Below are 144,179 nucleotides of genomic sequence, written 5' to 3'. Positions count from 1 at the left end.
CAACAACCGAGTGCGCAACTCCTCAGGCACAAAACATCTGCCGTTGGGTCTCCCAGAGGGAGCACCAGATTGAGCCGCCAAAATCTGCTCACCCAGGGGAGAGGTCAGGCTGGTGCGAATGGCGGCCAGGATCTGATTCGGAGGTATGACCGAAGTCGGAATCGACTCCTCCCTGGACAGGTCGGAGTACTGCCGTGATAAGGCATCCGCCCTGATGTTCTTGGAACCGGGTAAGTAGGAGACCACGTAATTAAAACGTGACAAGAACAGAGCCCATCTGGCCTGACGTGGTGTCAATCTCTTGGCCTCAGAGAGGTAGGTCAGATTCTTGTGGTCCGTCAGGATGAGGACCGGAACCACCGAACCCTCGAGCAAGTGCCTCCATTCTTTAAGAGCCTGCACGATGGCCAATAACTCCCTGTCACCAATCTGGTAGTTGCACTCCGCGGAAGACAGTTTCCGGGAGTAAAACCCACAAGGAAGCAGAGGACCCTCTGGTGTTCTACGCTGAGACAGAAGGGCGCCTACTCCCGTCTCAGACGCGTCCACCTCGAGGACAAAGGGCAACCCAGGGTTGGGATGCGACAGAATCGGAGCTGACACAAAGGCGGACTTTAGAGCCTCAAAAGCTCGGATGGCCTCGGGCGGCCAGACCTGGGAATTACTGCCCTTCCTGGTCAGATCCGTGAGAGGCTTGGCTAGCATGGAAAAGTCCCTGATGAACTTCCGATAATAATTGGCGAAGCCCAAAAAGCGCTGCAGGGAGCGAAGACCACTGGGCTGGGGCCACTGTAAGACAGCCGAAACCTTCTCAGGATCCATGGAGAACCCCTCAGCGGAAATGATGTAACCTAAGAAGGTAAAAAAAATATATAAAATTTCCGCGCTAGTATAATGAGTAAAAAGGAATAATAAATATCAGCAGCCAACACAAAATCAACCAACAGTGACTCAAAATGCAATAAAACGTAAAAGTGTAGCGCTAAAGAAAAAAATTAATAATCATAAAAGTAATAGATTAGTGTCCAAATGAATAAATCACTAATAATCACAATAATGTGTTTAAAAATGTCCAATTGAATGAGTCCCCAACAAAAGAACTGATGTGGAGAAAAAACATATATCCGCAAGTGCAATAATCCAAAGGGGGGAGGGATTCTTCCCGGGACACCAAGGGTACGTGAAGGAAGGGAACACCTCTGTGATGGAATATGATAAGCAGCTTACCAGATTTCCATGGCTGCTCAGATTAGTGAGTCAGCCTCTCCCAGCTGTTTAATCCAAACCACTGAAGGTCAGAAATTATATAGGTACTTTGTCAGCTCCAAGGAACCACCACTCAAGATACAGGAGGATCAGTATAGGATTGGCACTCATCAATATATGTCATCAGTCATAAATGAATATGTGAAGAAAGGAGAGGCAAAGCCCATAGCGTAATCCCGTTTAAAACTTGAAATCTTGTTTATTAAAAGTTATACTCACAGTGTTTCATAAAATAACAGGCATATCAATGGCTATGTCAGGGATAAAGATGCGGCGTCCCGCAAGTGGTCCCAAATAGTAGATGATGAAGGCCGGCTAGTTTCAGGGGGCGTGTGGACGTTGCGTCTGGAGTCGCCAACGTTTCGTCTCAATAGACTTCGTCTGGGCGTGACCCCAGACGCAACTCACACGCCTATGTACCCCCGCATCTTCGCTGACTGGTCGTGAACTCCCGCCGCTGCACATCGGTAATTTGCGTGTGTCACGATCGTCAACCAATCCGCGATCAGCGGAAGTGACGACCGTCAACCAATCGAGTGTCAGCGGAAGTGACGAGTGCGACGATCGTTCACCAATCCGCAATCAACGGAAGTGACGATCGTCCGCCAGTCAAATGCCGGCGGAAGTGACGCACATCGACCCATCGTCTAGTGTGCACGTCGGCGGAAGTCACCTGACCAGACGGCGGAGAGGTGTAATATAGCTGATCACTCCTCACATTGAAATCAACAAGAAATTAAGAATCAAAAAGCAATATCCTATATGGACATCTCCTCAAAGAACCTTAATCTTCCCGCATAATTTGTGAAATAATTTGCAGATGGAAGACTTCATATGCATCTTCCAATGAACAAAAGGCTCAGATGTTGATTTCTATTTAAATGAGCGATCATAACAATGCATAGGATAAAGAGTCCGCTCATTAATTTAAAAAACGGGACAGCAGGAATATTATACAATGATGCAACATACCATACATAAAAAATTAACAATAAATTTAAACAATCTCATTGTAATAAGATTTCAGGATTGTGCGCTTATTTCATCCTGCTGGATAATATATATAAAATTAATAACGCCATCTAGTGGCCAAAATGGTGTAACATTTAAACACCTATGAATTATATGTGAACCACACACAAAAAAAACGTGTAAACAAAGTAAAATAAAATTATGAAAATTCATAATAATAAGAGCATATATGTGAAGTGACCTCATATGCTAAGAATAAATACTATGAAAAAAATGAATACAAAAAAATCAGTGACGATCACACCAAAAACGTATATAGTGTAAACAGCAAAAAAAATTTTTTTTTTTTTTTTTTTTTTTTGCAAAAAAATTTTAAGCAAAACAATTGACCAATGACGGCCATCTCTAAATGTAGAGATGGCCGTCATTGGTCAATTGTTTTGCTTAAAATTTTTTTGCAAAAAAAAAAAAAAAAAAAAAAAAAATTTTTTTTGCTGTTTACACTATATACGTTTTTGGTGTGATCGTCACTGATTTTTTTGTATTCATTTTTTTTTTTTTTTTTTTTTGCAAAAAAATTTTAAGCAAAACAATTGACCAATGACGGCCATCTCTAAATGTAGAGATGGCCGTCATTGGTCAATTGTTTTGCTTAAAATTTTTTTGCAAAAAAAAAAAAAAAAAAAAAAAAAATTTTTTTTGCTGTTTACACTATATACGTTTTTGGTGTGATCGTCACTGATTTTTTTGTATTCATTTTTTTCATAGTATTTATTCTTAGCATATGAGGTCACTTCACATATATGCTCTTATTATTATGAATTTTCATAATTTTATTTTACTTTGTTTACACGTTTTTTTTGTGTGTGGTTCACATATAATTCATAGGTGTTTAAATGTTACACCATTTTGGCCACTAGATGGCGTTATTAATTTTATATATATTATCCAGCAGGATGAAATAAGCGCACAATCCTGAAATCTTATTACAATGAGATTGTTTAAATTTATTGTTAATTTTTTATGTATGGTATGTTGCATCATTGTATAATATTCCTGCTGTCCCGTTTTTTAAATTAATGAGCGGACTCTTTATCCTATGCATTGTTATGATCGCTCATTTAAATAGAAATCAACATCTGAGCCTTTTGTTCATTGGAAGATGCATATGAAGTCTTCCATCTGCAAATTATTTCACAAATTATGCGGGAAGATTAAGGTTCTTTGAGGAGATGTCCATATAGGATATTGCTTTTTGATTCTTAATTTCTTGTTGATTTCAATGTGAGGAGTGATCAGCTATATTACACCTCTCCGCCGTCTGGTCAGGTGACTTCCGCCGACGTGCACACTAGACGATGGGTCGATGTGCGTCACTTCCGCCGGCATTTGACTGGCGGACGATCGTCACTTCCGTTGATTGCGGATTGGTGAACGATCGTCGCACTCGTCACTTCCGCTGACACTCGATTGGTTGACGGTCGTCACTTCCGCTGATCGCGGATTGGTTGACGATCGTGACACACGCAAATTACCGATGTGCAGCGGCGGGAGTTCACGACCAGTCAGCGAAGATGCGGGGGTACATAGGCGTGTGAGTTGCGTCTGGGGTCACGCCCAGACGAAGTCTATTGAGACGAAACGTTGGCGACTCCAGACGCAACGTCCACACGCCCCCTGAAACTAGCCGGCCTTCATCATCTACTATTTGGGACCACTTGCGGGACGCCGCATCTTTATCCCTGACATAGCCATTGATATGCCTGTTATTTTATGAAACACTGTGAGTATAACTTTTAATAAACAAGATTTCAAGTTTTAAACGGGATTACGCTATGGGCTTTGCCTCTCCTTTCTTCACATATTCATTTATGACTGATGACATATATTGATGAGTGCCAATCCTATACTGATCCTCCTATATCTTGAGTGGTGGTTCCTTGGAGCTGACAAAGTACCTATATAATTTCTGACCTTCAGTGGTTTGGATTAAACAGCTGGGAGAGGCTGACTCACTAATCTGAGCAGCCATGGAAATCTGGTAAGCTGCTTATCATATTCCATCACAGAGGTGTTCCCTTCCTTCACGTACCCTTGGTGTCCCGGGAAGAATCCCTCCCCCCTTTGGATTATTGCACTTGCGGATATATGTTTTTTCTCCACATCAGTTCTTTTGTTGGGGACTCATTCAATTGGACATTTTTAAACACATTATTGTGATTATTAGTGATTTATTCATTTGGACACTAATCTATTACTTTTATGATTATTAATTTTTTTCTTTAGCGCTACACTTTTACGTTTTATTAAACCTAAGAAGGTTACCTGGGATCGGTGAAATTCGCATTTCTCAAGCTTACCGAACAGCTTGTTCTCTCGTAACCGTTGCAACACTCGTTTGACATCCAGAATGTGGGTCTCCATGGACTCAGAATATACCAAGATGTCATCCAAATAGACCACCACACACTGCTGCAACAGGTCACGGAAAACATCGTTGATGAATTCCTGAAAGACTGCGGGCGCATTGCACAGCCCAAAGGGCATAACCAAGGATTCATAATGACCGGTCCTGGTGTTAAATGCGGTCTTCCACTCATCGCCCGCCTTGATCCTTACGAGGTTATATGCCGCCCTCAGGTCGAGTTTGGTAAAGACCGTGGCCCCTTTAAGGCGATCGAACAGCTCGGAAATCAAGGGTATCGGGTAAGCGTTCTTGATCGTGATGCGATTGAGACCCCTGTAATCGATGCAAGGCCTCAACTCACCGCCCTTCTTTTTCACAAAGAAAAATCCAGCCCTTGCCGGGGACGAGGATTTGCGAATGTGTCCGCGTGAAAGCGCCTCCCTCACGTACTCCTCCATGGCCTCATTCTCCGCTACTGACAGTGGATAGACTTTGCCACGAGGAGGAACGGCACCAGATTGTAACTCAATGGCACAATCGTATGGGCGGTGCGGAGGTAGGGCAACCGCGCGCACTTTATCGAATACATCCCGGTACTCCTCATATTCAGGGGGCAACAGAGAGTCCGAGGAAGTACACAGCAACTTGACAGGCCCATGGATGCAACTAGCCCCACACTGCGGTGACCACGAGAGGATCTCGGCCGATCTCCAATCGAAAATCGGATTATGCTTCTGGAGCCAGGGGTACCCCAAGACCACCGAGTAGTGTGGAGACGAAATAACCTGGAAGCAGACCGACTCTCTGGGGACGGCACCAATGGCTAACCCCACTGGAAGGGTCTCATGAGTCACGTGTGGCGGCAGAAGGGGTCTGCCGTCTATCGCCTCAAGAGCCAGAGGAGAACCTCGAGCCTGCAGAGGAATGGAATTGGCGGCAGCGAACACACTATCAATGAACAAACCACCAGCACCAGAGTCCACCAACGCCTGGGTCGTCACCGAGCCCCCGACCCAGGAGAGGACAACAGTGATCAGTGGTTTGTCAACACGGGAAACCGGGGACGAGGAGACTCCACCCAAGATCTGCCCCCGACAGGATCTCAGGTGCGAGCGTTTCCCGGACGGTTCGGACATGCCAACAAAAAATGCCCACCGAGACCACAGTACATGCATCGGCCCTCGCGTCTCCGGAGTACCCTCTCCCCCTCGGACAGGCGAGCAAACCCCAGCCGCATGGGTTCACCCCCAGACAAGTCATCCCCAGGAGGCGTGGGAGGAGAGGGAGGCACGGGTGGGACAACAAAGGTAGGCGCCAATCTGTTAGGAGGCCTCCGCAGACTCTCCTTAAAGGAAGGTCTCTCCCTGAGTCTGGTGTCAATCAAAATCAGGAAAGAAATAAGAGACTCGAGCTCCACTGGTAGGTCCTTAGCTGCAACCTCATCCTTCAAGGCATCCGAGAGACCATGAGAGAAAGCAGCGACCAGAGCCTCATTATTCCAGCCCACCTCTGCTGCCAGGGTACGAAACTCAATGGCGTATTCAGCTACGGATCGTGAACCCTGTCTGATGGACATAAGGAGCTTCGCAGCAGAGGCAGCACGAGCCGGCACATCGAATACCTTCCGAAGAGAAGCAACAAAACCGGAAAACTCGGCAACCACCGGATTGTTGTTCTCCCATAAAGGGCTGGCCCAGGCCAAGGCCTTGTCCGAGAGCAGCGAGATTAAGAAGCCCACCTTTGATCTCTCAGTAGGAAAGGCATGTGGCAGCAACTCGAAATAAATGCCCACCTGGTTAAGGAAACCTCGGCACTGAGTTGGCTCTCCCCCAGGCGCAACAACAGGTGTCGGGGTAGACTCTGGCGCAACAACCGGAGCGGCAGTAGGAGCGGGCCCAGGAGCGACAACCGACCCATCGGCAACGGGAGCGAAATGAGCCGTGCGTTCAAGCAGGGTTTGCAACGCCACGGCGAACTGACCCAACAGGTGATCCTGCTGATCAAGTCTGGCAACCAGCGAGGGTAGTGAGGATGGCCCTGTACCGTCAGAATTCATGGCCTGTGGTACCGTGCGTTCAAGCAGGGTTTGCAACGCCACGGCGAACCGACCCAACAGGTGATCCTGCTGATCAAGTCTGGCAACCAGCGTGGGTAGCGAGGATGGCCCTGTACCGTCAGAATTCATGGCTTGGTCCTAATGTCACGGAACCATGAACCAGACGTACAACAACAGATAAGTGAAAATAGAAAGCTTTATTTAAAAACAAGCTGTAAAGCAAAAGTCCAAACGGATGGCGAAACTGATGCAGAGTCTTTTGCGAAGCCAGGGGTCAGGAACCAGCAGGGTAGTCAGACGAAGCCAGGAACAGGAACCAGCAGGGTAGTCAGACGAAGCCAGGATCAGGAACCAGCAGGGTAGTCAGACGAAGCCAGGAACAGGAACCAGAAGTAGCAGCAGTCTTAGAAGCATGTGAACACAGGAGGACCAAGCAGGGAACTGAAGCCACAGACCTCCTATATATATGAGCTAGGCATCCAGCTCCTCCCAGTGGGAAGGAGGAGCCGCAGGGTGGGAGGCTACAAGAAACCCAGAAACCAAGATGGCCGCCAGCACATGTCAAACGAAGAAGAGCAGCAAGAAGGTAAGACCATGACAGTTACACACACAGCCACATCCAATCACAGTAAGAATCACGCCCCTAGGGACACACTTAACCCCTCCCTCTCCAATAAAGTTAACCCCTTCACTGCCAGTGTCATTTTTACAGTAACAGTGCATATATATAGTGTAGTAATGTCACTGGTAACCCCAAAAGTGTCAAAAATGTCAGTCAAGGGTCCGATCTGTCCGCCGCAATGTCGCAGTCCCGCAAAAATCACAGATCGCCGCTATTACTCGTTAAAAAAAAAAACAATAAACATTACAAAAATCTTTCCCTTAGTTAGTAAACGCAATAACTTTTGCGCAAAACAATCAAAATACGCTTTTTTGCGATTTTTTTTTACCAAACATATGTAGCAGAAAACAAATTGGCCTAAAATGTTAAAAAAATTTGATTTTTACATTTTTTTGGGGGGAATTTCATATAAAAAAAATGTGAAAAATATTGTTATTTTTGCAAAATTGTTGCTCTTTTTTTGTTTAAAGCACATGATCAAAAAATCGCACAGGTGATCAAATATCACCAAAAGAAAGCTCTGTTTGTGGGAAAAAAAGGACGTCAAATTCGTTTGGGTACAGCGTCGCACGACCGCGCAATTGTCCGTTAAAATCACGCAGTGCCGAATCGAAAAATAGGCCCTGGTCAGGAAGGGGGTAAAATCTTCCGGGGCTTAAGTGGTTAACCTTCACTCGAAAGGTTAGCGGCAGGAGCTTTTTACTTCTCTTCGCCAGGAATCTTTTAGGCATGTCTGTTGCAGAAGCGGTGCACCCTTTTTAGGGGCATCAGAGTAGCCCAAGGGGCAATTGCCCCCCTGCCTCCTGGCCCAGTCCTCCCCTGCCTTTAAGTCTGTATTGTAGAGGGAAACCCAGATTATTCTACATGATTTACTCTCCTTGTCAAGTAAATCTGTGTTCACTTCAAACAACTCAGATGCAAAGGCACTTTAAAAATATGAACTAATGGAATTTTTTTTTTTTTTTTTAAGTAGACACAGACATTTCACCTTATTTTCCATTTTGGTAAGTCGGGCACAGTTTTATCAGAGCCAAGGCAGGGTGGAGAAGGTATCTTTGGGGAAAGGAGAGTAGGGATTTCCTGTTGTAATTCCCTGAGGATTCAATAATGAGGTGAGAAAATCTGCCTTCTTATCATGGATCGGCATATTTACTATTCACATAGGATATATACAGCTTTCGCCCAAGATTCACACATTTTTCTAATTGCATTTATTTTTATAATTTATAAATAAACCCCATAGTATATCTGAAGCCACAATTGTTTTTTTTCCCTTTAGGATGAAGAAAAAAATGCCTATAATTCCTTTTTTAGTCAATTTTTTGTCCTATTGTAGACAAGATTTATTTCCATATCTGTCCTGGAGACACAACAGAACGCAAGAAGAGATCTTCTGAAACAGGTGTCACTATTCGAGGATTTCTGCTGAACTCCTATACCAGTTTTGGATTTTCCATCACTTTCTGTCTGGGGATTTGGAAGAGCGCTCAATATCCCTAGCTAGGACACAGACAGTAATAAAATCTTCAAGTTTATTGATCCATTCTACACCAATACCTCATTTGCCTTGACTAAGAAGTGGGGTGCGTGGCCTGCAGTGATGCACGGTATGCCAGAATATAGAAGATAACACCAGAGGTCTCAATAAATGTAGCCGCGCTCTTGAGCGTCTGTGGCATAAGGCTAAGTCTCACAAAGACTTCAATTGTTATAAATCTGCCCATTACTCTTTTGATCCCTGTGACTGTGCTCTTCTTTGGCTCTCATCCTACCTATCCTACCGCACTTTCAGTGTAACTTACAATTCTACTTCCTCCTCACCTATTCATAGGCGTGTGCAGGGGGTGTGCCAGGTGTGCCTGGGCACACCCTAATCACTACGTGCCATGATGATTCCCCCTACTGGCCAGGTTTTCCCCATATTACGCCCCCCCCCCCCTCTCCCCACCTGCAGTGCTGCTGGCTTCCCTCTTTTCCCCCAGGTTGCTGCAGGGAAAGGTTTAGGATGGAGAGCAGGGGAAGAGGCCAGTCAATATGTAATTTACCAGTGCCTTCCTTTTATAAATGAACACAGGGAACCTACTCACTCACTACACATTCATTCATAGCTGAGGCGTAGTAAACTGTGTTTACAATGCTTCAATTTGTGAATGAACAGGAAGCTGCTCAGCACAGAGCACTTCCCATTCATTCACTGGCCAGTGCAGCAGAAGCTGCAGAGAAAGCCATGTGTGTTTGAGATTTGGGGTGCACACCCTAATGCAATTGGCTGCGCACACCTATGCTCCTATTCCTTTCTCTGTCGGGGAAAGGTTCTGTTCTTGGACCTCTCCTATTCTCAATCTACACCTCTTCCCTGGGTCCGCTGATAGCCTGCAATGGCTTTCAGTATAATTTCTATGCTGTCAACACCCAAATCTATCTCTCTACCACTCCGCTCACAGTATCAATCTCCTCATGCATCACAAATTTACTAACAGACATATTGAACTGGATGTCACACCACTTCCTCAAACTCAACCTGTCAAAAACCAAGTTCATAATATTTCCTCTCACACGCCCTTACTCTGATTTCTCTGCAGGGCCGGTGCAACGTAGGCACCAGCCTAGAGTGCACGTCAGTCAGGGGCGCCACCCGTGACATGGCATAGCGTAGGGGGCAGGCGGGTTCCAGGAGTCCAGAATCGGTGAAGGACGTAGGTGGCTGGGCATCCATCTCCACTCGGGCATGGCGGCTGTTTAGCGAGAAGCAGGCGAAGGGGTGGACCCATAGAGTCCAGATCTGGTGGTGGGGAACGGGCAGCGAAGGCCTAAGAGCATGGGCAGGATAACAGCACCCAGCTCCGAGCACCATCTCTCTCCACACGGGGAGTGAGTGGCCTCACAGACAGAGGCCGCGGGGAAGGTGAGAAGCAAGGGTGGTCCGGAGGATGGGCTGGAGGGGGGCAAGGCGAAAGACGAGGACGTGCAGGAGGCACAGGCAGTCAGGGACTGCTACTGAGGAGGGAGAGTCCAGCTATCATACTAATGGATCCACTGGAAGGAGCATAGTGCAGCACCCCAATCATCCCCAGAATGAGAACGAGCCTTGCCTGCTGATGGTCATTTGACATCCTCCTACTGTTGGCAGGAAGGTACTGGACATCACACACCTACTCATAGACATGGACTGGGACAGGGGGACACAGGAGGGAAGAACTGCAGACACCCCCTCCCTTTCTCACCCCCCCTCCCTCTCTCACTCCCCTCTCTCTCTCACCCCCATCTCTCTCCCCCTCCCTCTCTCAACCCCCTCTCTCTCTCTTGCTCCCCCTCTCTTCCCCCCTCTCTCTCTATCACCCCCCCTCTCTGTCAGCCCCCTCTGCCACCCCCCCCACCCTAGCCTGTCTATATACTACCCTAGCCTGTCCGCATGCTACCCTAGACTGTCTATATACTACCCTAACCTGTCTGTATACTACCCTAGCCTGTCCGTATACTACCCTAACCTGTCCATATACTACCCTAGCCTGTCCATATACTAATCTAGCCTGTCCATATACTACCCTAGCCTGTCTATATACTACCCTAGCCTGTCCGTATACAAACCTAGCCTGTCTGTATACTACCTATACCTGTCCATATAATACCCTAGCCTGTCCGTATTCTACCCTAGCTTGTCTATATACTACCCTAGCCTGTCTATGTAATACCCTAGTCTGTCCGTATACTACCCTAGCCTGTCTGTATACTAACCCAGTATGTCAGTGTTATACCCTCTCCTGTCCGTATACTACCCTTGCCTGTCTATATACTACCCTAACCTGTCTATATACTATCCTAGCATGTCCATATATCTGCGGACCATGGCTGGCATGAGGAAGCAAGCCGGTGCCGCCACTTTTTGTCTTCAGGCCGGGTCCAGAGGCGCAGACCGCAGCTGAAGAAATAGGTGGAAAGGCGCCACAAAAATCTCCACGCCCTCCACCTTCACCATATACATGGGCAGGGGGTGGAGCAAAGGGGGGGTGGCAAAATGAGGTTTAGTCTAGGGTGTCAAAAAATCCTTGCACCAGCCCTGTTTTCTCTAACAAAATCAACAGCACAATCATCAACCCATCCCCGCATGCCAGGTTGCTAGGTGTGGTCCTGGACTCTAAATTCTCCTTTCAGCCCCACATCCAATCACTTTCCAAAGCTTGCCACCTCAACCTCTGCAACATCTCCAAAATATGTCCCTTCCTAAGCAATGACCTGGTTATCTCTTGCCTCGACTACTGCAACGCCCTCCTCATTGGCTTACCTTTATAGGCTATCCCCTATTCAGTCCGTCATAAATGATGCCAAATTCATCCACCTTACAAACCGCTCAGCATCTGCTACCCCTCTCTGCCAATCCCTCTATTGGCTGCCACTCACCCAATTAATTCAATTAAAAATACTAACAATAACTTTCAAAGCTATCCACAACTTGGCCCCCAGCTACATCAATAATCTAATCTCAAAATACCAACTAAATCGTTCACATCGTTCCTCCCAAGATCTCTTGTTCTCTAGCTCCCTCGTCACCTCCTCCCATGTTTGCCTCCAGGACTTCTCCCTAGCCTCTCCCATCCTTTGGAATTCCCTATCCCAATCCTACTATCTCCTACTCTTTTAGGTGATCCCTAAAACCTTTTCTCCTCAGATATGCCTATCCTGCCTCTTCCTAACAACTGTACCTTTATTTTCTCCATCAGCTCATCCCCCCCAGGTATTGCCTTTTGTATCACTTGAGCCTCCCTTCTAGATTGTAAGCTCTAACGAGCCATGCCCTCTGATTCCTCCTGTATTGAATTGTATTGTAACTGTACTGTCTGCCCTCACGTTGTAAAGCGCTATGCAAACTGTTGGCGCTATGTAAATCCTGTACATTAATAAAAAATAATGGCAAGCACTCCAAGTTGTGCTAATAAAAAGTTTACTAAAAAAAAATCTATGACAGCGTGTCAATGGCCATGATTTCAGGGGCATAAGGGTACCAACTACCATCAATGTTTTTAAACAGAAAAGTAAGCAAAATGCGGTATACAATTACATTACCAAACTCAGCATACATGAGGTAAGCCTTATGCCTATCCAATGTCCCTGTCAAACACAAGCCCTTGCTATAGGGATAAATAGGTTTCTGGAACATATAGGCATTTGCAGTGTGGTTAGCTCCATTGCTGGTGCACATACCATCTCCAATGCTGATGTTGCTCGCTATCCTAAATGTCAGGTGGGCTGAGTTTTATAATTCAGCTGTGTGCATATATTTGTGTATTGCTGTTTCTTTTTTGTTTTTCTTGTCCATGTTTGCCACCTTGATATAGAGGACCCTGGTGCCCCCCCACATGTCTGACTTGAATCTTTTGTAATGCTATCATTGCTTGAAGTGTTGGACATCTGTATTCTAGCAATAAAAACCTAACCGGAGTTAAAGCACTTTACCACAGGATACACTGTTGGTGTTTGACACATTGTTTCTTTGAAGAACTCAAAAGGAAATTGTATAAAGAGATGTGGTGAATCCAAATTCCAGTGGATGTATTTTAACAGGCAATTGTGTGGTCATGCAATACTGTGCGCCAATTAAAATTTTTATCATTTGTTTTACACAAGTAGAGCTTTCTTTTGGGGGTATTTGATTCCAAAAATTAAAAACTGTTTTTTTTTTTTTTTTTACGATACAATTAAAAAAGTCTGAACATTTTGAAAAAAAAAAAAAAAAATATTTTCTATTTTCTGTTATAAAACATATCCAATACAAAAAAAAAAAAATAAAAAAAATCAAATTTCTTCATAAATGTATGCCAAAATGTATTCTGCTACATGTCTTTGGTAAGAAAAAAAAAATCAGAATAAGTGTATATTAACTGCCTCCGGATCGCCCGCCGCACATTTACTACGGCAAGCTGGCCATCCTGCGTGAACAGACATAGCCCTACAATGATCGTGCTTCGCGTTCGCTCCGGCAGCGCGTTCGCTCCCCCACTAGGCAGTGGGGATGCCGATGCATGGGGCTGGCGGCGGCGATTGCCAGCAGGCACCCCGTGATCGCTCCCTGCTGAGAGTGAAGTAAACACAGCTCTCACACGTTCTTCTCTCTAAAATTATCACAGAGCACCTGTGATCCTTCTATACTGTATAGGATCACAGGTCTCTATGGTCATTTCACAAGCTCCTCCCCCCACAGTTAGTAAACACTCCCCTAGGCTCACATTTAACCCTTTGATCACCCACCAGGTTAACCCCTTTCCCTGCCAGTGTCATTATTACAGTAACAGTGCATATTTTTTAGCACTGATTACTGTAGTTATGTCACTGGTCCCCCAAAAGTGTCAAAAATGTCAGTTAGGGGTTCGATCTGTCCGCCGCAATGTCGCAGTCCCGCAAAAAATCGCATATCGCCGCCACTAGTAAAAATAAATAAATAAATAAAAATTACAAATCTTTCCCCTAGCTTATAGACACAATAACTTTTGCGCAAACGAATCAAAATATGCTTATTGCGATTTTTTTTTACCAAAAATATGTAGCAGAAAAAAATTGGCCTTAAAGGAAAAAAAATGTTGATTTTTAAATTATTTTATTTTTTTTTTTTTGAGAATGGTATATAGCAGAATGTAAAAAATATATATATTTTTCTTTTCCACTGTACATTACCAACACTATTGATCGCTGCCTGCTACACTTTACTTACTTGTATAATCTTCTTACAATTCATCCAGCAATCATTTATTACATAACCGGCGTATGCGCAGTTCGTTATTAGATTCCCAACGCGCTATGTGTGCCGTTTCCGTATCAAAAGCATGCTGGGTCTGTCAGTTCCACTGAAATTGGCACAGCTAGGAAGGCTCGTGATACTGTGCCTTCCTCCTTAGCTTCTTGGTTCTCCCATTGTGAATGTAAAAACCGCAATCAAAAAAGAGGCTGGGATAGCACGCGATCGCGCATGCATGAGATTTTGGCAGGGGAAACAATACCTAAGATGGTGCAGTTGAGTCTGGGAAGACAATATAATTTATAATACTAAAAAAAGGTAAATGCGAAGTGTTTTTACTAATGTTACAATGTGCAATGAATAGAAATACTTTGTCATATGACAAAGAGTAAGCCACTTTAAGAGCCGGTTCACACTGGGGCGACTTGTCAGGCGACCTGGTCACCTGACAAGTCGCCGTGGGTCGCCTGCCATAGATTAGCACAGGACCCGTTCTAATAGGAGCGACACAAGTCGCTCCGACTTAGAAAAAGGGTCCTGTACTACTTTGGGGCAACCTGGAGCGACCTGCATTGACTTCAATGATATGAAGTCCCTGCATGCCGCTCCGAGGTCGCGGTGCGAGCTGCGCACCGCGACTTCACAGGTCGCCCCGGCAAGTCAGGTCGCGCCTATGTGAACCGGCTCTAAAGGGAACTAATGTCAGCAAAGTGTCGTTAAGACTTTATTGAATTTCCCTAAGTGAATGACAAGAAAATAAACACACAAGGGTTACTTTTATTATACATTGTTTCCATCTGTAGTGGTTTACAGGAAGGATAAGCCACAACACCAACATGTATTAAATAACGTTGCACTACAATAGAAGAGAAATGTTTTGGCCTGGAAGAGTTTAGGCATTTTTGCTCCTATACTTCCAATATTTAGGCCCCATTCACACAGGGCGTCAGAAAAAACGAGCTGCAGAGCCACTTCTAACGCCAGGAAAAAACAGCTGTAAAAACTTGCTTTTAGTAGCTTTTTCCATTGGGGTTATTGCACGTTTTGCCACGTCTGCTTTTAGCAGCGTTCTTTTCTGCCTCCATTCAAAATCAGTGGTTGCCTAGGAGCCGTCATTGATATGGCTTTCAGCCCATTGATTTGAATGGAAGTCACATCACAAGTCGGACCAGGATGATCTGACTTGTGGTGCGACTTGCGCTCTGAGAATCTTGAGGGGGAACTCCACGCCAAAATGGGAAAAAAAATGGCGTGGGGGTCCCCCCCCAGGTTCCAAACCAGGCCCTTCGGGCGTGGGGTCCCCTCCAAAATCGATATCAGACCCTTATCCGAGCATGCAGCCCGGCAGGCCAGGAAAGGGGAAGGGATGAGCAAGCGGCCCCACCTCCACTGGACCATACCAGGCCACACGCCCTCAACATGGGGGGGGGGGGGTGGGTGCTGCTTCTGATCTCCAGTCTCCATCCCTGGTCCTATGTGATGAATAGTTCTGAACTCCAGTCTACATCCCTGGTCCTATGTGATGAATAGTTCTGATCTCCAGTCTACATCTCTGGTCCTATGTGATGAATAGTTCTGATCTCCAGTTGCCATTTCCGGTTCTGTGTGATGCTGGTTCTGATCCCCAGTCCTTTTCCCTGATCCTGTGTGAATGATGGTTCTGATCCCCAGTCCTTTTCCCTGATCCTGTGTGACTGATGGTTCTGATCCCCAGTACCCATCTTTGGTCCTGTGTGATGCTATATCTGATCTCCAGTCCCCATCCATGGTCCCGTGTGTTGGATGCTTCTGATCTTCAGTCCCCGTCCTTGGTCATGTGTGATGGAGGTTCTGATCCCCAGTTCCTATCTCTGGTTATGTGTACTGGATGGTTCTGATACCCAGTTCATAACCTTGGTCCTGTGTGTTGGATGGTTTTGATCCACGTTCCATATCCCTGGTCCTGTGTGTGAGATGGTTCTGATCTCTAGTCCCTGTCTCTCTGGTCCTGTGTACTGGATGGTTCTGATACCCAGTCCATAACCTTGGTCCTGTGTGTTGGATGGTGCTGATCTTCAGTCCCTATCTTTGGTCCTGTGTAATGGATGGTTCTGATCTCCAGTCCCTGTCTCTGATCCGGTGTAATGGATGGTTCTGATGCCCAGTCCATATCCCTGGTCCTTTGCGTTGTATGGTTCTGACCTCCAGTCCCCATCCCTTGTCCTGTGTGCGAATGGTTCTGATTTCCAGTCCATATCCCTCTGTGCTCTGTGTTGAATAGTTCTGATTTCCAGTCCCTGTCTCTCTGGTCCTGTGTACTGGATGGTTCAGATATCCAGTCAATATCTCTGGTCCTGTGTGATTAATGGTTCTGATCCTCAGTCCCTATCCCTTGTCCTATGTGTTGGGTGGTTCTGATCTCAAGTCTCCATCCCTAGTCCTGAGTGTTGGACTGTTCCGATCCCAAGTTCCAATCCCCTGTCCTGTGTAATGCTATGTCTGATCTCCAGTCCTCAATCCTTGGTCCTGTCTGTGGATGGTTCTGATTCCCAGCCCATATCCCTGGCCCTGTGTGCTGGATGGTTGTGACAACCAGTCCCTATCCCATTTCTGTCCTATGTGTTGGATGGTTCTGATCTTTATTATCCATCCCTTGTCCTATCTGATGGATGGTTCTATTTCTCGGTCCCATCTCTGATCCAATATGATCCCCATCCCTGGTCCTGTGTGATGAATGGCTCTAATTTCCAATCCCCATCACTGGTCCTGTGTGATGGATGTGGATGATCCCAGGCCCCATCCTGATGGAAGTGAGGTTCAATGATGCTGATAATCTCCAGTCCCCATCCCTGGTCCTGTGTATGGTTGCTTCTGATCCCCAGTCGCCATCTCTGGTCCTGTGTGATGCTGGTTGTGATCCCCAGTCCTTTTCCCTGGTCCTGTGTGTTGGATAGTTCCGAACTTCAGTGCTCATCCCTGGACCCAGGGCCGGAGTGGGACTCATTTTCAGCCCTGGAGTTTCATGCCATAGACCGGCCCACTTTAGTTCACGACTGACTATATTAAAATAATGTAATTAAAACCTCAGAATATAAGTTTGCAATGGCGCACTGTTCTCTACAGCCTTGTAATTCATTGTATTTTTCAAAAAATATCATCATTTCCATTTCAGTGCAAATACAGTAGCCTTCTCCGCCATGGATTCCCCCAGATCCCCCCCCCCCCCCCCCTAGTATGTATGATGCATGCATATTCTTAGCCCCCAAGTGCATAACTTTACATTTATCAACATTAAACCTCATGTGCCACATAGTTTTTTTTTAATGTACAAAAATATCGGCCAATATCGGCCGAAGCCGATATTCAACGGCCAAAATATCGGTATCGGCAATAAAAAAACTATATCGGTCAATCACTAATTCATAGTGCTGCCAAAGCAGCCTATTCCATGTTTTAGCTTAGTATTAAAAATGAGATTAAACATTGCAGTGATATAAAGTGGGGAACTTTTGTAATCTGTTCTCCGGCTATAGCTCAAATAAAACCTCTACCCTGTACCAATTTCTAGAGAAATACACAGACATGCAACAATGTAGAATCCATAGATCACATTCAGTTTGGTGAAAGGTGACAGTTACATTCGGTCATGTATGGTCTATGTGCATTTGTTCAAGGACCTCAAAAGCACTGAAGCAGCGTCCATTGGAGGCTTTTTTCCAATTTTGCTTCAGTAAACTACCAAACCCTGCAACTGTGCTACAGTCAGAAATTAATTTACTTCACCTTAATCTGAATTTTATGTATTTCTAAGAATTATGCAAAAATCTAAGATTCATGCAAGCTCCCACATGGAATGCATGCTTCTTGTTACTTGTTCCTGTACTGTGCAGTTGTCTCAGGGACACCAAAATGAATGATGGCAACAAGAGGACCTTACAACTCAGGGGCAATATCTCCTTATTCAAGGCCATCCTTCACCTCACCCTCCATAAAATGCTAGTTAAAACTGCAAAAAAAAAATAAAAAATATCCCCTAAATACCTGTAGGGAAAAAAAAAAAATAGCCAATTTACTTACCTTTCCCCCAGCTTCCTCCAGAGGTAGCTAATCAAGGAGGACATAATCTCCTTCTATTGAGGAATTTAAACCCTCTTCCACTATGAATGCTGGGCCCCTGCCTGTGTGTGCCTGATGTCACTGGTTGCTAGACACCAGGCGGATAGCAACCAGTTCAGGAATCACACAGTGTGCGTTAAATTCTGGGACACTGCTTTGTCCTGGAATAAAACTGCCTTCACTGTCATGCTTCATGTCAACCCCCCAGATGTTGCGCCCGGTGCGGCCGAACCCCCTGCACCCAGTGCCGAGACAAGGTCATTCAGTGCCCAGGGCAAACATGGCAAGCTGTGCCCCCCACCCCATCTATAGATAAGGCTAATAATGGTAGAAGGTTTGTTTCAGGCAGTAGGGAGGCGATACAATGGCTCCTTACCTCCTGTCAAATGCTCTCTGAAGAGCAATCTGCATGATGGTTGCTTTTCAGAGACCAAAACACGTGTGAACAAGCCCTTAATTATTTATTTTTTACAAATGTTTTACATTATTTATATTGTTTTGAGAATTTATATGTACAGTGTATATATATACTTTTTACATTTTTAACTGCCCTGTTGGGGGGCTTTTATGAAATATCAGGGCTCTAAACAGACCCCAGATGTTTCACTTTTGAGATACCATGTGGTTTGGTGCATGTGTTAGCAGATGTGTGGGGTGCCATTACCAATAAATGGCACTGTCGCACGTCTACTAATGGACGATTTGTTTCTGTGTGTGTGTCAGGAAAGCCACAATCTTGTGACTGACATTCAAAAGGTGAGAACTTTGCCTTATAGTGGGGTCACACCGGTGCGCTGCAGTTTGGTCACAGTGTGATTGTGTGTGCGTTTTACCTGGATTTTAGGTGCACTTCTATTGAATTCCATTACACAGTGCGTTTTCTGAAACCGCATCAAAGATGCAACATGCAGGACTTTGATGTACTCTCATGAAAACGCACTTTGTAATAGAAATTCAATAGAAGTGCACCTAAAATCCAGGTTAAACGCACACAATCACACTGTGACCAAACCGCAGTGCACAGGTTATTAGGGATAGGTATAGGGGGGGGGATAGGTATAGGGGGATAGGTAAAGGGGGGGTAGGGATAGGGAGGATAGGTATAGGGGGGTAGGTATGGGGGGGATAGGGGGGGAATAGGTATAGGGGGATAGGTGAAGGGGGGGTAGGGATAGGGGGGATAGGGATAAGGGGGGAATAGGTATAGGGAGGAATAGGTATAGGGGGGGATAGGGATAGGGGGGAGGAGGGCAGATCTGGGTAATAAGAACATGTGTTAATGAAGAGCAGAGTGAAGGACTGTAGAGAAAGTGCTAATGCTGCATTTTAGGACAGGACTGGGTCAGCTACAAGGCTGCTTGGATAGCCCAGAGTTGGGACCAGAGGCTGCAGGACATACAGTACAGATTTATGGAGTGGACAGCTGAAAGAAGATGGTGAAGGGTTAATGTGAACAGGACAGGAGAGAGAAGCAGTAGACTCAGTGCTGACTTACTATTGTGCAGGGAAGGTAGAGACACATGCTGCGGACAAAGTGAAAGTAAACAATGAGTAAGATTCAAGTGACCTGGCTGGGAAGAACAAGCTGACAGGGGGGAGGGGAGCTTGTAAAGAGTAGAGTGATAAACAGCAGAAGAAGAGATAAGGCAGAGGTGAAGTGGATGGAACAGACAAGTCCGGGGATCATACATTGTACAGTGACAGGAGGGAGAATGATATTCACCCCTGTCAGGCAGGAGAAGGCAGAAGCTCCTAGTGTGTCCCCTCTTCATCACACATATGGACACGTCCAGGGCAGATGATACTTGTAACTTTTGGCAGTACACCGGCCCTGCCTGCACCCCAAATGGACCAGCCCATCTGGAATTCTCCAGATGCTGCCGATTAGCCAATCCGGGCCTGCCTGGACCTGTGTGATGGATGTGGATGATCCCAGGCCCCATCCTGATGGAAATGAGGTTCAATGATGCTGATAATCTCCAGTCCCCATCCCTGGTCCTGTGTATGGATGGTTCTGATCCCCAGTACCCATCTCTGGTCCTGTGTGATGCTGGATCCGATCTCCAGTGCCCATCCCTGGTCCTGTGTGTTGGATAGTTCCGAAACTTCAGTGCCCATCCCTGGTCCTGTGTGTTGGATAGTTCCGAAACTTCAGTGCTCATCCCTGGACCTGTGTGATGGATGGTTCTGATCCTTAGTCCCCATCCCTGGTCCTGTGTGATGGATGTGGATAATCCAAGGCCCCATCCTGATGGAAGCGAGGTTCAATGATGTGGAAAATCTCCAGTCGCCATTTCCGTTTCTGTGTGATGCTGGTTCTGATCCCCAGTCCTTTTCCCTGATCCTGTGTGACTGATGGTTCTGATCCCCAGTACCCATCTTTGGTCCTGTGTGATGCTATATCTGATCTCCAGTCCCCATCCATGATCCCGTGTGTTGGAAGGTTCTGATCCCCAGTTCCTATCTCTGGTTATGTGTACTGGATGGTTCTGATACCCAGTCGTTAACCTTGGTCCTGTGTGTTGGATGGTTTTGATCCATGTTCCATATCCCTGGTCCTGTGTGTGAGATGGTTCTAATCTCTATTCCCTGTTTCTCTGGTCCTGTGTACTGGATGGTTCTGATACCCAGTCCATAACCCTGGTCCTGTGTGTTGGATGGTGCTGATCTTCAGTCCCTATCCTTGGTCCTGTGTAATGGATGGTTCTGATCTCCAGTCCCTGTCTCTGATCCGGTGTAATGGATGGTTCTGATGCCCAGTCCATATCCCTGGTCCTGTGCATTGTATGGTTCTGACCTCCAGTCCCCATCCCTGGTCCTGTGTGCGAATGGTTCCGATTTCCAGTCCATATCCCTGGTTCTGTGTGATAGATGGTTCTGATTTCTGGTCCATATCCCTGGTCCCGTGTGATGGATGGTTTTGATCCTGAATCCCCATCCCTGCTTCTGTAGGATAGATGGTTCTAAATCTCGGTTCATATCCCTGGTCCTGTGTGTTGGATGGTTCTGATCCCCAGTCCCCATCACTGGTTATTTGTGATGGATGGTTTGGATACCCGGTCCCTATCCCTGGTCCTTTGTGTTAATTAGTTCTGATTTCCAGTCCCTGTCTCTCTGGTCCTGTGTGATGGATAGTTCTGATCTCCAGTTCCCGTCCCTTGTCCTATGTGACGGATGGTTCTGATCTCCAGTTCCCGTCCCTTGTCCTATGTGACGGATGGTTCTGATCTCCAGTCCCCATCCCTGGTTCTATGTGTTGGATGGTTCTGATCTCCAGTCCCTATCCTAGGTCCTGTGTGATGGATGGTTCTGATCTCCAGTCCCCATCCCTGGTCCTATGTGTTGGATGGTTCTGATCTCCAGTCCCTATCCTAGGTCCTGTGTGATGGATGGTTTTGGTCCCCAGTCCCTATCCCTGGTCCTGTGTGTTTGATGGTTCTGGTCCCCAGTCCCTATCCCTGATCCTGTGTGATGGATGGTTCTGATCCCCAGTCCCTATCCCTGGTCCTGTGTATGATGTTTATATCCAGTCCCTGTCCCTGGTCCAATGTGATGGATGGTTCTGGTTCCCGGTCCCTATCCCTGGTCCTGTGTATGATGTGTATGTCCAGACCCTATCCCTGGTCCTGTGTGTTGAATGGTTCTAGTCCACAGTCCCTATCCCTGCTCCTGTGTAATAGATGGTTTTGGTCCCCAGTCCCAATCACTGGTCCTGTTTTAATGTGCATGTCCAGTCCCTATCCCTGGTCTTGTGTGATGGATGGTTCTTGTCCCAAGTCCCCATCCCTGGTCCTGTTTGATGGATGGTTCTGGTCCCCAGTACCTATCCCTGGCCCTGTGTATGATGTGTATGTCCAGTCCCTGGTCCTGTGTGATAAATGGTTCTGATCTCCAGTCCCCATCCCTGCTCCTATGGGATGGATGGTTCTGATTCTCAGTCCCATCTCTGGTCCTATGTGATGGATGGTTCTTGTCCCTATCCCTGGAATGTGTGATGGATGGTTCTAGTCCCTAGTCCCCATTTCTGGTCTTGTGTGATTTTCTGGCCCCCAACCCCATCCCTGGTCCTATGTGTGATGTGTATGTCCAGTCCCTATTGCTGGTCCTGTATAATTGATGGTTGTGATCCCTAATTCCTATCCCTGGTCCTGTATGATGGATGGTCCCTAGTCCCCATCTCTGGTCCTGTGTGTGAATGGTTCTGGTCCCTACCCCTGGTCCTGTGTGATGGATGGTCCCTAGTCCCCATCCCTTGCCCTGTGTGATAGATGGTCCCTAGTCCCTGGTCCTGTGTGGGATGGTCCCCATCCCTGGTCCTGTATGATGGTCCCTGGTCTCCATCCCTGGTCCTGTATGATGGTTGGTCCCTGGTCCTGTATGATGGTCCCTGGTCCCTATTCCTGGTCCTGTATGATGGTCCCTGTTCCTGTATGATGAATGGTCCCTGGTCCCCATCCCAGGTCCTGTATGATGGTTAGTCCCTGGTCATGTATGATGGTCCCTGGTCCCTATCCCTGGACCTGTATGATGGTTGGTCCCTGGTCCCCATCCCTGGTCCTGTATGATGGTTGGTCCCTGGTCCTGTATAATGGTCCCTATCCCTGGTCCTGTATGATGGTTGGTCACTGGTCCTGTATGATGGTCCCTATCCCTGGTCCTGTATAATGTTCCCTGGTCCCCATCCCTGGTCCTGTATGATGAATGTTCCCTGGTCCTCTATGATGGTTGGTCCCTGGTTCTGTATGATGGTTGGTCCCTGGTCCTGTATGATGGTCCCTATTCCTGGTCCTGTATGATGGTCCCTGGTCCTGTATGATGAATGTTCCCTGGTCCTGTATGATGGTTGGTCCCTGGTCCTGTATGATGGTCCCTATCCCTGGTCCTGTATGATAGTCCTTGGTCCCCGTCCCTGGTCCTGTATGATGAATGTTCCCTGGTCCTGTATGATGGTGTGTCCCTGGTCCTGTATGATGGTCCCATTCCCTGGTCCTGTATGATGGTTGGTCCCTAGTCCCCATCCCTGGTCCTGTATGATGGATGGTCCCTGGTCCTGTATGATGGATGGTCCCTGCTCCCCATCCCTGTTCCTGTCTGATGGTTGGTCCCTAGTCCCCATCCCTGGCCCTGTCTGATGGTTGGTCCCTAGTCCCCATCCCTGGTCATGTATGATGGTTGGTCCCTGCTCCCCATCCCTGGTCCTGTCTGATGGTTGGTCCTGGTCCCCATCCCTGGTCCTGTATGATGGATGGTCCCTGCTCCCCATCCCTGGTCCTGTATCATGGATCGTCCCTGGTCCCCATCCCTGGTCCTGTATCATGGATCGTCCCTGGTCCCCATCCCTGGTCCTGTATGATGGATGGTCCCTGGTCCTGTATGATGGATGGTCCCTGCTCCCCATCCCTGGTCCTGTATTATGGTTGGTCCCTAGTCCCCATCCCTGGCCCTGTCTGATGGTTGGTCCCTGGTCCCCATCCCTGGTCCTGTATGATGGATGATCCCTGCACCCCATCCCTGGTCCTGTATCATGGATAGTCCCTGGTCCCCATCCCTGGTCCTGTCTGATGGATGGTCCCTGGACTGGTCCTGTATGATGGTCAGTCTCTGCTCCCCATCCCTGGTCCTGTATGGTGCCTGGTCCCCATCCCTGGTCCTGTATGATGGATGATCCCTGCACCCCATCCCTGGTCCTGTATGATGATCCCTGGTCCCCATCCCTGGTCCTGTATCATGGATAGTCCCTGGTCCCCATCCCTGGTCCTGTCTGATGGATGGTCCCTGGTCCTGTATGATGTATGGTCCCTAGTCCCCATCCCTGGTCCTGTATGATGGTTGGTCCCTGGTCCTGTATGATGTATGGTCCCCATCCCTGGTCCTGTGTGATGTATGGTCCCCATCCCTGGTCCTGTATGATGTATGGTCCCCATCCCTGGTCCTGTGTGATGTATGGTCCCTAGTCCCCATCCCTGGTCCTGTATGTGATGTGCATTGTCTGGGTCCCTCTCTTCCCCTTCCGGAGGCGATGATTTGCTGCAGATGACATCAGAGTTGGATGCTGGAAATGCGATCCTCCCCCCGGGTCCCTCCATATATAAAGCGCCCTCCTCCCCTCCTCCCCCCGGGTCCCTCCATATATAAAGCGCCCTCCTCCCCTCCTCCCTCCCCGGGTCCCTCCATATATAAAGCGCTCTCCTCCCCTCCCCGCTCACTCCCTGTCTGCTCTCAGCTGTAGAAGGATGGCCACTGTGGTGGAGCCGGGGCCGGACACTGAGCCCATCCTCAACCCTTCTTCTACCACCACCTCCTCCTCCCCCAGCCTGTCCCACCGGTTCCTGGACAGCAAATTCTACCTGCTGGTGGTGATCGGGGAGATTGTGACAGAGGAGCACCTGAGATGTGCCATCAGCAATATAGAGAGAGGTAAGGCACTGTCACAGCCTAGCATGCCATGGATGATGGGTATACAGGTGTCATCTGCTCTCCATCGCTCCATTCATCATCATCAGGAACAAAGACAATGTCATGCAGCCACTCCCTGATCTCTGGGCTGCAGATCTAACAGTTGGCTGCCCCTCCCTCTGCTGCCTGCTATACATCATCATGGGGCTCAGCAAGGAATGGGGGATCCACCATACTATATACACTACACCCCCTTATATATCTCTGGACTGCCACATCCAGGCTGGGGAAAAAAGAAACTTTGTGCAGCAGCAGCAGCTGGATCCATCCCTGTGTGGGCACCCCACCCAGGCACTGCCATCCACTGCTTTCTATGGGCACCCCACCCAGGCACTGCCATCCACTGCTTTCTATGGGCACCCCACCCAGGCACTGCCATCCACTGCTTTCTATGGGCACCCCACCCAGGCACTGCCATCCACTGCTTTCTATGGGCACCAATAATGAGGAGCAGCAGCCACCACCCAGCTGTGGACAGGCATGATTCAGCACACACGTGTCGGGTGATCGGTGCCATGCAGGCATTGGCAGGCATTGGCATTGATCAGCCCTTTGCCCTTGCAGCACAGCAGCCTTGCCTGGTGTAATGACACTTGCAGAGCGATGCCGGCTGGTGGGCGTGGTGCAGTCCGCAGTGCGGTCCCTACGGCAGCGTATGGCAGCACACAGCGGACAAAGAGGGATGTGCAGGGAGAGGGAGAGAAGGGGAGCAGCTGCTGTGTGCCCTGTGTGCCCAAACTCACTGCTGGGCATGATGATGAACCATGAGAGATGCTGAGAGATTCACCTGAGTCACCATCAGCATCAGCCATATCACACTTGCTGCTCTACATCATCATATATATATATATATCATATAAAGAAAGAGAGTCATGGGCACTTCTGCCTTATTTTTACTAATATATTTATCTTTAATAATATATATCATTTCATACTTTGTAAGCTTGGAAATAGACAGGTCCTGCCAGTTCAACATGTGATTTTTATTTTCTAACAATCCCCATAGATCTGTATATTCTGCTTCCTGAGAAGAATATATATATATATATGTGTGTGTGTGTGTGTGTGTGTATATATATATATATGTGTGTGTGTGTGTGTGTGTATATATATATATATGTGTGTGTGTGTGTGTGTGTATATATATATATATGTGTGTGTGTGTGTGTGTGTGTATATATATATATATGTGTGTGTGTGTGTGTGTGTATATATATATATATATATATATATATATATATATATATATATATATATATATAAATATGTGTGTGTGTGTGTATATATATATACATGTGTGTGTGTGTGTATATATATATATATATAGATCTGTCCCAGCCTGAAGAAGGGCGTAAAACATTTAGCCCAATACTGTTGCATTTGATTTTTGGAGCATAATGTCATTTTTGTATCTTTCTATGGACTTAGAATAAATTGTGGGTGCAGCAATCCCTGATTCTTGCTTTATATGACCATTATCATTTTGTATGTTAGATAGAAAGAGAGTCAGGTGGAGTTGGGTTTATCTCTAGTAATATATGGCTATATAGTAATAGATCAGCATTGCTATATCTTATATCTATGCATATTTTTACCTGTTCTTTTGCTGATTGTAATCTTACTTTCCAACCCTGGAAAAGGAAACCAATGATTATTATTTTTTTTCTATGTTTTTGCTGTAAATATTTCAATAAATGAATGTATCTGGTGTGGTGATTCAGAAATCCAGGGGAAAAAAACAGCCAAACTCTATTTTTGTGCGTTGTCACCCATGAACACACCCGGTGGTGTCATTGTTTGTGGACTGAGATGAGTCATACAGCTCTATTAGAAGTAACTGGCCATGGAATGTAGTAAATCTTTTGTGTGCTCATTAGGCTCGGTAGTATTGGTTTGGTCCAATTTTCTTATTTTTAATGCCCAGTCCTCTTTTATTGATCTGCTTGATTCCTGATCAGATTGGGATATCACTGATAATGACATCATGATGCTAATAATGGTTCATATAGTCATTCTGAACCTTTAGTCATAGCCTTATAGTCATAGTTATTATCCCATCGGTAAGACAATACATTTTCTTATTGGTAATATGCTCCATTTTATTTGATAACCTGCTTGCTGATGACAATGAGATATCATTGATAAAGATGTAATGGTATTAATAACTGTTGTCTTCTATTATTGTATGGATGAAATTGTATAATTGTATTTAATTGGAGGCGATATTATAATTGTATCAATAAAACATTGTTATTTTATTTTATGTTTGGACGCTGTATGTAGTACCTTTGGAATCCCTTGGTACTGGTATTTGTCTCAGTTTATTGATGGTAATTCCTCTCAGGGGAAAGCACTCCTGTTTAGAAATATATTTAGTCTAATTTCATATTTTAACATTGAAAATTTTATATTCATAGTCTTGTAGTCACCATTCTAATCTTGGGCCTAGGTCAGCCATGGATAGACTATGTCAGCCGAGGAACTACAAGTAGCAGCATGTCATGCTAGGTGGCCTAATAGTTGAATTATGTATAAAATATATTGGTGTGATGAAAAATATTACCTGCATGCCATCTCTTAAGTATGTCACAGAAAGAAACCATGACTTGAGCTGAGCAGATGGCCAGGCCACACCTTTGTTGTGTCTTGTGGGGAAATGGACAATGGCATTAATGGCGGTTATATATGCCTATAGGTCCAATTCACAAAGGCCACATATTAGGATGAGGATCTTTGGTTCGGAGAATTGCTTATTTTCAGGCCAGTAGGATTTTTATATATCCATGAGATTTGAAATTTACAGCCACATGGCTGAAAAGAAAGATCCTGTGTTGAAGCTTTGTGAATTGATAGGTATGTCTGCTTGTATCTCTGATGATGTCACTTCTACAGAATGTATGGTAAATAAACATCAACAGTATGATCCACGTTTATATCCCAGCAGAATCAACTGTTGGAAGTGCAATGCAGATTTGTTAAAAATAAATTAGTAGATTGGACACATAAAATATTTGAAATTAACAAGAAACATATTTTCTTTGTAACAAATATCTATTTATAAACACGGATGATTCAGCACACACCGTGGCATCCAATTGTTCTTCATTTAGGAATTGTGTCTTTTTATTGTGAAACCACACTAAGGGTCCTTTCACACGGTCCGCCTCCGTCGGCGGACTCCGTGCTGCTCAGCGGGGGGATCGATCTGCTGATCCCTGCTGAGCAGGCGGATGACAGCTCAATCTCCGCTCTGTGTGCAGAGAGGGAGGTGTCAGATCCCTGCTCTCCTCTATGGGGGAATCGGATGAGAACGGCCCGCCTGTCCATTCTCATCTGATCCCATCCCATCCGCCAGATGGATGGAAAATAGGGTTTCCATCCGTCTGGATTTCACAGACAGGATCGGATGCGGATGGCAGCGGGTGTCAGCGGACATGTCTCCACTGACATCCGCTGCCCCATAGGGATGCATGGAGGATCCGATCAGATGCGCCTTAAAAACTGACAGGCGGATCTTATTGGATCGTTCGTATGAAAGGACCCTTAGGGCCCATTGAGATCCATGTGCGTAGAGGTGTGTTACATAGTTACATAGTTATTCTTGTTGGGAAAAAGACACAAGTCCATCTAGTTCAACCAATAAATGTGTTATTTTGTCACTTTAGGAAGATGAGTTGGCATTTTCTTTGATAGGTTTTTGGGATTTAGAATTTGAAATTGAGTTAATGTGATTGTAAATATAATTTTTTTAAAATAACAAGTGTATTATATTTACCTGCTCTGTGTAATGGTTGTGCACAGAGCAGCCCCAATCCTCCTCTTCTGGGGGTGCCACACTAGCGCTCCTGGCTCCTCCCCCCTGCCAAGCAAGCTGCATGCTAGAGGGCACTCGTGCGGCCTTGATCCCGAGCTGCTCTCTCTATGTATATAGACACACAGCAATGTTTGGCCCCGCCCCCCTACTCTCTCCTCACAGGCTGAGATTGACAGCAACCACTGCTAACTCAATCTCCAGTAAGGAGAGAGTGGAGAGAGCCTCTGGTCTTAGGAACAGCTCTGGATCAAGATAAGGCTCAGATGAGTATTAGGGGGAGGTTTTTTTTTTTTTTAAATGCATAGAATGCAAAAAAAAGCTTCTACCTTTACAAGCACTTTAACCACTTCAGCTCCAGAAAGTTTCATGAGCAGGCCATTTTCTGCTCTTTAGCACTGCGCTACTTTAACTGGTAATTCAAAGCATTGGTAAATGTATGTTGATGCTCTGTCATTGATTTTTATGGGTCTCCCAATGCACCAAAACGCAGAAAAATGGACATGTCGCCTTATTAAACATGCGCTGCAGTGCTGATATGGGAACAGACACTAATTTTATTAGGGGAAAGCTGGACACGTGCGTTTTAACGGATTACAATGCATGCCTGCTAAAGGGCCTTAAACCTTTCACCCAAACAATAAATGATTGCCTTTATTATTTCCAAAAGCAAAAGCGAGTACCTTCATTCTAACTGCTGTAAATGTACAGTAGCTGACCTTCCAAGGGCAAGAGCATTAAAGATTAATAGGAAATTCCAGCATCGGACATGATCTGCCTTTTAAATATTTTTTAATAATTCATCAGAAGTCCCTTATTGCATTGCCCGGCCTGTACAGGGGCAGGACAGTGTTTTCATTGGCTGCGAGCCCTATACATCAAGTATGGGCGGAAACCTCTGTTGGGATGGATGTGAGGGTGGGGTCCAGTTTGGTTCATAACAACTAATGGCAATCTGGGCACAGAGCCCGCTCCCTGTCTTGCTGCAGCAGATGGAAGCAGTAGGCCAGTCCTTTATAGTCTGAGCAATGCAGAGAGGAACTTCTATAGGATGAAGGTAGGGATGGGTGCTTTTTATTTGTTTTCTTCTTTTCTCCAGATTTAATTCTAACCCAGGGCAGGTTAGATTGTATTTTTCTGCTAGACTTTGGGAAAAAAAACTGTATTTTATACTTGAACATTTAACTTCATTTATTTGTATTTCTATTGTCATAGGCATCATAAATTATAATATAAAGGTTTTCAATTTTAGCAGCAGCCAGTGAGTGGGACGATAGCAAGAAGAGAATGCTGTGAATTCTGCAGATCAGCAGTCTGACAGATCTGTGCATTAAGTACCCAGTCCAAACATTTAGTCCTGGGAGGGGACACTGTAATGATCAATGATTCCATACACAAGTAGGTGCGGTCATCAAACAACCCGACTTTCCTTTCTGCCATATCTGTCCTGCTCTAATGCAGCCAATGTTGCTCCATATACATCACACATCATTGGCGCATTTAGTATATATATATATATATAGACGCTAATATCTGCAGCGTATAAGGGCTCCTCCTGGGTTATTCATAGCAGTTGTGTCCTATTCATTTTGCTGCTTTTCCATCAAAAATGCATGAATAATTATGAGCATGTTGTTTTTAGTAGCACTTGTTCACAGCAATGCATTGTTTTGTTTTTTTTTTCCTAAAAAGTCATTTGTGGTGCATTTTGGGTGCATTGAGCTGCACCTTTCAAGTGAATTGAAGATCATTCACTCATTGCGCATCAACGTATGTCAACACATGCATCATGCATAAGTGCAGTCTTTTCCGGATGAAAAGGCAGCTTTAGCTAGAGAGAACTGTCAGCAGTCACAGAGATGTTGGCTTGCAATCTAGAGCAGTGTTTCTCAACCTTTTTATAGTCAAGGCACCCTTAAAAATTATGGGCAGCCTAGAGGCACACCATCCTAAAATGTAAACACTATTCTAATAGTTTTATATAATGCGGCATCATCCAAACATGTAGGGAACCCAACAATAGAGGTGCTGACTAGTATTCCTATGTTTCTCTTCTTCCTCAGTTTTTTCCATCAGTCAGCTAATGTGACCCCAAAGCTGATGGAGAGAGGCAAAGGGGGGTCAAACAAGGATACTATACAGGCAACTGACATCGTCCTTATCAGCTGATGATGTCATTGGTTGTTAGAATGCCGGCAGCTAGAAGGTTGCAATGACGCACAATGAAAACCTGTGGCTCTGTGTAACTAAAAGACAGGCTTCAGCCACCCACTGGCATGTATAAAATTTATGGGCAATTTTTAGGCATTCTGCCAAGGCACCCCTGTAGAAACCTCAAGGCACCCTGGTTCATGTCAGGCTGAAAAAAAGCAATTTTAGCAGATTATGCTATACCCCCTGTATTAGTTTAAGAGCAGAATTATTTTGTTTGACAGGAGGATACTAAAAGAGGAACTTCACCTGACTATCTAAAAATAAAAGACAGCAGCTACGCATGTTGTAGCTACTGACTTAAAAAAAAAAAAAAAAAACATACTTACCTGCCCATAAGGTCAAACACTGTCTTCCAAGCATCTGAAGTCTTAGCAGCTTTCTGCATTCCTGAACAGCAATTTGGAAGCTGGATTTGGGACCCGGCTGTTACTTGTTAATCTTTCAAAGCCAGCGCCCCCTGCTGAGGCGCTACTGCACATGCGCAAGGCTGGCAGACTACAGAGAGAATGTCTGAACGCCTCCAGGTATGTGTATCATGATATCACAGACGCTGAAGATGCCAAGGGTTATGTCATCCTTATCTAGGTGAGGAAAGGAAAAATTGGAGTGCGCACCACCAAAAGAAAGGGCCCCCCTGAAAAAAAAGAAAAAATGGAAAGCAGGGGAGGATTAGAATGATGCTGAGTTAAATTTTTGTTTAAAGGTCTGCTTTAATGTTCCCATCAGTGGATTACTCTAATAATAGCATTTATATGGCACTACTGTTATGTTGTGATTGAGGGGGTGGAGTTTAATCAGGGTGGCGCTAAAATGCTGCATCAGGCAGCTCATAGGCAAGGAATGGGCCTATTGTATGCTATATAAAATAACACCTTTATCCCTTTCAGTCTGCCCTTGGTCTAACACAAACCCCCCTCATTATTCCCAAGGGCCACAGGTTGTTACTATAAGCTGAAACATTTTACTTAAACTGTAGAGTGCAAAATCTGGTGCAGTTCTGCAAAGAAACCAATCAGTTTCCATTTTTATTGTCAAAACTTAACTGAACAAGCTGAAGTTAGAAGCTGATTGGCTACCATGCAGAGCTGTACCAGATTTAACACTCTCTAGTTTTAGTAAATAAACACCATTATCACTTTGTGTGATAACACAATCTGCCATTTTGCTAGGAACACTTGGTCTACAATGGATTCCAAGTCCAGATAAATTGCTGCGTATACAATATAGTCCACGCAGCAGTCCCTTCACTACTTATATTGTATAAAAAAGTAATATCATACATCTCACTCAGTTCCAATAGGAAAGGAAATTTGTATGGAGAGATCTCACAGCTTTCCCCCTTGAGCATCTGGTGGTCTTGGCTCCCACATCACCCACTGTCAGGGCCCCTGTGAACATTGCCTCCAAATCCCCAATACATTATTTCAGGGTCTGTAAGGTGGCATATGCAAACATAACAGTGCAGACTGCCAACTATTCATTAAATCAATTCATTTATTGCACTTACAGTCCCGAAATCCGTATAGTCAAATCCTTAGAAAACCTCCTGAAAAAATCCCAACTCCAGTTTTTCATGGCCGATTTCTTCAGGGGATACAGATTGAGTACTATCTCTTCTCTTATATACTGCCTAAAGTAATTCTTCCTCTAATCAATAACACTTGCTTGATCATTGGGTTATTCAAAGGCCAATACCCCCTTTAAATCCACAAATTCACCTAAATCTAAACAATAATGCACTCTCATCTATGATAAAATATTACATATACTATGGAAATATACCCAGTATTTAGCTGAGTGGCAATATTTTTTGACTATGGATACATAAAGAGCAACCAGTGGGTTGAACATAAAAAAGACCCACTAAATTATTGTATTTTGAAAGCGGGGAGACTTCCTTTCCATCAGAATACACTGATCAGTGCTGCCAGCTATAGCCAGCGGCACTGATTGATCAGGAAAAACCCAACAGGCTGGACCAGCCGAAATTTGATCCATGTGTATCCGGCTTTATTTTTTACTGGTTTTAATTTAACATCGAGCCATGGGCAAAATAAAAAAATGACATATATAATGCAATCTGTCAATATCATTAGCACAGCAGTCTTTATTTTTCAGTCCTTCACTGTGATCGAGTTGTAACACCTGTTGACCCAGCCAGTAATTCTGTTATTTTTCAACTTCCTTTATTAGACCTGTCCAGAAAAAACATAAATTAGAAGGTTGAGACAAACCATTTACCCCTGACAGGAGTGCTTACAATGATCAGCTTTTATTCATTTATGTATTCATATATGTAAAGCCTTTATCCCAAAAGCAAAAAAACTGTTGCTGTAACTGCTTAAATAATGTAGTTTGGCTGTAATTTGCTAATTATTTATGTAAAGCTCGTTTAAATCTATGTGTCTTATTGGCTGGATTAGGCCCCTTCCATGCAGGAAGTCCGTCTGCTCAGTGGGGAATCTGTCCGCTGATCACCACTGAGCAGGCAGATGAGTGGTCCACTCTGTTCTACAATGGATGGGGACACAGCCCACTCTCGTCTATAGGTGGTTGGATATAAACAGACTATCTGTCCATTTACACCCGACTGGCATCCGATCCACTAGATGAATGGGGAACAGATCCCCATCCGTTTGTTGTTAGCGGTTCGGATAGGATGTTGGCGGGTGTAATTGGACACATGTCCATTTACATCCGCCGCACTATAGAGGATAATGGAGGGTCCATACGGGTCCATCTGAAAAACTGACATGACCGATGTGAAAAGGACCTTACCAGGAGAAAATTTAGGAAAGAAAGCCTACAAAAAGAAAAGTAATGCAATCACCACATCTAAGGATTGGTAAACTACAATATATAACATTTCTGTTTTGCATTTAGATACATGTAAACCATTCTGCTGTTATCCCATTTAAGGCCCCTTTCACACTTATGCGACTTAAAAGTCACGCGATTTTACCGCGATTTTGCCGCGACTTTGCCGCGACTCGAAGCAATGCCTATGTCTTTGGAACTCAAAACGCATTAAAATCGGCCAAAAGTAGTGCAGGGACTACTTTGAAGTCGTTGCGACTTGAAGTCGTACAGATATGAATGGTACTCATTGGAAATCATGGAGAACAACTTGTAGTCCCAAATAGCAGGACAAGTCGCACAGGTGTGAAAGGGGCCTAAGGGCCCATTGTATCACTGGATGCTTCGCTACGTATTGGTAAATTATCTGCAAAGCGTTAAACAAAAAGTAGCTGAGTGATGCCAGAGAGCTCTCATCCTGGCACTGAGTATACTCTGAACATACATTTATTCCTAAAGCCTTGTTCACACAGGGTGTACTATAGCGTACACCCATGCAATACTGTGTTTACCTACATGGGGCTGTACAGGGGTTCCATGCCTCCCCGTGCAGGCAGTCACATTGATGTCAATTGGGTCGCAGTAACTGCACAGGCACAGCCATTGCTCATAATTTCACATCCATAAGGGTACGGTGTGGGTGCGTGTCTCTGGACTCACACTGTTAATAAATCTAAAGCTATAAAAGTAATTTTCCAGGGAATCTGGAATGATTTATTGCTTCCAGATGAGTAATGATAGGATTATCAGTGAGGGATTTCTCTCCCACTCACATGCAGGAATAATGTAAGCACTAGGGGAAAGTCAGTATCTGCAACATCCAATTAGAATCCCTCTTGTACTGGTCTATCTTTAGTTGACTGAATTGGTTAATATCTCTTACTGTACTATACCCTATTTATTGCATAAATCGACTTTGTAACTAGAAAACCCTAAAATATGTGGGGACTCATTTTAGAGGTTTGGAAGAAACACAGGTATAGGTAAATATAGGAATATGCCACTTTAAAGGAAAAGTGCATGATTAGACATAAAAAAATGTTTTCTCCCTCTCTTTTAATAGTAAAAAAAATTCTCAGCTGTAGGTCAGGGGTTTCCATAGAGACATGGCGCATGTGCAACGCAGTCCCTAAGCTGTAATTAATTTCTGCCTCTTTTGTCAGCTTACAGGTTGATTGAAATCAATGATTAGGCTACAGGTTTAGACCCCCTCCAGGCCCTATTAGGGGAAGGCCTGCCTCTAGCAGTTCTTTATTATGCTTCAGCATACTGAATCTATTATTACACTTTAGGTGGTATCATTATAGCGATCATTTTTTAATCAAACGAAAGAAAGAGATTTATTTTACTTATTTCCAAAAATATAGTAACTCAAATTTGTATTTAAACGACATCTGTCATGAGACACAGATGTTGACTTTTGGAAACAGCCATTTTCATGAGAAGGCCAGAAATGGCAGCCCACATGGTTTTATCATGACGGATGCACATTCAAGTTTCTAATAGAATAGGATATCTTAAAATTTTAATGTACAGGCGGTCCCCGGGTTACAAACATCCGACTTACATATAACTCCTACTTACAAACGGAGGAAGAAAACAGGAAGTGAGAGAAATTCTACCCCTAGGAAGGGAAATTCACTCCTGGAAGAGTTGTCATAGGATAAAGGTGTCTTCATTGAAGTTTTATCACCAATCCTTGTTTTCCTAACAACCCAAAATCTCGTTATCAAAGGGCAGAAAGTGAGGTGAAATCTTCTGAACAGGGGCACAGATGGCAAAACAAATGTTACAGGGGTGTTAATCCTTCCCTATGCTATCCAAAAAACGTAAAAATTGTTTTTTTTGGCTGGAGATACACTTAAAAAATTTACCTGTTCCGACTTACAAACAAATTCAACTTAAGTACAAACCTACAGACCCTATCTTGTTTGTACCCGGGGACCGCCTGTACAAGCCACCATAATACTTGAACATTGTTTTTTTGTGGGATAGTGGTTCCCAGGCCTGGGAATTTGACTATATAATAATAAAAAAGATTTTTCACATAATTAAAGTGTAACTAAAGGCAAAACATTAATATTATTTTTTTTTTTCGATAGAGTAAGAAAGGGTTATAAACCCCCATTTGTGTCCTATTGGGGAGATGTCCCTTCACTTGCTGTCCCATAGCCAAAACAGGAAGTGAGAGGAAATCTCTCCAAAGTGAAGGAATTCCAGCATGTCCCCTTTGGAAGATTTCCCCTCTATTCTTGTTCTGATGTCAACCCAAAATTTGGGATTTTCATTTACTTTCACTATTGATTATAAGGGTAAACAGGACTAATAGAGAGGGTGAATCCCTGTAACAGGAGCACAGACAGCAATAAGTGTTCTGTATCTATGAAGGTATCTATGAAGGAAAGCCTTAATTGTCAATCAGGCACCACTTCAAACGCATGCCTTTTGTTAATTTGTTATTACCAGGGACAGGGGCATAACTACAGGGGTTGCAATTGCAACCGGGCCCCATGCTCCAGGGGGCCTGTGTGGTTCCCCTGTACACCTGGATAGGAGGGGCGGCGGGGAGCAGCATGTAGAGAAATCACTGTCCTCCTTTTTCCTCCTGTAGCTGCAGGAGGAAAATGGAGGAGATTGGTTCCTCTGTATGCTGCCCCCCACCACTCCTCCTATCTAGTTCACTTGTGTTCTGCTGTCTCTGGGCCCCTGTGTGCTCCCCTGCCCCCCCCCCCCGTGCTCCCTTCCCTCTCCTGCCGGCTGCTGCAGGGGATGTGTCACAATAGAGAACCAGGAAGGGGTCTGTAAATATGTCATTTACCAGCTCCTTCCTTTTCTGAATGGACAGAGTCATAGTCAGTGACATTGTAAAAAAATTAAATAAAATGATAAAAAATAATACAGTTTAAAAACCAAAAAGTAAAAACTACTGACACCAGTGGGTGAACTTCCAGGATCGCAAAGGTCACACTTGCGACCCTGGCATTCCACCACCGCTGGGAGTCCCCAAAATGGCAGGAAGGGGGCCCACTGCAGAACTTGTGAAAGGGTCCTGCTGCTGGACCCTAATAAAGGGCCCCAGCAATGAGAGTAAATGGCCCCAGGGTCAATGGGAAGAACCCCGGGCTTGAAGGGAAGGGCCCCGGCCAGTCATGGTTTCTAGCACCGGGGCCCTGAAGTTTCTAGTTACGTCTCTGACCAGGGAAGCTGATAGGACAGGTAATTTACAATAAATAACACAGTTCATCTCATAGGAAGTGACAAGAACAATGCATTTCTGACAATATCAACGTTTTTTTTTTGTACTTGCTAAAATGTTCTTAGTCTTAAAATGAAAGCTAATGGAGCCACCACCAGTTCTTGTGTTTAGTTATCCTTTAGGTTTGCTGAGACATTTCAATGGGTGTAGATGTGCATAAAGGTCAACCACGACATCCCTTTTACTTACTTACCAGCCTTGTGCTCACAGCCCTTTCTTTACCCTATAAAGTTGCATTTCCTTTTTCGTAACTCCTTTTTGAGCTTCTAGAATATGGTAACCACATGTCCCAGTTTCCTGAGGATGATCCCTGTTTTTAGGAGTCTGTGTCCAGAAATAATGCGTTCCTGGCACTGTTCTTTGCTGACCTGCAGCAAAGAGTACACATTGTCCTACACATGGGACAACCTATCAGTCATACTGTGCTGGCGCCAACTCAAAATGGTGCCACTGGAGCAATTTGTGCCTTTTCTTCTTTATACCTTCTCTCCTAGCTATGCTTTGTTATTTTGTCTTCATGAATGTCTGCCTCTTGTCCCAAAGGTCTCTGACCAGTTGTTTGAGGGTGTAAAAAATGGGCTAAAAATGGAGACATGATTTTAGTGGGGGTGGTCAGTAGGGTGTCCCTGGATTTCATTGTCTGGTAACCCTATTCTAAATGGCTAGTTAAAGAAATAATTGCATAATATTTTAAAATCTCAGTATAAAATTGGGTTGAATGGGCACCAGGGCCTTGTGACCCCATCTATATACCTAGAGCGCCACTCCAAGTGTCCTTTCAGTCCCCCAGTGACTCACTACACTTGCCTGCCCCATCTCTATGACTAAGCCCTATGGGTGGGGTGGAATGTGTCAAGGGGCATGGCCTGGGATGAGCCTAGGCTGAAGCCAATTTTTTTTCTCGATTCAGTACACATGCTGGTAAGGAGTGCGGCATCATTTAACTTCACTTTGAATACAAGGCTTGGATTGGCACCAGGGCCTTGTTATGTCTTTACTTGGACATTTATAGTCAGTTAAAGTCAAATAAAACTTTAATATGTTACTGCACAATGTCTAAATGTTTCCTGGTAATAAAAATAATATTATAAGCACTTGAGATTCATTTGGATATATCTCTCTTTATATATAAATATATCTAACATGTCACCTAGACTGATTTTACAGTTCATACAGCCCTTCACATCAAAGTTACAAACAGGCTTTTGCTGCAAAACAATGTCAAAAGCAAGACTTCACTGCAACAATTTATTCAGGTCTGGTCCGGTAAAACAAGATCCATAAAAGAGCGGGCCGGTCCGTTGTGGCATGAGCAGATAGAGGATTGATTATCTTCTAAAACTGGATTTTTTTATTGGATATGGACCTTCAGTCCATGTGGTATTTAATAAATATAGTGTATGTCTTTGGCTTCTGAGTTTACTTTTGCTCAATGTTTGATGGCACTATTCTTCCATGAGTAAAGACTCTCCTTAGGGGATTTTACATCCATTTTCCCTGCCTATACCAAACAGCCAATTTCCAGCTCATTATTTAAGATTTCTTTGCATGGCGTTTGAGATTATTTGTTTTTATTTGGGGTATATATTTTGAAAACTCTATAACACATCCGGATCCTGAGGAAGACCATGTTGTGGGCGAAACACGTTGATCCACTGCATTGTAGGATGTGTTACGCTATGTGGATACACCACTGACATGTTGTACTTCTATGTCTGGTTTTACTATTCTGTTTTCAATAAAATTTGTATAACTTTTATGACCTGTTTTCCCTTCATATTTTGGGCACATTAAAATCTCCATTTTCCTCGTCTGCTGGGATTGGTCCCTATCCCCCCGTTTCCCCTCCCCCCCCTTTTTCTTTTTTTGGAGGAGGGTTTTCCTCCCTCCTACCATCTTCCCTTCCCTGTCAGACTTGGTCCACTTCTAGATATATTAAGATCCATAAAAGATGAATTATAGTAGTTTCTTTTCTCTTATTAAATAACCTCATACATGTAAAGTTTGAGTTTTGGCCCTGACCCCTCCCCCCTTTCCCCTTTGCTTTGCACTAGGGCTTCACATTTAGTGCACTATGGTTAATGTATTCCTGTTTGTGTCTATCTCTATATTTCTACTTGGTTGAGCACATCCAAGATGTCTTTTTATTTTTTCCCATTGTATACATACTATAATGTTTGGTAGTGATTTCGAGACCATATTGCTGCCCATACATATTTTATTCCGGTAAAGCGTTGTTCGGCCCGTACAGGTGGGAGATGACCTAGTTATAGATTCACACGCTGTGTAGAAGGATGCAGTATTCTTGATAAGTGCAAAGCTTTGCAGCTCTTGGGAAATGATCAGACAGTAAATGCTGCTATATATATACCTCCTTTGTCCTCTGAAGGGCATTCCTTGTAATATGCAGACCTCTCTCCTTTCTGCTGGACAAAACAGACCACCAGTATCATCATTTATATTGCAACTTGATCTAATTCTAATTTATCCTAACTTTTTTTTTATTTAATATATATTTATAATATTTGTAGATATATTTTATCTAAAGAATGGATTGAGCCTCGAAGAGCAGGCCATCGTTAAACTTGAAATCTGATAAAGAGCCAGCGATAGGAAATGCCTTAGAGCTTAGAATAACAGCTCCTGATATGAATCCTTTAACAACTGTGGATTACAGGAATAGAAAATGCCCAGTCATATCACACGCAATAAATAAATCAATTTGTGAGTTTATTTCTAGTGTTAGTAATTTAATCTTTGCTTCAAAAATTGATACAATATGTGCAATGCGATCATATTTTCTTAAGATAATTCATTAATATAATCACAGCTAACTAACTTTGTTCATATTTTTAAAAGTACTGCTAAATTTAATAAAAATAATATACATTTATATAAAAAGCCAAAATTTTCAACAACGCTGTACAAAGAGAGAATTTAAATGGGCTAAAAAAAAGTAACAAATCGACATAAACTAATGCAACAGTGAGTTTGAAAACCCCTCTCTTGTATACTTTCAAGGTATTATTATTATTATACAGGATTTATATAGCGCCGACAGTTTGCGCAGCGCTTTACAGTATAATATAAAAGAGAATTTATGATCTAAGGCCACTGTCAGGAATTCATGCATCCAGTCTATAGTGAAAAAAAATGTGCACACTTTCAAGTTCAGACAAAGGTAAAAGCACCCTTGGTACCAGCATAGTTTATCTGTATCAGAAATGTCTATAACATGTTTACTAAAGGTAAATAGACGGTGCACTTTGCAAAGTGCAGTTGCACTCTGCAAGTTCAGTTGCTCCAGAACTTAGTAAATGAGGTAAAGCTTCACTTGGCAAGGAACACCCAATCACTTGTGAGGAAAAAAAAAACAGCATTTTTGCTTGCACATGATTGGATGATGGAAGTTAGCAGAGCTTCTGCTCATTTACCAAGCTTTGGAGCAACTGCACTCTGCAAAGTACACAGTCTATTTGCCTTTGGTAAATCCACCCCAGTATGTTCACAACTACTTTAAACAATGAGCTTGTTAACCTCCCATTTCAAAAATTAAAAAATATAGGAAAACTTTATGCACTTAGGCTTAAAGCATATATAAACTCAAAAACAAAATGTATACACAGTATCTCACAAAAGTGAGTACACCCCTCACATTTTTGTAAATATTTTATTATATCTTTCCATGTGACAACACTGAAGAAATGAGACTTTGCTACAATGTAAAGTAGTGAGTGTACAGTTTGTATAACAGTGTAAATTAGCTGTCCCCTCAAAATAACTCAACACACAGCCATTAATGTTTAAACCGCTGGCAACAAAAGTGAGTACACCCCTAAGTGAGATTGTCCAAATTGGGCCCAATTAACCATTTTCTCTCCACGATGTCAGTGTTACAAGGTCTCAGGTGTGAATGAGGAGCAGGTGTGTTAAATTTGGTGTTATTACTCTTACTCTCTCATACTGGTCACTGGAAGTTCAACATGGCCACCTTTATGGCAAAGAAGCCTCTGAGGATCTGAAAAAAAATAATTATTGCTCTACATAAAGATGACCTAGGCTATAAGAAGATTGCCAAGACCCTGAAACTGAGCTGCAGCACAGTGGCCAAGACCATACAGCGGTTTAACAGGACAGGTTCCACTCAGAACAGGCCTCGTTATGGTCGACCAAGGAACTTGAGTGCACGTGTTCATCGTCATATCCAGAGGCTGTCTTTGGGAAATAGACATATGAGTGCTGCTAGCATTGCTGCAGAGGTTGAAGAAGTGGGGGGGTCAGCCTGTCAGTGCTCAGACCATATGCCGCACTCTGCATCAAATTGATCTACATGGCTGTTATCCAAGAAGGAAGCCTCTTCTAAAGATGATGCACAAGAAAGCCCGCAAACAGCTTGCTGAAGACAAGCAGACTAAGGACATGGATTACTGGAACCATGTCCTGTGGTCTGATGAGACCAAGATAAACTTACTTGGTGCAGATGGTGTCAAGCGTGTGTGGTGGCAACCAGGTGAGAAGCACAAAGACAAATGTGTCTTGCCTACAGTCAAGCATGGTGGTGGGAGTGTCATGGTCTGGGGCTGCATGAGTGCTGCTGGCACTGGGGAGCTACAGTTCATTGAGGGAACCATGAATGCCAACATGTACTGTGACATACTGAAGCAGAGCATGATCCCCTCGCTTCGGAGACTGGGCCACAGGGCTGTATTCTAACAGGATAACGACCCAAAACACACCTCCAAGATGATCACTGCCTTGCTAAAGAAGCTGAGGGTAAATGTGATGGACTGGCCAAGCATGTTTCCAGACCTAAACCCTACTGAGCATCTGTGGGGCATCCTCCAACGGATGGTGCAGAAGCACAAGGTCTCTAACATTCACCAGCTCCTTGATGTCATCATGAAGGAGTGGAAGAGGACTCCAGTGGCAACCTGTGAAGCTCTGGTGAACTCCACGCCCAAGAGGGTTAAGGCAGTCCTGGAAAATAATGGTGGCCACACAAAATATTGACACTTTGGGCCCAATTTGGACATTGTCCCTTTGGGGTGTACTCACTTTTGTTGCCTGTGGTTTAGACATTAATGGCTGTGTGTTGAGTTATTTTGAGGGGACAACACATTTACACTGTTATACAAGCTGTACACTCACTACTTTACATTGTAGCAAAGTGTCATTTCTTCAGTGTTGTCACATGAAAATATATAATAAAATATTTACATAAATGTGAGGGGCGTACTCACTTTTGTGAGATACTGTATATAACAGTTTACCAATTCTTATATGTGGTGGCTGGATTATTTATTTTTTCAGGCCTTTTGCCTTTATTTTTACCTGGAAATACTGTCAATAATAATCCTGAGTGTATATATATATATATAATGGAAAAAAAACAGATTGGTAAAAAAAATGAACTGGTGAAATCAAGCTCTAACCCGTTATCCTGTTGAAGTTTGTAGGAGGTAAACAATGCATTGTTTTACAATTTTTGTGTGGAATTCTTTGCCACCATTTTCCCAAAGCAGCAGGTTTTGCTTGTTAAAAGCATTAGGTAGAAAGAGGTCTATGTGGACTACATTCAGTTTGATGCACCATGGCAGACAGGTAAACTCTCCAGTGTGTGTATATAAGACAAAAAGCTCCTTCTGTCTTGTTTTAATGTTCATGCGTGAAACTATGTACACTAAACATTTCTGAATTGTGGATGAAATGTTTTCTAGAAAAGTAACATTAACGTTACTCTAAAAATATTTGGTACATAGGCTCTGTTTACACCTGTGCATCATAAGGCATGGCACCATGGGCATCCGCAGGCAGGGGCAAGGGGGGGGGGAAATGCCCCCCCTGGAATCTCAACTTCCCCTTTCAAGTGTTTGTTAAACCATTTTATACCATCCTGCCTGGTCTGTTTAATAATCCTGTGTGCTCTGTGTTTTAAAAAAATAAGCCGTTCTTTACCAGTTTTCAGAGGGCCGAGGGTCGCTCATGTGACCCGTCGGCTCTCTCCTCTCCCCGTCTTGCAGCTGCTTGCAGCGGGCGGGGCTGAAGATTCTTCACTGATGTCAGTCGGGAGGGGAGGGGGAGAGGAGGAGAGAGGTGGCGGGTCAATTGAGCGGCAAGTGGTGCTCTAAAAACTTGTAAAAAATGGCTTATTTTTATAAAACACAGACACAGGGACACACAGGATTATTAAACAGACTGTAGACAGGGTATGAAACTTAAATGAAACTACAGCAAGGGGAGGGGAGGGGAGCGGCACTGACACAGGGACAGACAGGCAGGGAGAGAGGACAGAGGAGGACAGGAAGGCTGCGGATTACAGAAGCACGTAAACTGACCACAGTGTCAGGGCTTAGGAGCAATGGTATACCGTGGTCAGTTTACAGAGGGGAGGACATAGCCAGGCAGGATCAGCCAGGTATTTTAGGTGATAGAAGAGGACAAGAAGAAGCACTGTGCTGTATAACATGCTTTAACAGGATAAATTTTTTTTTTTTAGGTTAACAAATGCTTTAAAAATAAATGCTGCTGTTTGCTCTTTAAAAATAAATATAATGACTAAGCCCCTCCCCTTCATGACATTGTTGAAAGGGAGTGGAGCATGGGTGACCTAAAAATGATGCCCCCCCCCCCCCCAGAAAAAAGTTCTGCGGATGCCCATGCATGGCTCCCAATTGTTTTCATTTTGCCCTATTTACATACATATACAGTATGTGTTGCAGTGTGGTGGAAAATTGTTTAGGTGTGTTTGTAAAGTGGAACAGAGTTGAGAGCAGGGAGTAAAAAAAAAAATAAAATAAAATAAAAAAAAAGAAAGGAAGGCAGATTGTGAGCTAGCAGGGTGTGAACTTCTTCGATGGGGCGTACATGGTGAGGCTTAGGGCCTGGAAGTAGAGACCATAAGACTGACCATACACTATTCAATCTGAGTGTACAATCGTCTTTAGATCTACCACTATCCTGATTTAATAGAAATTGAATCAGTTGATAAGGTTTGTGTTCATATTACATAGTTTTGGTAACTCTATGGCCAGTTTAAGGTTGGGACCATTGGACGGGACCTGTTAGGCACACTATGAGCTGTTGATATAGCCTTGGACACTACCTAAACTCTGCTGGATGTTTGGGAGTAAACTAAATTAGTTGGAAGGAGAGTTGTGCTGAAATTATGTACTGTTATGAAGAATTCTGCTCAAGTAGAAGAGGTAAAGAAACCACTTTGTCTCCTGAGTTTACTGCTTAAAGGTTTCAGTCAGTCTAGTACAGCAGTAAAGCCCACGTTGATTTTCTGATAATCAGGCCTGATCTGTAGTAGTGGGATCCTATGTTGGATCCTATGTTGGATCCTATGAGTAGCAGTGGTAATGAACTATTGGGTCAGTTGGAAACAGTGCCTGGGTAGATTTTCTTGGAGGCACTGGCTGAAGTACCCAGACAACGTGTCTCACTGACCACAGCTGTATCCCTGACTGTACGGTATTGTATCTGGACCACTGTCGTAAACAAGGCCTCTGAGTAAAAGTGTGGAGTATTCCTATCTAGGCCTATGGCCTGAATGGAGACTGTACGGGTAGCTCTTGGTCTAGCTATATAAGCTAGACCACATAATTATATACTGAGCACATCATTCAAAAAGACACACATTGAAAATGCATGTAAACACATGAAAATTACATAAAAAAATGAAAGCCCAGAGACATAAAGCTAGCCAGCTTAAGTAACGTTCTACAGTTGTAATAGCAATTGTATTTTTAGGGTTCTGGGCAGATTTTTTCAATCTGGAACAATTATTGGAATTGCTAAACCACTGCCAGACTTATTCACCTTACCAATCACTCAGTGTCTGCCTCCCCCCTCCGCCAATCCCTACAATGGCTCCCGATTGCCCAGCGAATTAAATTCAAAATATGAACCACAACATACTAAGTCATTCACAACTCTGCCCGAGCTACATCACCAACCTTGTCTCCAAATATCACCCCAATCGTCCTCTCCGTTCCTACCAAGACCTCCTACTCTCAAGCTCCCTTGTCTCCTCCTCCCATGCTTGTCTCCAGGATTTCTCCAGAGCCTCTCCCATCCTCTGGAACGTTCTACCTCAACCTGTCCGGCTATCTCCTACTCTAGCTGCCTTCAGGCGATCCCTGAAAACTCATCTCTTCTGGGAGGCCTATCACACCTCCAACTAATCTTTGACCTCTTTCATCAGTTCCTTCCTCACAGTTACAACTTCTTGTAACAAATGCCCCACACCATTAGATTGTAAGCTCTTCTGAGCAGGGCCCGCTTAGGCCTCTTGTATTTTATTATATTGTAACAGTATTGTAAAGTGCTGCGTAAACTGTTGACGCTATAGAAATCCTTAATAATAATAATGTCAGGAAGTGCCATAATTCTGCATGGTATGTTTCCTTCTCAATGTAGCCATTAAGTCATACAATATGCTTATACCTTATATTACAGTACCAAGGCTTCTGGACAGTTATGTATATTATTTTCTACTGTGAGAGAACTGGGAGCATTCATGCTTACTGTTGTAGTTGGTAGAAAGCCATGGCTTTCATAGCCAAAAGGGAACGAAACATTAGAGGTTGGAAAAGTTTTACTTTGTGGAATGTCAAGCTAGCATTAAAAGATGGCTGGAAATCTACATTTTATTTTATTTTTTTAACCTCCAGAACCAAAGGAAGTATGTGCTTAACCCTTTTGTGTCTAGAGGTCATTGAATCCTTGATGTATAGGCAAATTTTATACAGCATTCTGCCTACCTAAAAATTTTTTCCTTTTTATTTTAAGGACACATAATGATTTTTATTTGGTATATTGTTTTATTTAAATTCCCTAACAATGGATAAAAATGTATTTTTATTTCAAAATATTTTTATATCATTTAATCATCATACAATCATCATACAATACTATAATTACTGTAATTGTATAATATAACTACAGTATTAAACAAAGACAAACTGTTCTATTTAGGCTGCAGTGCCATCTACTGGCTGAAAAGTCATTTTCTGTAAAGGAAAGTCCAGCATGCATAAGATCACTATTTGTCTCAGGATCTGGAATGATTTTGATTGGTTGCTGATCATTAGCGTGGACGTTGCTGTCATTGGTTGCTGAATCTGACAACCAGAAGCTATGCATGGCTGCTAGCTATCAAAGGTGGAATGTGGGAAGCACAGTGGCTAGGTGGTAAGCACTTCTGTCTAGCAGCACTGGGGTTATCGGTTCAAATCCCATCCATGACACTGCCTGTCTGCAGTTTGCAGGGGGAGAAATCCCTGTTCCTATGTGGTTTTCCTCCCACATTCCATGCTGGCAATAATTGCATAATGTCTAAATTGGCCCTAGTATGTGAGTGAGGGGCCTTAAATTGTAAGCTCCTTGAGGGCAGAGACTGATGTGATTATATTATATATACGTGGTGTGGCGTGGCTACTCCCCCCGTTCGGTACACTTGGAACCATTGTTTATGCCCAGTTCCTTCCATTTGCCATGTAAGTGTGTTTCTTTTTTAATAAAGTTTTTTTTAAATGGATAATGCACTATTGGCCCTTTATATCTTTTGTTATGGGGGAGCTACATTAGAGTACAGTATCGCCAGCCACATCGGTGAGTTGGCTATGGTGGAGTGGAGAAACATTCAGCCCACGCATTGAAGCCGCTATTGGATACCCTCTATCTGGTGCATCCGTATAAACAACAGTGGTTTATGCCTACCCTCTACATACTTCTGGTAAGAAGTTTGCACTACCACCGAGGTGTCACCTCACTTGATTTCATTTGTTCACGTGTGGAAAGTGCCTATTCACCAATAAGGCTCACTGTTTAGTGTTATCTGGTAAGAGGCTATTTCTTCTATTTCACCCTCACATATCGGTCTAAGATTAGCAAGATTGAAGATCCACTATTGATGGAAGCTTGGTCTATGGCTATTTGAGATTATCTGGATCAATTGGAGGACGTTATATATATTTTTTCACGATTGTTATAAATTATATGTTTGTGCAAGAATTTTCACATATGGTTTTTCACACTGTATGAAGATCACCATAATATTTGGGTCATCCCCGATATCATATGTTTAACCACTTTACCACCGGAGGATTTTGCTGTCTTACGTCTGGGCCACTTTTTGCGATTCGGCACTGTGCGACTTTAACGGACAATTGCGCGGTTGTGCAATGTCGTGCCCAAGTGAAATTTACGTCCTTTTTTTCCCACAAACAGAGCTTTCTTTTGGTGGTATTTGATTACCTGTGCGATTTTTACTTTTTGCGCTATAAACAAAAAAAGAGCGTAAATTTTGAAAAAATAATAATATTTTTCAAATTTTTTTATATGAAATTCCCCCCCCCCCCCCCCCCCCCAAATGTAAAAATCGAATTTTTTTTAAATTTTTGGCCAATTTGTTTTCTGCTACCTATGTTTGGTAAACAAAAATCAAAATAAGCGTATTTTGATTGGTTTGCGCAAAAGTTATTGCGTTTACTAACTAAGGGAAAGATTTCTGTAATTTTTGGTGTTTTTTTTTTTTTTAACGAGTAATGGCGGCGATCTGCAATTTTTTTTGCGGGACTGCGACATTGCGGCGGACAGATCGGACACTTGACTGACATTTTTGACACTTTTGGGGGTACCAGTGACATTACTGCAGTAATCAGTGCTATATATATGCACTGTTACTGTAAAAATGACACTGGCAGGGAAGGGGTTAATTTTATTGGAGAGGGAGGGGTTAATGTTTGCCTGGTGCTTACTGACGTGTGGGGGGGGAGGTGACTGTGTGACACAAGGACAGATCGCAGGTTCAGCTATGCTGAACCCTGCAATCTGACCCTGCCTGTCACTTAGGAGATCCGCCCACTTGTGTTTACACAAGCGGGCGGATCTCCACACTCGATTCCCCGACGATCGGGGAAGAGCAGCGGCGATTGCCGCTGCTCCTCCCCTGGCCCAACTCCCGCTGTGACTGAATACAGCGGGAGCGAGCCTCCGGCGGCGCGCGCGCGCCGCCGAGAAAGGGGAATGTCTGGCGACGTAGGTCTACGTCATCAGACGTTATCGAGCCACTTTGCCGCAGTGGTGCTCAAGTGAGCAGACGGCAAGTGGTTAATATTTATGATTGTGTTGAGCGCACTATACCTTTTTTTCACATTTATTTTCCCCATTTCAGTGGTGCCGCATAATTGTATGGTTAGCGCACCCTATTTTCTTTCACATACAGTATACAAATGAATACTAGTAGTACAACACATGAATACTAGTAGGAATAACACCCTTTATTATTGTTATGGCTTGTATAACTGGTCTATAAAATAAAAACCCATTACTACGGCTCTACTTATCTTTATACATGAGCCTTATATCTGTTCTTCTTACTTTGTGGTCAGGAACAAGTGGCGGCTGACGCATTGCCAGCTACATGGCAGTAATAGCTTGTTAGATTCCTGTAATATCCTTCTAATGCTGTGTGCCCATATCTGATTTCCTTTATACCCTCTGACCATCTCTTTGGAGGCAGCAGAAATTAAACATTACTAGCTTGTTAGTAAGACATAAGACAGTCTGGCAAAGCTGCGATGAAAGGAGCTCCAGAAATATGACTAAGCTTCATTAAAAAGAGCAGTAGGAAATTGCATGTCATTTCTTGTATTTAACTGGGTTGTCTTTCTGTATCTCAGTATGATCATCTTTTAATGCAATTAGAAATTTCAACTAGCGCAAAATATGAGAACCTTATAGCTTTTAAATATTTATATCATTCTTAAAGCCACTTGTTTATTATCTTTTTTAATGAATAACTGTAATAAATCTGTTACATAAACAGGGAAGACAGCAAGATCCATACATAAGGGCCCTTTCACACGGGCGCTCCGTATGTCCGCAAATCATCCTATTTTTTTGCAGATGATTTACGGACATAATGTAAGTCAATGGCATTGCGGATGTCAGCGGAATACCATCTGCTGACATCCGATTTTCCTCCTTTCAGTTCTGTTCCGTTTTTTGGAACGGAACAGAACCCCATTTTTCCTCCGTTCAAAAAACGGAAAGGAAGGAAAATCGGATGTCAGCGGTGTCATCTGCTGACATCCACAATGCCCATAGACTTACATTATGTCCGTATATCATCCCCAAACGGATGGGATGACATGCGGACATACGGAGCGGATGACACAAATGTCATCCGCTCCGTGAAAAAAAAAAAAGTCCCGCAGCGGAGAATAAAACCGGAGCGGCCGTGTGAAAGAGGCCTAAGAATTATTTCTTGTATTTTTCCTGTTTATATTACACAATATGTTACAGAGTATGTTTCCACTATCTACATTAGCCCTGTCAAGGAGGAGCTTACAGTCAGGGACATAATCCTAAAACCAGAGGTGGGGGACCTGAGTCACATGACTTGACTTAGAGAAAACGGAAGCGTCATTTCCGGTAGCCTGCGTTCCATTGCGGCTTCCGGTGTAACCAGCTCCTCGGACCAGCTTCCTGTGACGTCACTTCCGGGCCGGTGGACGGCCGGATCGTGCGGCTGGGGATGCTGCTACATGGACTGGAGCTTACTACTGTGTAAGATACTATGTAATTTTGTGCAATAAAAAACCTTTGGCTTGTTACAGTGGCGCCTGTTTCTCTTCTCACATGACTTGACTTAAGTCACCAGTTTGAGGACTTAAGACTTGCTTGACTAAAATTAATAAAAGACTCGACTTGACTTTGACTTGGTATTCATGACTCTAGACTTGACTTTGACTTGGTATTCATGACTCTAGACTTGACTTTGACTTGAGACATATGACTCGAAATGACTTTACTTTTTAAGTTATTAAATATTTGCGTTTTCTCAAGATGTGTTAAAGCAAAATGAATGTGCCTATTATGTTCCTGATACCACAGTCACTTAAAACACCTTAGTGTGTTCTGATTTTTAGGACACTGGCTGTTTAACAATGGAAATACTTAACATGTTTTTAGTGACTGTGGTGTTGAAACATGACCAGACGAAGGATTTTGAGCTGTTTGGGCATTCAAAGTGTTTCTTTAATATGCCAAGAAAAAAGCACTAAGCAGTTTTGTTAATGTTGAAAATAAAACAAAACCTTTCCTGACCACTGACTTTTAACTGATTTAAAGGTGAAAATTGGGGTAGATCAGTATTTTGACTTGATTTGTGACTTGACCAAAATAAATGACTTGACTTGACATGCTTGACTTCTAGCAGGGACTCGACTTGACTTGCTTGCTTTTCGCCACAGTAACTTGGGACTTGCTTGAGACTTGAAGGTTAAGATTTGAGACTTGCTTGTGACTTGCACATGTGTGACTTACTCCCATGTCTGTCTAAAACACAGATCCTCATAGTAAAACTTTGAAGGCATCCTTCAACTTTATGGCCCGTTAGTAACTCTTCTTTGTGGCTTCCAGGCTATATTAACCACCTTATACCAGTCCCTTGTAACGCTGAGTCCAGCAAACTTAAGTATGCCTAACCATATTACCCATAATAAACCCCCTTCAACATTGGTGGCCAACATGAACATAGTACAACTAATAATTGTTTTGTTAGTGGTCAGTTTCTTACTAAACCTGATAACTGTCTTATCATCCATTTCAACCTTACTGCTATTGAAGTTATCGTTTATGTTCCTCCCACTTCCTTAATGACAGTCCTTTAGCCTCTATCCTGATGACTTCACTGTGTGGTCCTGCCCAACACCATAAAGAAGTTCCAGCTGTATTATTTTCCTATTCAGCATACATGCCACTCAGTCCATGCATTCCAATAGCTGATCCATATTTATGAAAAACAGCCAGCCATCCAGATGAGTATGGTTTCAGGAGTAAAAATTTACAGGCTGAGCAGCGCACATTCGCAGTGAGAGCTGGACCTGGCATGGACTTGTCCCTGCAAAAGTTGTTTAGTGCCAGTTATGACCACACAGTGAAGGATTCAAAACAGGGCTAAAGGTATTGAGTTGGGTAGATGCTACTCAAAAGGGTAAATAGAACTTTTAGGCTCCATTCACACTTGTACCACTCCAAAGTTGCACAATTTTGGAGTGCAACTTTGATGCAACTCTGACGCAACTTTGGATGGGGCGACTTGGATTTGACTTTGCCTTTGACATCTGTTGCTTAACTGTTGCACTGCATACAATTCAGGTACGACTTTCATGTAACTTTTGAAGGTTAACATTGAAGTCTATGGCCCTCAAGCTGTATAAAAGTCAGGCCAAAGTAGTGCATTACTACTATGAAGTCACTGCGACTTCAAGTCGTACATATATGAATGGTTATCATTGGAAAATATGGGGAATGACTTGTCATGCGCCTTTAATGTCCAAAGTCGCATGACAAGTTGCACAAGTGTGAATGGAGCCTTAATGAATAACCTCAACCCATTGATATTTTTATGGTGCGTTACTGTATTGTTTTTAGGCAGCCTATTAAAAATAATGGGCTACCACCAAATGAAAACAGATGTGCCACAACATTATTGAAACACACAACGCATTATGATGATTTGCCATGCATTACAGTGTGCGTTTTTGCGTAATTGTTTAAATGAACCCTTGCTTGGGGCAAGTGTGGATCAGTGCACAGAAAGCTGTCCTTTTTTTACAGAGATGAGGAGGTTGTACAAAATGTCTAGTAAAAAACTACAGTCCCAGTTTCTGAAAGCTCTGCTGAATCAAGCTGTGTAAAGAGTATAAAAAAACTTAGGGCTAAGCTACACACCACCAATGGCACGTGATTGAAGCATTGTGAGTATATGTTACACTGCTGATGCCTACTACTTGCGTAGCTTACCTTATAAGGAGCCATTTGTTTGTCTGTCTAGCTAATAATTACTATTCATAATAAATAATTGCAATTTTATAGCATGATTAAGCTGTTAAAAATACCCTGTGTATGATGTGACAGCCAGCAAGTGGTTAAGCAAATCAAAAACGAGAGAATAAAATTGCCTGTATGGTTTAGCCATTAAAGGCAACCTCTAAGGATAGAAATTTGCTTACTGCTGTGGTTGACTTGTTTTTACAGGCTCCAGGTCTGTCATCCTGAACCATGCTTCACTGCCAAGTGACTAATTGACCTGGAACCAGCATGCAAAGGGAGCATTGTGACTTTTCACACTTCACTGGGTGCATGCTTCTTTCAATGTCAGTCACTCACTATTTAGTGAAATCAGAAAAAGAAAAACAGAACTTGTACCTTCTAAAAGTTGGTTATGGCAGCTCACGTATTGTTATGCCTGCTTGTACCTCATCGTCGAGATCATGGCAGGTAGCAATCAAATGTGCAAAGGGGGAGGTGATATACTGCGCTAACTATACAAACAATAAAATATAATCAAGCTGCTAGCAAAAACAACTGACAAAACATTGGTAAATAAAGGTGCAAAAATATAGTGCAGTGCTAGAAAAATATTTATATGAAGTCCAGAAAATATACATTAAATATTTAAAGGGATAATAAAAAAATAGGAAGTGAATCCCAAGTGGAAAGGTGAGATTGACTGTCCAAAGTGATGTATGTGGTCACAAAAGCTGATAGATCCCAACACCATCAGAATAGGGAATCAATATGCGCTCACCAGAGGTTGTAGACCCAAATTACCCTACAGTAAATGAGTCAAGCAAGGTTCACGTAGTATGTCATAGGTTGCCCCGACTTGTGCTGTATCCTTGGATATTCCAATATGTGGCCTTATGGTAAAGATCCGGAAGTTGGAATCTCCCAATCAACCAGTGACATATAGGGATAAGCCAAATGACACAAATATAGTGTAAATCCACTAAAAACACAATTTATTTGTAAAGGAAATACACTTACAAACATCCAATGGTAACAGCATATGTAATGAACAATAGATTTAAGCTGTCTCTGGCATGGTCCTGACATGTTTCGTCACAGATGACTTTTTCAATGGGCATTTTGGGCAATAGCCTTTGAAAAAGTCATCTGTGACGAAACGCGTAATTAGCATGCCAGAGACAGCCTAAATTATTCTTATTCTGATGGTGTTGGGATCTATCAGCTTCTGTGACCACATACATCACTTTGGACAGTCAATCTCACCTTTCCACTTGGGACTCACTTCCTATTTTTTTTTATTATCCTTATAAATATTTAATGTATATTTTTTGGACTTTATATACATATTTTTCTAGTGCTGCACTATATTTTTGCACTTTTAGGTGCCAATCAAAGTGGCTTCTATTTATAGTGTACAGTACTCTAACAGGCCAGTGATCATGTGACAGGACAGTGTGGAAAATTGCAAGTTGCATTTCCTCAATTTTGGGTATCAGATGTCTAGTACACACTATAAGAAAATTGGACGAACATTTTCATACAAAGAATTTCCGTACGGTTTTCGTATAGTGTGTACAGAACTTTCGACAGCCGATTCTGAATTTTCGTACCAAAATTCTCAAAGGGACAAATGGCAAAATTTTTCTCGTAAGGACAAAATTGAACGATTTTAGTTTAATGTGTACCGTTTTCGTACAATTTTTATAAAAGCAAAATCTGAAAAGAAAGACTGCGCATGATCAGAAACAATAAACAAGAAAAAAAAGCCTTTGTCGTACGATCATTTTCGTACGAATTTCCGTTCATCGGTTCCAATTTGCCGTGAAACGATGAGGAAAATCAGACGATGATTCCCCTGATTTTCTTATAGTGTGTACCCCACTTTAGTGCCAATGAATTATACACATATCTGGGGTAACTCTGAAAAATGTGTCTTGTCATTTTGCAGGTATTTTACTACTGTTTTTTTTTTTCTCATCTATTGACACAGGAAGCCTTAAACCCTCAGTTTATACTGTCACCTAATTGGACACTGACAGTAAAAAAAATGTGTCCTAGGAGTATAGACATCTTTTTGGGGGGGTTTTTTGCTTGTGTAAATTTTTTCTTCTCTGACTTTTTTTTTTTCTTTACCCAAGACTTCTTTTGTCACAGCTGCTGGAGGTTTCCCTTACAGTTTGTAGTTTTTCAGGCTTAGTCACCCTCAGTCTAGCTTTTGGACTGTACCGCCTCTGGACCCGCTGGACTGGAAGTTGTGGGGCAAGCCTAGAAATGACCTTCAGGCACTGGGATCCACTAGGAACTTTCCACACTCAATTCTTGTAAACCTTAGCTGCAGAGTGCTTTCCATATCGAGAAGTGTTGGCACTGCCTCAGCACTTGCCCTGTCGCTGAAGACTCAGTGAGGAGGCTGGTCAGGCTGAACACAAGGAGGGTCTTCATTTTTTTGGTGGCCAGGCACCATTATTCTCCATTTCCTTGCAGAAATGCCACGGAAGAGATTAATGCTGTGGGTGCTGATGTCACGCCATACAGCTGAGCAGAAAGCATCTCCCTCTTTTGCTCCTGCCTATAAAGAGCCACGTGTAACCTTGATCTTTAATCCATTCCTGCTGCCCTCCTACAGTGTCTTGGGCACCTCCAGCCATCTGACCCTCACTTGCCACTAGCTGTCTGGGTTTTATGAGTAACTGAGGCCTTGTCTTCCACCCTGAGTCTATACTACACTGTGGCTGCAACCTGTTGGATTCTAGATGGGGGGGGGGGGGGGGGGGAGTCTTGCTTTACCTAATGCCCCAAGCTGAATTTCTACTATTGGCTCAGGGGCTGTTTGCAGTGCATCTAATAATGGTGCCAATGTCTGGGATTTGAAGCGAGAAACAATAGTTTTGGCACTCTGAATGAGGTTATTGAATTATCACAAGGGGTATATTTCAAATACAATTTTATTATGCGTTCCTTGATTATTATTAATATATATATATATATATATATATATATATATATATATAAATAAATAATATACAATTATGATACATACATATGTACAGGGAACTGACATATGACAATTTATATATTGTTATACTTCATAATAAATAATTAATAAAATATTTCAAGCAACTATACAATCAATCTTTAGAAAGTATATATAATTCAATAGTACATCTTGATATCTGTAGTCTCGCAGTCTCTAAAAAATACATCCAACACAATTATACACCTTAATATCTTGTGGGCTTGATGCGTTTCATGGACCTCCGTTCATTCATCAGGAGCTTGAGTAAAAGTTAGAGTACAAAAATCTTTTATAAATATTTAAATATATTTAAAGATATGTGTAATCTATTACTACCTTAGGTTGAAAATTTGCTTGTTCATAATGTCAACTATCAGAAAAGGTGGCTAATAGTGGAAGGGGAGAGTAGAGGCACTCCGAGCAACGCCTGATCCGGGACTGTGGCATGGATGGCTGCCCAGTCCAAGAGGGGGAGATAAAACCCAGTCGGAGTACACACCAGACTCACAAATACAATCCAGGAAATATTAGTGAAGGCGCATATTGACCAAAAAGATCTGGGGTTTATACCATCTTCTGAGTTCTACTTCCCTTCATTGCCAGTATAGGTTTAAAAGAACTATCATTTATTTATTTTTTATTTTTATTTAACTTTCCAGGGGACCAAGTCCATATAGCTGTATCCTTGGGATTCTTTATTATTGCAGAACACTGGTATGCACAGCACTGGCGCTAAACTTCTGAGCAGTCAATGATATGTTTAGTCTTTTTCTGTGCCAAGTAGAATAAAAATATGAGCACTGCCTGTATGAATTTGGACTTTGTGGTTTCACTAATGAAAATATATCAAACAACTGTGATGAGGAATTGCTATAAACTTGAGTGTAGGAAAATGTAAAAGTTATTTTTTAGTATGTTTAGCGTCATGCCTCTCTCTATACAATTTTCTTAAGTGTAGCACCCTACAAAGTAGGTGCTAGGTAAAGTATAGTGGGCCTTGTCTGCTTAACAGCAGGGCCATGATTTTCGGCTGGGCTGTCATGGTTCCCAGGTGTAGCTGTTGAGACTGGGGAGTCTTTCCACTGTGCTCAATAAGAGGGCTCTCATTGGGCAATGGAGGAAACCCGGCCAATGGCACACCCAGGCTTGTATCTACCCCAGAAAGGCAGATTCTGCCACACAGCATTCTGGGAGGGGGTATAAGTTTGAGCGGAGCACATGACGCAGCGTCTTTGGCCGGAAGCAGAGTCCCAGGAGAGAGAGTACGGCCGTCTCTCCTCCTGTCAGAGGAATCGTATGTCCCAGGCGGCTTGCCTGAGGGGACAGAGGGCTGAGCTGAGCTGCAGAGAGGATCCGGTGTGCCGAGGACCAGCGGAGCTGAGAGGGGTCGAGTTTCAGGAAAGCATTCCCAGTTCATGAGTACTGCAAACTGCCCCTGGGGGATCTGGCTATAGAGAGGGGACCACTCCAGTGAAGGTCAGAGGGATCCAAGAGCTAGCTAGCCGGTGCAGGAGCAAGTTTAAAGGGGGTGCCAGTGTTTACCCTGAAGAGCAAAGGGGGTGCTAGTGTGTGGACCCTGAAGCGTAGAGGGGTGCCTAGTGAGAAGAACCTGAAGTGTAGAGGGGGTGCCTAGTGAGAGGACCCTGAAGTGTAGAGGGGGTGCCTAGTGAGAGGGCCCTGAAGTACAGAGGGGGCACCAGTGGTTGGGCAGACTCTACAGCTGATAGATAAGCAATTATTGGCAATTTAGCAAATGTTAAAGGCCAAGTTCTCTTAAAAAGAAAAAAAAAAAAGAACGAATCCACATATTTTTGCAGAGAAAAAATATGCATATACTATTTTTTGCAAATAAGTCAGTAAAGCATTGCAACCACGATAAGTGGACCAAGGGTGCAATACCAGGCTCCTGAATGAATGACACAGCCCAGAACAGCTACAACAGTTTCAAAGGTTACAGCTACTGTGAGGGAGAGGAACTCCTTCACACTGCATTGGTGGGAAGGGGGGGGGGTTGTTATGGGGTTAAGGGGGTTTTCTTAGCAACTTGTTAGATGATTCACCCTAAATACAGATGTAACATGTTGCAAACGTTAGAGTTAACTTTTAAAAGTTGACTTCAGAAGAGCTCCCTCTAGTGGTATAGATAAACATATATATATATATATATATATATATATATATATATATATATATATATATATATATATATATATGTATATGGGTATACTGTATTTATAAAGCAGTTTAGAATACATCCATGATTAACCACCTTTGAATGTTAGGTGAATCTCACCTTTAGGGTCCTTTCACTAGGGTTTTAGTTTAGGTCCGCCTGCCAGTTTTTCAGGCAGACCTGATCGGACCCTCCAGTCTCTTCTATAGAGGGGCAGATGTCAGCAGACACATGTCACTGACACCCACCACTATCTGATCCAATCCTGCCCACAAATTCCAGACAGATGGTGGTCCTATTTTCTATCTGTCTGGCGGATCAGATAGGATCTTATGAAAATGGGCAGGCGGATTGGATAGGATCATATGAAAATGGACAGGCGGATTGGATAGGATCATATGAAAATGGACAGGGGGTTAGTTTTCACCCGATTTCCCCATAGAGGAAAGCGCGGACAGGACCTGTCATCCACCTGCTCGGCGGGGATTAGTGAAGCAATTCCCCACGGAGCAAGCCATTCCATTAAGCATAGGCGCCTGTGTAAAAGGTGCCTTACTGCTTCATAAATATACTCCTACCATAGCAAAAATATTAAAAAATAAACATGTGAAAAATTAATTTTATAAATTACTTTAGGGAAAGAAATTGTGCTCACTAAACCCTACTTAACCTTTAAAGCTGAATTCAAGGTATGAATATTTATACATAGTTACGTTGATCCAGCCTGGACCATGTATATACCATACCCCTGGAAGCTGGAAATCACTGAATTAGACACCGCTTCTCCAGTGATCTCTATTTGCTTTAGGTCCTTTGCCAACTCTCTGCCCTGGTGCATGCTGACACAGAGAATGCTTTGCATCTAATCCCAATCCCAATTGGTGGATTCCCTGACTAGGAAGGATGCATTGCTAGATCTATTAATTACAAACAACTCAAATCTCATCGCAGATGTGGAAATACGGGACAACTTGGGATCCAGCAATCACAGAATGATTACATTCAGTAAAAATCACAGGAAAAGGAGGCATGAGGGTAGTACAAGAACACTAAATTTTAAACGAGCGAACTTTACTAAACTGCGCTCAATACTACAAGATATTAAATTGGACCAAATCCTAGAAACAATAAACACCAAGAAAAAATGGGAGTGCTTTATGAAAATTTAAATAAACGTCACTGTATTCTTTATCTGGATAAAGTGATTGAAAAGTCTCGATTTTTTTAAATAACCAACATGTTACACTTATGTGCTCTGTGCAGGTGGTTTTGCGCAGAGTTGGCCCGTATCCTCCTTTTCTCGGGTCCCTCTTCTGTACTCCTGGCCCCTCCCTCCTGTAGAGTGCCCCCACAGCAAACAGCTTGCTGTGGGGGCACCTGAACCGGGACACAGCTTCCTGTGTCCATTCAGACATGGAGCCGTGACCCGGCCCCGTCCCCTCTCTCTCTCCTGATTGGCTGACTGAGTTTGATTGACAGCAGTGGAAGCCAATGAGGAGGGGAGTCCTGGGCAGCTGAGAAACTCCTGCAACATCCCTGGATGGGCTCAGGTAAGCATTAGGGGGCTGAGGAGGGCTCCTTCACATAGAATGCATTAAGAAAAAAAAAAAACCTTCTGCCTTTACAATCCCTTTAAGGAAGCAAAGGATTAATTTCACTGATGAGTAAAAAAAAAAAAGTGTTAAGTACTGAATATAAACCTAATTTGCATTCCATTGCCATACACTGACATCATGGTACATCCATGGGGAATTGAACTGGTTTCTTAGGAACATGCATATGTCTTGTGATAAAAACAGTCCAGGGTGAATTACTAACATCGGCTGCGTTAATAAATCTAAAGTGATGCAAACATTTATTTTCATATTTATTTTCATATTCACAAAATATTGTATCTTGATAACTGCATGTAGTTATTACATAGTTACATAGTCAGGTTGAAAAAAGTACATCTAGTTCAACCAATAGGAAACAATAACTAAAACAAAATCCTCCATAAACACAATCATATACCCACAGGTGATTCAGAAGAAGGCAAAATGAATAATAAAGGATGATCCAATTAGCTACAGCCTCACACTGATTATAACTGCTTGGTCCCAGGTGTTCCCTACTTATGCTGTTTCATGCTAACTTCAATGCCATTAGGAATTGCAAAATCTGTTGCAATTTAGTCCAGGAGAACCTAAGAAAATGACAGGTATCTTGCTTGACCAGTGTACGTCCATCTTAATTGATTCCACTGCCGCAGCTCAAGAGGTCTCTCAAAACTACATCAAGGCTGCCAAGCTGGATTCATGGTTGGAGGTATACAGAGGAGAGTCCTTATATTCCTTCAAAGATAAAGGCCTTGGTTGGGTTTTATCTCAAAGCGCTGTGGACCCATTGAGGTCTATATTTCTTAAGCAGGTCATCCTGTCTTGGTGGTGGACATTACAATTGGTGGTGGAAGATTTTTCACGAAGGAAATCCATGTGTAAATTGCATGGTTGGAGATATACGTGTTTACACTTTGTTGGACTTGCACAGGTGTTCATATTAATCATGCTAATGGATCACTTTTTTGTTTTATAGTGTCAATAATTATGTTTTCATGTCAAAAATATTTTTAGTCTATGCTATTTTCTCTTTTATGTTAAATTTTTTCATATAGCGCAACTTATAATTTTTTATATTATGCTTGTATGCATGCCTGACAACGTCGGGGCATCTCCTAATGAGATGACGGATGGTGTACTGGGGTATTTCGTCCCAGATCTGGACCAGGGCATCGCTGAGCTCCTGAACAGACTGAGGTGCAACCTTGTGGTGTCGGATGGACCGAAACATAATGTCTCAGAGGTTTTCTACTGGATTTAGGTCAAGCGAGTGTGGATGCCATTCAATGGTATTAATTCCTTCACCCTCTAGGAACTGGCTGCATACTCTCATCACATGAGGCTGGGCATTTTAATGCAACAGGAGGAACCCAGGACCCCCTGCACCAGCGTAGGGTCTGACAATGGGTCCAAGGATTTCCTCCCGGTACCTAATTGCAGTCAGGGGGCCATTTTCTAGCCTGTAGAAGTCTGTGCCTCCCTCCATGGATATGCCTCCTCAGGCCATCACGAACCACCACCAAACTGGTCATGCTGACCGATATTACAGGCAGCATAATGTTCTCCATGGCTTCTACAGATCCTTTTGCATCTGTGACGTGCTCATCTGTGAAAAGCACGGGCGCCAGTGGCAGACCTGCCAATTCTGGTGTTCAATGGCAAATGCCAATCGAGCTCCATGGTGCCGGGCAGTGAGCACAGGGCCCACTAGAGAACGTTGGGCCCTCAGGCCACCCTCATGAAGTCTGTTTCTGATTGTTTGGTCAAAGACATTCACACCAGTGGCCTGCTGGAGGTCATTTTGTAGGGCTCTGCCAGTGCTCATCTTGTTCCTCCTTGCACAAAGGAGCAGATACCGGTCCTGCTGATGGGTTAAGGACTTTCTACGGCCCTGTCCAGCTCTCCTAGAGTAACTGCCTGTCTCCTGGAATCTCCTCCATGCTCTTGAGACCTTCTGGCAATGGCACGTATTGATGTGTCATTCTGTGCAACCTCTATAGGGTCCAGGTAACACCTCATGATATCAGTAGTTACACAGATCCTAGCCAAATGCAAAACTAGTGAAAAACAGTCAGAAAAGATGAGTAGGGAAAAAAAGGTAATTGGCCTAAACCTGTAAAACCGTTCCTGTTTTGGTGATCATCTCATTGTTGCAAATCCAGTGCATTTCATATAACACCAAAGCAGCTGAAGCTGATTAACAATCCCCTCTGCTACCTAACTGACCAGATCAATATCCCGGGAGTTTACTTGGCTTAATGCTATACTCTGATTAAAAAAGTGTTCCTTTAATTTTTTTGAGTAGTGTATATATATATATATATATATATATATATATATACAGTATATATATATATATATATATATATATATATATATATATATATATACAGTATATATGGGAAATTATTTTATTTTTTATAAGTGATCACATGAGCCCTGTTCTCAGCTTCATAAGGGACTTAGAGAAGTGGGGTTAAGAAAGGCAGTACAGTTCCCAGATCTTGCCAGTGAAGGGAAGGTGGGGGGAGTAACGGAACCGTAACGTAACTAACAGAGGAACAAATTTTATTGCAAAAGATGCAACACAATTTTTACATGTGCAAAGTAATCAACAATTTACTCCAACATAGAAGAGGACCTATGTACCTTCACTTTTCTTTTGACTAAAGTGGTAGCATTTCTTTATTAATTTGTCGCAACATTAGCACCTTACAGTAACAGTGTTGTACAAAAAACGACTTGAATTTATTGCATGCAGCACTAACAATGAAAATGTAGGGCTTTCCTAAATTTAAAACAAGGCTTCCAACTACATCCACATGGCTAGATTGGTTTCATAAATGCCTTATGTATACTGACAACTGCGATTGATAGATATAATGATAGTGTTTTCTATGCTTCCATTTTTATCTCCCATGACTTTATTTATGATTACAAAGAAAAGCTTCTTGAGAAATATGGGATCATCCACTTCTCCAGAATCCTGAGAGAAGGTTGAGTGATGTCCTCACCACCTTTATGACTACACCAAAAGCATTAGTTAGGAAAGTAGTTATCCTAATTTTTTTTCCTAAAGTTTAATCATTTTAACACTTTTTTATAGACACTGCCAGGTCTCTAAATGTTTTAAGCCAGAAGGTTTCTGCAATAAAAGGCAGAGGATACTCACTTTTCCAGCAACATGTTTATTCTATTTGGTATTTCACACTTCTGGAAGTGTTAGAAGACTCTGGCCCCTGCTGCTGCATGCTGGTTTCTATCTCTGACCTCAATTGTTCCTGCTGAGTTCTGCAGGAAAGAACCAGTGTGCAGCCGGGAACCTTCTGGCATAAAAAATCTAAGTGGTTGTAAACCTCAGACATTAAATATGAACAAAGCACATCTTTGTACAATTGTATTTGAGTGTCTTAATTAAGAGCACTAAGTGTCATTTCTGTCTGCTGCCTCCTTCCTTTGCTATCAACATGAGTCACTTTTTTCAGGTTTTCCTGACACCAAGAGAAAAAAGGTGACAGGAGAGGGGGCTCCAGCTGATTGACAGCCTCAGCTCTGTTCCTGCGTGCTGTGTAAAGGGGGTGTGTCCCTTCCCTCCAATCAGCTCTCAGAGCTCTCCTTACTGAGATCTGCAGAGTGTAACTTTAGCTCTCTGCCCCTTTTTTCTGACTGTTCAGACAAGCTTTTTAAATACTAGACTTTTATCAGATGTAGAGAATTGAAGACTGCAGATAAACAGGTATACCTTATGTAGGAGGATTTTCTTCATCTTTGTGTATTACTTGAGGCCAGTCGCTTCACTGGGTGTATGTAAGGGCTTACAAGCACTTTTAGAGACCTGACAGGGTCTTTTTAATGTCCATCAGTGGTGGTGGTGGGGGGGTTTTAGGATTTTCATTTAAAGTGGTATTAAAGGTTCAGCCTAAAATAAATAAATACATAAATATTATACTTACCTGCTCTGTGTAATGGTTTTGCACAGAGCAGCCCCAATCCTCTTCTTCTTGCATCCCCCGCCGACGCTCCTGGCCCCTTCCCCTTACCAAGAGCCCCCAACAGCAAGCCGCTTGCTAGGGGGGCACTGGTTCATGCTTGCTTCTGAGCCCTGCTCTATGCATCCATAAGACACATAAAGCCTTAACTTGGCCCCACCCACTCACTGGCTGTGATTGGCAGCAGTGGAGTGGAGAGGGAGCCCCGGAACAGCCGAGACTCTCATGCACATCACTGGATCCAGGTGGGGCTCAGGTGAGTATTAGGGGGGCTGTGGGGGGAGCAGCACACAAAAGGTTTTTTATGATTATGCATAAAAAGGTGGCCCCTTAGCAAACCCAGGTAGCCTCTTGAAGATCAATTCACCTTAGTTTAGCCCACTGTTTCATTTGAGTTTGACATGCTGCAGTGGACTAGAGGACACCAGAAGTACAGCATACAGTGGGGAAAATCTTTATTTGATCCCCTGCAGATTTTGGAAGTTTACCCACTTACAAAGAAATGAAGGGTCTATAAATTTTACGATAGGTGTATTTTAAATGATCAAATATCAACCAAAAATTCCAGAAAAAAACACATATGACACAAATGTTATAAATTGAGTTGCAGTTCAGTGAGTAAAAAAAGTATTTGATCCCCAAGAAAAACATGATTTAGTACTTGTTGGAGAAAGCCTTATTGGACGTTTCTTGTAGTTAGTGACCAGGTTTGCAGTCATCTCAGGAGGGATTTTGGTCCATTCTTTACAGATCTTCTCTAAATTCCTAAGGTTTCTTGACTGTCACTTGGCAACTTGAAATTTCATCTCCCTCCATACATTTTCTATAGGATGAAGGTCTAGAGCCTGGCTAGGCCACTCCATGACCTTAATGTTCTTCTTCTGAGGCACTCCTTTGTTGTCTTGGCAGTATGTTTCTGGTCATTGTCCTGCTGAAAGACTCACCCATGACCCACCTTTAGGGTTCTGGCTGAGGGAAGACGGTCCTCATCCAAGATTTTACAATACATGGGCATGTCCATTGGCCCCTCAATGTGGCAAAAATCGGTCTGTACCTTTAGAGGAGAAACAGCCCCAAAGCATAATGTTTCCACCTCTGTGCTTGACTGTAGGGATGATGCTCTTAGGGTCAGAGTCAGCGTTATTCTTATTATTTTTTCTTATTATTTAAGTAGCAGCAGTGAACTATATAAGCAATTTTTGGAATCTTAAGCGCAGTGAAATATACAGAAATGTGTTGTTATCAAGTGGTAACTATCAATAAAGGTGAAAAAGACTGGGTTAGGGGGACATAGATATTAAATCATCATATTCAATTAGCAAGACATTTCTGATGTGAAAGAGGGTGATAATGAGGGTCCTGAACAGTCAGAGGTACTCATTATCGCACAGTAAGAGTGTTGGAAAATCTCCCTTTGATTGATGCCTATCTCTCTCTCTTTTTTGGGAAGAGTTAAAGTGTATGTAACATCAATGGGTTTTTAACATTGTATTACAATAGGTAGGGAATGGGTATTAGTTATTTATTTATTTATTTATATTGGATATTTATGTACCTATTAATTTTGCATCCCATCGGGGAGTATCATTTTCAGAATGTATTAATCATTCTGAGATAAAGTGTCACTAAATCGACATCATAAAAAACAATCAATAAATGAATAATTACATGCGGTTCATACTCATTCACTATGAGAGTCATTTTCTGTATTCTGCAAAAAAACTGGCTTATACTGCTTCTCTCTATCTCCACCTTTTGTTCATGTTCCCCATTCAGCTAGGGATTTTGCAGCTGTAGTGGCAACTCTGCACATGCTCAATTTTCAGTGAGTTTTCTCTCTATTACATCTGAGCGTCCCATGTTACACATACAGTCACACATGTGGGCGTATACACAGTAGTAAAGGACAGCCCAATTCCTCCCTCCTCCTCCATGCCCACTAACCAGCGGGATATTACATGTAGATTATTGGAGGCTTCATCTCCTTCTTATTCTAAGACATAGGCTGGAGGGGTGTGACAATCCGCCCACACCATGTTATTGCCAAAAATAATAAAGATTTGATTTCAAATATATATCTGTATGACAATTTAAAACAGTTTATTTATATATATTTTTTTTACTGTGTATTCCAAAGGCCGTTTTTTTGTTTTATTTTGAACATGTGATCAGCAGCAGAAGACTAGAAGCTCCTCCTGCTTCTTTTTCCCTGCAGACAGGCTGGGAAAGATCTGGGTCATGTGACAGCTGTATATCAATTAGAAAAAAAGTACTTAGATGTTTGTTTTTAATAAAATAATTACAGTGCCATCATCCATATACAGAAATATAAGGGATACTGTAAATTAAACAGTGTGTTTAATATCACTTTAAAGTATATGTTTGAAATGTAATTTGAAAACACAGCTTGACCTATTTAAATATATTCTTATATTGATTCAACATATTTTTACTACTGATTTAACATATTGCATTTCATTATGCAGGTATCCGATCATGGGACACAAAGCTCACTGAATGCAACTTAGACCAAGAATTGAAGCTGTTTGTATCCCGTCACTCTGCACGATTTTCTCCAGAAGTTAGAGGTGAGCTATAAATGTTTACCATCTTTCTGGTTTATTTTTATATGTATGTTATCTACAGGAATATGCATATTGTAGCCATGTGAATGTAAAGCCATAAAAAAATGTAATAATAAAATTAACCACTTGACGACCGCCCACCGCAGATTTACTGCGGCAGGCAGCCGCTCCTGGGCAAACTGACGTAGTACTACGTCGCTCGCTCTCAGGAGGCTAGGGGTAGAGCGTGCACCGCCAGTGGCTCGCTCTCACCCCTGCTCGTCAGCCAGGGAGCCAGTGCGGGTGTCAGGTGGCTCCGATTGCTCCCCGCTGACAGAGAAGGAGGGACGGCTGATGTAAACACAGCCATCCGTCCTTCTCCCTCGGATGATCACAGAGGCTATGTGTTCCTGCTATATAGGATCGCATGTCTCTGTGATCATCTCACAAGCCCAACCCCCCCCTCACAGTTAGAATCACTTCCCTAGGCTTACATTTAACCCCTTGATCACCCATAATGTTAACCCCTTCCCTGCCAGTGTCATTATTAAAGTAACAGTGCATTTTTTTAGCACTGATTACTTTAGTAATAATGTCACTGGTACCCCCAAAAGTGTCAGTTAGGGGTCTGATCTGTCCGCCGCAATGTCGCAGTCCCGCAAAAAATCGCAGATCACCGCCATTGCTGTTAAAAAAAAAAAAAACAATAAAAATGACCTAAATCTTTCCCGTAGTTAGTAGACGCGATAACTTTTGCGCAAACCAATCAAAATACGCTTATTGCAATTTTTTTACCAGAAATATGTAGCAGAAAACAAATTGGCCTAAAATGTTAAAAAAATTTAAATTTTACATTTTTTGGGGGGAATGTTATATAGCAAAATGTGAAAAATATTGTTTTTTTTTTTCAAAATTGACGCTATTTTTTTGTTTATAGCGCAAAAAATAAAAAACGCACAGGTGATCAAACCACCAAAAGAAAGCTCTATTTGTGGGGAAAAAAAGGAAGTTAATTTTATTTGGGTACATCGTCCCGTGACCGTGCAATTGTAAGTTAAAGTAACGCTGTGTCGGAGTCGCAAAATAGGGCCTGGTCTTTAAGCAGCAAAATCTTCCGGTCTTAAAGTGGTTAACATGCGCCTTCTTATAAAGGACTAAACAATTTTAGATCCTCCTATACAGTTGGTAGATTACAACCCAATTCCAGGTAACCCCTCCTGCTGTTTACTACCACATCACTCTTGTAGCAACTCATGTTGCCTTTATTTTATTAAACCTATAAAGATTAAAGGTACAGTGGGTATAGAAAATAATTACCCCCTTTACAATAATCACATTTTATTGTTTTGCAGCCTGAAATGAAGACAGACACCATTTTTGTTTTATAAAGCTGTATTTACTCAGTGCAACCTAAAACATCCAAGAGAAAGATTCAACACCAACATAACAAAACAAATTCAAAATAAATTCAAAAACAGAATCACTGAGTTGGAAAAAGGATCACTGCCCTCGTGGCAGTATATTGTTGGACCACATTTTGCTTTTATTACTGTCTTTAGTCTGTTAGGATAGGTCGCTACTATCTTTGCACATCTAGACTTTGCAATATTTACCCACTTTTCTTTGCAGAACTGCTCAAGTTCAGTTAAATTTGATGGTGACCGTCCGTTTGCTGACTAAAATGGAATTATTTTGTCTCAACACTAATCAATATGTCTGGCGGAAATCCAATACAGCTCACAATCCAAATAACACCATTCCTACAGTAAAGAATGGAGGTGGTAATATCCTGTTATGGGGGTGTTCCTCTGCAGCAGGGACTGGAGCCAGTGGTGTATTTTGGTTTTGTGTTGCCCTAGGCAAGACTAAAATTGGGCGCCCCCCTATGTAAATTTGCCCCACTCCTTTTTTAACAGATGTGACTCCCTCCAGAATTGAAGGACTGCAAGTCCCAGCATGAACCCCTGAGATCTCATGAGAGGGGGTGGGAGAGTGAGAGGGGGTGGGTGAGGGAGAGAGAGAGGGGGATGAGAGAGAGAGAGGGGGGATGAGAGAGAGGGGAAATCAAAGAGAGGGAGGATGAGAGAGAGAGAGGGGAGATGAGAGAAAGAGGGGATATGAGAGAGAGGGGGGGTGAGAGAGAGAGGGGGATGAGAGAGTGGGGGGGATGAGAGAGAGGGGGGATGATAGAGTGGGGATGAGAGAGAGAGCGCGAGAGAGAGAGAGAGAGAGAGAGAGGGGATGATATAGAAAGAGAGAGGGGGTGAAAGAGAGAGAGGGAGAGAGAGAAGAGGGGAGAGAGAGAGAGAGAGAAGGGGGTGAGTGAGAAAGAGAGAGGGGGTGAGAGAGGCGGTTCTAGCAACCAGTGGCCAATAGAGTCTCAGGTGGAGGGGAGGTGGCTTTTTTGCTGCCCCCCTACAAAGTGCCGCCCTAGGCCTGGGCCTTGTTGGCTTAGGCCAAAATACTGCACTGACTGGAGCACTTGTCAGAGTAGAAGGAAAAATGGATGGGGCAAAATACCGTCAAATTCTTCAGGAAAATCTGATGCCCTCTGCCAGAAAGTTGTCAGCGGAAAGAGGTTTAACCTTCCAACATGACAATGACCCAAAGCACACAGCAAAAAAGACCACACAGTGGTTAAAGAAAAAGGAGAATGCCCTTGCATGGCCTAGTCAGAGTCCGGGCTTAAACCCCATTTGAAACCTGTGAAATTACTTGAAGACTGCAGTCCACAAACAGTCACCATCAAACTTAACTGAACGTGAGCAGTTATGCAAAGATTAGTGGGCAAATATTGTCTAGTATATAAGTCTAGATGTGCAAAGATAGTGGAGACAGCTCCCAACAGCCTAAAGGCTATAATTAAAGCCAAAGTAGGTTCAACAAAATACTGACATAAGGGGGTGATCCTTTCTTCAACTCAGTGATTCTGTTTTTACATTTTTATTTTATTTTTTCTAACATGTTGGTTTATTATCTTTCACCTGGATATTATAAGATGTGCTGGATAAAACAAAAACTGTGCCTGTCTTCATTTCAGGCTGCAAAGCAACAAAATGTGATTATTTTAAAGGGAGTGATCTTTTCTATACCCACTATATATATATAGTTTGGTCACGTCACGTCCTTTTCCTGCAGTGTGCAAGTCCTGCATACTCGAGAAGACGACTCAACATAGCCCCATTCTCTAAAGCATTCTTTTGAAAAAAATAAGGGCAATAATGCCTGGGGTGGATTGAATGACATAGGGCACCAGTGGGCTCAGAAAAGGACCAGCACTTGAAATTTGAACTGGTGAGTGTGCAGGGGGGGCAGCACTGGAGATAGAGTGAGTATTACAGTAAGAGCTGATTTTTAAACGCCATGTACAATTGATTTTGTAAATTTTATTATAAATTGAAGTTGGGATTTATTTCTCAGCACTTTGTTTTTGGCATAAAAATGCATATAACCTTAGTGTCCCTAACATATAATCCCCCACTTTCCTGAAGAGAAAGTGAGGGAAAAATCTTACTCATGGGGGCACAAACAGCAATAAAACCCCCTTCCTCACTGTGTTCTTATGGGGTCCTTTGGGGACTTTTACATTCAATTGTGTTCTGTCATAGGCACAGCAATAAAAACTTTACAGGAGTTTCAACCCTCTATTGCTCCATCCAAAATTAGAAATATAGAACGATTCTAGGCAATTTACAAATACCTCAATGGTGATCTGAGCATAGAAAAAACTATTCAGTCGCAAGAAATGCATGAGGCCATACAATGCGTTTAGAGGAGAAGAGATTTAACCTCAGACTACGCAGGGGGTTCTTTAGGCTACGTTCACATGTTAGCGTAGCGGACCGCGGGCAGAATCACCGTGATTCTGCCCGCGATCTGGAAATCATTGCAAATCGCGGGACGCCTGTGCGTTGCCGTTGATTTGCAATGGCACCCCAAACGCTGTGTGATGTTGCCGCGATTTCCGCCTGCCGAATCGCGGTAACATCCCGCAAACAAAATCGCGGGTCACATGATGCCCAAAAAAGGTACAAGAGCTTCTTTGGGTCGTCATGCGACCCACGATTTTGTTTGGGCGATGTTACCGCGATTCGGCAGGCGGAAATCGCGGCAACATCGCACAGTGTTGGGGTGCCATTGCAAATCAACGGCAACGCACAGGCGTCCTGCGATTTGCAATGATTTCCGGATAGGGGGCAGAATCGTGGTGATTCTGCCCGCGGTCTGCTACGCTAACATGTGAATGTAGCCTTAGAGTAAGGGCTACAAGACTGTGGAATTCTCTACTACAAATGGCAGTAACTGCGGGGAGTATGGCTACATTTAAAAGACTCTTGGACGTACATCTCAAGGATCAAAACATTCAGGGATATGAGAAATGATTACGGCCTACACAGGTTGAACTGGATGGACTATTGTCTTTATTCAACCTCAACTACTATGTAACTATATGTAACTAGAACTGTCAGACGAGCTAAATGGGTCTTTAACCACTTGCCGACCGCCGCACGACTATCTACGTCGGCTGTCAGCCCCTCACAGGCAAAGTGACGTAGGGCTACGTCACTAGCTTGTGAGGGTCTAGGGAGCGAGCGCGCGCCCCCGGCGGCGCGCTCCCGCTCCCGTGTGGTCACGGACCCCTCCGCGCATGTGACCGGCGGACCCGATGTCCGCCGGTCACTCTGCGATCGGCGGGGGAGAGGGAGAAAGTCAGGCGGCTTGTGTAAACAAGCTGCCTGTCATTCTCCCCTATGTATGAAGGATGATCATACGGTTCTACTATGTAGAACCGTTGATCACTCTTCATACATCTGAAGCCACAGCCAATCACAGTAGAAAGCACGCCCCTAGGGACACACATAGCCCCTCCCTTTCAAAAAAGTTAACCCCTTCACTGCCAGTGTATTTTTACAGTAACAGTGCATATGTATAGCACTGATTACTGTGAAAATGTCACTGGTAACCCCAAAAGTGGCAAAAATGTCAGTCAAGGGTCCGATCTGTCCGCCGCAATGTCGCAGTACCGCAAAAAAATCGCAAATCGCCACCATTACGCGTTAAAAAAAAACCCAACAAAAATGACAAAAATCTTTCCCTTTGTTAGTAAACGCGATAACTTTTGCGCAAACCAATCAAAATACGCTTTTTGCGATTTCTTTTACCAAACATAGGTAGCATAAAACAAATTGGCCGAAAATGTTAAAACATTTTGATTTTTACATTTTTTTGGGGGGGAATTTCATATAAAAAAATGTGAAAAATATTGCTATTTTTGCAAAATTTACGCTCTTTTTTTGTTTATAGCGCGTGATCAAAAAATCGCACAGGTGATCAAATACCACCAAAAGAAAGCTCTGTTTGTGGGAAAAAAAGGACGCCAAATTCGTTTAGATACAGCGTCGCACGACCGCGCAATTGTCCGTTAAAGTCACGCAGTGCCGATTCGCAAAATACCCCCTGGTCAGGAAGGGGGTAAAATCTTCCGGGGCTTAAGTGGTTAAGAGATGCAATAAAGCTACTCAAATCTTAGGTTTGATTCCTGCTTCAGCGGAGAGCTGTTTTTTTCTGCATAAGAAACACAACCAACCACAACCACCAAACGAAACCTTTATTTGTGTAACAAAAATGCTAAAAAATTTGTTTCGCTACAGTGTTGCATGACCGCAAAATTGTCATTCAAAGTGCGACAGCGCTGACAGCTTTGTCTGGTCAGGAAGGGGGGTAAAAGTGCCCAGTAGGCAAGTGGATAAAAAAGGCCTAAAGATACCCAGCTGGGATAGGAGATGACAGTCACCCAATAGTGATCCCAGCCATCCCAATTGGGTGGTGACCTCAAATCCCTGAGATGTTCCCAAGCCAACACACCAGCCAGTTGCTTTCTAGTAATGAATGAATTGGGGAAGTTAAAAGGCTTGCCAGAATTACTATTATTCCCATCAGTGCTGACGTCCTCCCCCCTATCCTATCTATATACAAGCGAAAGAACATATAATGTGACTCATGCCTGAGTGTAGTCAGATCCTGCATGCAAAACCCACCACCCTCGTAACTCGCTAGATGGTCTATTATTTGCTGAGCAGACACTAAGCAGCCCTTTTCCAGATTTTCTACTGTTCGGAGGAAAACGCAAGGCACATCTGCAGCTGTCAAACGTCTGCCAGACTTTGATTTGTCTTGTTTGTTTACCATGTCATATTTCAGTTGACATTGCAAATCTTGTTACTATGTGTTTGACTAATATTCCCTAAGAATGTAATTTCAGGGCTGCAATTATACAGTAATTTCTATTGCTTCATGTTTATTACAATGTGCTCATGAACAAATTAGCTGTTTTCATCATTTTATTTTTGTTTTGCTATGTTGCTGAAAATAATTGTGAAAATAATTGGTTTCTTTGTATGTATGAATTACATGGGTTGTTACCAACATGTGGTAAAAATGTCATGTCAATAGCGCTTTTAGAAATATCTTTACCTAGAAAAATGGTGAAATATTTAATACTTATTTTACCCGCTGTATGTATTCACTTTCTTTAGTATGTTTGGGTCTAAATAGTAAAATTAAATACAAACTATTAATGTATAACTAATAGTTTTAGGCAGCTGAAAAAAAAGCAGTAAATGAAGAAAGCAGCAGGCCAGTAGCTGAAGGCGCAGCATAAGCGCAGGGCCTACATAACTGGGTTTGGCAAAATAGGCGAGAGTGAACTAAGGGGTTAACGATAATAAGGGCCAAGAATAAATAAAGGCCTTACCTTGTTGGTGGAGGATAGGGTGGGGCAGGGTGTGGTCCTAGGGGTCTTCTGGTGGGACGTGCTGCTTGTAGAATCAGTTTAGCAAGGGGACAGCGCAGGAAAAGTTTCTCCCTCCCTCCCGTCCCCTTTTTTCAGTTTTATCTTGGGTTTTCTTTTCGGGGTAGGATGGCGATGGTGTTGTCATGGCAGCGGGCAGAGGTTGCTGGGTTTTTGAAAGCAGGGGATGGTTACGTTCTTTGGAGAACGAGGGTCTGGGCCCATCTTCGGTATGGGTGTACCTACCCTAATAGTGTCTGAAGTAATATGGATGTGGTTAACCACTTAAGCCCCGGAAGATTTTACCCCCTTCCTGACCAGGCCCTCTTTTGCGATTCGGCACTGCGTGACTTTAACGGACAATTGCGCGGTCGTTCGATGCTGTACCTAAACAAACTTGACGTCCTTTTTTTCCCACAAACAGAGCTTTCTTTTGGTGGTATTTGATCACCTGTGCGATTTTTACTTTTTGCGCTTTAAACAAAAAAATAGCGTAAATTTTGCAAAAGTAACAATATTTTCACATTTTTTTATATGAAATTCCCCAAAAAAATGTAAAAATCAAAATTTTTTAACATTTTAGGCCAATTTGTTTTCTGCTACATATGTTTGGTAAAAAAAATCGCAATAAGCGTATTTTGATTGGTTTACGCAAAAGTTATTGCGTTTACTAACTAAGGGAAAGATTTTTGTAATTTTTGTTGTTTTTTTTTTAACGAGTAATGGCGGCAATCTGCGATTTTTTTTGCGGGACTGCGACATTGCGGCGGACAGATCGGACCCTTGACTGACATTTTTGACACTTTTGGGGGTACCAGTGACATTACTACAGTAATCAGTGCTATACATATGCACTGTTACTGTAAAAATGACACTGACAGGTAAGGGGTTAACTTTATTGGTGATGCAGGGGTTAAGTGTGTCCCTAGGGGCGTGCTTCTAACTGTAAAGGGATGTGGCTGTGTGTGTAATGGCAGAGACATACGATCCTACATAGCAGGACTGTATGATCTCTGTTCGTACACCAGGGAGAATGACAGGCGGCTTTGTTTACATCAGCCGCCTGCTTTTCTCCCTCTGCACCGGACGATCGCGAGGGATGTGCAGGAGCGAGCGGGGGTGGGAGCGGGCCTCCGGCGGCGCGTGCTCGCCCCCTAGAGCCTTACAGGCTAGCGACGTAGTCCTTAGTTGCTTTGCCTGTGAGGGGCTGACTGCCGCAGTAAATATACTGTGGGTGGTCGGCAAGTGGTTAAGCTGGCTGTATCGGCTGGAGTATGGATAAATGTTTGTCCCCGAGCCGGTGTAATTGCGGCTGGGGGCCCCTGGTGACGCAAGTTGGTGCCAGATACAGCAGGTTGGTCATTTAAGGGTGTCTTCAAAAATCTTAAGACCTATTAGAAGAGCAGGTAGCTATGTCAGGCTGTTTATGTTATGTTTTCTCTAAGAAGAATGTTATATTGTGTAATGAAGAGATTTGTTATTTATGGTTGTTTAATAAAGGGGCTGCTATGGCCAGTAAAACCCAAAAAATAAAGATGTATTGGTGTGAAGTTATTTTATGTCGGAAAAATTGGTGGAAGGAAAATGGCGGTGGTTGGGTAGGATATGGCAGCAGTAACATTGGACAATACCCCAGTTTATTATGGTTATAGAAATAGAAGTGTATTGCACTGCTGTACAGTGACATGCGATTCCTTCCTGTGTGCTGCGATTTAATGCAGCTCACTGTACCACACCTCCGGGGCAGTGTTGCCAACTTACCAGATTGAAATTTACTGACATGACACCCAACGTTTACTGGCACAGCCAAGTTTTTACTGGCATTTCCAAAAGTTACAAAATTACAGTTTTATCTGCAAGTTTCAGTATTTAGGCTACAAACAAGTACAATATGCAGTTAGCAATGTGATATAAGGTAGATATTAAGGCAAAACACATATTTCTTATTCTATTTTCGATATAGTAAGTAAGAAGCTCAGGGACAGGACTCAGGAGGGCAAGAAATTAGAATGGGGAGGTGCACACATATGAAATTGACTCTCACAGTGACACTGACAGCAGCGTGCAGCAGGACAGATGATGATGATGACGACACAATACGTCCCCTCCTGAGTCACAGTGACAGTCTCTCTCCACACCAGATGGTGCCTTCAGTCCAAACAACACCGATAGTCCTGCTCCCAGCTTGCCTTTTTCCCATCCTCTAGACCCGCAAACGAGGCTCCATGACATCACACAATACTCTCACGTACTGCCTCCGCCAGACCCACAGGAACACACTGTAGAACACACTCTGAGCTGGAGCTGCGCATGCACAGTTCCAAGTCGAGCGTCACAGCCATATTTTTTACTGGCAACCTCTTCCTGTCACTGGCATTTTCTGGCAGGAGAAAAGTGCCCATTTCTTACTGGCTGCCAGTAAAGCCCCGTACACACGCAACGAATTTCCGCCGATCGGTCATCTGTCTTTTGTCCAGAGTGGTGTCTGTTGGTTGGAATGTGCTCTAGACTGCACACTCATTTTCCCGCACGACAGAATTCTACTTCAGAAGTGATGTCATGTGTTGGATTGCTTTCTATGTGTTCTTTCATCTCTGAGCATGCCTAGTCTTGCTCATAAGATTTTTCCTTATCGAAATCTGTACTAATGAGACGAAAATCAGTCGTGTTTTGATGGTCGACAAAAATGATATAGCCTGCACACCAGGATTTTTTCGGCCGAAAAGTCGGAGTCGGTTGTCGGAAGCATCATACTAACAAGCCGAAAATCGGCAGATCGGTCGTCGGATGAAAATTCCCGGCCGAATTTCGACTCGTGTGTACGGGGCGTAAAAATACTGGCGGTTGGCAACACTGCTCCGGGGTGAATTGCAGTGTGAATAGGACACATAAAAAACAACTGTTTTCTGTGTTTCCTAGCGGTGACCTGCGTTCATCCAGTGTGGGAAAAAACAGGTCACCGTACTATATGTGAACAGGGCCTTAAAATGTTACTGTTACTGTAGATAAAAAGTATACATTTTGTATTCTATAATTTGTCATGTTTAAAATGACACTAAAATTAACTAAAAAAAAAAATTGCAAAAGGGCCGGTTGTATCTGTAGGACTAGATGTCTAGAGCACCCCACTCCCCCCTTACATCAGATGTCAAGAGTCCCCCACCCTCCCTTACATCACAGAGCACCTCGCTTATTTTTTGCTGCTGCAGGGAAGAAGCTGGGGGCGGAATTGGGAAGCAGAAAGTGCAGGGTTTTAAGGAGGACCAGAGGAGAGCTAGAGTCAGCTGCCAGTGTCTGCTAAAAGCTTAGACCAGAGGAGGTGGAAACAAAGGGGTTCTGCGGCTCCCAGAGATGCTCAGGATCTGTAGGATGAAATCTTTCCTCCTCTGTGCTGCTGACTGCTGAAGGTGGGGGGGGGGGAGCCCTCTCTCCGTGGCTGCACAGAGAAGTGCAGGATCTGATGAAGGAGTTCTGTCCTCTTCTCTGCTGCCGACTGCTGAGATAAGGTGAGGGCAGAGACAAGGGGGGTGCTGCAGCTGCAGGAGAGGTGCGAGGGCCATATAAAATGTCCTGGTGGGCTAGATTGTGTTTGACACGTGTGGTATAGAGATATAATATAAATATTATATTTATTCTTATTAGGACTCATGCACATTGGACGTTATAAAAATGTCAGTAGCTTTGTAGAGTTTTCAGCTTTTTTGCATTGGCGTTTTTCAGCATTTTTTTTTTTTTGCGTTAGCGTTTTTTTGGCGTTTTTAGCAAAAAATCACCTCTCTGCTATTTTAGTAACTCCCACTTTCCCACAATGCAATGCTTGCCAGAAAATGCTACCCAGAATTGCAACGCATGAGTGTTCACACCCATGCGATAAGATTTAGGTGCGGGGAAAAACGCGTCCTACAACATTTTGGTGCAAATGTGATGCAATTTGAGCCATGCAAAATATATGGCTGAAATCACATCACACAGACATCCCATGTGATGTGCACAGGAATGTGGTGCATTTATGAGGCAAATCACATGCGGTGTTCAGCATGCACCAGTGTGAACCCAGGCTATGTTCCATGAACGACACCTCAAAACAGAACCCAGGCTTAAACAAAAGCAATGGAATCAAAAACGCCAAAAAAATGCCAGTTAGCAGCGTTTTCTGGCATTTATCGACGTTATAGCATTTTTACAGCTGAAAAACGCCACTGAAAACCCACTAGTTTTCGTTTTTTTTTTTTTATACAGCCAGAAACTGCTCCTGCCAAAAACTGCTGATAACAGCCTGTGTGTGCATGGACACATAAGATAACATGCTGGGGAGTTTATTGACTGTAGAAAAAAATGTCTGATGCCAAAAACAGCAGCTGTAATAACGACCAGTGTGCATGAGGCCTTATAGTTCTGCTTAATAAAGTTATTGCTGGTAAAATCATGCAACATGGTCCCCAATGATTGTAAATTCTCTGTCAGTGGCATTGCAGGGGTACAGAGGTTTTGGGGATTTTTTTTTTGTATAACCATTAATAAGGAAGGTATAAAAAGAGACAGAATAGAATCACACAGTACCGTGTGATAAGAAATAGGCTAGATTGGACATTTACAGTGTATGTGAGAATAAGACCCCTTATTGTATAAGGTTGGTATCCTACACAGAGATGTATAGTAACTAAGTGGAACTACTTCACTACTGTACTTAAGTACCGAAAGGCGGTATCTGTACTTTCCTAGAGTAGAATTTCTTTCTCCTACTTCCACTTTTACTTCACTACATTTTTTCAATGATTTCAATACTTCTACACCGATATTTTTTTTTTTTTGTGCTGCATAGTTACTCGTTACAATTATAAAAATTACCACTTCCAGAACAGTAGATGGCAGGTTTCATGAAGTTCAAAACGTGTATTATCACCGCATACGAAAATAAAAGCTACTGTATGTATAAATACAAGCTGCATTTGAAATAATAAAAAAACAATATGATGTTCAAACTTTTGACTTCTTTCTTTAATAACTACATAACACAGTACTTGTACTTTTACTTTCAGTACTTGAGTAGCAATTTTTTTTTTCAAAACTACTGGTACTTTTACTTTCAGTACTTGAGTAGCAACATTTTTTAAAAAACTACTTGCAGTACTTAAGTACAAAAAATGTTGAATACTTTAGTACTTCTACTCAAGTCCCTTTTTGATCGAGCACTTCCACTTCTACTCAAGTCACTTTTTGATCGAGCACTTGTACTTTTACTCAAGTATGGGTTTGGAGTACTTTATACAACTCTGATCCTACATTCATTGTGCAGTGCAGCATAATGCTTGATAAAATGTATAGCGTCCAAATACATCTGGGGCTTCAATTCCTTTATAGGCTGTTTTCCTTCCCATACTGTGCAGTAGGCGGATGTAGACTCATTTATTATTAATAGCCTTTTAAAAATGTAAATTTATGTGAATTATTTATGCTTTTTATCTGTACACTACTCAGTGCTACAGCTAAGTGTCCATTCAGTGATGAATGTCAGTGATCAAAGCAGTTTTTTTTTTCTTTTTTTGTAGTTTGAAATTAAACAAAATCAATAATTTATTTTAAAGACATTTAAAGCCAGTTATAAGGTTAATTATTATAATATGGCAGGAGGATTCCACTTTTTTTGTACCACCGGAGGCTGTACTAAAATACCCCTCTGCAAATCTGTGCTAAGCTTTGCACTTCACATTCGCACACACATGTGCTTGTAAACCGGACTGAGACCCTTGGTTATGGCCATTGTGCCCTATTCAGAGATCCGACCATCCGACCATACTGGTGTGCTATACTGTATATGCCAGGAATCTTCTGTCTTACTAGTGAAAAACTACTGCACAGTTTTCCACGTAAGTGTAGTAGCAGTTAATATCTGAGTGGTCAAAACCTTGTCCCATCCTGCCCCTATATGAGACTACATGTGAATGTGAGAAGCTTTCAGTATAGGAATGAACATTGTTTATATTACATATATCCGATGAAACAACTGTTGTTACCACACCCCATGAAACCATTTGTGGGGTTCTGGGGTAAAAGACAGGTGCAGGATATTCTCTATCTCTTTGAATCTGAAGCCAAGCATTGTATAACGTATGTGGATGGTGTAGAACTCAACAGGAGTAAAATAACTATAGAAATTGTAGCGATAAGAGGCTGCCCCAAGGATGGAGTCATATATAGCTCCCGAACCCCTGGTAGGGACCGTATGTACAGAAAATGGTCATTTTCCCCACCTATAACTGGTTTTAACAGCAAGGAGTACTGGAAGGGCAAACCCATGTCAAAAAAAGCCAAGGGGTTTCCAGTCACAACTTACCAACAAGCCTGCGACCAACCGAATTAACCTGTCTAACAGTATGCATTAAAAGCAGGGGTTTAGTTGCACACATTTGCAAATACATGCTTAAGCTGCAGGCCACGGCAAGGCACCCTGATATCTGCAGACCCTAACTCTACCTTTAAAGAGTCTCCATAGTGGGAGCACATGCATTCTGATGGATAGATGGAGGACAGGTGACTGGAGGGAGCCCACCCTTCCTTAAAGGCGCAGGATCACACTGAACACCCACAATGGTAGCATGTGCTCTCACTGTGGAGACTCTTTAAAGGTAGAGTTAGGGTCTGCAGATATCAGGGTGCCATGCCATGGCCTGCAGCTTACACATATATTTGCAAATGTGAGCAACTAAACCCCTGTTTTTAATGCATATGTTAGACAGGTTAATTTGGTTGGTCTTGGGTGGTTGGTGAGTAGTGACTGGAAATCCCCTTGCTTTTTTGATCTGCATTTGCCCTTCCAGTGCTCCCTACTGTCAAGACCAGTTATAGGTGGGGGAGGTGACCACTTTTTGTAATATTGTTTATATTGGTCAGGCAACGCACTGACACCTTTGCTGACAATGTGTAATGTGCTGGGTGTTCAGTGTGACCCTGCGCCTTTAAGGAGGGGTGGGCTCCCTCCAGTCACCTGTCCTCCATCTATCCATCAGAATATATGTGCTCTCACTGTGGAGACTCTTTAACCACCTCCCACCCGGGCCATAGTACATATACGGCCGGGTGGGAGTCTCGTCCTTCTGAATGGACGTTCCGGAACGTCCTTCAGAAGGAGCGAGATCGCGCCGCCGCGGGCACGCGCAGCGGCGCGATCCCGATGTGCCTGTGTCCCTCGGACACAGCGCAACAAGATGCGTCAGGAGGGCCCTGTGATTGGCCCTCCTGATCACATGACGGCTGTGTCCAATCACAGCCGTCATGCAATGTAAATACAGCCGTTGTAACGGCTTCGATCTCTTCTCCTCACTGACAGATCCTGTCAGGGAGGAGAAGAAGAGGATCGATTCTGGAGCTGGGGTGATCAGTGAGTATTTTTAAGTACTCACTGATCACAGGGGGGGTCTGTGCTGGTAATCAGATGATTGATTACCAGTGCAGCCCTGGGGGGAGGGGATGCCACTAGAGCCACCAGGGATGCCCACCCATGACCACCAGGGATGCCCACCATGGCCACCAGGGATGGCAAACAGCCTGCCAGTAGTGCCCTCCTATCAGTGCTGCCCACCAATGCAATATATCAGTGCTGCCCACCAGTGCCCGTTATTGCCATCCACCAGTGCTGCCCACCAGTGCCCATTATTGCCCACCAGTGCTGCCTATCAGTGCCCATCAGTGCCCCCCATCAGTGCCAATCAGTGCCGCCCATCAGTGCCAATCAGTGCCGCCCATCAGTGCCGATCAGTGCCACCTATCAGTGCCCACCAGTGCCCATCAGTGCCGCCGATCAGTGCCCATCAGTGCTGCCTATCAGTGCCCATCAGCGCTGCCTATCAGTGCCCACCAATGCTACATATCAGTGCTATCTATCAGTGCCACATATCAGTGTCCATCAGTGCTGCATATCATTGCTACCTATCAGTGCCCATCAGTGCTGCATATCAGTGCCACCCCATCAGTGCCACCCAATCAGTGTCTCCTCATCAGTGCCTGTCAGTGCGGCATCATCAGTGCAGGAAAAAACGTATCTATTCACAAAATTGTATAACCTAAACAAAAAAACTTTTTTTTTTTTTCAAACTTTTCTGTCTTTTTTTATTTGTGCACCAAAAAAGAAAAAACCTGACAGTGATCAAATACCACCAAAAGAAAGCTCTATTTGTGGGGAAAAAATGACACAAATTTGGTTTAGGTACAATGTTGCATGACCGCGCAATTGTCATTCAAAATGCAACAGCGCTAAAAGATGAAAATTGGTCTGGGAAGGAAGGGGGTTTAAGTGCCCAGTATTGAGGTAGTTAAAGGTAGAGTTAGGGTCTGCAGATATCAGGGTGCCTTGCTATGGCCTGCAGCTTACGCATGTATTTGCAAATGTGTGCAACTAAGCCTTTGTTAACGCATACTGTTGGACAGGTTAATTTGGTTGGTTGCAGGCTGCTTGGTCAGTTGTGACTGGAAACCCCTTGGCTTTTTTTTTTGATAGGGTCAGTATGTGCATATCAATACTGCTTCCTGTTAGCTACTTAGGTTCAGCAGATAAAGTGGTTTATTTGCCTGTAGTTAGGGTACGTTTTAATTAATAAGAAACCAAAAAATACTGCATTACTCCAAGGATTCCTATCCTGTCCTCTAATCTCTGCCACACACATACAGAAAATGTATCTCAAGGGGAAAGCTTAATTAGATCCCCTTTAATCCAAATTGTGGAGAACGATTTAAATTTATCCTTTTGGATTACAATCTAATGGAGGCTATTAGCACTCAGTCTGCTTTAAAGTGCTTGTGACTCAAAGGCAATTTTGCACTTTAACGCAGATTTCCTGTGCCCTTTGGGCTGGGTTTGCTTAACCATATCTGCATCGTTTAACAATTGGCAATTAACTTCATTTCCAGCCAACATGCTGATATGATCAATAGCAGCTCCAGGCACCAGGAAGAAGCTGCACATTCTGATTTGACTGAACTAAAAAAATGCTGTATAATAGGCTTGCTTATGTAATTGATCTTGAGCTTATTTGGTACACAGCTGGTGGTCACAATGGTTATACAATTTGCTTTTTTTAACAACAGTGCCAGCTTTGTGACAGAATAATTTTGTATACTAGATTCGTATGCCACATTATATATTTGGTTGAAGAAATATATAGTATGATTTTATACATAAGCATTAAAAAAACCCTATCCTATTCAGAAAATATACATTGTCATTCTGTACTTTTGATCCTCTAATCATTGCCGGGTTAAAAGCTGGTGAGCAGTCAGGGGCAAAGCCAGGCCTGGTGCCCTTATGAGCATCATTAATTTACAATCTATGTGGTGTGAAAGTTCAAATTAGAGGTGTGGTCTGTGTAGTGCCTGAACATCTGACTTACATGCACTGTATTGAAAGGATCCTGTGGAAAAACGACTTTGTTGAACGACAGCCAAGTGGGGAGCTAGCCTCTTAGAGAGATTCAAATGTGGAGAACCCATTATGTGCAAAGACCACCCAGAGAGTGTCTGCCTTGTGGGGAGACCATCCAGAGAGTGCCAGCCTTGTGGAGAGACCATACTAATAGTGCCTGCCTTGTGGATAGACCATCTGAATAGTGTCTGCCTTGTGGAGAGACCATCTGAATAGTGTCTGCCTTTTGGAGAGACCATTCTAATAGTGTCTGCCTTGTGGAGAGACCATCTGAATAGTGCCTGCCTTTTGGAGAGACCATCCTAATAATGTCTGCCTTGTGGAGAGACCATCCTAATAGTGTCTACCTTGTGGATAGACCATCTGAATAGTGCCTGTCTTGTGGAGAGACCATCTGAATAGTGCCTGTCTTGTGGGGAGAACATCTAAATAGGGCCTCCCTTGTGAAGAGACCATCCTTTTAGTGTCTGCATTGTGGAGAGACCATCTGCATAGTGCCTGCCTTGTGGATAGGCCATCTGAATAGTGCCTGCCTTGTGGATAGGCCATCTGAATAGTGCCTGCCTTGTGGAGAGACCATCTGAATAGCACCTGCCTTGTGGAGAGACCATCTGAATAGTGCCTGCCTTTTGGAGAGACCAACCTAATAGTTTGAAAACGTCATCTGTGACGAAACGTCGTCAGGGCACGGCGTACTGACGTCATCGAATTGCGACCAGAGAGTGCGGGCGAGCGAAGCCATCCGGCCGGCGGCTGCATACATTGCTCATTCCTTCCTGGTCTCCTGTAAGTTTTCCTGTTTTTTACTTGAATACATTTTAAATGGTTTTATGCTATGGGAGCCTCTTTTCCTTTTTGTTGGTGAACATTTGGAATACCTCCGGATACATCTGAGGACTAGTTGTTCAAGTCCAGGGTCGGGCCCCCGAATCACTGATTTCCATACAGGCTTGGTTGAATATTTGATCTGGTAAGAGGCGACCCCTACTGGTGTTTCTTGGTATTGAATCCGAGTGTCACATTGGATTGTGATTTGCACATACTTGTTTTTACTCTCACATGGTAAGAGGCTAATCTAGCTGGTGATGGTTCAACACTTAATCTTCCCATCATTGCCTTCCTCACTTGGGCTATTTATTATTGTCGTTTGGTAAGAGGCAACTTTAGCTGGAACACAATATAATTGTTTTGTTTGCATCAACCCTTATCTCTATCTGGTAAGGGGTATTTATCACTCAATTATTTTCCCTTTTATGTACATATCAGTTCACTGTTATCAGTGATCATTGGTGGTGGTTTATTTCACACGTAATCCATCCTTTAAGCAACACCGTGGTGTTAATCAATTTAGTTGTTGGGTTTTACGCTATTGCGTATTTTCACATTTTTTCCATGATCCAATGACCATTGAGTTCACCGCTTACGTGGGCCTGGATCTACTATCAAGGTGACAAGATTTACATAGAGCATCTGCTTTTATCTTACCTCAATCTGGTAAGCATATACCCTTAAGGGAGTCTGGTCCTGGATTACATCTTCATTTATTGTTGGGAGTGACTTTGTGGACTTTATACCTCCATTGATCATATTTAGCGCAACTTAATTTACAAACATCCTAATAGTGTCGGCCTTGTGGAGAGACCATCCTAATAGTGTCTGCCTTGTAGATAGGCCATCTGAATAGGACCTCCCTTGTGGAGAGACCATCTCAATAGTGCCTACCTTGTGGAGAGACTATCTGAATAGTGCCTGCCTTGTGGTTAAACCATCTGAATAGTGTCTGCCTTGTGGAGAGACCATCTAAATAGTGCCTGCCTTGTGGATAAACCATCTGAATAGGGCCTGCCTTGTGGAAAGACCATTTGAATAGTGCCTGCCTTGTAGAGAGGTCATCCTAATAGTGTCTGCCTTGTGAAGAGACCATCTGAATAGTGCCTGCCTTGTAGAGAGGTCATCCTAATAGTGTCTGCCTTGTGGAGAGACCATCGAAATAGTGCCTGCCTTGTGGATAAACCATCTGAATAGGGCCTGCCATGTGGAAAGACCATTTGAATAGTGCCTGCCTTGTGGAAAGACCATCTGAATAGTGCCTGCCTTGTAGAGAGACCATAATAATAGTGCCTGGCTTGTGGAGAGTCATCTGAATAGTGCCTGCCTTGTGGAGAAACCGTCTGAACAATATCTGCCTTATGGAGAAACCACCTGGATTATTCCTATTGTTTGAAATGACCACCTGGATAGTGCCTGTTTTGTAGAGATAGCTTTAGAGAGAACCTGGAAAAAACTGCCTTGAAAAGAGCCTTCCACATGAAAACACTGACCTGGAGAGCCAATGTACTAGAATCTCCCTAAAATTCACCAAAATATGTGAGGACTTATTTAACTTGACTATCTAATAAATATGTATCAAATCAGGCCCTAGCACTACATGTCGGAAGATCTAAATGTTGTCGGAGGATCTAAAAAGGATTGTACAGTCAGATTATTACAGTAAGGTCAGTTTACTGCTAAAAATAATTGTAAAATTCAAGACTTGCGTGGGTGTAAGAAGAAGTCCACCTCTGCTTCGTGTTTGTCATATTAGGAAACCTATTGGAACGCATAGCGGCCATTTTGGAACCTCACTTCCGGCAGCAGAATCTGATAGGTAGCAGTATTCTGACAGAACACCGGCCTTAGGCAGACTGCATTTACATGAATACCATAGTAGGTAACACTCATAGTAGGTAACACTCATAGTAGGTAACACTCATAGTAGGTAACACTCATATGATGCTATGCTTCCATGATTGAAAGAACTGAAATCCAAAAATTAAAGGGGCAGGTCAAGAACAATGAGGCTGGGGATAAAGAGCAAGACAATGCTGGATGTTCTCAAGCCAGGAAATGAGGCGGGCTCTGACTTGCTCCAATTTCTAATGCACACTGTGTGAAGTTTACAGTATTTAGTAAAATCAGAATAAGCAATTTCAGTACAGGAGTGGAGCCTGACAATGTCAGACTGAAGGTAAGGGTGGAGCTTCAAATTTTTGTTTGTGGGTTTAAATATTCTTTTAACAATGGCAAATACATCACACAATGAAAAGAATCTATTTTATGCAAAGTTAATTTGCAAAGTCAAAAATAGAAACCCAGATGGTGCTCATTGCATCCTCCTGCTTCCCTACTGTAGCTGGAGCTGTGTTGTAATTATTACACGTATAATCAGGTAGTCCAAGCCGCCCTAGAGCTGACATATTGTTTAGCATTTGGCTCCTTGGCTGACAGTCTTGGGACACCTGGCTTTATATTTCATGCTGGTTCTGTGCTTTCATTATAACTAAAGCAGATTCACTCTTGATGTATGTTAAATATAACTTGCTTTCCCAGTTCTCCCATCCGGCCTGTTATTCCATATTTTATGTATTGTGCAGCAATTTTCAAGGCATTTTGAACCATACACGTCAATTCGTGTCCCAGAAATAGATTATAATCTGATGTCCCTGCCACAGTCACATACGCATAGATGTCAGGTTTACTTAAGGATGATGAATCCGCTAGTATGTTTTTAAAAAAACTGTAGTAACCTGTATTACCAATCCTGCAATCATCCTTTATTGCGCTGAGTGCTGTGAGTCACTATTTGCGCACATCCTCGCAGCACAACAAAGTATGTTTTGTAATTCGTCTGGTCCAAGTTGCCTATAAAGTCAGAATTTTAGGGTTTGTTTTGCTTTCTAATGTTTTTTAAAATTCCTAATGGCCCCCCAACACACGTTACTAACACATGTACATTTTATTGCACCACAATGCATGGCAACTTATTACCATGCACTTTAGTGTGATGCATTTTAATCACTTGCCGACTGCCCGCCGTAGATATACTGCGGCAGGCTGGCTCGGCTGCATGAACCGCCGTACCCTACGGCGGTTCGTAGGGGCGCTCCTGGGGGCGCGTCCGCCCCTATTAGGCAGCGGGGAAGCCGATCCACCGGTCGCGATTGCCGCCGGGCACCCACAATTGCTCCCCGCGGAGAAAGAACCAAGGTCTTCTATTGAAAACACAGCAGAACGTTGTTCTCTCTGGGACGAACACAGAGGGCCTGTGATCCTCCTTTTTAGGATCACAGGTCTCTGTGTTGATTCCACAAGTCCCTCCCCATACAGTTAGAAAACACCCCCTAGGATCACACTTAACCCTTTGATTGCCCCTGAGTTAACCCCTTACCTGCCAGCGTCATTATTACAGTAACAGTGCATATTTATAGCAATGATTACTGTAGTAATGTCACTGGTCCCCCCAAAAGTGTCAAAAATGTCAGTTAGGAGTTCCATCTGTCTGCCGCAATGTTGCAGTCCCGCTAAAAATCGCAGATCGCCACCATTACTAGTAAAAAACTAATAAATAAAAATTACATAAATCTTTCCCCTAGTTTGTAGACGTGATAACTTTTGCGCACACCAATCAAAATGCGATAATTGGGATTTTTTTTTTCAACCAAAAATATGTAGCAGAATACAAATTGGCCTAAAAGGATGAAAACATTTTAATTTTTTTTGGGAATGATATATGGCAGAAAGTGAAAAATATTGTTTTTTTTCCAGAATTGTCGTTTTTTATTTTTTTGTTTATAGCACAAAAAAATAAAAAATGCACAGGTAATCAAATACCACAAAAGAAAAGCTCTATTTGTGGGGAAAAAAGGACATCATTTTTATTAGGGTACATCATCGCACGACCACACAGTCAGTTAAAGTAACGCAGTGCCAAATCACAAAAAATGGTCTGGTCAGTAAGGGGGCAAATCCTTCCGGGGCTGAAGTGGTAAAGAATAGGTACAACACTTCTTTAGTTCGATTTTTGTGTATTGCAGCCTGTTTAAATGATTAGTTGAGTTGCCACATTGATGTGAACTTAGACTAAATAATAAAACCTTAGGTCTTATGGGTTGTTATAAGTTACTGCACGTTTTCACAGCATGCATGAATAAACTGGTGCTGATGTGGAAATACAGATAGGGTTAATGGAAGGATCTCCGAAATACCAACTTTACTTAGGCTGGCCATACATTATACAATTTTCCTACAATTTTTTGCACAATTTTCTTGAAATTTACCTTTAACTATGTAGTACAAAGGCCTACCTAATTGGATACAAGGGAAAGTGTTGTTTAGCTTTGACCTCATATTATGTGATTTGTGGTAAATCTAACAGAAAATTGTACAAGAAAATTGAACATGTATGGCCAGCCCAAGTTGGTGTAAGAGACCAGAAAGAGTCCAGGCCTCATGCACACTATAAGCTTAAATGCCGTGTTCCGTGAAAAAATTCTACCCGTGAAAATTCCCTACCCTCGTCACCTCCTGTGCACGTACGTCATTCAACAGCTGAGCCACTTCCCACTGCGCATGCTCACAGCTGCGGAGGGTAGGGAATTTCCACGGGCAGTGTTTTTTTTAACGTTACACCGCATCAGATGTTGCCGCGCGTGCATTAAATCATCTCCGCTCCAACATTAAATCATCTCCGCTCCATCCCGTCACACTTCCCTGATCTCGGCTCCAAAATGTAAAAGCGGCGGCGGGTCTATGAAAATATAAATCACAGAGCCGAGATCATGTGGGACGCCGCACCTGCTGATGAATGACGGACGCCCGCAGGGAAATCTCAGGGTTGGAGCGGAGATGATTTAATGTAGTGGCTGCCCATGCGCAGTGGGACACGCGTATAAGACGCGGCGTAACGTTAAAAAATACTACCCCATAAAAATTCCCTACCCTCCGCAGCTGTGAGCATGCGCATTGGGGAGCTGCTCAGCTGTTCAATGACGTACGTGCACAGGAAGTGACGACGGTAGGGAATTTCACGGGGTAGGGTTTTTTCACGTTACACCGATTCACATTTCTGCGATGTTCCTGCATCGCATCCGCACCCCTGGCAGTTCACACTGCCATATGCAATACGCTGGGGGTGTCAATTAAAAGTTAACAACACCCCCAGATCAGATCGCATATCGCAGAGCAATCTGAAAGTTCGCACAGAATCGGATCGCCCTAGTGTGAACCACCATGTGATCCGATTCTGCAAAAAAAGGGTCCTGTGCGGGTTGTATGCCTGAATTTGCACCGCACAGAGATCGCATGTAATTTTAGGAGCAGTGCGCTCCAAATTACATGCGATCTCTGTGATCGCAGAAATGTGAACCGGCGCTAAAGATGTTTTTTTCCCCTACAGGAGTTTAGCAGCATCTTTGAGGAAGGTTAACAATGCAGATAAAAAATTATCCGGTCATATTATTGGCTGCTGAAGGCAACACCGTATATTTTCCTTTACTCTATTGTTAATAAATGAACCCTGCTGTCTTCTGAAATGTGGTTTGGCAGTTCTGTGTTCCTCAGAGTCAACCCTTGCATAACACTGCATTGTAACTAGTGTTTAACTGTGATTGCAGTCACATGTATAGGTTGCTGCAAATAGGTAGTACTAAAATGGATGTGGAAATCGCGGTCTACACACATCTGCTGACTGAGGTTGTGGTGTGCAAGATGGGAAGAAGCACGTCAGTAAACATCTGAAAGCACATTTTTGTCTGGAGGTGGTCCAGCATCATTGAATGTATTCCTGGTAGAGTAGCGCGCCGCTCCATAAAGGGATCAAATGCAAAAATGTTATTCAGAACAGCCAAAATAAGGCATTTTGTGACTCTCAAAGTCATCACCTCAAATTCTGCAGCATCGAACCATAAATGAGCAAGATTATTGGCTCAGAGTGGCCTAATGCCAACCATAAACAGGCTGAGCTTATGTCATTTGTAAAGAGAGCCAAGGAAACAGAAAATAGCACAGCATGAAGTATTTGAAATAAAATAAAGATTGATGATATGCAGATGAGAGTTTAGTTCATTGTTTTATTTTTATAGAAAGAAAAACATAAAAAGTGCATGTGTTATAGATAATAAAATGAGGGCATACAGTGAACACATGACTGACCTCTGGGATCTGTGCCCATGGGCTTATGGCATTTTCTTTCTTCCTTTACATGCTGTGGGCACGCATATTCTGTGCAGATTGTCATTTCATCAAAGCTTCCAGTAGGTTTTTTAAGGTAAAAGGTTAAAGGTTAATGTTTATTACAATAGGAATTGTGTTTTTTTGCATCTCAACATTTTAGGGAAAATATAGGGATAATACATTCTCATAAGGTTCTTTATATGTTATAAAAAATTGATTGATGAGAGGACAATCAATTAAAAGTATTGGGACTTTAAATGAAGGACTATCCAATATAGGAAAGAGTGCTTCCATCCCTATGAATAAGAAAAAAGGGGGAGGGGAATAAGAAGATATATGCAAATACTATAGAACAACTGGCATATGTATAATATAGGTACAACCATATAAATCAGAAAAAATAAATATTAAAAATATTATATTATATATGAATATATTAATAAGCCAGCTGTTGCATAAGAATAGATCATGGTATGAGGGGGGACGTTTGGGACTTTAGATAAGGTGTGCAGATATAATGATACATAAACAGGAAAAACGATAAAATAATTTAAGGCGGGTCTAACATAATAGTACAGAGGCAATTTAATTGTAAGATCAAAAATACAAAAAGTGACATTATGGCATAGCTGTAAATAGTACAATAAATAAATGGTGTAATGGCAGACCAAATACGTAAATACATAGAGGCTGACTGGTTGTAAACTGAAATGGAGCACTGTAATCCATGAGCATAAAGGATCCAAGGGTATAAAAATATAGGATGCACCACAAACAAGCTCTACGCGTTACGTGGAATACGTTCCACTTCCTCTGGAGCAGGTGCATCACATTGCTGTAGAAAAGAAAGAATCCTTTTAAAACAGCATCTGTAAATATAATAATAATAATAATAATTATAAGGTCATAGGGAAGGGATGTGGTTATCCCTAGCCTAGGATGTCTCCGGACAGTGTACTCACAGTCAAGCCTAATGTCGGCATATACATGTTGAAGAAACCAGAGATCCCTGGGGAACATCTAGGTCGGGAACTGAAGAAACCGAATCCATGGTCACCAGGGCATAAAGACTATACAGATTGTTGAAGATCTTATTGAAAATGAATTAGGCTGGTGCTAGAGTGAAATATAGGTAGGTAGAATTGACCCAGAAGACCCCTAACCAGAAGGACAAGATACACCTAAAGTATGCAGTGAAAAAGTGTCTCTTTGGGTAAAACCTTCTTTTTTTTCAGTTTTGGATAGTGTAGGAAATGGTTAAACCCTCTGACTGTGTCCCCATGGGGAAATTTGCCAATTCTATTTGCACTGTTTACCATTGTCACTAGGAAAGAAAGTCAGGAGAAATGCAATATTTTAGAATAGTCAGTAGAATAAGGAAACAACTGGGTACAACTGTCTAAAACGGGAACACCACTCATATTGGAAGATTTTGCCTACTTCCTGTAGCATTTTATGGGACAAGAAGTAAAGAAAATGCTTCCCAATGGTAGACAGACAGTAAAAATAGACTTGCATGAGTTTTACCCTTCCCTACTTTTTTAAAAACAAAAACAATGTTGGCTATGTATATACTTTAATTACATTGTTGCATGCAGAACTTCAAATTTCTGCATATCCTGTATTTTAAGTGCTGCCTATTTTCGGCTACATCAGTAGAACAGTGGTACACAGATCATGGCCTAGGCTCCAGATAGCAAACAAGTTTGAAAATGACTTGCTAAGCTATTGCTAGACTTGCCAGGCTTTGCACATTTGTTGAACAATTGCAACTAGTCTGCATTGCATGACTCCAGATCAACTTTATTTGCAAATATTCTGCAAGTCTGCTGCAAGTTCTGGTTCAGTTATGTTGTGTAATAGTCATCCCACCACAGGGGTCACTGTGACTTAAAACTGCTGCAAGTTCTGGTTCAGTTATGTTGTGTAATAGTCATCCCACCACAAGGGTCGCTGTGACTTCAGTCTGCTGCAAGTTCTGGTTCAGTTATGTTGTGTAATAGTCATCCGACCACAAAGGTCACTGTGACTTCAGTCTGCTGCAAGTTCTGGTTCAGTTATGTTGTGTAATAGTCATCCCACCACAAGGGTCACTGTGACTTCAGTCTGCTGCAAGTTCTGGTTCAGTTAGGTTGTGTAATAGTCCTCCCACCACAGGGGTCCCTGTGACTTGCAGAGCTACTGCTGTAGACTCACCACTGCAACCTTGCTCTTGCTAGAGACTTGCTACGCAAATTTGCTGCAAATTGAAATAGTGTAAACTAGAACTTGTGCTTCAAGTGCTCTGAAAGTGTACAACTTGCCAGTGAAAATGTGCAGCAATTTACTCCTAGGTAGGTGCTAAGGAGAGAGTATAGTTTTTAAATCATGTCTGCTTACCAGAAAGATTGCAGGTAAATCTATATTGTTCTCTGCCTACCAGAGAGGAGGATCTGCTAGTAAGGTCTGATCAATGTGTTTAGATGCAACTCAGTCTGTCTGCGGAGTGTTTCACACTGATCCAATAGGGAGGCATATTGGACAGTGGCAGTAAACCTGACAAATGAGTGCACACATTTAATACAGCCCTGGTGATTTGGCAGAGAAAAGTGCCTCAGTGCATGCTGGGATACTGTATAAATGACAGGAGCACATGTGCTTGGAGTCTTTTGCCTGGATAGCGGAGTCCAAGAGGGAGGGGGTGGCTGCCTCCTCCTCTGTAGAGGTGCCATGCGGCCTCAGGTAGTCGACCTGAGGGCCTAAAGAGATAGAGAGGAACTGAACCCGGAGGTCCTGTAAAGCTGACTGGAAGGGGAGACACTGAAGGATCTGATTCTGCAGTACAGTGAGTACAGATCTGTGTCAAGGGGCCTGACAATGGGGGGGGGGGCCCCTGCAGCTATAAGAGTCAGTAGACGGGTGTCAGTAAAGGGGATGCTAGTGAGTAACCTGAAGAGAATGTAGATCACCAAGTCTAATGCTTGAGAGAGAGAGCAAGGAGACGTAACCCTTTCCATACATTTGTCAGTATGGTTTAAGCAGTGTGACTGCTTCCACAAGCAACCTGGTGAGGCCAAGTGAGAGTTGTCCTTATCCACTGTACATAGTTCCAGTTGGAGTATCCCACTATTCCCTTCTCCCATCCAAGTTCCACAAAAAAAACTAAAAAACAATACCCCTGTATGGTTTATTGAGCAACGAGCCATTGGGAGTAAGGATGAATGTGTGAACTGTACCCTAAGTGACTGTGTGCTGGTGATCAGAGGAGGCCCAACAAGTCATCATACAACAAGCCCAACAGGGACAGTGCTACACTTACAATTCAACACTGCCACAAATGTGTGGCAAGTTATCCTTGCTATCTCGGGCTGTGTTTACCTGAGATTATTGAAATTTACCAGTGGGAAATTCAGAATTACTATCAGTAAATTCTGTAAAATTATAATTGTTAGATTTTTTTCATTTTTAATGCATTAGACCTGCCAGAATATGGTCTAGCTGCATGGAGTTCAATCTGTGGGTAGGAAAACAAGTTAAAGTCTCATAATCAATTTTGGTGTCCCCAATATAAATATATGGATATATAATTTATAGCAGCCTCTCTAAACCAGCATTCCTTTAGAGAGATTGCTAGGGGTTCCTTAAGCAATAAAAAAACATCTTCCATTCAGATAAGTAACAACTGACACCAATGTTCATTTTAGCTATCTGTAGGGAGAACAAATGTAAGGGGCATTCTTCCGTCTGATTAACACACTAATGTATTGTGAGCTGTAGATATAGTAAATATTAGAAAGGGTTACTTGAGCTCAGAAAGTTATTTCATGGGTTCCTGCATGTTAAAAAAAACGAGAAAGGCTAAATTAAAGCTAAAAATGTTTTATCTTTTCTATTGTAAGGGGAGTTAGAACCTTCACCAGGTTATTATTGCTATTGCAAAAAATCCACCATGCCAAACAATATATCAAGGTGAAAGATGGGATTGTTGGTTCAAATCCCAACCACGGCACTACCTGCCTTGGGTTTGCATGTTCTCCCTGTTGCCTGTGTGGGTTTCCTCTGGGTACTCCGGTTTCCTCCTACACTCCAAAGATATGCTGGTAGGTTAAGTGACTTCTGTCTAAATTGGCCCTTGTATGTGTGAAGATGAATGTGAGTTAGGGACCTTAGCTTGTAAGTTCCTTGAGAGCAGGGACTGATGTGATTGCACAATATATGTGTAAAGTATCTATAATAAATAAAATATTCCCTGAATCATATATTAGCCAGAATACCACCAATGTTTCAAGAGCACAGCAGCCCTCTTTATCAAGGCGACAAGCTGACCATTGTCACTGGGACAGAAAATGATAAGAAATCCAAAATGTTACAGTTGTCACTGAAACAAGAGGGACAATGTGAGATTGGAAATATAAGGATATTTATTGCCTGATGTCCACGTTTGCAAAATATCAATCCTGCTGGGCTGTTACCTGCATTTTAAAACTCTCTTTTGCTAATCCTGATGGATTTATCTGGCCTTTTATTAGCATTATATATACAAAACCTTGCTGTACTTAGGACTTTTCAAATTCCTTTATCAATACATTTCACCGAGTGCCAGGAAAACATCCATTCAGCGTTGACCTTGAGAATTAATTAAGGTATATAAGCATGTCTAGGGGCCATGATTAGATGGTGGCAAAAGTCAATAGGCATAAAAATAAATCATTTTGCTGACTGTGAAAAAGCTTAGGGGCACTGACCAATCTCTATGTAGTGATGTCTTTAATACCGCCCGTGTTGTTCAGCTGGGAGAGATTGGCAGTAAAGCTTTCCAATAACTTTTGAATACATGCAGTGTAGAGAAGTGCTATGAATCCCCAGTGTGCAATGAAGAGTGGCTGCAAAACAGTCATATTGATAAGTGAAAGCATTTCTCCATTGCATCTCTTGAACAGGGGTCCAATGGGCAAAATAAATCATAAGCAGGGCAATATTTATCATTCATGACATCTTAGGCTCATGTGAGTAATGCTATCCTTTTATGGAGGCTAAATTCCTGTTACTCATATTCATGCAACACAATTCCCCTTTATATTGTTTAGCTACAGGTATCCAGTTGTGGCATGGCAAAGAAAATGGAAATGCAAAAGAATGTTTTTGAGTTTTGGCACTGCCCAAATTTTCTACTTACTTTGCTGTCCATATCACAGACTGTATGTGCTTTGTTGTGAATATTACTCTGGCCATAATACTATACTGTAGTTATCAAGGTTAAAAAGGATGCACCCATCACATTCAATTTTTTTACATCTCTAAGGTCTTCCCAACTGCAGAAAAAATAAAATGGCATGTCGCATTCAGTAGGTGGTCAATTGGATCAGTCCCATGGTTCAAAATATTTCCGTATAATGTTTGAGTTGTTAGAACCATGAATTTTATGAAAGTATATGTTACCTTAAAAATGTTTTATTTGTGTGTTCACATACTGTATGTGTATTTTATGAATGATAAAATCTTTCATTTTCATGTATTTCTTTCATCGGAAGTACCTGGTTGATCATGCCAGTCACCTTTCTTCTTTGTTCTAAACTGACCACACAAAGCACAGAAGTTGATCTTTGTTAGTGTGGTCGGTTTTCATTCTTTGGTTGGCATTTCAGAGGTACAGAACACTCTGCAGACACAGAGCATGCTTACTGTATATTGGGTAGTTTGTTCAGTCACCACACCTCCCAACCAGCCACAGCCTGCCTCTGGCACATATTGCCTCCCAATCACAGCCTGCCTCTGTCACATATTGCCTCCCAATCACAGCCTGCCTCTTGAACACACAGCCTACAACTTGAAATATGTGCAAAGGATTGAAACGGCGCTACCTTACAGGTGATAAAGTGCCAAGTGTACAAATAAATAAATAAATAGTGATACGATTAGGTTTTTTTTATCGTAGAATTGATAGATATAAATATAAAGTGCACTAGTGATTGTGGGTCAACGCTGTGACCAATTATTAACCCCAAAAAAGGCATGCAATAATAAAGTGAAAAGTGCTAGTGCAAATAAATCAAATTGAAGAAATTGAAATGAATAAATAGTGAATTTTATTGTAAGAAAAAACTGAATAGTTTACAGTGTAATAGCACCAGTGAAAATAATAGTGACTTATTTAAATTAAATCAATGAATGAGATAGAGTTCTTCTTGGTGAAAAAGTGATCATAAAAATTCCACCAGAAAAAATATATAAGTGAATGGATGAGTGCAATAAACAGGTATAAGGATTTTCGGTTGCAATCACCAGTGTGCCCACTAGGTGTCGCACCTCTCATACAACCTGCTTTGTAGTATATTCAGTGGGACAAAAGTAATATTTCGGGGTGTCTCCGATGTAATCCTCTCTTGATTTCTCAGAAACAAAAAGAGAGAAGGGAGAGAAGGGGAACCCCTTGGTGTAGTAAGAATGGCAATCGGGAATAAGCGAAGGTAGTGACTCACGGTTATAGCTGTCCACGATCAGTGATAGAGGAAGCCGGGAGGCTTCCGCGTTCCGCGGCCCTGGCTCCGAAAAACCGGAAGTGACGTAATCACGTATGACTCCACCCTACGCGTTTCGTCAGAGGACGTCTGCTGGAGCAGCCTACAACCTGCCTCAGGCTGAACAGACTATGGAATACAGGCACACTGTCAGGAAGTAGATTTCAATGGTAACATGACAGAACTTTTAACCTCTTTGGTCAGCCAGAAAACTGACCACACTGAGATGAATGTGCTCTCATGCCTAGCGTGGTCAGTTTGAAACAGGAAGACTGTCAGGATTACCAGATATTTCACACAAAGGAAGAAATACACAGAACAGGATTATTTTTAACACAAGTACATGTACAACAGACACATATCAGGAACATGAAATTATGGGGTAACATATTCTTTAAAGCGGATGTAAAGGCAGGTTTTGACCTTACTGCATTCTATGCAAAAGGGTAAAAAACTTTCTGCATGTAGCTTCCCCCACAGCCCCTCTAAATACATACCAGAGCTCCATTTCGATCCAGCGATATGCATGAGAGCTGAGGCTCTCCTGGGCCTCTCGCACCTCATTGGCTCAGATACAGTAGCAGAAGCCATTGGCTCCCAATGCTGTCAATTAGAGCCAGTGAGGAGGAGCGGGGAAGGGGCCAAGTCCCACTCTGCATGTCTTATAACACAGAGAGCTAGCTCGGGAGCAAGCATGTAGGAGTGCTCCCATAGCAAGCCGCTTGATGGTGAGGGTGGAGCCAGGGGAGCTGGTGGGGGACCTCAGAAGAAGAGGATCAAGGCTGCACAGAGCAAGTAAGCATAAGTCCGGCCATAGAAGGTGCAAATTTTCTGCAACCACGGATTACAGGAAAGAAATTTGCACAATTCCCCCATCAACACAGAGAGTATTGACAGGGGAATATCTCCTGCTGAGCAATTGTTTATGATGGGGGGGGGGGGGAGCAGGAAAAAACTGTGACTTTTGCTACCTGGTATAGCAGCCGCTAGCAATAATCGCAAGCAAATTCAGCAGGCTGGTTGTTCCCAAGTAGATCGATCGATCCACTTGGTATATTCAGCCAGTTTAGCAGATTCGAACCGTCCTATGGCTGGCCTAATATGTTTGGTATTTTAGGAAAGAAAAGAAAACCCAAGGCTTTACAATCACTTTAAGTCCAAGAAATTCATCCAGTTCTTGTTAAAATGACCTTACTGATCTGGTCATTACTTCCCTAACTCTAAACTAAAAGCAGAGGTAGAATGCACAAATAATAAATCTCTGTAATAATTATTGCTTTATTTAGGGCCCTATGTGCAGTGAATAGCTTTATTTGCATCTGGTCAACACCAGTCACTACCAATTGTTTTCTATGTGCCCTCTTTACACCACAATGCTGGTATGAAGGGTGGTGCAGAAAAATGCAAGCATGCTGGATTTTTCCACAGTGCAACTGATGGCACCACAGGTCATAGGTCAGAGTTAAAAAGAAACAAAAAATGTAAATAGTGTGATGCGCTGAAACAGCTCACCACATTGCCTCTCACCACCTGGCAAAATGGACACCAGCCCAATGGAGCGTTTTAACATGTAGAGAGTGTAGAGGCTCTAAATGCATTTTAAATGCAAACAGTGTTAGTACCTTATATTATATGGAGGCACTGCACGCTGTCAGCTCATTATGTATCAGTTAAACTAAAAAACAGCATAACTGGCCAGTATACTGAATGCAAAATGTATATAAATTAAACGTTTATAGAAAGAATTTAATTGTTGAAAAAAACAGAAGATAAAGCAAAAAAGAGTGAGAGGCTGTATAAAAAAAAAAAATATATATATATATATGTCAGGGAAAGACAATTTACATGATTACATCCTTTTCAAAGAAGGCATAAAGGATGACAAAGCGCAAATTGGGAATAAATTCTTTATGTAGATATTTGAAAAAAAATATTAACTTGAAAAATATTAATATTAATGTTTTTAACGTTTCTTTTTTTATACAGCCTCCCACAGTTTTATGCTTTATACTCTGTTTTTTTCGCAAAAAATAAAGTTCTTTCTATATACTTTTGATTTGTATACAGCACAGGTTTGTTCCTCCATTGTTCGTCTTTTTCTGATGTTCAATATGGTGTTATATATATTTTGCATAAGCTATACTGGCCAGTTATGCTGTTTTTCAGCTTGTTTATGTGTATTGGCTGCTAAGTAGGAGGGGGATTGTCCCACAGTGTATATCTTTGTGTACACTGTACGGGAGTGTAAAGCTCTGTTTTCATTGTATTGTGAATGTCAGGGCCTGTTTTCAACAAGGTCCACCTGGGCGGTAACCTTGTGGGCGAAAACTGTGTAAAAGTCTGTTTCTTGTTCAATAAAGTTGAGTTATACTTCATCCTCAATCTAGAGTCCTGTCTCTCATTGGGGGAATATGCTACAAGGGATTGCTATGTCCTTCATACTCCCTTGGATAATCTTTTTGTAAGAGCTTAATCCTGCTGCACTCTCTGGGGAAAGAGAGGTTCACTCACGGGAACCTGGAGCCTTTTCGTAGGTCCAGGGTGGGTAAGAGACAGCGAGACCCTAACCAAGCTGCGGCGGTTTGTGGGGTCTGAAGTGGTTACAGTGTCTGGTGGAGTGCTTGGAGCCCTCAGGAAGCACTAGGAGCATCCGTCAACAGAGGTGCCCGGTCGGGGTGCCGGTTGATCCGTTACATCCATGATCTAACGTTAACTTATCTAGCCCTGTAAAGAAGAAATCAGTATACATACCTTTTTTGAAGCTGTTCTGACCTGGTCTCCAGCGGTGGAAGCTCTGCAGAGGACACAGCCAACAACAGCTGTGAAATGAATGGGGAGTGACGTCACCCATAGACTTACTATGGGCCTTCCGTTGTCGGCTGTGTCCTCTGGACCCGCCTCCACAGCAAGGCCACGGTTGACAGCTCAGCGTGTAATTGGGTCGGATCGGCTTTAAAAAAGTAATGTATACTGATTTCTTCTTTACAAGGCTAGATAGGTTAGTGTTAGATCATGGAGGTCTAGATGTAGGGATTTTAGTGTTAGGGTGGACTTCTACTTCAACCACAAGCTTTGCTTAATCAGCGACTCATTATGTATAATAACTAGAGTCACGTTCCACGATCCCACTCATGTGACTAAGCCCCACAGGCGGGCCATAATGCATCAGGGGTGTGGTCTCAGGATGACCTGAGGCTGAATCTGTCTCTCTATTTGATACACACTGAGCTGATGGGGTGCGGCGCCTCCATATAGTATACCTCTCTAGGCTGCTGGGATGAGCATTTTAGAGGCTAGCACCGACGTTGGGTGTGGATCATTTGAACGGCATCTTATGCCAATTAGAGCGGCACTCCAAAAAATTTCATACAAGTCACAGTGAGTGTTAGTACCTTATTGTGACTTGGCATCAGCCTTTTGCAGTCCCTGTATAGCAGTGATCAGTTAAAAAAGGAAGAAGCGGCACGGGGAACAAGTCAGTGTTCCTTGTCAGTGTGCTGACAAGGAACATGACTGCACTGCTTCTCCTTACACTGTCCATTTACAGGTTTGAGCAAGCACAGGGCATCCTGGTCTCAGAGGAAGTGAATTGAATTAGACTGGCCATCTGTTCGAAGACATAATGTGGAGGAAAAGAAGTACTGTGGGAAACAGCTCTGGATTGAAGCTAAATATTTTGTCAAAAGCTGTTTTCTCTTTAATGGCCCATTAATTGTTAAGCAGCTGGAGTTCTGCTTTAGGTGCATTTCACAGCTTAGAGGGAACCAACCCTTTGCCCATCGTAGCTCTGCTGGGGATGTTGGGGTGGCAGGAGATTGCAGGAAAGCAAAGTACTAACTGCTTACGGTCCCCTTCTTGTAAAGTAATTCTGTTACTTTGCGCAGCATTGCATGTTATGGCTGAGCTTGCAGCGGTTTCAAGATTTTATTTTGTGTGGTAGAAGTGTGAGAGAAATTAGCTTGATGTAAATAAAATCAATGTGGGAAAATATTTTGAAAACTTTGTATTTCTTGGAATTTTACATGTATACATGTGCAGACAGATTTGCAAATTTCATATGTGGGCTCTGCTTCCAGTGCTAAACACTTTACTGTGCACTTTAGAGTGCAAGCCAAGAAAGTTGACAAGGAAATCCATGCATCTCCTGCATGGCCGCTCTCCTATTCCTTTTGAACTAAAATGTACATAGCGCTCCCGCTAGTGGCTAATTTACAAAATAATATATTTATTATAATAGGAGAATGGGATAGAATGGAAAAAGAAACTTGTATTATGAAAGTCAAATCAGTAACAAAATTAGGTGGAATACTGCTATAAAAACTTAAAAGTGTGCTTTATAAAAAATATACTATATTATCCCTTAAAAAGGAAGTGGATTATATTACATTTGCCAATAATTACCCCCCCTAAAAAGACATACAACAATAGGACAACTGCTTGCTGCATCCTGAAATGCATTTGATGATCCAATTTCTCTTATGTATGCATCAGAGAAAATCAATATAAAACAATCTTATAGTCTCGGGGGTGTAAATGGAAAAGTCAGCCGGCCATGAACTGTTTTAGGAGTTCAAAGGAAAACCTGTAGTATTTCCTGTTTTAATTTGTGTTTACAGAGTGCTCAGTACAGCTTCTGTGAACAGAGGACGGGTGGACTTATAAATCATCCACCCATCCTCCATTCTTAGATATGTTTTATTCATAGAAGCTGTAATACGGCTTCAATGAATAGAGCAGCTAGGCAGAAAGGGTGGGCATAGTCGGGTTCTCTTGATGAGCGCCTGTGACAGCCCCTTAGTTATATTAACCCCTGCCACACTGGACAATTATGATGGCAGGGGTGGAGGGCATAGACAGAAGAGGATTTCTACTAGAAGAAGCGGAATCAGCACAAGGGACACATTCTACTAACTGTAAGATAGGTCCCTGATTTTTCTGTTTTTAATTTTAGCTACACTTCAAATGATAGCAGATCTGCATTGATCTGTGTACTTTATATATGATTGATATTCAGCTTTGAGATTTTTAACTGGTTGTACTTGAGCTTACAAAGCCAATGTGTCATTTCACAATTTTGCATTTGAATATTTCATAAAATGTTTTTCGGCACCTTTAAAAAGGAAAAAAAAATATTGTAGGAATCACATTACTTTCAGTATTTATTATTTCTAATATTGTTATTAGTATTATAACATTTCTTATTTTAAAAGCACAGCATTTTTTGCAATAAGGAAGGTTTGACCCTAGAAAAGATGTAATACAGCCCGCTATATAGGTACCACCGGTCCTTTCACACGGAGCGGACCTTTTTTGATCTGCTCCGGCACTTTTTTTTTTTTTTTTTACGGACACGGATGACACTTGTGTCATTCTGTCCGTGTTTCCGTTTATCATCCCATCCGTTTGCGGATGATAAACAGAGATAATGTATGTCAATGGGATTGCGGATGTAAGCGGATGACACTGCTGACATCCGTTTTTGCGTCCCTTCCATTTTTTTAAAAAGAAGAAAAATAGGGTTCTCTTCCATTCGAAAAAACTGAACTGATCGGAAAGGACGCAAATCGGATGTCAGCGGATGACATCCGCAATCCAATTGACATGCATTATGTCCGTTTTTCTTCCACAAAAAAATGGGAGGAAAAACGGACATACAGACCACCCGTGTGAAAGGACCAGTCCAATTTTTTTATTTAATTTCATTTTAGCATGCTTGCTTATTGTGTGAAGACACGGACAGAGCATTGCTATCCTATAAGAGGAAGTACCTTGATTTTGACTTTCATAGCAGGATCACTAGGTATCATTTTAATTAAAGCTGCAAACTTAAAAATTGTGAAAATTATTTTTGAAATCACATTGACATGTTAAAGCTTATATAGCATTTTAATGAATGGGTTTACATATAACTCAATTTAAAGTTAAGCATTCTGTAGCATTTTCCTGTACATTAATAATTTATTCAGTGACAGGTTAAAACAAAAAAAATGCAGTGTTTAAATATATTCCTTTGCTGAAGACATTGTAAGAATAGCAAAAAAGGAATTTGTAAAGAAACATAACTTCACACTTACTCATGTATGTATGTACTCAAGCATACACAATATAAAAAAGCCTATTTGATTGGCTTTGACATCTCTTGCAGTACTTCTAGACCAGAATTATTTGCTTACTGTATATGTCTCCATTGATGTATATCCTCCATATATCACCGCACTTACTATAGATTTATTATTTTCTGAGCTGAGTCCATTTAATTTGATGGATAACTTGTTGCTGACATTGCTGTGTATCCTGACCTCTGATAATTGCCGGCTGCTCTGACCTTGTGTTTGTCCACAGGCTTTCCTATTGTTTGCTGATTCTCTGTTCTGGTCCCTGTCTATTGACTGCCACTGCACAGGATGTGCAAATAAATTATAGTTAGGGCTACTTTTGTCAAGATGAGAATTTCTCTGTCTCCCAACTAATACTGTTTACGCTAATTTGCTTTACAAGCTTCCCATATCTTGTATTAAATTTGGACAACACTGAGTGGAAAAGCATAAGGAAATTCATTTTTAATTTGAATCCCAGTTTTGGGCATAATGAAAAAAAATCTAAAGTTTAAGCTAGTTTTTTTCTAGATTGTAAGCTCTAACGAGCAGGGCCCTCTAGTTCCTCCTGTTCTGAACTGTATTGTAACTATACTGTCTTTCCCCACATTGTAAAGCGCTGCGCAAACTGTTGGCGCTATATAAATCCTGTATAATAATAATAATTAAGCTACACAGAAGTTGATTTAACATTTTTTTTTAAATAAACCCTATATGTCCATAATATATGTGTATTTGCAATGTCAAAATGAAAATAAAAAAATATATAGTGTCAGAAGCTTAAAGTGAACTTGTAATAATACAAATAAGATAAAAACTGCAGTGGCTGATTTTGTTTTCAGACTTCACTTTACATTATTAGGCAGGAAAGCAAGGCAGTTTATGACAGATCTGGAGTGTTCAAAAAAAAAAAAAAAAAAAAAAACAAGGTAGCAATGGCAGCTCCCATATTTCTATATTCCCATGTTCCTTTTAAAGTCTGTCTGTATTAAATGTGTACATATTTTCTCATTTTGAAAAGAATTCTAAAGGATTAGAAGACCTGTTGGATTTTTACTGCTATCTGGACTCTGGACTTTGTTTTAGAGAGATTTCCCCTCACTTCCTGTCACCAGACAGGAAGCAAGGTACTATCTGTAACATAGACACAGACAGAAATAAAATCTAATGGGGGTTCTAGTCTTCCCATACGCTATTAAAGAAAAAGCATTTTTATTTCTTTCTTTGTTGCTGTCGGAAAGTTCTCCTCACTTCCTGTCTGTTAAAACATTGTCAGCAGGATTGGATGTGAGGGAAAATCTATTTAATAAACCCCAAGTATCAGTGAAGTGCTGACAGGGGTTCTAATTTTTCCCTGCTCAATCCAAAACAAGGAAAAAAGGTTTGGGCTAGACATGCAGATTAAGTCACTGGTACATAAAGTAGCATCACCCATAGATGTGTGCACATTTATTAACCTTCCAGTGGGAGACAGCAATCCTAACATGCAAAAGCAAGTTTTACTAGAAAGCTGTTATCTAGTCCAAGGCCTTTCCAAGCTTGTTTAATGCTTAATGATTAGTTAATATGGTCAACCCTAGAAATGTTGCAAAGCAGTCTATTCATGTCTCAGCATTTTTAGGAGATTTGCTATCCTTCATGATGCTGCATGCTTCAGGGGATATTTCATATATCTGCCAATCCCATATTGTTAAACCCTGCCTCTATACCAAGGGTGACACCAGGTATAGGGTTAGGTCCTCCCAAAACACACATGAGGGCAAAGTAAATAAACTAGCTTTCATGTTGACAGAAGGTAGGAATGACACTTTTTTTGTCTGTAAATCCACTGAATTTCCCAGTAGAGTGCCAAAGCCAAGGTAAATGTATAGAGAAACACCTCTTCTGCAAAGTATTACATATAAATCAATGCAAAATAAATATGTCCCAGTGCTATATTTAAAATGCATATCCCTTTGTACACAAGCAAAGTTAAAAAAAATTATATTACAGGAATGCTTTTGGAAATACAGTGGCTGAATTTCCTGTCCCAGCCTGAAAGGCTCCAAAAACATTATATTATATGTACATTTATGGATATAATACACAAAAAAACCCAAACGTGGCCATTTTAAGACATCTCAAATGTATATATGAATTGTGCAAAATATAAGCAATTCTTCAACCAATAAATATCAATGTCTACCATGACAAATTATGAATTGAAGTATAAATGTGCAGCAAGAATTTATTCAAACGAATACATTTATTAATTTATTTATTAACAAATAAATTTATTCAGCACTCAAACGAGTGCTGTCCCATGAAGATCTGCTGGACAATATAAAAACTAATATAGAGCTTTTTTACAGTACAGAGAATTGGCTCACAAATACGGATTTTTCTTATCCTTCATTTGTCTATAACCCCAAGATAAACACAGCTGTGTGTATGGGTCATGTACACATTTTATCCTGTAGTACTTATGAAAGGACACCATGTAATATGCTTCCATCTGTAACAGAAGATCGATCCTGCTATTGGAAGTAGTTGCCTGCAAGGATGTATTTGTCATTTGAATCAGATAATGTGTGCCATTTACTTAATAACACTTGGAAGAAAACATTGATTTTTCTTCTTTCCCCATTTTACAGCCCAAATCTTTTTGCACAAAGGTTCATTTAATGATAGCTCCCGAATTGATTTCTTTCCAAAAACTCTTATCTGTGCAAATCAATTATGATTGATGTATAAGTACTGTTATTTCAGGTTGAACCCTAGAAAAAAGGTTATCTCACAAAAGTGAGTACACCCCTCAAATTTTTGTAAATTTTATTATATCTTTTCATGTGACAACACAGAAGAAATGACACTTTGCTACAATGTAAAGTAGTAAGTGTACAGCTTGTATAACAGTGTAAATTTGCTGTCCCCTCAAAATAACTCAACACACAGCCATTAATGTCTAAACCGCTGGCAACAAAAGTGAGTGCACCCCTGAGTGAAAATGTCCACATTGGGCCAAAAGTGTCAATATTTTGTGTGGCCACCATTATTTGCCAGCACTGCCTTAACCCTCTTGGACATAGAGTTCCCCAGAGCTTCCCAGGTTGCCACTGGAGTCCTCTTCCACTCCTTCATGACAACATCACGGAGCTTGTGGATGTTAGACACCTTTCACTACTACACCTTCCGTTTGAGGATCCCCCACAGATGCTTAATAGGGTTTAGGTCTGGAGACATGCTTGGCCAGTCCATCACCTTTCCCTCAGCTTCTTTAGCAAGGCAGTGGTCGTCTTGGAGATGTGTTTGGGGTCGTTATCATGTTGGAATACTGCCCTGCGGCCCAGTCGCCGAAGGGAGGGGATCATGCTCTGCATCAGTATGTCACAGTACATGTTGGCATTCATGGTTCCCTCAATGAACTGTAGCTCCTCAGTGCCAGCAGCACTCATGCAGCCCCAGATTATGACACTCCCACCATCATAATTGACTGTAGGCAACACACATTTATCTTTGCACTCCTCACCTGGTTGCCGTTATACACGCTTGACACCATCTGAACCAAATCATTTTATCTTGGTCTCATCAGACCACAGGACATGTTTCCAGTAATCCATGTCCTTAGTCTGTTTGTCTTCAGAAAACTGTTTGCAGGCTTTCTTGTGCATCAGCTTTAGAAGAGGCTTCTTTCTGGGACGACAGCCATGCAGACCAGTTTGATGCAGTGTGCGGCGTATGGTCTGAGCACTAACAGGCTGACCCCCCCACCCCTTCCATCTCTGCAGCAATGCTGGCAGCACTCCTATGTCTATTTCCCACTGGATATGATGCTGAGCACGTGCACTCAAGTTCTTTGGTCGACCACGGTGAGGCCTGTTCTGAGTGTAACCTGTCCTGGTAAACCACTGTATGGTTTTGGCCACCGTGCCACATATTATGTTGAATAAAGGAAACAAGATGATTGTTACTCATCTGTGCTCATGTTAAGTTACAAGGACTTTTAAGGGAGTGATGAAATCAAAACGAAACTGTCTCTGACAGTAATTGGCCTGTGTAACCTATTGCCACTAGGAGCGTGGAGGGATTCTGCTTATAAAGAGAGCTTTTCATTTGACCTATAGGCCTCATTCTTTGTTCATCCATGACCAGCAGCCTGTACAAATCAGTGACAGGCTGACAGATGCTGCAGCTGTACGCATGTAACCGCACATGCAAACTTATTTTTGGAAGATGTGATAGAATAGGACAAGCGAATACCTTCTACTTTAAAAAGAGTTTACTGTACTACAAACTGATTAGAGTTTTCAAATGCTCTAATCCCTTCTCACCATAACCTATATAGTTATTCTTTCCCATTGGGCCCCAAGTCAATTGCCTTCAAAGACATGGTTTCCATAGACTATGCTGACGATGGCCAAATAGCCTGGAACATCTGTTTTGGCTAGGAAAAAGTGTAGTTAGATAGTGCCTGTTCTTTTCAATTTTCAGGGGAAGAAAGCTGGTGCCTCTTGAGAGAGAGGGGGTGGCGGTTAATATTTTCCTGGTGTAATAAGGTGGGAATGGTGGGAGGGTTCTTTTCCTCCGGGGTAAATCTGATCTGGTGCACCAGGCTTGTTCCTGGTTGAAGGCAGGAGTCTATGTTCTAAAGCCTTTCTGGTAGGAATGGGCTGCATTTGTCTAGCCAGGGGCTGGGAAGCGCACAGATCTCCCAGTGATGTGCCCCCCGGGGGTGGCATCCCAGGGTTGCCGGAAAATCAATATGGGTATGGGACCCCATTATATGTTTACTGATCATCTCACTGACTGCTTTTCTTACACACACCTTTTGAGCAGGCCTTTATACAAGCCATAAGATCTGCCTTGTGTATCAGCACTTGGCACTTTTTTATTTTTTTCACTTATTTATCACAGTCACTTGCGCTACATGCGTGGTTTGTTGTTTTTATTCACAAAGATGCAGAATATCAAGGCCTGCCCTGATGTCATGGGGGGGAGGGGGGGTCCTGTGGCCTTTGTGTCTTTTGCCCCTCCCCACTCTTCAGTGGTGGATCAACTTTGGCTAGTTCCTAAAGAGCTGGCTTTGGCCTAAGTAGATGATGACGTACCTTGCCCCTGTCCGAAGCCTTGCACCCACCCAGGGTAAGGGTTTCAGAGTTAAAGACCTTTTTTCTTCTGAGGTTTGACCATTTCTGTGCTCTCTGCACACTTTTTGTGTGCTGTGATTTCATGGTTTACTTTCCTGTTCACAAGGGGTTTGACTAAGCATTGCACTGTGGAAGAAAAGAAAAAAAAAACTGTATGTAACTTGGAATAAATGGATGTATAATGTTCGGGTATGTTTGCACTATACACCAGCATTTCTGAATGTGCATCCGACCAGAGGGGCAAAAAGCAATGATGTGCATGGCTGAAGGTTTTACTGTGCTGCTCAGGCAACTCTGGTTAGCTCAAACTACTGGTCTTCATTTACTCTTCTATAGGATTTAAGTGTCTTGAAGTAAAACAAATAAAAGATGAGTGCTGATTTTTGCTTTAGGTTTTTCCATTTTGTGTGTTGTTGTCTCACAGAAACATTGGTAAGCCTAATAGTGAGACCATTCCAGGTTCTATATGTGGCACCCTCCCAGGTAGGTGCTAGGCAAAGCATACGTATGTGTGACCCTGTTCTGCTTATCAGAAGGGTCTGATCTGTTAGTTAGCCTGTCAAATGCTTCCAGGTGTGACCAGTTGAGTCTGGGCAGTCTCCCCACTGTATCCAATGAGGGACCTTGTTGGGCAGTGGAGGAAACCTGGCCAATAGCACACCAGGGTTTACGACTGTCCCAGTGGGTGGGCATTGCTGCAATGTATCCTGGGTTTGGGAATAAATCCGAAGAGGACATGTGACAGGGTGTCTTTTGGCGGGAACAAAGTCCCAGGAGGAGGTGGACGGCTGTCTCTCCTCCTGCTGATGTGAGGAATGTGGCCCAGGCAGTTGGCCTAGGGACCAAGGGTTGAGCTGGGCTGCAGAAGGATCCAGTGTGCTTACCAAGTGGAGCTGCTGGGCAGACTACTTCTGGAAAAACAGTATTGTAAGTACTCAAGAATTTGCCCAGGGGTCTGCCTAAGAGAGGGGACCACTCCAGAGGGGTCAAGGGGATCCAGAAGTCAGCTAAGCCAGAGTGATACAGTAAAGGGGGTGCCAAGTTTTTAAGCCCTGAAGATTAGGGGGTAAAGGGGGTGCCAGGAAGGGCCCTGAAGTTGCTCAGCAGTGCAGTCTACTATAAAGGACAGTTACCTCAGGAAAGAAGTGCTTAGTAAGGCAAAGTAAAGTAGGCGGCCTAGCAGTGACTAGCTCAAACAGCATTAACCAGCGCCAGTCAGAGTTAACCAGCATCAAGCAGCATTTTTCTATATCGTCCCAGCCTATTGTGCATAGCTCCCTTTAATTGGAGTATCCCATTCACCCCTATCCAAGTTCCTAATAAAACATAAAAACCAAAGAAACTGGACTGGTCCTTGTCTGAGGTAAAAACACTTGGAAACATGTCAGAATGTTCTACTGTTGCTAATGGTAACCCAGGGGAACCCCCACACAGCAGCTCCCATGGGAGTAGTGCTACATATATAACTTGTGTAAGGTTCTTTACATGCTTCTAACATTGTAATATTCCTATATTAAGAGTACTGAAAATGAAATGTATGCCAATATCATTACACACGAGTTTAAATTTTATAATTAATCTTTCTTTTATGTTTTTGACAGGTCAAAAAATTCTTCACCACAGAAGCGATGTCTTAGAAACTGTAGTTTTAATTAATCCTTCAGATGAAGCTGTCAGTACAGAAGTAAGTTATTTGCCTTTTTATAATTGCCTGTTTATTATTTAGACAAGCACCCTGGTTTAATTAAAAAAAATGAAGATTGTTTTAAAGTGATTCAATTCCTTGATATACAGGACCTGATGTGTTTGCACTCAAATGACCTCCTGCATCATTCTCTTTGATAATGTTTATTTAGGAAAACAGGGTAAAAGCTGGGCATATACTGTTTTGGCCAGTTTATCAGGAACTCGCTTTGTAGGGTGCCTTGTCCGCCCCCTCCCACTTGGCATCTTTTGAAGGAAATTTAAGGAGCTCGGCAGACCTGTGTAGGTTTGTGACAGATTTTAGAGTAGAAATGTGGAAAATCAAAAAAAATATACATATTTCTAAGGCAAGAGCATCAGTCCGATGCTGTAGCTGTTCCCCTGCTGGTTGATTGCTCAGTTTTTGGTCTTCACCGTCAGTCACTAGCTCTCTGCTCTTCCCCTCCAGCGCTCACTGGAGCACCGGGAAGTGGGAGGGTGGGAGCAGCTGGCTCAGGCTCTCAGTGGTGCATTAAGAGGCTGAGCAGGCTGCCGGTCAGGAATCTGGGTGGATCCTGACCTGAAAGCTAGGATCCTTTCAGAGCCTGGGATTGGCTCTGTGACTTCACCTGACAGCAGGCTTTAACCTGCTTTCAGCTGAATCTAGGTCACATGAGTGCAGAAATAAATGCACTTCTGTCACACAGAAGAGAGGCATGATCAAAAAAAGCTTTGGCCATACTTCTCTTTTTATTATTTATAAAGAAGCAGGTCACTACAGCAGTACACGATATACAACACAGTTGGCATGCAAACATGTAATCAAACCAAGATTCCTTTGACACATCAATAAGTATATGTAACAGGAGGATTCAACTGAATAGCAAAGGCTACCTTAAATGGGATTTTTATCATTTGGAGTACTTATACACTCTATCTCCCCTGGCAGTTTGTTTGTAAGGAAAGTAAGTCTAACGTGGGTGACAAAGTGGAAACGGGATAGGAACGGTAAACAAAGGGTCGTTTTGAGGCCTTGGGGTGGTAAAGAGGGGAAAGGAGTGGGAGGGGGACAGGGATGAAAGGTTTGGGTGTATCCATTGTTTCATCCAGCTTTTTTTCATTTTTGCAGCAGTGTGACAGATCTAATTAAAAGGGAAAGGTCGGGTTTTTACTGCATTGTTATGTACTGTTTGGGGGATTAGCATTTCTATTTGTCCTGGTGACCAGTGTCGCCAAGAGTAAAAGAAAATACCAAATTTTGAGTGGTCACCTGAACAGGAATAGAGAAAATAAATCTTCCAATGGGGATACTGGTTGTGGTGAGAAGCAGAAATGGTCCTCACATTGGAGGGATTTCCTCTCACTTTCTGTTGTGGTTATAAGACAGGAAGTGAAGGTAAATCGCGTCAAGGTGACACAGATGGCAAAAAATAAAAAACAGGGGTTTTAACCCTCCCTTACTCCCTCCAAAAGGAAAAAAAAAGTTTTGTCTTCAGTTCTATTTTAAAGTAACCCGTGCCATTTCTTTTGCAATCCTATCTAACAGTGCCTGTGCATAGCAGTTGTTGTAAGCTCTTTGTTGCTCCATCTCTTATGGCACAGCTCTCTAGCAATTCATAGACAGCAGCTGTAAAAACTCTGTGTAAAAAAATCAACTTTACCTTCAGAAGTGTTATGTTAATGAAGTCCGACCTAATATTATGACATCGCCTTTTCTTTTCCCATTAGCTTGAATTAATTATTTTTCCTATTTGATTTTTTGTCAGTAAAAGGTTTGCCTAAAAGCGAAGTTTTTTTTTTTAATAAATCATACTTGCCTAAGTGGATGCACCATTGGTCCGATTCTGCCTCTGTCCCCCACTGACTCTAAGACTGAGAACTAAGGGATCAAACACTGCTGACTGGTGCACTAGCCTGTGGAGAGGGCGGGAGCAGCTGGCTCAGGCTCTCAGCAGCTAGCTGAGAGGCTGAGCCAGATGCTGGTTCAGGCATCTGGGTGGATCCTGACCATATTGTCGCAATCTTTCCCCTGGACCGGCTCTGTGACGTCAGCTGACAGCGGGCTTTGGCCTGCTGTCTGCTGAAAACTGGTCACAGGAGTGCAGAACAGACTTGGCTGTACTTCTCCTTTAAAAGCAAGCCTGTTCTTTGTCCTGAGCAGACAGCAGTGACCAGCTCTCTGCTCAGGAAGGTGTTTGACCGCTTGGTTCCCATTGTTAAAGCCGGCGGGGGATAGGTGCAGCATCGAACCAATGCTGGATCCACCTAGGTAAGTAGGATTCTTAAAAAAAAAAAAAAAAACATGCTTCTCTTTTAAATTCCTTAAATTAATAAAACATATACTGTATATTTAGATCTAATATAAAAGTTGAAGCAATGATACATGAACACATTCCATATTAATGCTGCAGCAGATGTTAGTGACATAGTGAGGAAACAAATATTCTTTTTATGATACTACAATAACATTCACTTTCATCTTTCCTTACAGGTGCGATTGATGATCACAGATGCTGCAAGACACAAACTTTTAGTGTTAACCGGACAGTGTTTTGAAAACACAGGTGAACTTATCCTTCAGTCTGGATCTTTTTCTTTCCAAAATTTCATTGAGATCTTCACAGATCAAGAGGTAAGACGTATCATCTGACTGATAGAACAGCATTTGTATGTCTAGATCATGGGATCATTCTCTTTTCATGTGCTTTATTGTGAGCCAGAAGTAAATCAATAGCATGACAAAGAGCATATGCAAGCGACAGCACCCAACAAAACAACCAATAACAAATTTCTTAACTGACAGCAATCATTTCAAATATGATCATGTACTATGGGTTACTGTTTGCATTTCCATTGTTCTTTTGCTCTTTGCATTGCCTTAGCAAGTAAGACTAAATACATTTTTTAATATTTTATTGTATGCATTAGTGTAAACGAGCTCAGGCCTTATATAGCAATACTGCCTTACAGGAGAGTACATATTCCACTTAGATAAACCACCTAGATACCTGCTGCAATTGTTTTAGTTATGATTAAAACTGAAGGAAGAATCGAATTTCTGCTAAGATGATTAGTTGTTTATACCACTTATGGTACAGTATTATTATTACAATAGAATCCTAGGTTGAAATTATAGGAAAATGCAGAAACAACAGCCATTATGGTTCAGATGTTTTATCATTCAGTGGAATAGTTAAGTAAGCATTTCCTGCCCAGAAAAAAAATGCATGAAATCTAAACAAATGCTTTGGTTTATTAATAAGAAAGAGCTTTCATATCCAGCCTGCAATATTTAGTAGTCAAAGGGGTATTTACTTGATTGTCCCACTTGCCTTCCCCATGGCTCATTGTCATTTTTACTTTCTTAGTACTGAACCAAATAGTCTAATGGTAGAAAGTGAGTTAAACGTACCTAACATTTCCTATATGTTTTCCCCTAATACCAGATTGGTGAACTATTGAGCAATACACACCCTGCAAACAAAGCAAGTCTTACACTCTACTGTCCTGAAGAAGGACACTGGAAGGATTCCAATTTGGACCGACACAATCTTCAAGACTTCATAAACATCAAACTTAATTCCTCATCAGTTTTGCCTGAAATGGAAGGACTTTCTGAATTCACAGAATACCTTTCAGAGTCAGTAGAAATACCATCACCTTTTGATATCTTAGAACCACCAACATCCGGAGGCTTCTTGAAGCTTTCAAAGCCATGCTGTTATATATTCCCTGGGGGTAGGGGAGATTCTGCTTTGTTTGCAGTGAACGGATTTAATATGCTTGTTAATGGTGGGTCTGAAAGAAAATCTTGCTTCTGGAAACTCATTAGACATTTAGACAGAGTGGATTCTATATTGCTTACACATATTGGAGATGACAACTTGCCAGGTATTAACAGTATGCTTCAAAGAAAGATGGCTGAACTGGAAGAGGAACAGTCTCAAGGGTCAACAACTAACAGTGACTGGATGAAAAACCTAATCTCTCCAGACCTTGGGGTTGTGTTTCTCAATGTACCAGATAATCTGAAAAACCCAGAACCAAATTTTAAAGTTAGAAGAAGCATAGAGGAAGCTTGCTCTACACTTCAGTACCTAAATAAACTCTCCATGAGGCCGGAACCTCTATTCAGAAATGTAGGAAATGCAACTGAACCCATTATTTTATTTCAGAAAATGGGTGTAGGAAAACTTGAGATGTATGTACTGAACCCAGTAAAAGGTAGTAAAGAAAACCAGTATTTCATGCAGCAGTGGTCAGGTAGCAATAACGATAAAGCTGGCCTAGTGCTTCCAAATGGTCAGGAGGTTGAGATCCCAGTTAATTACTTAACATCAATTTCTTCCCTTATCGTATGGCATCCATCAAACCCTTTAGAAAAAATAGTTCGAGTTTTGTTTCCAGGAAATACAACCCAATACCAGATACTCGAAGGACTTGAAAAGCTTAAACATCTAGACTTTCTGAAACAGCCTGTGATAACACAGAAGGATCTAAGTGACTATATATCAAGCCCTGCTGTAAAACAGACAAAGATAAAGCAGAGAGCAGAAAGCAAGGAGAGCTTAAAAATGTCCTCAAAAGCAACATCCAGTAAACCAAATAAAAAAGAATCTAAAGAAGAGCCAGCTGACATAGTCAAAAGCCAACCTGATCAATCAGAAAAAGTGGAGAGCAAGGACAAAACTTTAGTGAAAAAGGCTCAGAAGATTGAGCCAAAGTCCTCTTCAGAGAAAAATGCTGTGAACAAGGAAGAATCAATAATTAAGCCAGAAATAGCAGAGAAACAGAAAACAGATGTGAAACCCAAAGCTGTTAAAGAAAAAGCAGTGAAAAAAGAAGTAAAGGCAAAACCCGAAGAAGTAAAAAAAGAAACCACAAAGAAAGAAGAAAAAATAACAGTTAAACACAAAAAGGAAATTAAAGAAGACAAACTAAAGAAAGATGTAAAGGAAGAAAAACCTAAAAAAGAGGTTAAAGAAGATAAATCAAAAAAAGAGGATAAACCTAAAAAAGAGGCCAAAAAAGAGATCAAAAAGGAAGAGAAACATGAAATGAAAAAAGAAGTGAAAAAAGAAACGACTCAGAAAGAAGTGAAAAAAGAAGTAAAAAAAGAAGATAAAGAAAAAAAGGAAGATAAAGATGCCAAAAAAGAGGTTAAAAGGCCTGCTAAAGAGTCAAAGAAAACAACAGCAACTCCATCAGATGCTAAAAAGCCTGCCATTAAGGCAAAGGCTCAAAAGAAAGAAGAATCCGTGACTAAAGAATCAGCAGCTCCAGCCAAGTCAAAGGAAAAAACAAAGGTAAATAAGAAAGTAGCTGAGAAGAAGTCCTTGGCAGCTGCAGGGGCAGCTGCTGCCACTGCAGCTGTAGCAGCAACAGCTTCTGTTGCTGCTTCAGCTATAGCAACTGGAAATATAAAAGATATGGTGGCAGAAAGATCCCTCATGTCATCTCCTGAAGATTTAACAAAAGACTTTGAAGAGCTTCAGAATGAAGAAGTCATCATAAATGAAGAACTGAAATCCCACCTTCAGGCTCTGTCTCCCACAGATGAACCTGTCATAGTACAGACTGAATTATACACCATCAAGAATGAAAACACTAAGAGTGATCAACCCGCAGACTCGCCAGATGAAGGAATAACTACAATGGAAGGTGAATGTGAGCAGACTCCAGAAGAACTGGAGGTAATAGAGAAACACAGGACTGGTGAAATTGACAAGTTTGAAGATGAAGGAACTGGTTTGGAGGAATCATCAGAAGCTGGTGATTATGAAGAAAAAGCTGAGACAGAAGAAGTTGAAGAACAAATGGAAGATATCGAAGAAAGAGCTTCACTGGTAGAACATCATACTGGTGAGTTTGCTGAAACTGATGAAACTGAGGAAGAGGTTGAAAGTGATAAATTTATGTATTTGAAGAGTAAACATGAAGACATGATTGATTCTGAGACAGCAGAAGAACAAGCCGAAGAAGACATTGATGAAAGTGCTGAAAAGGTTGAAGCTGATGAAACAGAGGAAGAGGTAGAGGAAGACAAAACAGATGATGCAAAGGATGATGAAGAAACTGAAAAGCTAGAAGCTGAAGACCATTATCTAACATCTATAAAAGACAAGTCAGAAATGGTTAGTGACACTGAAGATAAGTATATTCTGTCTTCAACACCATCCAAGACCTCTGAGCCCCAATCCCCAGCTGTTGAACCCGGGGCTTCAATTCATGATGAAACTTTACCTGGTGGCTCTGAAAGCGAAGCAACTGCATCCGATGAAGAAAATCGAGAAGATCAGCCGGAGGAATTTACTGCCACCTCTGGATTCACTCATTCAACTATTGAAATATCTAGCGAACCAACACCAATGGATGACATGTCAACACCCAGAGATGTAATGAGTGATGAAACAAATAATGAAGAAAGTGAGTCTCCATCTCAGGAATATGTCAATATTACTAAATATGAGGCCAGCTTGTATTCCCAGGAGTATGACAGAACTAGAGTGTCTCCACTGCCTGAAGGTTTGAATGGGTTATCTGATGTGTCCAAAACAGATGCTACTGATGGCAAAGAATACAATGCTTCAGCTTCTACTATCTCACCTCCATCCTCTTTGGAGGAAGACAAATTTTCCAAGTCAGCACTGAGGGATGCATATACTCATGGACACATTGATGTGAAAGGTTCCACAAATCTTGAAATTCAGGATGATTATGAGTTGGAAGAAAAATTAAGTCCAAGTAAAAGTCCTGCTCCTCCTTCACCAATATCTAAAACACCTTTAAGTGAGCGTAGTGTTAATTTTGATCTTACTCCAAATGAAATAAAAACATCAGATCTTGGTATGCTACCACCTTTACATGACCATGAACAAGATATAACTGAACAGTGTCCTTCCCCAGATGATAAAACTCTTGAAGTAGCTTCTCCTTCTCAATCTGCCGCTGGAAGTGCTGGGCACACACCTTACTATCAGTCACCGACCGACGAAAAAGCTTCAAACCTACCACCAGAAACATTGGAAAAGACATCTGTGCCTATTGTCTTTGAATTTTCTGATCCCAAAGAAAGGAGTGAAAGTCCCAAAATAAGTCCTATGGATGAGCCAGTGCCAGATTCGGAATCCCCAATAGAGAAAGTATTATCTCCATTGCGCAGCCCACCATTGATAGGATCAGAGACAACCTATGACAGATTTTTAACTACTAATACTAAATCATCATCTGGTCATGGAAGCACTGTTGATGAGCATTCCTCTTCTCAGATTAGTCCTGTATCTGAAATGCTGTCTGATGCCATTTCTCAGGAATATGGTGAAAAGAGTGAACTTTTCTCTAGTAAATTATTTGGTGTAGAGACAAATACTTATAATGGCAAGCATGCACCATCCCATGTACTGGATGGTGGAAAGCTTTCAGGAGATGTTTCTCCCACTCAAATAAACACCAATCCATTTATCTCATTTAAGGAGGACACAAAAATGTCAATTTCTGAGGGCACTGCATCTGATAAGTCTGCCACACCTGTAGATGAAGTTGTGGCAGAAGATACATATTCCCACATTGAAGGCGTTGCTTCAGTTTCTACAGCCTCTGTTGCTACTAGTTCATTCCCAGAACCAACCACTGATGATGTATCTCCTTCACTTCATGCTGAAGTTGGATCACCTCATTCCACTGAAGTAGATGACTCCTTATCAGTTTCAGTTGTTCAGACTCCCACAACATTTCAAGAAACAGAAATATCACCATCTCGAGAGGAATGTCCCCGTCCAATGTCAATATCTCCCCCAGATTTCTCACCTAGAACAGGAAAATCCTCAGTATCACTGCAAGAGCAGCGCTCCCCAGAACAGTCAACTATGGAATTCAGTCAGGAATCACCAGAGCAATCATTTGCAATGGATTTTAGCAGGCAATCACCAGAGCATCCTGCAGTTGCCTCCAGCATGCTTCACATATCAGAAAATGGACCAACTGAAGTTGATTACAGCCCCTCTGACCATCATGACACTTATTTTGGCAATAAGAGTTCAGTGGATAATGATTTTTATGCTGTAGAAAAAAATCAACAACCAGCTGCTGAAGCTCATATGGAGGGTTCTCCATCAACTTCCTCTGAACACTCACAGACTTCTTCTCCTTTAAAAGAAGAGGATTCTTTAAAAGATGTGATTCAAAATTGTGACATGCCCTTGTATTCTCCACCAATACTTGAGCAAGACTATTTTAAGGATGATAAGTTCTCCCCTGGAGCAGATGTTTCTCCATTAACTCCAACGCCCTCTTTACTAAGACAGTCCCCAGGCTCAACAGATCCTACACAGAAGATACATTTGAGTGATCATAGTTCAGAAGCCCTATTATTAGAAGCTGGGGCTGATGAACAAGAAAGCTTTCAAACAAGAGCTTTAAATTCAGTAGTTAAGGAACCCACAATTCTCCATAATACAAACCCCTTTGCTTATGCAGCAGAACTTGATGGCAGAGACCATTTAGATGATGCTTATGGCTTTTCTAGTGACACAAATGACCGATTTTCTGCCTCAGACAAATCACCTTTTTCTGAGCACAGACAAGAGGTTGACCTTTGTCTTGTGACTGCCTGTGAATATAAGCACCCAAAGACAGAACTGTCACCTTCTTTCATTAACCCAAATCCTTTAGAATGGTTTGCAAGTGAGGAACAAGAACAGGAAAAACCCTTAACTCAACTTGGAGGAGGTCAGCCTCCTTCAGGAGGAAAACAGAAATCCCGCCAGTGTGACGAAACACCCCCCACATCTGTAAGTGAGTCAGCCCCATCCCAGACAGACTCTGATGTTCCACCTGAAACAGAAGAATGTCCTTCTATAACAGCAGATGCAAACATAGATTCTGAAGATGAATCTGAGACTATTCCAACTGATAAAACTGTAACTTATAAACACATAGATCCTCCTCCTATTCCAATGCAAGATCCAAGCCCATCTCCAAGGCACCCTGATGTATCAATGATGGACCCAGAGACTCTTCCTGTAGACCAGAGCTTAGGCAAACCTATGAAAAAGGATATTAAGGAAAAAGGAAAAACCAAGAAAGTCGGAAGCAAAACAAAATCATCTTCTCCAGCTAGGAAAAGTGATAGCAAATCAAAAACTTCAGCAGCCTCGCCGAAACCTGGGACTATCAAGGAAACCATGGAGAAGAGTGCAAAGACTGCAACCCCCAGAAAGAAAGACTCAATAGAGAAAGGTCCAAAGGTTGCCCCAAACCAAGATCTCAAGTCATCAAAGGGAGAAGAAAAAGATAAAGAGACCAAGAATGCTACAAATATAAATACTACAAAATCATCTAAAACTGGAACTACAGGTACAGTATTTAAATTGTATGTTATGCATTATTTAAAGGCAATCTATTCCTTTTTTATATAAAAAATATCCTCCTGCGCTAAAATCCAAAATATATGAATTCAATGGGGTTGGTTTACTAAAGGCAAATTGACTCTGCAAGAGCAGTTGCCCCAGAGCTTAGTAAATGAGCAGATGCTCTGATGACTTCCATCACCCAATTATGTGCAAGAAAAAAATGCTGTTTTTTTTTTTCATTGCATGTGATTAGGTATTTTTTGCAAAGTGAAGCTTTACCTCATTTACTAAGCTCTGGAGCAATTGCATTTACAGAGTGCAACCGCACTTTACAAAGTGCAAAGTCTAGTTTCCTTTACAGTGGTCCTCAACCCTGGCCTACAGGGCCCACTAACAGGCCAGATTTTAGGTATTACCTTGGGGAGATGCAGACTAGAGTACTGCAATCACTGAGCAGCAAATGATATCACCTGGGATGTATTTCAGTTATCTTGAAAATCTGGCCTGTTAGTGGGCCCTGTAGGCCAGGCTTGAGGACCACTGCTTTAGTAGGTCAACTTCAATGAGTTTGAGCTGTGCCAACACTTTTTGTGATATTCTAACACAAATAAATCAACCAGACAGACAAAAAAGAAATGCAGCACTCACTAGTGTTGAAAATGTAATATTTACTCAATAAACCAAAAATCACCTTTGTGAAAAACACACATCGGTGCCAACACACCACAATATTAAATGACATTTTATAAAATTCCTCCTTCAATATTGTATGATACTGCCCCTGTTTTAAATGTGACCCAAAAGTATGCAATGTGCTCTTCAGTGCTCTTGGTGGTGGTTCTACGTGACCCCTGCATGGAAAATATTGACACACACCACCACCTCAGGGTTCCTTTCAAAATTTATAAACAAGATGAATTCTCACTTTAAATGGTGGGACCTGGTTATCATAGGCGCATACTGTTCCTCTCCCCTGAGAGGCACCAACTGAACTCCTCCACACCCCAAAAGGTCCTATTTCCCTTTCCTTTAAAAATGGCTGTAATATCACCATTCCATCTCCTCCACACCACAGGTAGTCACAAATATATTCTCCAAATATAAAATGAAAACAAATAGTGCTCTCCATTTAAAACCTTTATTTAGGATAAAAATATAATAGATACACTCACATTAAAAGGTACAAAAGACCTGTGTGCAAGAATAAAAACTCATCCAGAGCCTGCCTCTTTCTCCCACAATGTAGTCAGCAGTACTCTTAGCACTTACTAGGTGCAATGTATTGACATCATCAAGCTCCACCCAACATGCTTCATTATTAAGATTTTGTCACAGGGCTTCCTTTTCTTATAAAACTGATGTTATAAGACAGGGCAGAAAAGTAACCTTAAGTGCATTTTTCATTTTCCTTGTGTAGCACCCTGCTAGATAGGTGCCAGGAAAAAGCCTAGTTTTTGGCTCTGCCTGCTCATCAGGAGAGTCTGATTGTTAGTTTTGCCTGTTGCATGTGTCCATGTGTGATTCACTTGGTCTGAGGGAGTGTCCCCACTCTATCCAATAGGGGAGCCTGTTGGACATTGAAGGAAACCCAGCCAGTGACACACAGGCTTTTGTGACAGTCCCAGTGGGAGGGCACAACCGCAGTGCATCCTGGGATTGATCATAAAAGCCGGGGGCACATGTGACAGGGCGTCTTGGGATGGAAAGCCAGGTCCTAGGAGGAGGGTGATGGCTGTCTCTCCTGTCAGAGTGGAAAGCGGTCACAGGCGGTCAGCCTAGGGGACCAGAAGTGTGAGGCTGGGCTGTGACGTCCAGTGGGAACTGACAGTGGAGCAGTGGCAGAGATTATTGCGAAAAACAGTGTCCGTGAGTACCAGGGATCTTGCCAGGGGTCTGCCCAGGAAGGGGACCACTCCAGTGAGGGTCAGTGGACAAGAGCCAGCATACACAGGGAGTAAGAAAGGGGGTGCCAAGTTAGACCCTGAAGAGCAACTCAATTCATAGTTCACCTTTTGAAATCTTCACCTCAGTGGTAAAGTGAAGCAGTGGCCTTGCCGCATACACCACAGATAGTTGCCCTCAAGCTTGTGCATAGTTACTAGTTGGAGTATACCACTCATCCCTTCTCCCATCCCAATTCAAAATAAAACACAAAAAAATGAATCCCTTGGATTATTCATTGACTGAGCCAAGGACTTAAAGCTTAAGTTTAACTGTCTGTTGCCATGGGTAACCGAGGGGAATCCATTCTCAGCAGCTCCCAAGAGGTCAGTGCTACACTTGCATGTGATTTGGTATTCTTTATTAAAGCAGAGTTCCAGCCTCACACACTCACCTGTCCAACGGTCCAGCGATGCGGCCACCCGAAGCCTCGCTCTTCTCCCTCTCTGCTCTGCGGCGCCGGCATCACTGCTGTGGGCACCCGGCTGTGACAGTTTGCAGCTTCACAGCCGGGTACGCACTGCGCATGCGCGAGTTGCGCTATGCGTCGTGATTGGCTGGCAATCGTCTGGGACCTCTGACATGTCCCAGAAGATTGCAGGGAGGGAGGGGAGAGGAGAACTTCTGCTCAGGGCGCTCCGAGCGGAAGTGGGAGCGGGTACCTGTCAAAACTAGGTACCCGCTCCCCCCCCCCCAAAAAAAATGACATGCCAAATGTGGCATGTCAAGGGGTTAGAACTACCTAAAGCGGAAGTTCCACTTTTGGGTGGAACTCCGCTTTTATTAAGTGATTTTTTCCCCTTGTTTCACCTAATTCACTAAGATTAGTAAAAATGCACTTTAAGAATAAACATGCCCTACTCTTTTAGTAAATCCAATCCACCATGTTTATGCCTTCTGCACTTCTGTGCGCATCCATAATATTTGCCCCTTATACTAGTAGGTTTTAATTATTTTAAATGTTTTGCCATGGTACACATAAAAAAAAAAAAAAATCATAATTTACTGGGAAGTATGTTTTATAAGCGGTTCTCCAAAGAGCAAGCACAATCCTAATTCCAAAAAGGTTGGGACACTGTGTAAAATCTACATAAAACAGAATGCAGTGGTATGCAGATATAATAAACCTATATTTTATTCTCAATTGAAAACATGTCAGATGTTTACACTGAGAAAATGTACCATTGTGAGAAAAAAATAAGGTCATTTTTTAATTAATGGCAGCAACACATCTCAAAAAAGTTGGGATGAGGCAAAGTTTACCACAGTGTAGCATCCCCTCTTCTTTTATCAACACTGTCAATTGCTGGGAACTGAGGAGACCAGTTACTGGAGTTTTGGGAGTAGAATGTTGTCCCATTCTTGCCTGATAAGGTTCTAACTGCTCAGCAGCCCTGGATTGTCTTTGTTGTATTTTTTTTTTAAGAATATTTTCAATTGGTGAAAGGTATGGACTGCAGTCAGGCCAGTTTTGCACCTGGACTCTTACAATATGAAGCCATGCTGTTATCATAGACGCAGTATGTGGTTTAGCATTGTCCCGCTGCAATATGCAAAGCCTTCCCTGAAAAAGACAGTGTCTGGATGGGAGCATATGTTGCTCTAAAACCTGGATATATTTTTCAGCGCTGGTGGTGCCTTTCCAGATGTACAAGCTGCTCATTATATACACACTAATACACCCCCATATCATCAGAGATGCAACAAGTTGGAAGGTCCCTCTCCTCTTAAGTCCAGAGGATGTAGCACTCATGGTTGCCAAAAACAATGTCAAAAGAATGGTAACAGAAATTTGATGATATATAAATTAACAATTAATAAACCTTTAAAAACCAATATGATATATATTAAAAATAAAAATAGGTGTTAAAAGTCCATATCAATGTCCGAAGCAGCAATTTCACCACAAAAATGCCAAGTGCTCAAAAAATCTTATTATAAGGTGCTAGTGCTGGATAATCTTCCACCCATTGGTATAAGAGTCACTCACCAGACGCCTTAGCTATGCAGTATAATTACTGGATAGCCCCGTGGACTCAAAATGGAGGGAACAGAGCTTGTCCCACAATAGGATGGCAAATCGTCCCCCAAGAAAAGTAGATGATTGCGCAATATAGTTTCTCTTACGTCCTCCGACAGTCGCCGCCTCTTCATATTCGTCACATATGGGGTATTAGACTTTGCTCCGAAGGAGTAGCTAGGCAACAGAATATGTTAACAATAAAGCTTTAACATATCCCACCCTCAAGGGGTGGTCCCCTCAGTCAATACCCTCCTACTTCCTGCAACCATATCTCAGTTTTAATGTCTAGCTTGTCAGGAGTGGCTGGCTCTCTCTGTGCTGGGACTTTTTGTCCCAGACTCTTTCTTCTTTTTAATATTTTGTTTGAGTTTTTTTCTCTACCTTTACTTAGCTGTTATTTTGGTCAGCATTAGTTAGTTCTTCGGACGAAGAGGATCATGCGGACTGGGTCTCGGGCTGATCCCCCTGATCGCAGGTCGTGGGTCAGTGGCTTCCCAGTCTGCCATCGAGCGTTCAGCCAGGTAACGCTCCTGGCACAGTGAACGACCCATCCCTGTTCGGTGCAGGGATGTTTGGTGAGGTGGCTACCTCACCGGACGCTGTGCGGTTTCTTAACCGCCATTGTGTGCGTCTTGAATTGCGACTCTCCCTGCCTCATGTGCAGCGGCTTGTTCGCCTGTGCGGGTTCCCCACGCCATGTGAGGTAAGTGTATCTATGTGGGGACCTGTCTGTCTGGGGGGGGTCTCAGTCTGGGACTGTGTAACCTGCCTTTATTCACACTGCTTGTCTCCCTATCTCTCGGCTGCATGCTGTGGGCTGCAAGGGGGGGGGGGGAGCTGTGTGACACTGTGTGTGTCAGGCTGGGCAGTGTGGGAAGCTGTGTGCTGTGGGGCATGTTTTTATGGCATGTTGGGGCATATACAGCGATCGCTGCGGCGATCTAACATGTATCCATATAATGGGATAAGCTTGTGTGTGTTTTTATGCACTATGGAGCGGCGATTTCGGCGCCAAACGACGCCATTTTACCGGCGCCCGCTCCGGCCGCATGGTTTACATGCACGGCGGCCATTTTCTTGTAGCCTCCATAGGCTTACATAGAGCGCCCTGGCAGCATCACTTCCTCTTTCCTGGAACACCGATCGAGGCAGCAGCAGCGGCGAGGGTCTCCTCAGGTTTTATCCTTCTATTCCTGTTTGCCATTGCCTGTATTCAGTCTGTATATTCCCTGTGGGGGTCTCATTGTGCCTGAGTGTGGTGCGGTGGGCTGCGCTTGCCGCGCTTGCTGAAAGGGGGCAGTTAACCCTTGGTTGTCTGGCATACAGGGGCAATGGATTCTCAGGAGGGCAAGTTTCCCACAGTATTGGTGGAAAGCCAGGGGACCGCTGTTTCCCCCCCAGGGGGGGATTTAGCCTCTATTGTTGCTGGCCTTGCTGCCCAGGTGCAAATGCTGGTGGCTGCTCAATCTACTAAACGGCCCAGAGTTGCTCTGTCCTCTGATTCTGAGGGTGAAGGTGATGGGGCTGTTCTAGCAGGGACCCCTTTATCGGGGTCCCGCTCCTCTCTTGATCTAGTGGGGTCTGAGGTGGAGGCTGAAGTTGAGGGGGTCGATAATTCTCCCCCTGGCTCGCCTGAAGAGCTTGCAATCATGGATGAGTTGATTGCTTCCATTAAGCAGACGCTGCGTTTGCAGGACGAAGTGTGTCCTCCCGCTGCCTTGGCGGCTTATGGGACGCAGAGAAAACGCAGGACGCCGCAGGTTTTTCCCTGCAATGCCGATTTTCAGCGCGCTGTTAAGGATCAATGGCGCGATCTGCGCAAACCTTTTGCGGTACCAAGTAAATTCAAGCTGCGTTATCCTTTCTCGCCTGCCACTGATGAACGGTGGTGTGTGCCTCCACCAGTGGATCATGCAATTGCGGTTTTGAACAAAGCCACTGCGATTCCTGCAGAGGGTTCCCCTGTTTTCCGTGATGCCACGGATAGGAGACTGGAGTCTCTTGCCCGTCATACTTATTCTGTTACGGGTTCTATGCTTAAGGCTCTGTTTGCTTCTCTCATGGCGGCCCAGGCGATCGCAAGTTGGACGCAGATGCTTAGGCGCGTCCTAGTGGCCGATTCGGCCTCGGCGGCGACCCTGGATATGGTGGATCAGATCCACCAGGGTGTCATGTATCTGTGTGATGCGGACCTGGACCTGATTCCGTTGGCTGCACGTGTGCACAGCGTGGCGGTGTTGTCTCGCCGCCTGGTTTGGTTGAAATGTTGGTCGGTGGACCAATCTTCACGTAAAACCTTAGCCAATCTGCCTTATGATGGGTCTCGCCTTTTTGGGGAGTCCCTGGATGTGTTGATTAAGGGGATCACCGGGGGTAAGAGCACTCTCTTGCCCCATTTCCCCAAGGCTAAGGGGGCTTCTGGGAAGAAGCATGCGAATTTTCGGCCCCCTCAGGGGTCCTTTCGTGCCTTTCGGCCGCACTACAAGGGCAAACCGTTCAAAGGCCAAGGCTCTCAGAAGAAGCCCTGGTCTGGGAAACAGAAGTCCGGCCAATCCGGACCTGCGGCCCATAACAGTTCGGCCTGAAGGGGCGCCCTCACCCAGTTTTGGGGTGGGGGGACGCTTGCTCGGTTTTCTTCAGCCCTGGTTGGCCCGTGTGCGGGACAGATGGGTTCTGGAAATCGTTCGATCTGGTTACAAGATCGAGTTTCTCTCTCGGCCGGAGAGCAGATTTTTTCCCTCAAATCTACAACTGTCTCCAGAGCGCCTGCGGGATCTGCACCTGGCGGTGCGGGACCTGAGGGCTCAGGGTGGGGTGGTTCCGGTGCCTCATCGGGACAGATTTCGGGGGTTTTATTCCAATCTGTTCACCGTGCCCAGGAAGGAGGGCAAGGTTCGTCCGATTCTGGACTTGAAAGCTCTGAACCGCTCTGTGCGGGTTCGCAAGTTCCGCATGGAGTCCCTGCGCTCGGTGGTGGCTGCCCTGGTTCCGGGGGAATTCATGGCCTCCATCGATTTGAAGGATGCGTACCTTCACATCCCCATATTCGAGGGGCATCAGAGATACCTTCGATTTGCCATTGCGGAGGATCACTACCAGTTCGTGGCGTTGCCCTTTGGGCTCGCCTCGGCTCCGCGGGTCTTCACCAAGGTGCTTGCACCGGTTCTGGCATTATTGAGGGCCCAGGGCATTTCTGTCCTGGGGTATCTGGACGACATTCTGATTCGGTCTGCGACCGGTCAGGGTCTGGAGAAGGAACTGTCTGTCACAATGCAAACTCTGCAGGAGTTCGGTTGGACGATAAATGTTCCAAAGTCGACACTGAGTCCGTCGGTTCGTCTTCCCTATCTGGGAATGATACTGGACTCGGTGCAGGCGAAGGTCTTCCTGCCGGAAGACAAGCTCAGGACTCTTCAGGAGGAAGTCAGGTCCCTCAGGGACGTTCCACACTCGTCTCTGCGGACGTGTATGAGATGTCTGGGATTGATGGTCTCGGCCTTCGAGGCGATTCCTTTCGCTCAGTTTCACACGCGGGGTCTCCAGGCGGAGATCCTGTCCAAGTGGGACGGGCGACCTCAATCTCTGGATCTTCAGATCTCGTTGAGTCATCGCACCAGGGAAAACCTTCTGTGGTGGCTCCAGTCCCCGTTGGTGTCCGGGGGCAAGTCGTTTCGTCCGATCTCGTGGACGATAATCACTACGGATGCCAGCCTGTCGGGCTGGGGTGGTGTTCTGGGCGTTCTGTCCGCCCAGGGGACCTGGTCGGAGGGGGAGTCTTCCCTCCCGATCAACATTCTGGAATTACGTGCGACGGACCGGCTGCAGGGCTGCCCGGTTCGGGTGCAGACGGACAATGCCACGGTGGCATACATCAACCACCAAGGGGGCACCAGGAGTGCCCGAGCGGCTCGAGAAGTGGCCGACATTCTGTCTTGGGCCGAGACTCATGTCCCGGCGATAACGGCGGTTCACATTCCGGGAGTGGAGAACTGGCAGGCGGACTATCTGAGTCGCCAGACCCTGGATCAGGGGGAATGGTCTCTCCATCCGGCTGTCTTCCAGATGTTGTGCGCGAAGTGGGGTCTTCCAGATGTGGACCTGTTCGCGTCTCGCCTCAACTACAAGGTGAAGAGGTTCGTGGCAAGGACGCGCGACCCTCGGGCAGACGCGTCGGACGCGTTAGTGGCCCCGTGGCATCAGTACAGGCTGATGTACGCTTTTCCACCGATTCAGTTGCTGTCCAGGTTCCTTCGCAGGTTACACTCGGAACGCAGCACGGTGATTCTTGTGGCACCGGACTGGCCTCGCCGGTCCTGGTACGCAGACCTCGTGAATCTGGCGGTCGACGCCCCCTGGCGTCTGCCTCTTCGAGACGATCTACTGTCTCAAGGACCGATTTACCATCCTGCTTTACAGTCGCTGGCTTTGACGGCCTGGCTGTTGAGACCGAGGTCCTGAAGGAGAAGGGTCTCTCTCCAGAGGTCGTTCATACCTTGATCAACGCGAGGAAGTCTTCCTCGGGAAAGGTTTATTACCGTACTTGGAAGGCCTATTTTGCCTGGTGTGAGTCCAGGGGGTTTTCACCCCGCACGTACTCGGTTTCCCGTGTGCTGTCTTTCCTTCAGACGGGTGTCGATCAGCGTTTGGCGCTGGCCACGATAAAGGGTCAGGTGTCTGCGCTGGCCGTTCTGTTTCAACGTCCCGTGGCTTCCAACTCCTTGGTTGGCACTTTTATTCAGGGTGTGCGACATCTGGTTCCTCCTAGGAGGGATCCTTTGCCCCCCTGGGACTTGAATCTGGTTCTTTCTGTGTTACAACGTGCTCCTTTTGAACAGATCAGGGAGATCTCGTTGTCTCTGTTGTCCAAAAAGGTCGCCTTTGTGGTGGCGATCACTTCGGCTCGCAGAGTGTCGGAACTGGCGGCTTTGTCCTGCAAGTCTCCGTACCTGGTTGTTCATTTGGATAAGGTGGTCTTGCGACCTAATCCTTCTTTTCTGCCGAAACGAGTTTCGGAATTCCATCTTAACGAGGATATTGTTTTGCCTTCGTTGTGCACGAAGCCTAAACATCCAAAGGAGGTGAGATTGCACTCTCTGGATGTTGTTCGGGCGATTAGGGTTTACCTTAAATCGACTGAGTCTTTTCGTAAGACGGACTCCTTGTTTGTTCTTCCAGAGGGTCCTCGGAAGGGCATGGCGGCTTCGGCCTCTACCATCGCCAAATGGATCAGGCAGACCATTGAACAGGCCTATGCCTTGCAGGGGAAGGTTCCCCCTGTGCCTGTGAAGGCGCACTCTACTAGATCACTGAGTACGTCTTGGGCCTGCCGTCATGGGGCTTCTGTAGCCCAGGTGTGTAAGGCGGCGACCTGGTCGACCGTGCACACTTTCACAAAATTCTACAAAGTAGATGTTCAGGCATCGGCGGATGCTTCCTTTGGCCGCAAGGTTCTTAGTGCGGCTGTTCCATAGGGTCCCTTGTTGGGGACTCCTGGCTGTTGGGATATCTTTGTATTCCCTGGTTTTTTTGTCTTTTCCTGGGTTGTTGCTCCTGTTGAGCACTTATTTTTGCTGTTGCCCAGCTGGTTTCCTTCCTTTGGTAAGGTTCCTTTCTTTGATGTGGAGACTGCGTTGCCTTTCGGCGCGGATGCGTTTCCCACCCCTCATGTTTGCACTGCTTTGGGACGTCCCCATATGTGACGAATATGAAGAGGCGGCGACTGTCGGAGGACGTAAGAGAAAACGGAATTTTTGTAAAATCTTACCTGTAAAATTCCTTTCTCTGAGTCCTCCGACAGTCGCCGCCCCCGCCCCTCTTTTGGGGTTGAATGTATACTCTACTGCTATTCCACTAAAACTGAGATATGGTTGCAGGAAGTAGGAGGGTATTGACTGAGGGGACCACCCCTTGAGGGTGGGATATGTTAAAGCTTTATTGTTAACATATTCTGTTGCCTAGCTACTCCTTCGGAGCAAAGTCTAATACCCCATATGTGACGAATATGAAGAGGCGGCGACTGTCGGAGGACTCAGAGAAAGGAATTTTACAGGTAAGATTTTACAAAAATTCTGTTTTTTTATTCAAATAGTTTAAAAATGAATGTACATTACCCACATATAAAAGTGCCATGACACGGCACACACTATAGGCAGTGGAGAGATTCCGGAATGTTGCTCAATCCTGGTGTGCGTTCTAACAAAGCGGATGTGACGAAACCGGAAGTATTGCCACTAGATCGAACTCAATGCATTTTGCATGTAGGGTCATCAGGAAGTTTTTAGGTGTTTTTTAGGAGGCCCTTAGTCATCTGGTGAGTGACCCTTCTACCAATGTGTGGAGGATTATCGAGCTGTACAAGATGTTTATGTGTGCCGACCCATGCCTATTTTCTTTGATTTGATCTCCTGATAATATTCAGTGATCTGTTACTTCCACCCCTGGTGTCTCTTCTCTTACTTATGTAGCTACTTTGTCTTTTTATTGTTTTCTGACTAAAATCAGACTACAAAAATAAAAATAAAATCTGGTTTAAAAAAAGTTTTAAAATAAAAAAAAAGTCTTTATTGCAGAGACACGCAATGTCTCTTCTGCAGTAAAATACACTTTCCTGCCTGTTCGCAATCCCTTTGTGAATGTACACTGTAATGAAATGTGATGTAAATATTTACTCACAGAAAAGACACTAAACTCTACCTTTGGTTTCTAATAAAAATGTATACTTATTGTATATCTTTGTTCTATCATTGTACTGTGCATTTAAAAAGGACATCTAAAGTATGTGCATATGAACAATCATTGTTTTGTCTCTAAAATATATTTTTAAACTTTCCTAAAAAGAGTTTCATAGGTAATATTTAAAAGAAACAGTAGATGACCATAACTAGAGCTATTTCTGTGCCCTAAAATACTTTTTGCATATCTATTCTTTTGCCTGCCCTCTGGTAGAGAGTCACCAAGTGTTCTCTTGCCAGTCTAGCAAGAATACAGAGGGGTTGATTTACTAAAGGCTAATAGACAATGCACTTTGACTTCGTGCAAAATTTCCCCAGAGCTTAGTGAATGTTGTGAAGCCCTGCTAATTTCCATCATCCAATCACGTGCAAGCAAAAATGCTGTTTTCTTTTTTACTAAGCTCTGGAGAAAATAAGTGCAACTGCACTTGCAAAGTGCACAGTCTATTTGCCTTTATTAAATCAATCCCACAGTGGCTAATGGAGGAAGAATAGGAATCTGATGAGCGCATAGATTATAACAATTAGCTAGTTCTAGGGATGCTAACTCTGCATAACATTCAGTCATAATTATTATTTATTATTATTATACAGGACTTATATAGCGCCAACAGTTTGCGCAGCGCTTTACAAAATGAAGGCAGACAGTACAGTTACAATACAATTTGGTACAAAAGGAATCAGAGGGCCCTGCTTAATAGAGCTTACAATCTAAAAGGGAGGGTCAATTGATACAAAAGGTAATAGCTGTGGGGGATGAGCTGATGGGGAAGGTGAAACAGTGTATTAGTTAGTAGCTGGATAGGCTTCTTTAAAGAGAAGGGTTTTCAGGGCTCGTCTAAAGATGGATAGATTAGGGCACAGGCAGACAGATTGGGTTATAGAGTTCCAAAGAATGGGCGAAGCTCTGGAGAAATCATGGAGACGAGCATGGGAGGAGGTGACAAGGGAGCTAGAGAGCAGGAAGTCTTGGGAGGACCGAAGAGAGCTGCTTGATTGATATTTTGAGATCAGGTTAGTGATGTAGCTGGGGGCAGAGTTGTGGATGGCATTGTAAACTATTGTTAGTACTTTGAATTTTATTTGTTGGGTGAGTGGAAGCCAGTAAAGGGATTGGCAGAGAGGGGTGGAGGACACTGAACCGTTGGTAAGGTGGATGAGTCTTGCAGCAGCATTCATTATGGACTGAAGCGGGGATAGTCTATGTAAAGGTAATCCAATGAGGGGGGAGTTGCAGTAGTCGAGGCGAGAGATAACCAGGGCGTGAATTAGAAGCTTGGTGGTGTCGTTGGTTAAAAAGGGGCGTATTCTAGAGATGTTGCAGAGGTTAAGGTGGCATGATTTGGACAGGGATTGGATGTGAGCCTGAAAGGACAGTGCAGAGTCAAGGGTTACCCCTAGCACCCTGGCATGTGTGGAAGGACTGATAGTTGTTTATTTGATCTTGACAGAGAATTCAGGGGAAGGGGCACGTGGATGAGGAAATATTATGAGCTTGGTTTTAGATAGATTCAGTTTGAGGAAGTGGTGAGACATCCAGGCTGATATGTCTGTTAGTAGATAAGTGATGCGGGAGGAGACTGATGGGGTGAGCTGAGGGGTAGAGAGGTCGATTTGGGTGTCATCAGCATAGAAATGGTAGTGGAAGCCATGGGAGGCTATCAGCTGACCCAGGGAGGAGGTGTAGATCGAGAATAGTAGCGGTCCAAGGACAGAACCTTGGGGGACCCCAACGGTAAAAGGTGTTGTAAGGGAGTAAGTGGAATTGTAAGTGACACTGAAGGTGCGGTGAGATAGGTAAGATTCAAACCAATGAAGAGCACAGTCATGGAGACCAAGCAAATAGAGTTTTTTGAGAAGGAGGAGGTGGTCAACAGTATCAAAGGCAGCAGTGAGGTCCAAGAGTAAAAGTATGGAGTAGTGACCATTGTTTTTAGCTATTAATAAGTCATTTGTAATTTTTAGGAGAGAGGTTTCTGTGGAGTGCTGCCGGGAAAATCCAGACTGAAGGGGATCAAGAAGGTTATTCTCAATGAGGTGTTGCTCAGGTGGTTGTAGACTAAACGTTCAAGGAGTTTGGAGGCAAAAGGGAGTAAGGAGATGGGTCTTAGGTTGATAAGATTGGTGGGGTCTAGTGAGGCTTTCTTTGGTATGGGAGTGACTAGCCTATGTTTTAGAGGGTTGGGGAAGATGCCAGTGGAGAGGGAGAGGTTGAAGATATGAGTTAAAAAGTGTAGGATAGAGCAAGAGGGTGAGTGTAGTATTTGAGAAGGAACAGGGTCCAGGGGCAGGAAGTTAGGTGGGCATTAGAAAGATTTTAGTGAAATTGTGGGTCATGCTGGTAAAAAACATAAAACTAATATAAAAGCAAAAAAAAAACAAAACATAAAAATGTGGTGTGATAATAATTTATTAATGTCTAATTTTAGGAGGTGGATCTGCAAAATCATCAAAGGCTGCAGCTGTGCCCCCAGGTCCACCAGTATACCTAGATCTGGTCTATATACCCAATCACAGCAGCAGCAAGAATGTTGATGTGGAGTTTTTCAAGCGGGTACGATCCTCATACTATGTAGTGAGTGGAAATGACGCAGCAGCTGGGGAACCTAGTCGCGATGTGCTAGATGCTCTTCTAGAAGGGAAAGCTCAGTGGGGAAGTAATATGCAGGTAAATATGTCCAATGTAATACTTTTTGTGCCCTATTTTTTATATTTTCATTCAACATTTATGTTATAATGGTCACTACTGATCATTGCTAGCTTCTCAAGAATCTCTCATTTTGTTGATACTGATAATATCAATTAGACTGTTTGTCAAGATTTAATTGCTGACTATGACCCTGCTGAGAAGTTTCACCCTTTGTATATGTTCCAATGACCATTGTTACTGGGTCAGAAAGTAATTGGAAAGTCAAAATTGTATGGTTGACACTGGTACAGAAGGCGAAGAGAAATCTTCTGAAGAGGACACCTCCTTTAGTGCCAGCTGTCAAAGGGGGGATTTCCCCTTATTTTGGAGATTTGCTCTCACTTTCTGTTGTGTCTCCAATACAGTAAGTGAAGGGAAAATATCTCCAATAGAACATTAATAGCAAAAAAAAAAAAAAAATGCGGGGACTTACTTTGAAATATTTTGTTTAAGGTGAGTTTACCACAAGATTAATTACCTTTAACTACATACATTGCTTGTAGCATGATACAGTACATCCTGGAGGGCTGTCTCTCTGATCCTTTAGCATATCTACAAGTGAAGATACTGACCCAGAATAAATATGCAGACAGTGGACAACTCTTGCTACGGGATGCAGAATCTATTCAGACAACTCTTGCTACGGGAAGGGAGTTTGGTGGAGGTGCTTTTGCTCATAAGAGGTTCCCTTTATTTATAATGCTATTCTGAGATGATGGTACTTTCAGTTGTCAGCCAGAATTACACGCTGAGTAATTGTAAAGAAAATTGCAGAATCCATTCGAAAATTGAGCTGTCAATCACTGTTGTGCATCACTTACATAATGAGTGGCTGCACAGAATAATTAGGGTTACGTTTGAAATGTCACAATGGTGGTATATAGATTATTCATTTTTTGAAAACGTACAACTTTCTTTTTTCATTTTCAGGTTACGTTAATTCCTACTCATGATTCAGAAGTCATGCGAGAGTGGTACCAGGAGACACACGAGAAACAGCAGGACCTCAATATAATGGTGCTGGCCAGCAGCAGCACTGTTGTTATGCAAGACGAATCCTTCCCAGCATGCAAGATTGAACTGTGAGGAAACCGCTACTCACTGCCGCACCTTAACACAGCTGATTAATGGAAATGTCACCTAGAGATTACAAATAACTGCAGAGCTATATATTGCCCAATGCTATCCTGTGTCTTGCCAACACAGATGTCAGTTATATATATATAAATACATATTTATCATCTCCATGGCAAACTACAACATTCACGTCATTGCAAGCTCAACTATCCAGGTTTACTATACAGGTTTGTAGGACTTGCTCTTGTACACATCAGTTCACCTTAGCCCACGATGGGAACTTTCCTCTTGATTGAAAGACAATGAGAGAGAAGAAGGACCTTTGCAATTGGACATTTTGTGGCATCACTTTACTAGGTTAACTGCTACAGCATGTTGTGTTGTGTATAGAATATATATATAAATTTATACACACACACACACATACACACACACACTTTGCAGATGCACTGCAAACAACCGTCTCACTACGGTCTTGTCAACTTGTGATCTTCATCAAGGATTGCATTGGACAGTCAGTTATTACCATCTATTACTAGAATTACAGGGTCTGAACCTTTCTCCTTTCTTGCAAGTTAAAAGTGAGGGAATTATTTTCTATTCAAACATATTTGGCAAAATGTAGCAAATGTCAGGCCTGTCACTTTTAGATATGTGATAGATTGCTTCATATGAATATTTTACCTGCTGTAGATTAAGTCATGCTAGCAAAAGCCACTAAACAACACATGGGCGCCAAAAAAAAAAAGCATTGTGTCTAAGGTATTCTTCTGCTAAATTCATCTTGACGGCTCTTCTTACATTACAATTCACGGTTGGTACACAGAAAGCAAAATACCAAAGCGTCGGGGAGTACATTCAGTTTGACAATTTGCCTTAGAAAGTGACTTGAATGTACAAAGATACCTAATGCACTTATTTTCAAATGTAATTTGACAAGTATAAAATTGACAGCAGTATGCAAGGGTGTAACTGCAGAGGTGTGTGCATGCTTGTCGGGGATTCAAGAGCTAAGCTGATGGGATACAACAGAGTTCTATTGACCAAAGCTGCATTGATGTGCAATGAGTGGCCGATGACAAGTTTGCCCAGCAATTGAAAAGTCAAGTTGAATTTTTATTTTAAAGCCTACCGATTGCCCACTCTTTGTCCTATGCTAGTTGTTCATTTTATTTATTTATTTTTTTTTATAATTACTAACAGCTGTACAGATCCCCTCTTTATTGTATGTAAAATACAATGCAATTTAGGTTTTTCATTTTCTAAGCAAAAGTTGTTATCTTGCAATTGTTGTCTAATGATTAGAAAATGATCCATGTTTGAAGAGTTAGGATGGGCAAGAGTAGTATTTGGATCTATTTCTTATCCCTAATAATCAAGTAATTTCTAGACTTATTGATGGCGAGTGTTTACATGTATCATGAATCATGATGTCCATAATTAAATTAGCTCAACATTGTGTGTCCTAACCCTATGTTCAGGAATACTGTTGGTGTTGACCTCTACTCTTGGAGAGGTGGTGGGTAGTCTTACTAGGTTGCACTCATAAAATGGCTTACTACATTGAGAGATGGTAACAGTTACATCTTACAGAGGATAGACTGAGCTAAGAGATAGAGCATAGTGTGTAGATAGCACTCTATTTTGTCATCTGTTATGTGTTTGGGTAAATAATTTGCCCGTAAGCCCCACTCTAAATAAATTCTGGTACTAGAAACTTTTGACTCCATCTACTAGGTCTCTGCAGGACAGTCAGGTAGAAAGGAGACACAGGCTTGTTGGTGCCAGAACTGGCTTACCCCGAGACATTCACACCGAAGATCCACAGAACAGGGGTACATATTGGACGTACCAACTGTCACTGTACAGGTGCACAGTACATAGATCAGTGTTGGTAACTGTGAGGGTAGTAGAATCTAAAGATTTTATTGCATAAACCAAATGCACTGCCCTATGTGATATATGTAAGATGTAAATTTGATTTGCTATGCCACTGTTTTATTACTTTTAATGTGTTGTATATTTATTTAATATGGTATTATTTGCACTGTTTTGGTACTGTTTTTGGACTTGTGTAGTCCACTTAATGCTGTGAATTAGGCCAAACAATTTTTTTTTTTTTTTTAGGCAATGATATTTATTTTTTGTTGGTGTAAAATTACACAACACTATGCCATTTTTGACATAAAGGTACAGTCTTTTCTTAGCCAGTATTTAATTTGCCTAGCTTGTTTGGCACTGTCTATATACCCATGGGCACTTGTTCTATCAGTTTACACAAGAGATCCAAAAGAGCCTGAAAAACACAGTGCTACGATCCTAACACAGGACCATAGGACTGTATAGCATTAGCATCTATGACGCTGAGCTAAGAGCTCCAAAAACCTGTGGTTAAGCCCTTAGCGATGTTTGCCTTCAGTTTCCTTTGCACTAGTTTTATTTTGTTCTTTTCTAATAACTAGTTGTGCTTTTTTTGAAAGTGGATTGTTACAAAACAGTAGGAACTAGAATGCAACCTGTGTTCTGGCACTACTTATGTCTGTTCATACCTAAGGCCCATAAGTATGTATGCTAAAAAGGGTAAATACAAAAATCATAGAAAATGTTTTTATGGTCTTCCCTAAGATTGCCAATAACTTATTATTTTTCACTGGAAATGAAAAAATGTTTTTTCTCACTGAATAGTTAGCTATAAACAGACCAGTGCAATGCATGTATTCATTAATAAGGTAGTTCTAAATGCAGTGACTGTGCTTAACATTTAGTAATCTACAGCATACAATCCAATCTGACTACAATAAACAAAATTCATATTGATTACTATGGGTTATTGCATAGCACTTTGCTTAACCTTATTAAATAGATTGATATCTTTTCTATTCTAGAGATAAGTCAGTGAAAATAATTTTCACTGTTTGCCGACGAACAGCTTTGAAGGATGAGTAACTGTGAACTCTGTGAAAACATTTATTCACTGATGAAAAAGTATACATTTAAACTTACCAAACTAAATACATTTCAAGCATCTCATAATAGAGGTAATAAAACTCTCAAAAACTGTACTTAGTTACATGACGTCAGATACTAATCCATGGAGACTGAGCTCTCATCAAATTTGAATTCTTCCTGTATTGAATAAATACTGTACTTCCCAACATTAGCAAATTAAAGGGAAGATTCATCCAGCTACTACAAAATCACAACCAGAAACCAGGGTTCACAATTTGCCCACGATTGGTGGGATAACACTTCATAGAAATGTGCAGACAGATTTTATCAAAACGGGAATGAATGTAAATATTGACTGTAATAGTTGCAAATAACTATTAGGGGTCATAGCATAGTTTTATTTCTGGAAACCATCAAAATGAATGTTTTATAGGAATATTTAGTAATTGCAGGACAAGGAGTACTATGTATAGATTGCATTCCAAGTGGAGAGAGTAGATTTTATTCTTTGTAATTGTGCTATGAAGGGATATGGAAGAGTTAATAAGAGTTATTAATTTCATCAGGTATCTATTCTTGCTTTTGAGTCCCATGTATACAGCCTGAAAGGGTGACCAGTGGGGCTGTTGCCCATAGTGACCAATCCAATGCAAGGTCTACAATATCCCGGAAGTATCTTGCGGCTATGTGCAACTCATCCACTGGTGTCCGTGCAGGTTATAAGTAGCACTGTGCTTCCTACAGTTTATAAAATGTTACAGAAGATCCAACAAGTGATGTAAACCGTACCCAGGTTCTTGCTTACAACAATTGTTCTTTCCTGTGATGAACAGGTGCATATATTGGAAAAATAGTCATGAATTGTAGGAAACATAATATGCCTGACACTACTTTTGCCCACAGTAATCAATCTATTAAAAGTTATAATTTTTCTAATGCAGAACAATAAAGAAAGTGATTGGTTTCTGTGGCCAACACCCTTACTGGGCCTTCCCTTCAGTTTTCATGCAATTGGCCAAATATGTTGTAAGTGGGGCAGATTTCCACATGCAGTGAGGGCAGCTGTATTTTTTTTTTAACCTGATTCAATTACAAGTTCTGCCTTATGGCCAAGTAAAGTTGGCAGTTTCAAGAGGGGACTGAATACATAATAGGCAACCAAAATGGCTGTCTCTATTGTATGTTGAGTCCTTTTTCATTTTCAAAATGCAGTAATTTGGTAAATGAGAGTTGGGTTGTATGTACTAGTGTGCTTTGAAGTAAAAATCAGAACAAAGTCCAGACTGTAATTCTGCTTGTCTCTTATTTACCATCATGAGAATGATCTTACCCTGACTGGTGGGTAACTGCCATCTGTGGTCTGTCCAGCAATGGAATACATGGGGACAGCAGCGCTGGTTCCCCAGCTGCCAAATGCAGAGATATCAAAGCTTATCAAAAGATATCACATAAACACATTCACCAACAGCATCAGTTACACATCAAACTTTACTTTATCAAAGGATAACTGTCCAAAGAATTCAATTGGAAGGAGTACATGTTTGTAAAAAATAACTGCCTGCAGCCTCAGGGGTGACATGCTCATCTGCATATAAGAATTTAACAGTTGCCTAATTTTAAACACATTGATTTTTAATGGGAATTTGCTTTAAAGGTGTATAGCAAAGTAGTTGTTATGGAGGTTAGTTAGTGTCAACCCACTTAAAAAGTAAAGCTCTAACTTACTAAGCCCTAATGTTTCCACCCCTGTGTTAAAATACAATAGTATACAAAACCTAGCTAGGTGAGCAGGGCTGGGGTAATGTATCCTATTGACCCATGCTTTCCATGACATGGAGAGCCATAAGCTGAAAACCAGCTAAGCACTTTTATAATATACAGAGGCAAAGTGTCTTTGTAGCCCAAAACAACAAACCAAATTCTTGCTGTTATTTTCTCTTCTGCATCCAAGAAATGACAGCTAGTATCTGATTTGATGGTATAGGCAACTCAGACACGTATCTTTCCTCCAGTTTTCTTTTTATACAGAACCTTAAAATGGTTTTGCTATTTCATTTTCTCAGGTTTGATTAACAATAACCTAGATTAGCTGCTATGCACTGATTTTGTACTGTTTTCAGCTTCAGAGCACATTGATACCTACAATGTGATGTCCAAAAAGAATGTCCAGTTGTATTCTTGACATGCTTTACGCTTTCACGGTGCTGGGAATTCTTCAGAAAGCAACTTACTCTTTTTTTATATTTATTTGTAATATATGTAGACATTACCTTTATGTGTTTGCAAGCCAATATTTCCACTCTTCTACAACAAATTGGTGATCAGAGCTGTTACACATTGGATGTATCTGTAAAACTGTTGAGGACTTGGTAAAACCATCACAAATCATATAAATACTTATTTCAGAAGCAGCCAAACAAATAAACCTTAAAATAGACTTTATTCATGTTCAAATTTACAAGTGGGATAAGTGATGATTGACAGGTGTTGTAGTTTTGGAAAAAAAAAGACTCGAAAGAAAAGGATTTTCTCAAGCTTCTCTGCACTACTCTAGCTTCTAGGCTCTGGATGCTATGGAGCCGCAAGTAACATTCCCCCCAAGACTGGGCTGCACTAACCAAGATACAATGGCAGCACTGAACTATGCTTCGATACGTATGCATGCCGCCGTCTATCTCCCAATTGTCTGACAGGAACTTGTGGCTGGCAGGGAAGGTCCTTACACTCCTCTCTCGTTCTGAATGGTGTTTGTGTCAGTCTGCAGCTGTGTATGGTATTGTCTTATAATCAATCCCACATCACTTCTACTCTACCAGTTCATATCTAATGTAGAACATTAGTTTACAGTGAAGTAATATGTAGTGCTTTTATGATATTTGTGTGCAATACCCCACTTCCACTGAGGATATTTGATGTAAAGGAAACATACTTGGTTCCACAATAAAAAACAAATGTAGTAGTATTTATCTGTTGCGTTTTTCTTCTATTATTGTATTATTTATGTGCATGTATTCTTTAATTTGTCACAGAAATTTTAGCTATGCATATGATGAAAAAATGCATCTTCTAAGCCCCTATTTGTCTTGTATTGTGATGGACAACCTTATTGACCACCAGAGAGTCCTGAAAGATTGGAGGTGCAGGATTTATTATATAATGACAACAGTTTGCGCAGAATTTTACAGTATAAAGGGAGACAGAACAGTTACAACACACTACAATACAAGAGGGTTAGGAGGGCCCTGCTCATAATTTGCATGTCATTTCAGCTGCCTGTAATTCTAGTTTTATTGGGCATATTCAGTAAGGTGGTGCGGTTCCTGTGCTATTCAAATGCGAGTTTTATAGTGTGAACTAGGGTTAAAAGCTGTTGCAAAAATTAATATTTATACATTTTGTTCTTACGAAATTGATGTCCATACATAAAGTAGTTGTTGATTAATTATCCGCTTGCTGACCGCCAACAGTAATATTACTGTGGCAGTGCGGCTCCCCTGCGTCCAGTCACGTATTACTACGTGACTGGAGTGCATGTGATTCTGGCACAGCGGGAGGCAGGCCGCAGGAGGAGAGGCAGCGATTGCCGCCTTCCTCCCGTGATCGTCAGGGAAACGGAGAGAAGACCCGCCTGCTTAAAACAAAGCAGGCGGATCTTCTCTCAGACAGGAAGGGACAGATAAGCAGTTTCAGCTAAGTTGAAACTGCGATCTGTCTGTGCCTGGCACAGAACACCCCCCCCCCACACACACACACACACACACACAGTCAGTAAGCACATAAGCATACATTAACCCCTTTGATCACCCACAGGGTTAACCCCGTCCCTGCCGATGGCATTATTACAGTAACAGTACATATTTTTAGCATTGATTACTGTGGTAATGTCACTGGTACCCCCAAAAGTGTCAAAAATATCAGTTAGGGGTCCGATCTGTCCGCCGCAATGTCGCAGTCCCGCTAAAAATTGCAGATCGCTGCCATTACTAGTAAAAAAAAAAAAAACAATAAAAATTACATAAATCTTTCCCGCAGTTAATAGACACGATAACTTTTGCTCAAACCAATCAAAATACGCTTATTGCTATTTTTTTTACCAAAAATATCTAGCAGAAAACAAATTGGCCTAAAATATTAAAAAAATTTGATTTTTAAATTTTTTTGGGGGGGAATGTCCTATAGCAAATGTGAAAAATATAGTTTTTTTTCACAATTGTCGCTCTTTTTTTGTTTATAGCGTAAAAAATTTAAATCGCACAGGTGATCAAATACCACCAAAAGAAAGCTCTATTTGTGGGAAAGAAAGGACGTAAATTTTGTTTGGGTATAGCGTCGCATGAGAGGGCAATTGTCCATTAAAGTCACGCAGTGCCTAATCACAAAATAGGGCCTGGTCAGGAAAGGGGGTAAAACCTTCCAGGGCTGAAGTGGTTATGGATGTTTTTTTGTCCCCTTCATTTTTAAGGCTTCATACCAGGAGTTAAGCCTTTATGGGGATTATTCAATTTCACGCAGCAGAGGGATGAGCTCACAGTGAAAGTTCCCAGAATTTTATAAATGCGTTGACTCTTAGATGTGCTAAAGTGTTATTAAACCCACAACAGTAAAGTCAGTCTGAATATATGGAGAAAAAGCTCACTGTGGAACCTAAGTGGTTAATTCTCTGCATTGTGTAAAAAGGCTGTTTGATCATGTCTTCTCTGATCCTCTCCTGCTTTCACTCTCCCCAATCAATCTCCTGATAAGACAGAGCCTTTAGAGTCACTCTACACATGCTCAGTTTGGTGTGTATTGCTAGAGCTTTTTTTTTTTTTTCTTGGGAGGGTGCATGTGATCAGCACAGAGCCAATCAACACTGTAAACACAGAGGGTCAGGGGTCATGCAGCCTCAGGACAGTCTGAGTAGAATGAAATCTCCTCCTACAAGCTTTAACCAGACACCGATAGAAGTCACAAGAGTGCTATATACTGCTGATGAGAAAAGGTATTTAGCAGTTTATATTTACTAAAATAATTGCATTTCCATGTTCTGTGTGCTGTAAGAGACCAAAAATAGTGAATGCAGGCTCCTGTATTTAGTAATACTTTAATCCTTTTTGTGCCCTGATTTTAAGGGCAGTTTTCACATCTTTTGCATTTTATATAGGGATGTAAAGCATGGACAAATGTAAGCATTGCTGAAAACCACCGTAACAGCCTAGATCACAGCCACATAGATAATACAAAATGTAAAAGTGCAGCACTAAATGATTAACATATATATTGAAAAATATGTGTAAATGTGAAAGTTCATAATGAAGTCCACATAATAATGACAAAAATATTCCAAAAAGTAGAAGTCCCCTTTGTAACATAGTGTTTAGGTGAAGATATTGAAGAATCAGAATCACAAACATAAATATCCAGATGTCAGTGGTGGCCAGTGTGAAAAGCCCACCGCCACGGATGTAGAAGTTACGCTTACCAGAGGTATTGGACCCAGGTACAATATAGTAAATGGGTCATACAAGCAGGAATGGTCAACCAACGATATATGGAACCCCGGTAGTTCAGAAATCATCAATTGGAATAGCCATAGATGTGTCATCACACTCTGATGAAGATGGACTTCGCCTTAGCTGTACTGTCTCCCGGTTTAGATCAGTTGGGTCTTCAGTCCTAGGAGTCATTCGTTTTCATTTGTTATATCACATAGATAATACAGTCTACTATGTAAAGGTTCAATTCAACCAAAAGTGATATTTAGAAGGTGTGCTGGGGAATGGGGCAGCTTCTTTTATATCTTGGATACTTGATCAGGGAGATTTTGCCTGCCATAAATCCAAACTTTTCATAACCACCTGGGACTTGGGGTGTTTCCACTCAGCTTTGTGGGTTCCAGTGACTACATAATACAATTTAGGGTCTGAAAACAGAAATGAGCATGAGCTCTGGGTTTATGCTTTGTTTGACTCATAGGAACCCTTTGCAAGCAGTTATCTGCAAATATTCATTATTTCTCAAGACCAGGCTACATTTCAAAGTCCATAGGCATTTTACCTACCTTAAATGTAAATACTTTGCTTCTTTGGAAAGTTTGTTGAGATTTAATTTTGCCTTTTGCAATTCATGGAATGCAGCTTTATAATTTGTGTAATAAAAAAATGTCAGCGCTCTAGAAAAATAAAAAGAGAAAACTATAGCTGCTTGCAAAATAGTGCAAATTATACATACACCCAAAGAATGAATACGAAACATTTGCAGCGCTCAAAATTATTAAAACATAGTGAAAAAGTCCAACGTGAGTCCAAAAAAGTATATGAATTAAATACAAGAAAAAGTGTCCCAGTGTAAAGAACAAAAAATTATTATTGTCACTCAAGAATGTTGTCCTCCATCGTATATATAAAGTGTACACTCACCAGAGGTAGTTGCTGTACAAATTATAAGACAGCAATAGCACATGTAGCTACTGGTGTCTAGGTCCTTTTTGGTCCTGAAGAGCAAAATTAGCCAATGCAGAGAGTCTGGTTGTGTGGAACCGTAGCATCAATTAAGCGCATATAGGGATCCAAATAAAGAATATAGAGATACTCATAGTGTACCAATCAATAAAAAAAGTTTTTAATAAAAATGCAAAATCGCAAAATGGTTAAATTAACACTGACAATCGCAGTAAAAGAACAATGGAAAGAGGTCCTAGCAAATGGAAAAGGCAAAAATTTAACTAGTCACCTACATCAGGAGCCACCACCACAGATATTAAAGTGGTGGCTGGACTTCAGGCATGTCTCTATAATTTCCTTGTATAAGGCTAGGTTCACACTGAAGGCGAGCTTGAAATCGCACAATTTCAAACAGGCATTTAGTGCGAGTTCAGGGGCGATTTGAGAGACATCTGTGCAGGTTCATGCACATATGTTTATTGAAATCGCACCCGAAGTCACCAAAAGTAGTGCAGGTAGGGTTGCCACCTCATCCCTTTAATTCAGGACACATATTATTTACACAGGTTCTGAGGCTGATCTAATGCAGATAAGGCACTAAGGGAATTTAATTACCACCTTTATTTAGCCACAGAACCTGTGTGATTAATGTGTGTCCTGGTTTAACCGGTTGCCGACCGCCGCACGACTACATACTGCGGCGGTCAGCCCCGGCCAGGCAGAGTGACGTAGGGGTACGTCACTCGCCTGTCACTGACTTGTGAGCCAATTGCGGGCGGGCGCGCACCCGCCCCGGCTCGTTCACTGACAAGTCAGTGCGTGTGACCGGTGGACCCGATCATCCGCCGGTCACTCACGATCGCTCCGGTAAAGGGAGAAAGGCGGAGCGGCTTATGTAAACAAGCCGCCTGTCATTCTCCCTGGTGTAAAAATGAAGATCAGACGGTTCTACTATGTAGGACCGTTGATCTTTGTTTTTACACCAATAGCCATGTCCCACTACAGTTAGAAACACGCCCCTAGGACACACTTAACCCCTCCCTCTCCAAAACAGTTAACCCCTTCCCTGCCAGTGTCATTTTTGCATTAACAGTGCATATGTATAGCACTGATTACTGCAGTAATGTCACTGGTAACCCCAAAAGTGTCAAAAATTTCAGTCAAGGGTCCGATCTGTCTGCCGCAATGTCGCAGTACCCAAAAATAAATCGCAGATCGCCGCCATTACGCGTTAAAAAAAAACACCAAAAATGACAAAAATCTTTCCCTTTGTTAGTAAACGCGATAACTTTTGCGCAAACCAATCAAAATACGCTTTTTGCGATTTTTTTTACCAAACATATGTAGCATAAAACAAATTGGCCAAAAATGTTAAGAAAATTTTGATTTTTACATTTTTTTGGGGGGAATTTCATATAAAAAAATGTGAAAAATATTGTTATTTTTGCAAAATTGATGCTCTTTTTTTGTTTATAGCGCATGATCAAAAAATCGCACAGGTGATCAAATACCACCAAAAGAAAGCTCTGTTTGTGGGAAAAAAGGACATCATATTTGTTTAGGTACAGCGTCGCACGACCGCGCAATTGTCCGTTAAAGTCACGCAGTAAAAAAATGCAAAAAACCCCCTGGTCTTTTAGCAGTCAAATCCTCCGGGGCTTAAGTGGTTAAGGGGATGAGGTGGTAACCCTAATGGCAGGAACTACTTTTGGGAATCTGTGCGGCGCCGCAAAGTCAGCATCGCACTGATTTGAACGGTGCTGTTGCCAGCAATAGGTGACGATTTGGCGTGCGATTTGACATGTCAAATCACCCCGATGTGAACGGGGGCTTAGTGTTTGAGAGGATTTTCTCTTCATTTGTGTTAGTCTGAAAAAGGGACTGCAGAGTCTTGAAAGTTTTCTAGTTATTTGTTAGCATTAGCTCTCACACCAACAATATTTTGGCTCATTTGTCATTCTTTTCAAGATTGCAGTATTATTGATTTGTGATTACATAGTTAGGTTGAAAAAAGACACAAGTCCAATTATTTCAACCAGCAAGTCAGTTTTATAAAGTTTTGCCAGGGGTGGACTTGGCCGGGGGGCAGGGTGGCAATTTCCCCCTGGGCCGGTCTGATACCCCCAGAAAAGGCCACTACGGCAGCAGAAGCTCCGCTTAATTGCAGAGTGACCCGGCTGGCCAAGACCTGGTTGTTCTACTGCTGGTCTGTATCTTCTGCACTGGTTGCTAGACTTGCCTGCCGCCCGGCGTCTAGCAACCAGTGACGTCATGTTCTCGAGGAGGAAAGCGAGGCAGCATTCAGAGCAGAGGAGAATCTTCCTCCTCCTCCGCGCCTAGGGAGCTTCAGCCGAACACCGATTCCCCTGCCTCACTGACAGGAGTGACTCATTCTTCCTCTGCACAGTCTGGATTCCCCAACTCCTCGAGGCACACCCACCGTCCTTATCTCTTTTCTGACTGCACCCATCCATCTCCTCCTTCATGTCCTTCCAGGGCCACTCTGCATTCCTTCCTGGTAAGTTACATTCACTTATCAGTCCTGCTACATCGCTCATTTAACCCCTCCACCTCACTTCCCCTCCCTCTACACAGATCTTCGCCTTCCCAAATACTGATAAAGTCCTGCAATAAATCAAACACTCTTACACCAATCCCCCCCCCCCCTTCTATTTATCCTTTCTGCTGTTCTAGTCTTATCTGCTATCTTCTCACATAAAAGCATTACACCCATCAGGCAGGCTCAGGAGTCAGATCTAGGCATTCCACAAGAGTCCAAATAACCTTTTCCATCCCTGTCCACTTTTCAATTCTTCCAACTGCCCTGCAGCCTAGTATATTCTATGCAGCCTTTTAAAGTGGTAGCAAAGTCCCCATAAAAATAATACAAAATTCATGTTGCATGTTGACTTCATAATGCACTGGTGTGCACTGCATACTAGTATATGACAAACTTGCCTGCAAACATAGCTCCCTAGCACTTCCATTTGTGCTCAGTCTTCATAAGCTTAAATGGCCAGGCCACGGTGACACTGCTCCCATGCATGCACACGTGAGTCACATCACAGCGGCACACAGAGTGGACTGTAAATATGGTCTGAGCTGCTGCACATGCACAAGCTCAGATCACATTACCACTGACAGGCAAAGGGGGTGGACGGTGGAATCCCCGCTAGGACATTGTATTCTGACAGCAGAACCCTGCGCTGTCAGAATACACTGATCAGGGGCTGCACTGAAAGAAGTTGCATTCAGCAGGCTATACTGCCCATTGAATGCGACAGGTTGGGGCAATATAACCATGACTCAACCGCCTGTTTTTACCCCCACCCAATCACAAGTGTAAACAAGGCCTTAGGACTCACTCACACAGTCAGGTGGGGAGAGGTAAAAGCAAGTGGTTGAGCCATGGTTTTTCCACCCCCAAACATCCAGCTGCAATCTCTTAGAAATGTACACATGGGAAAAATGAAATGGCATAAGACCATGAATGGGTC

At 42.6% G+C, this 144,179-nt stretch overlaps 1 protein-coding gene across 1 annotated transcript; it reads left to right on the top strand.

Annotated features, from left to right (window-relative positions):
* Positions 1 to 24,348: 24,348 nt before the first annotated feature.
* On the top strand, positions 24,349 to 132,038 carry MAP1B (microtubule associated protein 1B). Its single transcript, XM_082257325.1, has 7 exons — positions 24,349 to 24,562; positions 64,827 to 64,928; positions 107,419 to 107,501; positions 109,992 to 110,132; positions 110,947 to 116,854; positions 129,975 to 130,213; positions 131,165 to 132,038. The coding sequence occupies exons 1-7, from the start codon at positions 24,379 to 24,381 to the stop codon at positions 131,318 to 131,320; spliced, it is 6,813 nt and encodes a 2,270-aa protein (XP_082113451.1). The 5' UTR covers positions 24,349 to 24,378; the 3' UTR covers positions 131,321 to 132,038.
* The last annotated feature ends 12,141 nt before the right edge of the window (positions 132,039 to 144,179 follow it).

Source organism: Pelophylax lessonae (assembly GCF_965119305.1).
Source record: "Pelophylax lessonae genome assembly, chromosome: 1".
Taxonomy (NCBI): Eukaryota; Metazoa; Chordata; class Amphibia; order Anura; family Ranidae; genus Pelophylax; species Pelophylax lessonae.
Note: the sequence above shows the minus strand (reverse complement) of the source record. Positions and strands in the feature narration are given on the sequence as shown.

Excerpts from the sequence above, each read along its gene's own strand:
- MAP1B (XM_082257325.1), top strand. The coding sequence starts at position 24,379 with ATGGCCACTGTGGTGGAGCCGGGGCCGGACACTGAGCCCATCCTCAAC. Across the intron at positions 107,502-109,991 it reads ATGAAGCTGTCAGTACAGAA|GTGCGATTGATGATCACAGA; the intron begins GTAAGTTATTTG and ends CTTTCCTTACAG. Across the intron at positions 116,855-129,974 it reads ATCTAAAACTGGAACTACAG|GAGGTGGATCTGCAAAATCA; the intron begins GTACAGTATTTA and ends GTCTAATTTTAG.